Source organism: Vombatus ursinus, unplaced genomic scaffold (genome assembly GCF_900497805.2).
Source record: "Vombatus ursinus unplaced genomic scaffold, bare-nosed wombat genome assembly UNPS02009770.1, whole genome shotgun sequence".
Lineage (NCBI taxonomy): Eukaryota > Metazoa > Chordata > Mammalia > Diprotodontia > Vombatidae > Vombatus > Vombatus ursinus.
In genome coordinates, this window is record NW_020949548.1 from 13,523,160 (window position 1) to 13,646,778 (window position 123,619).

The window sequence follows — 123,619 nt, forward strand, 5'->3', positions numbered from 1 at the left end:
GTCACCGCTGGCAATGACCAATCTCCCTTGAGTCAAGCCAGGAAGCATAGCCTGGATGTCCGGCTTGACTCCAACCCTGTGCCTGATGGAAACCACAGCCTATTGAATTTTTTCCAACCTCAACAATTTGGGGGCGATTCCTCCCTCCCCCAATTGGGGGGAGGTGGAAGCAAAGGCAGCAGGGATAGAAATGCCAAGATGGATTCCACTTGGCATGAACAGACGAAGGGAGCTGAGACAAGGTTTTGGAATGATGGACCTGGCTCTTTGTCCTTCAGCTAAACACTGGGACCAGCCCTTGGCCTGGGGACATAGGCAGGCCTGGCTCAGCATTGTCCGTCTTGTTGCTGGCCCCCTCCCACCCTGGTGTCTCTGACCCATCAGTAACTCCTGACATATTTCTCCATTTGCACAAGGGTCCACCTGGTCCCTTGATTCTCCATCAGAATGAAACTCCAGCCTGTCCAGTATCCACATGGCAGAATACCTGATACCTCCTGATGCAGTTACCTGAAAGTGACTTCTTACCTACCTGGACTTCTGCTGATCACCTGCCCCACCCCTGCTCATATAGACGCCCTAGAGCTGGGGAGGAGATGGTGAAATGGAAAAATCACTGGAGTTGGTAGAAGCTTAGCTCTGATACTAACTGGGTACATTTTGGGCCAGTTAGCCTCTCTGAGCCTCAGTTTCCTGCTCTGTATAATGCAGATAACAGCATCGAAGTCCTCTTACTCAAGGGATGGTTACGGAAAATAGCACTTAAAGAGTAAAAGAAATGTGTACTATTATTATTTCCCTGAACCTTGGGCAAGTGATAAATCATCCCTCTCTCCCTTCCTTCTTCCAATAGAAGAATAAAGCATAGAATATCAGAGTGAAGCAAAAGGCATTTACTTAAAAGGGATCTAGGGTAACTAACAAGGAATTTAAACAATCAGCAAGTCCTCCCACCACTATTTCCCTCAAGGGATTAAAGTGAGTCTGTTCTCAATACCTCTTCACAAGAGAAGAGGGACACAGGAGGTTTCATGCACAACGTGAGTGTTAAAGATTAGAATTGAAGGCAATCTCTCGATTGAGGACATTTCTGTCCCACCTTGTCACAGTGCTAGAAGACCACACTCCTCAGTTCAGCAATCACGATGCCCATAGAAACTGAGGCCCATGCTGAGAACTCTCCTCCTCCGCACAGACAGCAGTTGAACAAGATGCCAAGGTCAGCTACCTGCCACCTTTTATTCCCTTTCTCTCTCCAGACAACCTGGGTTTCTATAATCCCACATCTTCCTAAAATTCCCATCCTCCCTCCATTCAAGCGGGGAGTGTTAAAAGCTGCTGAGCTCACATGCAGGCTTCCAAAAGATGGAGTTCAGAGACTCCTGGATGCCTTTAAACACATGTGCTGACCAGTCCATTCCTCAAATAGCTAATGCAGCACTGGGAGTTCAAGGAGGACTAGCACCTCTGGTGTGAGGGCTTGCCAAGCCCTTTTCAGGGCTGCTCATCCACTTTCGGTGTCTACCTCTGACCCAACTCTTATCTGTGGCTCTAAGAAACTGTAGCATGGGCAGCAGCCACACTCCGGTAACACTGTCTTAGCAGCTCAGATACTTCACCCTTCACTTTTTCTCCCCTCTCCCTCCCTTCCCTCCCCTTTCCCTCTCCTCTCCCATCCCCATCCTTCCCTCCATCCTTTCTTCTTCCTCCCCTCCCCAGCCTAGACAATGCCGTCATGGAGATGGCCACGGAGGCCATGAAGCCCACAGAGGTGGACATCATGGTGCTGTGCTAGGACATGTTCTCCGAAATGGCCACATACCTGACAGGTGAGCTAACAGCCACCAGTGAAGACTATTAACTTCTGGAAAATATGAACACACTGACTAGCTCAAAGTATCTAGAAAGGAAAGATATTGCATAGAAACCTAAAGACCTCAAACCAGAAATCTGCAGCACTTCTTATCTGGATCAGATCACTTTAACTGAGGAGCAAGGAGCAGCTCTGGAGCAGGCAGCCTAGAAGTTGGATGCATATGCAAAGAAATGAAAAGCAAAGGACAAGAAGTTAGAAAGGCGATGAAAGAATTCTTTAGCACAAAGACTTTAACTACAAGAATGTTTCATAAAAGTTGAAATGTGCTGAATGGAACCTATCAAACCTCTTTGCTTCAGTTCCATAGAGAGAAGCGGTGCTGCTGATGCAAGGAGAATCCCAGCCACCACGTTGGGTTGGACATGTAACTTTGGCCACTCCTTGATGTCTTCCTAAACCTATGCCCCCTGGAACTTCATCCTATCCTGTGCCTCATTGTGTGCCCTGGACCAAGCTCAGAAATCAGCATCAACCCCGTCTAGAGCAAGCACAGAGGAGAGGCTCTCATCTCCCTGTCTCCTCCCTCCTCTCCCTCTCCTAGGGCTCCCCCTTTGACTCTTTGTTCTGAATTGCCCCCCCATCCCCTTCATCATCTGTTCCTGAACTTAAACAATAAATGCCAATTTATGACCATCCAAAAAAACCTGCCTTAGCAGATGGGCTAAATCAGATTGAGGAGAACCAATGAGCATCAAGCCCATTGGTGAATTAGGAGGATGTCTACCCCAAGCATGTGAGCACTTCCCCTGGCAGAATGGGTAGATGAGAACAATTTGTTCCAATGGCTATGAAGGTGGCTGAAGCAGGCACTGTGAAATGCTTAGAGCTCAAAAAGATGTCAAAGACACCAAGATCATCCACTGCATCCCAGGCCACTGCCAGTAGTCTTGACTTTAATCCTGCCACTGGCCTTCACTGACTCTAGGAGAGAGAGAGAGAGAGAGAGAGAGAGAGAGAGAGAGAGAGAGAGAGGCTGATGACTTTACGCAACTCTGCTTCACTTAAATCCAATTTCACCGGCAAGTCAAGACATCACCCCATGATGTCATTGGTCCTCGTTGAAAATGAAGGACAAACAACAATGCGCCAGTGCTCCTCGTGTGCATAGAGCAGTCTGCAGTTTCCAAGGTGCTTTCACAAATATTATTTTATTTAGTCTCTAGCTTCATTCCAACATCCCAACACTCCACCTTCACCCTACCTGAAAGTTCTGGCTCAGCCAGGTCTGGCTCATGCCATGGCCAGTTGGTCCCGGCACCTCCCTTGGGCGTTCATACCCCTGTCCCAAAGCAGCTATCAGAAGAGAGTCACTGAAAGGTACTAGTCAGAAATGCTTCTTTAAAAGGACAGGTCTGACATTGGGATTTCTAGTGTAATGTCTGGCAATTTTACTGATCGAAAGGGAACAGAGAGACTCACATATATGAAATCCATTGAGGAAGCAGCTGGAAGAGATGCCAGGGCAAAGATTGGCCTCAGTGCCTTATTTCCCAACTGTTCATTTGCATTTGCTCACAAAGAAAGCTTTGGAATTAATAAGTGGGAAACCCTGAAATCCTAAACTGCTTTGTGGTTATTATGAATGCCCATTGTCTGCTTTATGGCTTAGCCAGGAGAAATGATGATTCGGTAATACACTGATTCCTCACTGAGAGGACTCAGCCCTGAATCAAGAAGGGTTGGTCCAAGATAAAGATCTCAGAGCATTGTGGAAGAAAGGCACTACCTCTGTGAACTGCCCCCAAAAGAGCTTTTTTGATCTACATAACACTGGGAGGTAGGTGCTAATTATTATCCCCATTACACAGTTGAGGAGACTGAGGGAAAAGAGTGTAAGTGACTTACCCAGGCTCATCCAGCTAGGAAGTATCTGAGGCTGGATTTGAACTCAGGTGTTCCTAACCCCAAACTCCGCATTCTATCCACTGCAGCCCCCAGCTGCCTCTGAGAAGAAAGGTGTGCCTCAGAAGGCATTATTAGAAAGAAAGGATTCCCTCTGACAGAACACATCAATCTACCTTTTATGACCTTTGCTATAATCATGGACAACCTGAAAGAAAGTAGTTGGTTGTTTTTTTTCTCCTTTTTGATCTCATTTTTTAAAAAAATCTCAGTAGTCAGTAGTCCTAAGCAGTAGGTCCAGAGAGGAACACAGGATCCTACATTGAGAACTAGAAGGTACCTTAGAGGCCATTCAGACTAATGTCTTCATTTTACAGATGAGGAAACTGAGGCTTGAAGGGGTAAAGTGCTTAGCACAGTGCCCAGCACATAGCAGATACTTAATAAATGTTCATGATTGATTGATTGAAGTGACTGCTGAGCAAAGTCATCGAGTGACGGACAAGATTTGAAGCCAATGCCTCAATTTCCAAATGTAGCACCCACTCCATGGCATCTCACGCTGTCTCCTTGGAGCTCTCTTGACCAACTCACAGGCAGTTTATAAACTCAGATTTTCATGGCACAAATCTAGAGACAAAGATAGCTCCTTTCCACCAACACACCCATATCTCTCTCTCTCTCTCACACACACACACAAACACACACACACAATCACAATCACAAAGACCCCTTAATGGTCCAGGATCACACTGGTCTTTCCATCAAAAAGGAAATCAGTTACTTGGGCTTGTCCATAGTTGGGCACTACCAATAAACTGTAAGCTCCCTGAGGGCAGGGACTGTTTGGGTTTGTAGCCTCAGCTCCTGGCCCAATCCCTGGCCTCTCTACAAGGGCTTAAGACCCATTTGTACAATAGAATTGGGGAGGCAGAGGGATACAATGGGAAGAATGCTAGTTTGGGAGTCAGAGGCCCTGGGTGTGGAGCCCTGCTCTACTCCCCAGGTGATGTTGGACAAGTCACTTCAGAAGCCCTAGGCATACATTTCCTGGCCTGTGAAATGAGGGGGTTGGACCAGATGACCTTTAAGGTCCTTGCCAGCTCTAAATCTATGCATCTGTGAATTGAATGAGATCCCTCCCTAGGTCCTTGGGTAGCAAAAATTGAAATAATTTTTTTTTCTGCAGATAGAAAAGACAACTTCCATTCTCGCATGTAAGTGAAGGGTTGGTGGGGAGGCGGCCAGAGTGCTCTGGTTTTGTGCAGCTAAAGGTGATCCTTGTAAGTATTGTACAAGTGTTTCTTGGTTAGGTGCAGGCTGGGCTCCCTTCCAGCTCAGAGAGTCTGTGATTTTGGGGATTAAGCACAGAGGCAGCTGAGTGTGAGGAGGCTTAGGGCGGGACATGGGACTCAGGTTGCCTCCCTCCCAGCTCCATAAACGCCGAGGAATTTCCCAGGGGGCTCAAAGCCTAAATGTCCAGTCCAAGATGTGCCTGTGGGAGGCTCCCCACCCTCTGGCCCAGACTCCCACAGCTAGAACCTGAAGCCAAGAGGCCAGCCCAGGAGCTATTTATATCCCTGATAAAAACCCAGCAAAGGAGTTAGGGTGGAGGAATGCAAGGTTTAAAGCTCATAAGGACCTTCCAATGTACATAATCTAACCCCTTAACCCCAACTTGGGGCTCCTCTTTCACCCTGTCCCCATCCTGTTACCTGTGCACAGACTCCCTTGTTCTGCCTTACCCACAGCAGAAGTCTTACCTGCCCCGTCCAAGGCTACAGCTCTTCCTAGGCACCAGTGATTTTTAGGGTGAGTGAAGCAAGCTGAGGCAAAGAGCAGAAGCCATTCTCTCCCAGAAACTCAGAGGTGAAAGGGACCTGAGAGGCACATGGTCTAAGCAGAAATTCTCCTCAACACCATCCAGCCCCCAACTGAAGTCTGCTAGTGAGGGGAGCCCACCCTCTCCCCCAGCAGCCTGTTCTACTGTGGCACCATCCTAAAGGTTTAAAAGTCTTTCCTTCCATTGATGCTAAACCAGTCTCTTTATACAGCCCCTTGGTCCTTGTTTTGTTTTCTGGGGCCAGGCAGAGAAAGTCATCTGCTAGCCCTTGAAATTCTGGAAGATACTCAGCATCCCCCTCTTCTCTTCTCCATGCTAAGCACCCTCAGTCCCTTCACCTCATCCTTGTTCTCCGTGGTCTCCAATCTCCTCCTCACCACATTGCTCACTCTCCCTGTACACTCCCCAGTATGTTGGTGCCTCTTTCTTAACCGGGTCACCCAGAACAGACCAGTCCTCGAGATGTGTGAGCAGGGCAAAGTGTGGCAGGACTGAAGAGGTTTACCTACAATTCCCAGAAAAACCTTAAAACTTTGAGATTCCTTGTAGACTCACTTATCTCTCTTTGACATCTTTCCTCCTCAGCCCCTAAAAAGAACGTGGCTTCAGTTTTGTTTACCGGTCCCAGGAGACCCTTAAAGTTTTAGAAACTGCCTTATTTCCCTTTGAAAGCAAACTTCCACTTACAGCTCCCTTCATTATCTGTTCTCGTTGTCTGTTCAAATCACTCAGACATTCCAAGGAAATTCTCACCTGCACCCTTTTCCAAACAGCTCACCTCCCCACTTCAACTGGGCTTTCCCATTGTTTCATCTTCCTGTGGCCTTTGGCCATTTCTTACCCTTAATCCTAGCCTAGGCTCCACAAGGTCTGGGACCCAGGAGTTCCATTCCCCCTAGCTTGCTGGCCACCCCCATCCAGATCTCCTTAGACCCCTCTTTCCATCACTCCAAGCTGCTTGGCCACTCCTAGACCCCTCCCCAATCTTTCTGTACGTAAAGACTCACCTTTCCCCCACTCAGAGGCTGGAATTTCTCATGCCGCTACAGGATGAGACCCCATGCCCGCCCATAATGGGCTAAGGATGAGCGTCACCTGACCACCTTAAACCCCATTTAGATCACTGATGTTTGGGTTCCTTTGGAGTCTGGCCTATATACTATATTTTTAATAAACTTTTTCTCTGGCTGGAAGAAGATCTGAGTTGAATTCATTCAAACAGATCCGTGCCGTGATTTGGGCTTTTTCCCCGCGATCTTGGGGTGCCTCTATGCATCTAGTAGCACCCCAACCCCCCCCTTCAGGACTATTGCCACACTGGTTCTGGACACTGTTACTACCTTATTGCAGCCCAAGATAGCATTACGTTGGGTAATGCCATACCTTGGACTCACTGAAGGTGCAGCCCATTAACACTGCCAAGCCTCCGTTGTATGTACCAAGCACCTCTCCAGGGTAGGCCTTCACTCCCATGAGAACCTACTGGGTTCATTACTCCATTCTCCCTGCCACAGTCCCACGCCACCCAACAGAAGATCTTGGACACCAAGTCTCTGCGACCTTCCAAGAGGGTGCTGGTAAATGTTTAACAATTGACTTTCTAGGGGGAGGGGGAAATGTACGCAGGACTTCAGTTTAAGCTGCATTTTTAACATTTTCTTCATCACTTTCTTAAACCTAGACGATCAACAAAACAATAAATCAAACCCTGATTGGTAGGGCTCGCCAATTTCCAAGGTGTAAATGCTCACACTGAAAATTGAACAACCAACTTTCCCCACCCATCCCAAGTTAGCTCCAGCTCACCACTGCCTTGAGCCCTTAGCATTACTGTGGGCAAGGCCAAGATCAGGCTGGACTTCAGTGGCCCCTTGGCAGACAGAGAGGGAAGGACTTCCCCCAGCAGTCCACAGAGCCTTCACCAGGAAGCAGTTGACTTCATGAGCAAAGGCCTATCCCAGGCGCTGGAAAGTCACAGCAAGAAGGGGAAGTGAGTCCCACGAACCCCACCTGAAAGGAAGGGAAAGAAAGGAGATTCCGAGAAAACTTTGTTCAGTTATCAAAACTGGACCCTGCACTCTCTGCAGGGGTCACCGTGGGATGGTTGGTTTCTAGAGAGGGAACAAAAGCCCAGCTTGGCTTCCTGGCTCCCCAGCTGTGAGGGAGTGTTCAAGTCATCAGAATACAATTTGTCCGAGAAGGAATGTTCCAACTCCTAATCAATTTAGATGAAAACTTCCTGGCCCCTGTTCAAGCCAGCCCGTTCCTGCGGCCCCCAGAGCCCAGGCTCCTGCCTCAGCAGGCGCCCAGCCCACACTCCAAGCCTCCCAAGGAGTCAGACTGTCAGGACACAGTGACATACTTAGGAGACAGGGCCTGTCCCCCCCTTCCTCTCCTCTTTCTTCTCCTTCACTCTCTTGTCTTTAAGGCAGAAATAGGTGGAGCCCGGGACAGGTTACAAGGGCTGCTGGGAGGGCCCTTTAAGGACAGTCTTGGGACTTCCAAACTGGGGATGAGCCCCACCTTGACCTGCCATTGCCCCGAGCTATTTTTGAAGTCCTCAAGCTTCTGAGCCAGAGAGATAAAGAGATGACAAGTCCATGTGCCCAGAATACCCCAATCTAGGGCCTGTATTTTTCCACTCTGAGCTGGGCTCAGGAGAAAAGAGCCTGTTTCTCATACACCCTATGCCCAAGGGTAAGGATAGGTCCTTTTGGACCTGGGTGGGGTTTCTGAGAGAGGAACTGAACTTCAGGTGGAGGAGAATTTCTGGGCCCAGGCAGGGGTGGCAGGAAGGCAGCAAGCCTGGCTTCTCCCTATCCCTTAACCTCCCCTCCCAGGGTTCCCTGGCCCTTGTCTTCAGGCACTGCATTCTTGGGTGCCCCCCTTCTTCCTTCTCTCAGGCAAAGACCCCTCATAGGTTTCCACTCCTTGTACCCACACATCCTGTGGCCTGCATGAAGGCTACTATTTCTTCTCCCACCTAGGTCTGGGAGCCTGTCTCACTGACATGAGGGTTCGTGAGTTCCTGGCTCCAGGCAGAAATGCCAGCTCCTTTCTTAATCCTTCCCAGGCTTAGATCCCCAGAATTATAGACCTCAGAACTGGAAGTCCTCTTAGACAACATCAAACCCAACCCCCACCTTAAAAGAGACCCAGAGAAAAGAAATGTGCCCAAGGTCACATAGCAAACAAGCGGGAGACCAGGACCGAGGACTCGATGGAGGGGGTGGCTTGTTATGCTGGACATCAAGTCACAATGACCTTGGTTTGAAGTCTGCCTCAGATGTCTCCTAGCTGGGTGACCCAGGGCAGGTCTATGAGCCTTTCTTTATCCATCTGCAAAAGGGGGATATTAATAGTACCTACCTCAGGGTTGTTGTGAAGATTACATGGAAAGATGCCTATGAAGTGCTTACAAAGTGCTACATACATGCTAGCTGCTATTATTGTTATTATTGTCCAAGTTCTACATAAAGGCGAGGTAGTAACAGCATTATCATTAACGCCTCCCCTGCCCCCATCTAGCTCCCTCATCCCACCATCCAGACTCCTTCAGGCTGTAGCTGTAACTCCTACTTTTGTTGCATTATTTTCCCTCCTACAAACTTGCCTAGCCATTAAATACACCTCTGGTTTTCAGGGTCACTCCAGGACAGCCCTCCTGCCTCCTCCCAGAATCCTCCCTGCTCTGCTTGCTCTTAGCCTTCCTGACAGAGTCCTCGGAACGTTTCAGGCAGACGGCTATGAACAGCTGATTAAAAAGAACTGCCCCTTCTTGGGAAAAACAAACTCTAACCCATCTCCCTCCCCACGGGCCTCCCCAGAGGAAGCCAGGCCCCGGGCCTGCCAGAAGGAGGCAGCAAGGAGCCATCGACGAGCTAGTCAAGGGTGGCCAACTTGCGGGTCAACTGAATGTTCTTCCTTCCTTCCCTGTGGGCTGGGGGTGGGGTGGGGTGTCTTCAAACAGCTACTGAACCACACTGTCCTTCCTTCTCCACATGGAGAGCCTGTTAGGGACGCAAGGGTAGCACAGGGCAATAAATTATAGAGTCAGAAGAGACTTTAGGAACCATCCAGTCTGACTCCCTAGTTTTACAGATAGGGAAACTGAGGCACAGGGAAGTTAGATGACTTGCTCAAGGTGACACAGAAATTAAGTAGCAGAGCCAGAATTTTAACACAGATCATCTGGCCCTTGTCTTTAGGCTCTGCATTCTTGGGTGCCCCCCTTCTTCCTTCTCTCAGACAAAGACCTCTCATAGGGGTCTCTTCACTGTAGCCCCTCCAGAAAGATACTAATCACAATAACTAATATCTAGGTAGCACTTTAAGGTTTGCAAAGCACAACCCTATTTAAATCCTATCTCTGGCCCTTATAAGCTGTGTGTCCCCAGGAAGGTCACTTAACCTCTCTCAGGCTCAGTTTATCCATCTGTCAAATGGAGATAATAATAGCATTTACCTCATAGGGTTGCTGTGATCATATATGTATGTACATATATATGTGATCATACATATATTGTAACGCAGTGGATAGAACACTGGGCCTGGAATCAGAAAGACTTGTCATCCTGAGTTCAAATCTGACCTCAGACACTTACTAGCTGTGTGACCCTGGATAAGTCACTTCACCCTGTTTGGCTCAGTTTCCTCATCTGTAAAATGAGCAGGAGAAGGAATGGCAAACCACTTCCGTATCTCTGCCAAGAAAACCCCAAATGGGGTAACAAAGAGTCAGACACGACTGAAATGACCAAGCCACAACAAAACATTAGCTATTATTATTAGTATTAAAAAGGTTGTCCTGGGGCCCCTGGTCAGAGGGTTGAGGAGAATGACATGGGTCTCATGTCGCTATTCCAGACAGATAGACAGCCGATGAAAAGTGAGTCAGATGCGGTCGGCAGGACATTCTGTTCATTCTGTCAGAATAAACACACGTGTCTGTGAGTTAAACCCCGGCCCCACGCTAACTCTGAACCTCATTAGCACACTATCTGCTCCACAACCCACCAGCCGAGTGAAGACAGGCTGGGGGAGGTGGGGCGGCTAAAGGGGGAGCCTGCTTTGGGCTTGGCCTTTCTCTGGCATCAGCATCCCAGCATGTACCGAAGCACGTCCCACTGGGGAGCAGGCCTGTCAGGCCTCCTCGCATGATGCATCCAGGCGCCAGCTTCTACCACCCATTTGCTTAAAAGCTAACATTCTCCAGACTTGTCACTATCAGCAGCCGGGCCCTGGAGTGAAGACTGAGGGAAGAGCCACATAAACACAGGCCAGATTGCCAGGACCAGACCTCGAAAAGCCCAACCAAGAGGTGTTTTGAGGGCCCTCTGGTTCTCAGAACCTGACCTTGTTTGATAAGCAGAGCCCACCAGCAGGCTTCATCCTCCACTGACCCTCCCAGAGAGCATCCTGAGCCAGGATTCCTGGCTTCTGGTCCTGGTTCTGTGCTGTTGGAACCCTGGGAAGCACCAGGGTCTAGTAGCAGTGCCCTAGATTTAGAAACAGGATGCTTGTGCCTGAATCAGGGCTCTGCTGCACCCTAGATGTATGTATGACCTTGGGCATGTAAGTATCCCCTCCAGACTCCTCTTCTCATCATTTTTCAAATGAGAGACCTGAACTAGATGGTTCCTAAGATCCCTTCTTGCTCTAAATCTTGTAATCTCATGACTCCAACCTATTCCAACAAGCATTTATTAAACAAGAATTCTATGTAACTTACTGTACTAGATACAGGAAGTGAAAGCAATCAATAAGTATTTATTAAATACTTACTGTATGCCTTGCGCAGTTGAAGAGCTAGATACAGGGGGGTACAAGCAAGCGGCAAACATTTATTAAGCACTTACTGTGTACCTTGCACTATTATAAGAGCTAGATACAAGAGATGAAAGCAATCAGTGGGTATTCATTAAGCACTTACTGTGTACCTTTGCACTGTTGTAAGAGCTAGATACATGGGGTGCAAGCAAGCAGCAAACATTTATTAAGCACTTACTGTGTACCTTGCACAGTTGTGAGAGCTAAGGATACAAAGAAAGGCAAAAACAGCCCCTGCCCTCAAGGAGTTTACAATCTAATAGGGGAGATAACATATATGTGTAAACACATAAAAAGTATATACCGATTAGATGAAAGGTGATCTTAGAGGGGAAACCTCCAGCAGCAGGAGAGGCAGAGAAAGGCCTAATGCAGAAGGTCATCCTTGAGCTGAGACTTGAAGGAAATTCTAAGAGGTGGAACTGGACATTCCATGCCAGCATGGAGCTGGGAAATGGGGTATCATGTTCAAGAACCAGCACATAGACCAACATAGGTAGTTCATAGACTTCATGGAAGGGAAAAGTACAAGAAAACAAGAAACAGTGGAAGGTGCCGAGTTGTGAAGAGTTTTAAATGCCAAAACAAAATGAAAACTAGGACTTATCAACTTTTCCACAGACTTGAAATCCCCTACTTTGGTGCATTTCCTCACTCACCGTCCTCATCTCAGATTGTAAGCTCTTTGAGGGCAGGGACTGTCTTTGTTTTTATTAATTGTGTCCCCAGCACTTAGCACAGTGCTTGCTGCAGAGTAGGTGCTTAATAAACATTTATTGGATTTACTTCTAATTGATCTCTAACTTTCAGAATCCTCTTCCTTCAAGGCTCCCCACTTGGGCACCTTCTCCATGAAGACTTCCTTGACCAACCCAACAGAAGTGTTTTCTCCCTCCCTGAACTTTCCCAGGGCACTTTGCTCGATTATTTTTCTTGCCTTTTTTCCTTCCTTTCTGCATCTTGCATTTATCTGTGCACACATAGTATAATTTACCTAGATTTTAGCAAAACATTTAGCTGAGTGTTCCTGCAATCTTTGGGCACAAGATGGAGAGATATAGGCTCGAAATGGTGTACCGTGTAAATATTTGTAAATAGACAAATTTGGACCTAGTTGAATGACCAGATCTAAAGAATTAGTTAATGAGAGAATGAGTCAGTGTCAACTTGGAAAGAGATTTTAGTGGAGAGATCTAGGAGTCAGTACTGTTGAACATTTTTATCAATAACCTGAGTAAAAGCATAGATAACTTACCACAATTATGCATGATGCATACCTGGAAGAGATAACTAACATGTTGGATGATAGAGTCAGGATCCAAGAATATTTCAACACACTGGAATGTTGGGCTAGATCCAATGAGGTTAAATTTAATAAGGACAAATGTAAGGTTTTGTACTTGGGTCCAAGAAATGAACCTCCTGAATATGAAATGAGGAGGTGTGTCTAGACTGTAATTTGTCTGATAAAAACATAGGGATTTAGTGGATTAAAAGTTCAATAGGAGTCCACAGTGCAATGTGGCTACCCCCCCCCCAAAAATACCAATGTGCTGTTAAGCTGCACTGGGAGAAGTCCAGTATCCAGAACAAAGGAAAAAGGTAATCTCAGTGTCTTCTGGACTACTCCAGCTACTTTAGAATCTCTGAGTTCAACTGTGGATATCACATCTTAGTACAGCTGGAGAGCGTCCACATGAAAATGAACCAGGATGACTGTGCTCCAGATTGCCAAGGAGACTATAGATCACGCCACATAAGGTTCAACTGAAGGAAGAGAAGAGAAGGCTGAGCTATCTCCAATGGCCTGAAGAGCAGCCCTATGGAAGAAAGTTTAGGTTTGTCCTTCTTGGCCCTAGAAGGCAGATCTAAGAGCATTAGATGGAAACAAGAAGAAAGCAAATTTCAGCTGAATGAAAGGAAAAACATCCTAATAATTAGAACCAGAGAGGAAGAGAGGGAGAGAAGGGAATAAGCATTTATATAATGCCTACCATGTGCCAGGCACTGTGCTCAGCACTTGATAAATATTATCCCCTTTGGTGCTCACAACAACTCTGTGAGGTCAGCACTATTATTATCCCCATTTAACAGATATGGAAACTGAGATAAACAGAGGTTAAGTGACTTGCCCAGAGTCACACAGCAAGTAAGTGTCTCAGGTCAGATTTGAACTCGGGTCTTCCCAGCTCCAGGCCCAATGGTTCCAGCAAGATGGCTAAGCATCTTGCCTAAGATGAACTCTTCTTCTTCATTTCAAAATAATTAAGAAACATGCTTGTAATTGGGGAAAAAAATAAAAATTTTTTTTAAATGTGGTGAATAAAAAATGGTAAAAGGCAGAACTAGAGTCTTTACAATTGGAGAATTTTTCAAGTGCTAAAAGAGCGAAAATACTCAACAAGTATGGTGACATGAGGAGGCAGATTGGCTTTGAAATCAGGGATATGTGGTACAACCTAGGTTCCAATGTCCAAGGAATATTAATTAAGAGACCCAGAAAGATAGCTCTAACTACCTATTTTTTACATTAATTAATTATTTTTAGTTTTCAACATTTACTTTTCTAAAATTCTAAGTTCCAAATTTTTCCCCTTCCTCCCCTCCTCCCTCCCCAAGACAGCATTGCAATCTGATATAGGTTGTATGTGTACAATCATATTAAACACATCTCCACATTAGTCATGCTGTAAAAAAAGAATCAGAAAAAAGGGGGAAACCACAAAAAAGAAAGAAAAAGAAAACAGTACACTTCAATCTACATTTGATCTACATTCATAGTCTTTCTCTGGATGTGGATAGTAATTTCCACCATGAGTCTTTTGGAATTGTCTTAGATCCTTGGATTGCTGAGAAGAGCTAAGTCTATCAAAGTTGGTCATCACACAATGTTGCTGTTACTGGGTACAATTTTCTCCTGGTTCTGCTCTCTTCACTCAGTATCAGTTCATGTAAGTCTTTCCAGGTTCTTTTGAAATCTGGCTGCTCATCATTTCTTATAGAACAATAGTATTCCATTACATGTGTATACCACAACTTGTTCAGCCATTCCCCAATTGATGGGCATCCCCTCAATTTCCAATTCTTTGCCACCACAAAAAGAGCTGCTATAAATAATTTTGTATATGTGAGTCCTTTTCCCTTTTTTATGATCTCTTTGGGATATAGACCTAGTAGTGGTATTTCTGCATCAAAGGGTATGTACAGTTTTATAGCCCTTTGGGCATAGTTCTAAATTGCTCTCCAGAATGGTTGGATCAGTTCACAACCCCACCAACAATGCATCAGTGTTCCAATTTTCCCACATCTTCTAAAACATTTATCATTTTCCTGTTTTGTCATATTAGCCAATCTGATAGGTGTGAGGTGGTACCTCAGAGTTGTTTTAATTTGCATTTCTCTAATCAATAGTGATTTAGAGCATTTTCATACAACTATAGATAGCTTTAATTTCTTCATCTGAAAACTGCCTGTTCCTCTCCTTTGACCATTTATCAATTGGGGAATGATTTGTACTCTTATAAATTTGACTCAGTTCTCTATATAGTTTAGAAATGAGACCTTTATCAGAGACACTGGCTGTGAAAATTGTTTCCCAGCTTTCTGCTTCCCTTCTAATCTTGGTTGCATTGGCTTTGTTTATGCAAAACTTTTTAATTTAATGTAATCAAAATTATCCATTTTGCATTTTACAATGTTCTCTACCTCTTGTTTGGTCATCAATTCTTCTCTTCTCCATAGATCTGACAGGTAAACTACTCCTTGCTCTACTAATTTGCTTATGGTATCACCCTTTATGTCTATATTGTGTACCCATTTTGGCCTTATCTTTGTATATGGTGTGAGATGTTGGTCTGTGCCTAGTTTCTACCATACTATTTTCCAGTTTTCCCAGAAGTTTTTGTCAAATAGTGAGCTCTTATCCCAGAAGCTGGAATCTTTGGGTTTATCAAACAGTAGATTACTATAGTAACTGACTACTATGTCTTGTGTACCTAATCTATTCCACTGATCCCACCACTCTGTATCTTAGCTAGTACAATGTAGTTTTGTTGATTGCTTCTGTAAAATGCAGTTTTAGATCTGGTATGGGTAGGCCACCTTCCCTTGCATTTCTTTTCATTAATTCCCTTGCTATTCTGGACCTTTTGTTCTTTCAGATGAATTTTCCTATTATTTTTTTCTAGCTCTATAAAATAATTTTTGGTGGTTTGTAACTGCCAGTGTTAATAAAAGAATACCCATGATTTTTTTAAAGGCTAGGGGAAGATGTAATAATAGATTCTTGGTAGAACAGTGAATTTCTCCAACCCTCTGTCAGTCAACAGCACTTATTATTTACCAGGCACTGTGATAAGCACAGAGGTGACAAAAAAAGGCAAAATCAGTGCTCACCCTGAAGGAACTCATATTCTAAGAGGTAAGGCACATGTAAGTAACTAGATTTATTCAAGAAAAGTAACTGAATTGTTCATATCCTTCAATCCAGCAATGAAGAGTATTGAGTTTGGGTTTAAATCCTAGAGCTGCCACTTACATCTTGTGCATCCTTGTACAAGTCACTTCCCTCTGTACCTCAGTTTCCTCAAATGTAAAATAGGTGAAGATTGGACTACATGTTTTCTAAGTTTTCTTCCACCTCTAAACATATGGTCCTATGATCCCACTACCAGGCACATATCACAAGAAAAGTCAAAGACAGAAAGGTCCCATGGATACCGCAAGTATTCATAGTAGCACTTTTGTGATGGAGAATAACTAGAGACAAAGTGAGCGGCCACTGTTTGGAGAAGGGCTCAACAAGATTGTGTATGTAAATATAAAGGAACATTATTGTACTATAAAAAATGAGTAATTCCAAGGAAACATGGGAGGCTTGCGACTTGACTCAGAGTGAAGAAAGTAAAACCAGGAAAACAATATATACAATGACTACAATCATGTAAATAAAAAGAACACTAAATGGAAACCAAATTCTAAATAATCATCATGACCGTTGTTGTTCCTAGAAAACAGATAATGAAACACATCTTTCTCCTTATAATAAAGAGGTAGAGGCAGGGGAGACCCATTGGTAGGAATGAAGTATGCAGTCAGATGAGGTTAATGTATCAGCCAGTTTTCCTTAATCTTTTTTCTTTGTTACAGGAAAATTGCTCAGTGTTAGAAGAGGATTAGAGGTAATGATGGGAGTATATCTGTGAATGATTGCGATATAAAAACAAAAAGGATTAATCAACAATGAAAAAAAAGCAAGAAATGTGCCCAATAAGGTAAAGGAGCAATCACAAAAAGGAGAAGAAAGGCAAGAAATCCCTACAAGGAAACTTCTAAGAAAAATTAAGAGACACTGAAGAAATGATTTTTTTAAGCCCTACTAAAATGAATAAGTAGTATGGAGTAAAAGAAAGCCAAAAGAAATCTTTGGGAAAAAAGAATCATACTGTGATAATAACTAGATCCCTTCTCCCCAAATGAGGATGAAATGACTGCAAGAACCCCCAGAGTGGTTGAAAAACTTAATTAAAAACTAAAGGAGGCTAAAAGGAGAGAAACCAGACCTCTTAAAGAATTAAAAAAGATAGACAGGAGAAATGATGATGTAGAGCAAATGGTGGGAAACTTAATAAAATAGGAATACTCTGAAAAATTAGCAAATTAGAAGACTATCTGAGATCTTTACAAAACCAAAGCAACAGAAAAGACCATTTGGGAATCATTATTCTCTCATAAAAATATGATGAAATGAGGAGTCTGAATGCCATATTTTGCTTTAAACTATTAAAAGAGAGCAAAATGTGTGTTGGTGAATCCATAGAACACTGAGAAAAGAACTCAAATTTAACTCAACTAGTTTATAAAATCACAGATTTAGAGGTGGAAAGGACCTCAGATATCAACAATTGTTCTCATTTTAAAGATAAGGAAACTGAAGCCCAGAAAGATCAAGTTCCTGCCCCCTACCCCTGGAATCAGAGCCTAGATCTGAACCAGGTCCTTTGACTCCGTATCTAACAACCTTTCCATTACACCATGCTATTCCCTAGGACTTAGCTGCCAAGTAAAGATTCTTACAAGTATCCAGGAACAGGCAATCAAGTGATTTGCCCAAGTTCACACAAGTATAATAAATGTCAGAGACAGGATTTTAATTCAGATCCTCTAGACTCCAGAGCTACTGTTCTTTCTCCAGTACTAGGCTAAAAAGCAAAGAAAAAAGTCCTGTACTCTAAAAAAAAATCCTGTACTATTCTCTAGAACTGTGAGTATATTCTGACATAAAAAGACAGACCTTCAACAAGATGACAAATTTCCAGTCATTCCTTCACTGAAAAACAGAGATGAGTATATTCTTTTAAAAGCAAATGTAGTCATCTAAAGAAACATATTAAAATAAGCAATGACTTAATATTAATATGCTGAAAGGAGCAAACAAGATAAATTCTTTAATCCAGCTTGTCAGATGTTCATTGAAGAAATAGAGAGAGAATAGTTATGGGCCGGTCTCATAAAGAGTGATCAGATTGAAGTCTCATGAGTAAAGAAGGAAAGGGGAAAAATAAAAAGTGAATTAGTATTTCTTGAAATCAGGTGAAGGTCACTCAAAAAAAAAGAGCTAGAGGGATGAAATGAGGAGATGGAGGCTCCCGAAATCATTTTTATCTGAACTGGACAAGAGTTACATGAGAAAATTATATCAGTAAAAGTAAAACCTAGGGATCTGGTTCAGGACTGGACTAGGCAGGGAAAGGGTGATAACTGGGTTAGTGTGCAGACTGGGATCAGATTGCTTTGAGCAAAACAAGCTGCGGTAGCATTCTGATGCTTTAATTTCTAAAAAGGTAATATAAAAAGATTAGATGGAAAGGAAAGCAAACAATTCCAAACTTGAGTGTTAATGGGCTAAACTTATCTCTTCAAAAAGAGAAGAAAGTTAAAGAATGGATTAGAAAATAACATAACAACAATAACAGTACACTTAAAAAATAAAGGCACATACAGAATTGGGTAGCAGGGATTGGAATAAAATATACAGTGTGTCCCAAAGGTCTTGGTGAAGTTTTAAGCTATTAAAGCTTGTATTATGCTGAATTTAAAAAATATCAGGAGCCAAAATCATGATTTCAGATACGGCAACAGTGAAAATAGATACTATCAAAAGTAATAAACAAAGAAACTATACTATGCATAAAATCATTTTAGATAATAAAAGAATATCAATATAAAATATTGTACCAAGGAAGCACCATGATTCATTGGAAAGACTATAAGGTCAGGGGACATTGGATTCAAATCCTGACTCTGCCACTTAACTACCTTTGTGACCTTGGGCAAGTCACTTAACCTCTCTCAGTTTCATTTTCTTAACTTATAAAATGAGGGTTGGAATAGATGACTTCAAAGATCCCTTCCAACTATTCCAACTAAATCTATTAGGATAATAGGATCCTAGATTTAGAGTGGAAAGCATCTTTTATGACCCAGTGGTACTACAAATCGTAGGTCATCTAAGCATTTAAGGGAAAGTCAACTGAAATGTAAAAAGAATTAGATAGTAAGATATGATAGTAAGTTACTTCAATATGCCTCTTTCAGACCTTGATAAACCTAACAAAGATAAACAAGATGGAAATTATGAAACTGAACAAGAAATTGAAAAAAAAAACTAGATGTGGGAGATCTAAAGTGATTATTGAATGGGAATCTAAAAGAATGTACTTGCTTTCAGCATCACATGATACCTTTACAAAAAATGATCTTGTGCTAGGGTATAAAGAACTCCTAAGTGTGTAAATATAGAAACATTTAGCACATTCTTTAGACACCACATTCTTTACATTCTTTCCTTAAAAAATAGCAACTAGTCATAGAAATATGAAAAAGATGCCACTGTAAATGGAGACTAAATAATAATATCCTAAATAATTCCTGAGTGAAGTAAAAACAAATAATTTTATTAAAGAGATCAATAAAGAGACAATATGCTAAAATGTATGGTATATTGCTAAAGCAATCTTTAAAGGGAAATTTATATCTCTAAGTATTTATATTAATAAAAGAGAAAAGGATGGGGATAATTAATTGAGTGCATAATTTTTAAAATTAGAATAACACAAATTGGTCATTCGAACAATTAGAGCTATCCAAAACTGCCTCATGAAGTACTAGGTTCCTCCTCAATTGAAATCTTCAAGAAAATACTGGATGACCATTTGTTGGGCATGTTGAAGAGGAAAGCCTGTACCCTTAGGTGTACAAAGTGTGGAGTTTGAGAGCAAAGAGAGACTCTTTCTGACAGGAAGGTCAAAGGAGGAACCAGAACTTAGTAGCATGTAGGATCTAGAAAAAGAGGAAGAAGGAGTCAGAGAGTGTCCAGAGCCTTCAAGCCTGGGGCCTGATACTTCCCTCAAGAACTCCCACCCCAATGAAAGCCAAAGATACCATGTGGAGACATTGAGGGCAAGCAACCAGGTCTGCCCCTATCCAAGGGCATCAGACTCCAATCCTTTGAGGTTTGCATAGAGATATGGTATGCATGTAAAGTCAAAATAACTAGAGGAAGCCCATGAGTATAGTGGGTGAATACTCAATGGAGGATGTGTGGGAGGACATGCACAAGGGTCACAGAGGATGAGATGGTACAGATAGGGAGGCATCATGATACAGTGAAAGGAGCCCTGGCTCTGGAGTCTGAGGTCCCAGATTCAAGTCATTTAATTTCTTCAGAGCTTAGTTTCCTCATCTGTGAAATAAAGGGTTGGGAGTTGTACTAAAGGCCTCTGAGGTTCCTTCCTACTTTAGATCTAGAACCCTATTATTGTGACCCCCTCCCCTCCACCACCATGGAGGACCCACATGGATGAAATCACAAATCCTCCAATGGGATTTAAGTGAAGGAACTGTTGAAGTAATTATGAGGAGAGAAAGGGCTGAAGGTAGGTGGGGGAAGGAGAAGGTACATGAGAAAGAGATCATAGTACAGAGTGAAATGAGCGTACACAGTGACGGCAATATTGTATGATGACCAACCAAGAATGACTTAGCTCTTCTCAGCAATACAATGATCCAAGCCAATTCCAAAGAACCCATGATAAAAAATGTTATCTACCTCCAGAGAAATTGATGGAATCTGAATGCCGATTGAAGTATACTTTTTTTAACTTTATTTTTCTTGGATATTTTTTGGTCTGTGTTTTCTTTTGTAACATGGCTAATATGGAAATATATTTTGCATGACTGCACATGTATAATCTATATCAAATTGCCTGCCTTCTCAAGGGAGAAAATTTGGAAGTCACAAATTTTTTAAATGACTGTTAAAAATTATTTTTAAATATAATTGAAAAAATAAAAAGAAAGAGTGGAAGGAAGAAAGAAAGAGAAAGAGAGAAAAAGAAAGAGGAAGGAAGGAAGGCAGAAAGAAAGAAAGAAAGAAAGAAAGAAAGAAAGAAAGAAAGAAAGAAAGAAAGAAAGAAAGAAAGAAAGAAAGAAAGAAAGAAAGAAAGAAAGAAAAAGAATGGAAAGAAGGAAGGAAGGAAGAAAGAATGGAAGGAAGGAAAGAAAGAATAGATAGAGTCATCTATTCAGGAAATCGGGGTAGACTCAGCCCAGGTGCAAAGGAGGATGGGGAGGTGCCTTGGACAGCTATGGTTTCCTCCAAAAAAGCCAACCTTTAAGACCCAGCTCTGAACCCTGGTTCTGTCCACCAGCCCCTGAGTGGGTATGATTCCAAGAGGCCTGGTCATGACCCCTTGTCACTGAACCCAGCTCCGGTCAGCTGCTGAGAAGTTTCCCCACAGGCTGGGTTCCTGGTTAACTTCCCTAGATTCTGCTGCCCGGGTGATGTCACAGCCTGGGGAATGGAGCTGGCCACAGTCCCAACGGCAGAGGCTATATTTGGAGCCCGGCGAATCCCAGCCCATGCACTCAGGACGTGAAGCTGGAAGACCATGACTCTGTGTGTGTGTGTGTGTGGGTGGGTGGGTGTGGGTGTGGGTGTGGGTGTGCGTGTGTGTGTGTGTGTGTGTGTGTGTGTGCTCGAGTGTATGTTTTGTGTGTGTGTTTGCTTGCACGCCTGCCTGCTGCCTTGTGGGGATGTGACTCAGATGCACATGGTGTCTCTGTAAGCACCCTGGGCTGGCAGCGAGGTTATGTTATGGGCTTCCTGCCAAGACAAATAGGAATTGTTTTGAGTCCATATTACATTTCTCCAGCATGAATAAGTCCCCCCTGCAGCCAGTGAGAAAAAGACACTCCAGGAGCAGAGCCGCAAACCTAAGCTGCCCCCTCCATGTAGACAGGCTGCAACAGGAACCACATTACAACTGGCCTGGAGATGCCCGCCAGCAAATTCCAAGCAGGTCCCAACAGGGTCATGTGGATCCAGGCACTAGGGCCTCACTTGCCACGAGACCAGCTTGGTTCACTATTATGGTGGGGACCCGGATTTCCTCCTCCCCCTCTCCACACACACACTTCTAAAAAAGCCAGGGAGTTAGTAGTAATAATAGCCCTTTACACATGCATGTCCAGGACTTCACAATTTCTACCACTTTCATATGTATGAGATCCTCATCACAGCCCTAAGAGGGAACCAGGGCAGGGACCGTGAGTCTCATTTTATAGAGGAGGAAAAAGTGTGATGTAGTGGAAAGAGAACCAGGCATGAAGGCAGAAGACTCAGTTTCCAATGCCAGGTCGTCCTCCTACCAGCTGTGGATGAGCAGGGCAGATCACCTGAAATCTCTGAACATCAGTTTCCTCACTTGTAACATGGAGTAATTCTACCTGTACTCTCTGCCTTACAGAGTAATTGTGAGGGTAAAAGGAATTAATGCCCATAAAGTGCTTTGCAAATCTTAGAACAATATATGCTAGCAAGGTTGAGTGTTTTGCTCAAGGTGATGATATGGCACAGAACCAGGACTAGAACCCGGGTTCAAATTCCTGGTCCATTTCTCTGCCATGCTGCCCAGAGAGGAGGAGTCTGCATTCTTGGCCCACTCTTCCTCTTCTTCTGGCCTCTGAGAGATCTTGCTGGGAGGCTTACTAAGGCTGAAGCAATACTGGAAAGGTCTCTGAAATGCCCTGTGAAAGCCCGGGAATGTCACCAGAAGTTTCCCCGTTGACCCTGGTCTCCTTCTCGGCACACCCTCCTCTCAGAGTTTCCTGACCCTGACCTCTTCTGGCTCTCCTCCTACCTGGTGGGCTGCTCCTACAGATTCCTTTGCTGTATCAGCACCCATCTCCCAACCCTGGATGTACCTCCAAATCTCTGCCCCGGGCCCCCCTCTCTGCTTTCTCTAATTTTCTTTTACTGGTTTCATTAGTTCCTGTGGGCTCAGTTATCATCTCTATGCTGATGAATCCCAGATCTATATTTCCATCGCTGATTTCTCTCCTGAGTTACAGTCCCACATCACCAACCATCTATTGGATGTGTCGAACTAAAGTCAATATCCTCCCCCTCCAAGCCACAACTCTTCTGAACTTCCCTATTACTGATGTATCAGGGCCATTTGCCCTATCACGCCATTGCCCAGACTCGCCATCTGGTCATCCTTGACTCCTCCTTCTCCCTCACCCCCCCATATCTGCTCCATTGCCAGATCTTGCTGTGCTTATCTTTACAGCTCTTGCGTCCCTCCCTTTCTCTCAGTTTACCTGGGCACCACCCTAGAACAGGCCCATCACCTCTCACCTGGACTCTTATCAGTAACTTTCTAATCTGTCCCCTGTCCAATCCATCATCTGCAGCTGGGTGACACAGCAAATGGACTTGGGGTTCAGGAAGATGTGTTCAAATCTGGCCTCAGACACAAGTCACTTCACTTGTCTGCCTCAGTTTCCTCAACTCTAAATTGGGGGTGATAATAATAGCACTTACCTCCCAAGGTTGTTGTGAGAATCAAATGAGATATAATTTGCAAAATATAGTAAATGCCTAATAAACTCTGTCTCTCTGTCTCTGTCTCTCTGTCTCTCTCTGTCTCTGTCTCTGTCTTTGTCTCTTTCTCTGTCTGCCTCTCTCTTTCTCCCTTTCTCTCTCTTCCTCTCTTTCTCTCCCTCCTTCCCTCTCTCTCTTAGATCCCTCTATTCCTAACCTAGATATTAAATTGCCCTAGGCTCCCTAAAGAGACACTTTCCCAAAGCAATCCATGTATCCTAATTCCTTTTCCTAGCATTCAATGCTTTCCATAATCTAGCTGCTTACTCCTATGAACTCTACATTTTGGCCAAACCTTACCATTCTCTGTTCCTGCCTTGCCCTTTCCTATATCCATGGCTTTGTGCAGGCTACTGTCCCTCAGAAATCCTGAGCTCAAGTGATCCTCCAGTCAAAGTGTCCCCAGTCAGTGGCAGGGACACAGAGTATAGGCATGCACCACCATACCCTACGTGTCCCTGCCTGTTAAAGCTTCTTCTCCATGAATGCAACGGAAAATCATTGTATCAGAAAGGGACAATGAATAGGAAGAATTCAAAAAACACAAGAAGACTTATATGAACTGATACAGAAGGAAGAAAGTACAATCAGGAGAACAATATATGCACAGACTACAACAATATAAAGGAAGATAATGCTACAGGACAACAGAATTCACATCAAACTCTTCGACCAATATTGGTTCCAGATGATTGAAGTTAAAATATGACGCCTTCCCTTCTGCAAAAAAAAGGCAAATGATGTGAGTGGAGAGTTAAACAATGGTGGCTGCGGGTCTCAGTCCTCCTATTAGACAGTTTTGTTTAACTATATTTCTATGAGAAGGTACTTTGACAGGGGAGTTTATTGGGAAGTGTTTCCAAACAAAAGTACAATGAGCTGTCTTGAGAGTTAGGTAGCTCAACGGATAGAGAGCACTGGACTTAGAGTAGGAAAGACTTAAGTTCGAATCCAGCATCAGGCATTTACTAGCTGTGTGACCCTGGGCAAATCATTTAACCACTGTCTGCCTTAGTTTCTTCAACTGTAAAATGGCTATAATGATAGCACCTACCTCCAAGGTTGTTCTGAGGAACACATGAGATAACATGGGAAGCACTTTGCAAATCTTAACGCTCTGTATAAATGTGAATTTATACAGAATATAAAAAATTATTGTTCATTGCCCCCTTTGAAGGATTTCAAGCAGGGGCTGGATATTGCGTATGTGACCAAGAGAATTCCCTCCTGGCAGACCTTGGACTAGATTAAAGGTTCTTCTTTGTGGCACAGACCCCCTTTGACACATGTGAAACCTGTGGATCCCTTCTCAGAATATTTTTTAATTCATAATTAAAGGAATTGCTAAAAAAAAATCAGTTAAATGTTAGTGAAAATAAGGATTTGTTCTCATCTGAGTTAACGGACCCCCTGACATCCTTCCACTCCCCTCGGTCAAGAATCCCTGAACTTGATGGTCACTAGGGTCCCTCTCCAATTCTGCCACCTCTGGTCACGGCTAACACTGCCCCTGATGTGTCCCTGCATCCCTGAGTGCTGGAGCCAGGATGGTGGGGAGGTTCCTAAAAGCCCCGGGCATGAGTGAGGGTGGGGTGAGACTCCTGATGGGAGAGGGCAGGGATTCTGGGCTCAGGGAGTCTCTGGGTTACAGACTTCACAGGGCTTTATCAGAACCACTTCAGCCCCTTCCCAGAATCCCTGCCCTTGCCTCCTCCCCAAGCTGCACACTGGAATGTCACTCCCAGATAACATTGCTCAAGATGCGCCTGGCCCCTTGAGATAGATGGAGCTCCTCCAGACCCGCCCTGGGCCAGCCTAGCTCCTGCTCTTCTCCTCCTCGAGGAGGCTCGGTTCCTCCAGCACACGACTTACAGAACAGGAAACCAGGGAGGTTTTTGAGTCACAGAAAGCCCGTCCTTGAAGGCCCTTCCAGGGGTTCTCGGGGGCAGGAAACACCTGAAGCTTCCAAGGACTTGTCCTCCCCACCCCCCACCCCAGCTGGAGGAAGGGGGCTGTGTATTCAATCCAATTAAGCTTCCTGGTGGAGAGGCCTGACCCCATCACCTCCAACTCTAAAGTTTTCACTGGATCCCCTTTGCCTAAAAGACAAGGTGCACTCAAAACTACCTTTCCATCCTTGGCTACCCTGGTCTGATCCAAAGCCTGGAAGTACCAGTCAAATTGACCCATTCTCATCCTGTCTTCTCCTGCCTCCTCGCTTGGTGAAATTTTTCAAGGTCCACCCAGCTCAGGTGCCACCTCCTCCATGAAGCCTTCCATGATTCTCACTCCCGGCCCCACCCCCTCACAATCCCCACAGAACTCTGTATGGCTTACTGTGGTTGTGTGGTTTGTCCTTTGCTCTCAAAGAGGACCATGACATCAAGGAGGTGATGACATGACTTGCAATCGACTTGGATTTGAGTAAGGGAGGATCTTGTAGCACACTTATTTGTAGAGGTGTCTCATCCTCTCTATTTAATGGTAAACCAACAACTCTGGTTTCCTCTCTTCTGTCCCAGAGCCATCCTGGTGTAGTGGAAAGAACCCTGAAGTTGGAGTCACAGATCCTGAGTGTGAATCCTGGCACCACCCCTGTGTGGATCAAGTCCCGGATTAGGGTAAAAAGAATACTGGATTTGGAATAAAATCCCAGATCTTCTGTCTGCTAATTGTGTGACCCTGGACCAGCCACCTCACTCTAGTGAGTGTCTGAGGCTAGAATTGAACTCAGGTCTTCCTGACTCCCCACTCCAGCATCTATCCACTGTATCACCTAGCTGCCATGCTAAATTCCTTAAGGTCAGAGAAATGGGTAGGGTTTTTTTTTTAATCTTTGCATTCAGTGCCTAGCACAGGGCCTTATACATAGTAGGCATTTAATGAATGTTTATTGGATGGATCCTGCACCAGCAGATAGGGTCTCCCTGAGATGCTTGACCCTTCTCATCCCAGCCCCAAGGATACAGCTACCCCTTGAGGACGGTGTTAGAGTTTGCAAAGATGACCAAAATAAAGAAGGAAAGCGGCAGACATTGGAAGGACTGAGGGAAAACTGCCACCCTAATTGTTGTCCTGTTGGTGGAGTTGTGAACTGGTCCAGCTATTCTGGAAAGCAATTTAGAACCATACTCAAAGAGCTATTAAACTGTACATATCCCTTGACCCAGACATAACAGACTACTAGGTCTGTCTATATCCCAAAGAGATCAAAGAAAAAGGAAAAGGACCCATAGGTACAAAAATATTTGGAGCAGCTCTTTCTGTGGTGGCAAAGAATTGGAAACTGAGGGGATACCCACCTATTGGGGAATAAATGAAAACATCATGGTATATGAATGTAAGAAAGGATGGTGTTATGACAAGGGGGTGGCTGGCCTTGAAAATGGGAGACTTATAGGGGGTTAGGATGTGCCTCAGTCTCATTTCTTCTGCACCTGCTGGGGAAGCCAGACGCCTCTTCCATCAGAACACGAGCTCCTTGAGCTCAGGGAATGTTGTTTGTCTTTCTTATCTCCAGTGCTTAGCACAGTGCCTGGCATGTAGTAGGTGGTTAATAATTGTTTGTTCACTGACTGGCTGACTCTCCCAGCTGCCTTCCTGAGTTACTGCCCAGCCCCAACAAAGGCTGGGGACAAAGTCCGAACCCAAGTGTGGCTCAGCTCTCAGGACACAGCCTCTCTCCCTAGCCCTGCTCAGCCCTGGGACCTCTCCTTGCCTCCTCTCTGCCTCTGCTCTGCTCAAGGTTGTCATCAATGCCTAGCCTCTTCCTGCCCTGAAGAATAACTCGAGACTAATAATCATGGAACACTTGGAGCTGGGCACCTTATGACACCATCTCTTCCCACCCTCCCATTGTACTCAGGAGGAAACTGGAGCCCAGCAAGATGAAGGGATGTGCCCCAAGGTTACCCAGCCAGTTAGTGATGAGGCCAGGGCTAGGACCCAGGTCCCCTGCTCCTAGCCCAGCAGTCATTATTAATTAAAACCACATGATTCTCAATCAGGAGGCTCCATACGGCCTGGCACTTCCAGCCCTTCCTGGCCAGAGTTCATCTTGCTGGGTCAGGGGACTATTGATATCCAGCCTCAGAATCAGTGATAGAGAGAGAGAGGGAAGGAGAAGGTGGGGGGAGAGAGAGAAAGAAGGGGAGAGAGAGGCGGGAGAGGGGGGGGGGGGGGGGGGGAGAGAGACAGAGAGACAGAGACAGACAGAAACAGAGAGAGAGAAAGAGAGAGAATTTACAACTTGCTGCTAAAGCCTCAGGGCTGGGCTGCGTCCAAGGCTAGCAGGCGGTCTAAGCCTGACACCCAGTGGCCAAAGGGTGGAGGGACATTCTCCTTGCCACATAAGCCGGGGACTGCTTACAGCCCTAGGGTGGGCTGCCGGGCGACTTCCACCTGCACCTTGCCCACCACCCCTCCACCCTGTTCCCCTCCCTCATATCTTGCAGTAGCATGAGTCTTCCCTGGGCTAGGAGATTGGAGAACTCGTTTCTAGTCTACCACTAACAAACTGTGACATTGGCTGTCTCTTCTTTCTGCGCCCCAATTTACTCTGTAGGAAAAGAGGGATGGTCTTCAGAATGCAACACCCTCCCATTTGCATTGACAGATAAGATACCTAGAGCTGGAAGGGATCTAACCCAACCTCCTCATTTTACAGATGAAGAAACTGAGGCCCAGAAAAGGGACCTGACTTGGACAAGATCACACAGATGTTAAGTGGAAGAACCATACAGTGTGTCTAAGCCCTCTTCCTTGGAACTGAAATTCTAATATTTGAACATGGTATCATTTCCCCATTCTTCCATCTTCTCTTCTCCAGGCTAAATATCCCCCAAGGCCTTTCCAGCTCTAACATCCTATAATGCTGTGTCTCTTTGATCCTCTAGGAGGTAGCAAACAGCCCTCCATACCAAAGAGAACAGCAAAGCCAAGAGGAGCCCAAGAATCTGGCCTGAAAACAGAACAGGAAATGCAAAAGTACATAGCTTGGGTTCAGAGGGATCTGAGGATTATTAGAGATTGCCTTCCTTAGAAATTCATAAACCTGGAGGAGAATGAAGGTGTTCAGAAGCAGGAAGGTTGGGGCCCAGCAAGGACCAGGGCTGCGACGTGTTCCTAGGCAGGTGGGAATGAGAAGAGATTAGAATTAAGCGAGAATAAGATGAGCTGAGAAGTCTGAACTAGGGCAGCTGGATCAAGATGAAAAGATGTCAATGAGATTGGTCCTAGCCATTCTTAGCATCTCTTCCATGTTTGTGTAGCCCGAGTGCTTCGGGGACACAGGGAAATGAATGATGAGAAAGGAAGTGCCACAAGTTGGAATGGAATCTCGGAGGTGGTGACTGTGAGATGGGGGATTGAGACTTTGATGGGGAGGACAATGAGCATGAGATGCCTGGTGCGAGGCTGGAGCTTTCAGTGGGCAGCCCTAGTGGTGACAACTATGCCCATAGGCAAGAGCTCAGGTCTGTGGGAACAGTAACTATGGCGACTGCAGCCCAATGGCTACCTGCAAGCATTCTGCAATGTGAGGTCAGAGACTAGAGTGAGCTCTGTTGGGCTCCATCAGCCAAGAATCTGGGCTCCAGAAATAAGAATTCTAATGGGGGTGGCTAGGACAAAATGGAAGCGGTTGTTCCTTGGGATCAACTATAGGACAGAAGAGGTTTAACTCCCTCTCTGATACCTGTTGCTGGCAAATAGTTTCTTTGTGCTTTCCTCTACTTTTTTAAAAAGTTAGTCTATCTCCTGATTTTTTTTCCCCTACAAAATATTATTAGTAAAAAGTGATCAGTGACTATCCTTGTTAATTAATTGCATGTGAAGGAGGAGGACACCAATGACTACTTTGCTATACACAGAACTAAAACAGGTCAGAGGTTTAAACCTCTATCCAAAATGCTAGTTGATTGTGAGGGGACTTTATGGTTTTGATTTTATTAGTAACCTTTATAAGCTCCTAAATGGCAGCGATAGATAAACCACTGAGGTATCCCCTAGCTGAACTGAGTCATTGCTGAACCAGATTTAGGTGGCTTAGAGCACAAGTGTTTCACAGAAGCTCTGACCTCTGAAGCAAGGGGGAGGAGTAGAGATATGAACCATATGCCTCTTGGGCCACCCAGTGGGAGGAGAAAGGTGTGTCTGTAAAGGATCTGTCTTGCTTACATTCCCAAGGTAGCACTGAGCTAGAAGACAGGATGACTGATCTTTTCACTGGCCACTCTAAATCTTCATGCCTTACCAGAGAGTGACACCTGCTGGTGATACTTGTTACCTCCAACCTGCATAACTGTGGGTTCTCTGCCCTTTGCAGAAAAACACTCAGAATGTGCAGCTTTGATAGACCAAGTTCAACATCCAGAATCCAGTAGAAAAAACAGTGAGCCTGGCATCCAAAGATGCCAGTTCTTGGCTCCTCCTTTCTCTGTGGCATAGTGGAAAAGGCACTGAAGCTGTCTGAGCCCCATTTCCCTCCACTGTCCATCAGCTCAGGAGGTCCCCAGTGGTGTGCTCCAGGGATCTGAGCTGGTCCTAAGCGGTTTATCACTTATCAATGACATGGATAAAGGCATAGAGGGCACGCTCATCAACTTGACAGGTGAAATAACTAAATATACTGGATTCAATTCAATTCACTTCAACTGGCATTTCTATTAAGCCCTTAATAGGAAAGGCACTGTGCCAAATATTGGAGATTTAAAGGCAAAAAAAACAAAAAAACAAAACCTACTACCTTCAAAGAGATCACTGGGGTAAAACAACATAGACGCTGATAAATCAACACAGAAACCTGTTCTGGGAACTCATGATGGGATCAAGGTGACCCTGAGCTTTTGTAGCTATTTCAGTGGAGTCTAAATATTGGTAGATCCTACAAGGTTGGAAAGGCATTGGATATAGGTCCAATGATGGACTATGAGTTTGTTGTTGGAGGACTGGCCCTGCTAATTGTGGAGAGACTTAGCAACAGAAGAATGGCCACCAGGTTTTGTTTTGGGTTGTTTTTTAAAATGACAACTCCCCAAACCATCTAATGAGTCATGGAGGTACAGGATGTGCCTCGAGTCAAAGCAAAGCACTTATTAAGCACTTACTAGGTGCCAGGTATAATGATAAGCACTGGGTACACAAAGACAAGTAAAAAGAAAGACAACCCTGTCCTCAAGGAGTTTACATTTTAATGAGGGAAGACAAGACATAATGAGAGCTGAAGGGAGTAGAGGGAGGGCCATGATGGCAAAGTCCAGAGAGCAGAGCTGGGAGAGGAATGAAGAACAGTAGACCTGGGCCCTTCCTCAAAATGGAAGTTCCAGTACCAACTCACCAACTGGAAAAGGTGACTGTAGGGGTAAAGGGATGTTCCAGGATGAGGAGGCCACAGAGGTGGAGGGTGGGAAGACAGCTGAGGCACAGTAGCAGAGTCCAGTCAGAAACAGAGCTAGGAGAGGAGCTGGTACTCATGGATGAAATCATGGCTCTTAAGACTACTGAAAAAGGGCCACTTTTCTCCCCTATCAAATATGGTTCTAGTAGCTCAGAGGTGGCATGCTGGACCTGGAATTAGGAAGACCTAAGTTCAAATCCTGCCTCAAACACTCACTAGTTGCATGATTTTGTTTAAGTCACTTAAATTCTCTCAGTTTCTTCATCTTCAAAACAGGGGTAATAATAGCACCTACTTCACGGGGTTGGTTGTGAAGACCAAGTAAGACAACCTAATGCTTTGCAAACCCTAAATTGTTATATAAATGCTAGCTATTATTTTTCTAGGTATAGTTATGTTGTATGTAACTTTTCAGTTAACAGATACATAATGAATTCAACTTGAGTAAAAATATAAATAACTCTTAGCCTGGAGCCTGGTCTGATTCTTGACCAGTTCCTGTGTTACTACAGTCTGAAATGTCCCTGAACACTGGACCCAGCCTTAAGTCTCAGTCCCTCAGACCCTGAAGGATCTAGGTTGGCTTATGGACTTGCGTTAAAGCAAGGATTTGAGTTAAATGGTATAAAATCCCAGACCAATGTGGATCTTGAAGGCCCACCCTGCAATGAGACTTAACCTCCGGGTCTGGAACAGAACTGAATCAAGTTGTTTCAACTGAATCAAGAATTAAATCACCTGAATCAATCCCAAGCTCCCAGGGGTGGAGGCAAGGGAGGAAAAAAGACTATTGACCTGGCTTCATTCTCAGTACAAATCCATCCCAGCCAAACCTACAGAATGAGCTGGACAGAATGCTTACCTAAGACCCAGATGGCAGTGGTGGCGATCAAAGAGAATGGTCCAAAGGGGATTTTCAAGGATGAAGCTCCCAACCCAAAAATTAAATGTTCAACTTAAGAGGTAAGTTAGAAGGCCTCAGACACTCACTCTTTATATCCTCACTAGTCTCATGACTTTAACTCAGGGGTCAGCAAACTGATCCAAGGGCCAAATCCAGCCTCCCACCTACTTTTCATGGCTACACAAGTTTAGAGAAACCATTCTCATGGGCTATACAAAAATGAGAATACGTATAGTACAATTCCTTCATTTTGCAGAAGAATCTTACACACCAATGTATGTTGGCATGGCTTTATGAGGTCTTCTCAACTCCTCCAGACCTCAAGTGGGTGGAGAAGACTGGATCTAAAGTTTTAGCATTTCTAGTTGCCCCCATGACCAGTTTGGGGGTTTTAAGGTTTAGTGTGGGGTAGATCCTTCATATGTTTCATTCCAGGCAGCATTTTCTGATATAACAATGTTGTGAATTTTGACTGGCTGGTGGCCTCTGTGTTACCATGTGTATTTAATAATCTACAAAATGACTTTTTGTTGATTGATTGACTGATTACATCAGTTAGCATTTATTAAGCATTCTCTACGTGCCAAGAACCATGCAAGATATTAGAAGTAATTTCAAGCAAATCCAGGCCTATTTCAGCATTCATAATAACTTCAATATAATAAATGTTTATAATATCTGTGTGAAAATTCTTGACTAATACGTATTTACATAGAGTGTGAAAATTCTTGACTAATACGTATTTACATAGAGTGTATCATGGGGCTGTGATTCATCCTGTAAAAACAGATATCAGGCACCTTAGGTAATGATGACAAGACAAGATGGAGAAATACCAGGACTTCGCATATGTCCTGCCCTTGCACCCTGTAGATTACTGGACCTTTCCATCTGCCCTGTAGCTGACATCCCTATATGTCACCTCCCCCAACTAGAATTTGACCTCCTTGAGAGCAGGGTCTGTCATGTTTTTCTATTTGTATTTCCAGGATCTACACAGTATTTGACACACAGTAACCTCTTACTAAAAGTTTTTTCATTACATGGTGCCTCCATTATATCGATTGTTTATTGTCCTTTGCTGTGTAGTTCAAGAGAAAACCACCAAGTCTCAAAAGTTTATTCAGTTTATATCAACAGTCTTACATGTATGTCAATATCCCCTTCCAAGTCATGGTCCAAGATAATGTAAAAAGGCCCCCTCCATAGCTCTTGCCTTTAAATAAAGTGCATGATTTCACAATCTCTGAGAGCGAGTTCCCCTTCAAGGGCAAGTATGAGCTGCACTTAGAAATAACAAATGGTTAATTCTGGGAAATCCAAGGAGAATAACCCTAGAAGCAAAGGGTCAAGAAAGACCACAATCCTGATCCAAATGGATTTGCTTAAAGGAAAGTCTTCCACTGACATGGACTGGCTTAAAAGTATAAGGGAGACAGTATGGATGTGGGTAGGAGAGAGTATGTCTTGGCACAAACCCACATCACTTTCCCAAGTTATGTTCCCTCTGGGCCTCAGTTTCCATACCTGTAAAATTAAATCCAGTTTCAATATCTAGCTGCTCTTGATGAATTTCAGTCACCTAGATCAGGTGCCCCACATCCTTGGGTGATGGAAGAACTGAGGGAGTTGAGTGCTTAGCCACAGTTGGAATATTGAAAAGATTATGGGATTCATGAGAGGCACTATACGATGAGAGAAGGGTAAATGTCCCAATTTTCAGAAAAGGGGAGAAAATAGTCTGCAAATTATGGGTCAATGAGCTTGACTTTGAAAAACAGTCAAGGAAAGGTCATGTCAACCTAGTTTTACTTTTTTTTTTTACAGTGACTAAATTGGTAAGGGAAATGGTGTAGACATGGTTTACTTGAATTTTAGCATAGCATTTGATAAAGTATCTCATGCTATTATTATGGGAAAATTGAAAGATATAAACTAGATGACAAAACAGATATAAACAGTACTGAATGGATGGCTGGACTCAAGGAGTTGTTAATGGTTCGATGTTGACATGACAGGAGGTCTTCAATGGAGTATCCCACAGATCTATGCTTGTTTCTGTTCAGTTTGGCATTTTTATCAAACTATGACCACCACCTTGACCACCATCTTCCCTCAAGCCTTGATGGACACAGCCCAGAGCCCTGAGCCCAAGAAACTTGGGAGCAGCAGTGTTCCCCAAATCACTGGACCTAGACTTCCAGCCCAACCCCTGAAACCATCATTAAGGGGAAAAAAACTTTATGAAGAAAGAGCCCACCTTCCTCATCACCACCAGCAACAACTGCCGACCAGCTGACACTAACCGACCGAAAAGCATGAGAGCCCAAGGAGTGGCTGCACCCGCCATCCATACCACCGGCTCTGCTTTCAGCCTAGCCCATGCAATCATCATCTGGGGAAGTGGCTCCTGTAGAAAAGGGCCAGTCATCCCCACCAAGTGCTACCCAATCGCAACTCACAGGTCAGGCAAGCCAGCACAGCTGAAGTAGCAAGGCACCCTAAAGGAGAGACGGGAGGCAACACGTGCCAGGCAAGGAAACCCCCATCCCCACCACCTTGACTACCATTCCCCCTCAGACCCTGATGTAGACAGTCCAGACTCTAAACCCAAGAGCACCAGGAATACCCGTGCTTCTAGCCCAGTGCCCTCAGCCCTGGAAGCAACCCCGGCGGCAATTCAGCCTGACCACCGCTATTGAAGACCCTGAATATAGAGTCCTTGGCACTGTTAGATGATTCTACATTAGAAACTGATAGGATTTTATCACTGTAAATAACATGAAAGAAGAGGCTTTACCATCCGCTCTGCTGTTGCCCCCTAAAGACCATCCGACTTGCGGTGAAACCTTCCACATGTGCTGTCTCCCCCATTACGATGGGAGCTCCTTGAGGGCAGAAGTTGTCTTGCTTTTCTGTTTGTATCTCCAGCACTTGCACAGAGATTTGCCCATACCGAGTGCTTAATAAATTAATTCATCCAGTGTGAAATAGGAGATATCCAGCCTCAAAACCAGTAAGACCTGGGTTCAAGTTCCTCCTGGCACGTACTGGACAAATCACTTAACCTCAGTGATCCAGGCAATGTTGAGACTGAGATGCATAGGAGGTGCCAACCTGCATCTGTAGAGGGAGTCTCCTCACTTGGGAGTTCCCTACACCAACAAAGCCACAAGTCTATTCTCTATCCCTATCAGAGACTTGGGACAAAGGTCTAGATGAAATGCTCATCAAATACACGGATGACATAAAACTGGAAGGGACAGCTAATGCTGACTGGGTAACTGTCAGGATCCAGGAAGACCTTGACAGGCTGGAGTTATTGAGATGAATCTAACAAGATGAAAAGCCAAAGGAAATAAATGTGGAGTCATACTTGGGTCCACAAAATCAACTTCACAAATACAGGATGGGGGAGGCAGTGTTGGGTAGATGTTTATCTGAAAAAGATGAGGATGTTAGTGAACTGCAAACTGAGTGTGAGTCAGCAGTGTGATGATGGCGGCAGCCAAAAAAAGCTTATGCTATCTTGGGCTGCATCAAAAGCAGCATGGCCTCCAGCAATGAAGAGGCAACAGTCCCTCCGTTCTCTGCCCTTGTCAGATGTCTGGAGCCTCGTCTTACATTATGAGTACCAGAGATTAGGGATGCGAAGTTGGAGAGCATCCGGATGCTGGTAAGCAGGAGGGTGAAAGGCCAGGATGGTTCATGCCAGAGAATTTGTTGAAGAAACTGGCAAGTTTTAGCCTGGAGAAGAGTCAACAGGATATGATAGCTGCCCTTGGGTATTTGCAGAATTATTATGTGGAAGGGGGATTATACTTGTTTTCTTTGGCCCCACTTTGTCCAAGGCTGGGGCCTCTGTGGGCAGAAGTGGGCACGGGCCCTTTCCTCATTGGCTTGTCCCTTTTCTTAGAGTCAGAAGCAATGAGTGGAAGTTGGAAAAGGGCAAATTTAAGCTTCCTCTCAGGAAAAACTTCTTGATGATTAAAGCTGACTTGAGAGATGGCGAGTTACCTCATTTGAGGTCCTTCATGCAGTCTGGACAACCATTTTAGGGCTGTTACAGTGAGGATTCCTCTCTTATATGTTTGACCGAAGGGCTGCCAAGGTCTCTTCAACCCTCAATTTTTGTGTTCTCTGACCATTACCTATAGTACAAGGCACTGAGGAGCTGTCTGCATCCCACAGATTGACCCCAGATCAGACTGACCCTTAGATTCCCAGCTTAACAATGAACCAACCAACACAGCCTTTGAGAAGGGGAAAAAAAGGAAAATAATTTCCCCAGACATTAGGACTCTCCCTCAGATGTTCCGAGAGCTGCCCGATCCCTCCTTTCCCCTCCACCCTCAATCCTTACCTGTATTGGTGCTTTATCCCAGTCCCCGCTGTCATTGCACTGGCTGACCCCTGTGCCTGGAATGTTTTCATCCCCACTTGCTACAACTCTGGCTTCCTTTAAGATGGCTCAAGCACCATCTCTTCCTGGTGCTCCCCTCTCCCTTCACCTAGGAGTGCCTCCCCCTCTAAGGTTCTGATAGCTCTGGGCATGGTGTGTTTTCTCTTGTTTTCTTCCCCAGATTCCAAGTTCCCTTTAAACCACTAACCTCTCTCATGGACACTGACGGTTTTCCATCTATTCTGTATTTATCTTATGTGTATTGACTTAGGTATATGTTATCTTTCCCCATTCCAATGTAAGTTCCTTGAAGGTAGGGGGGCTGGTTTGGCTTTTTCTTTGTACCTCCAGCATTTAGGAAGCATTTAACAAATGGTTTTTGATCTATTTATCCCCTGAAAATAATATAACTGAAGACAGGGACCTTGGGGGAATGTCTCCAAGCTATTGTAGAGTTCCTTGTATCAAAAAGGTATTTAAAAATATTTGAATTTTTGCTGAAATGAGAAGCAGAATCTGTAGGACCCGAACACGAGGATGGATTTATGACTTAGAAACACAAAGAACAAGGCTCAGGGACCTTCTGCCTGGGCCAAGGCCGCCAAATATATCCACTGTTTCCTCAGTTTTAAGAAGTGAGAAAAACACTTACTTGGACCTGGTTGGAGTCTACTGACACCAACTTCTTGACTAACCAGGCCCCAAGAATAGATTGGACCTGGGCAGCTGGACAGACATTCAAAATGGTGGGATCTCTACTTCTGACTTATTCCCTGGGAAAGCCAAAGCAGGCTTTAACTGCTTACTTGAATGTGGTTCATACTCTTATAAAGTCTCAAGCCTCAAGTAAAATGCATTTTGTTCCACTCAAGATAACTGGCCTGTGTGTCTGTTGCAGCTCATAGGGCCGAGCCAATGAAGAGCGAGTCCATACACACTTCTGCCGACCCAGAAGCCCTAAGCTTGGGCAGTTTCAGCAAAAGTAACAAAGGTAGATAGATTCAACGTCCACAACTCATTCACAACCAGGCCCCTTCCTACCTTTCTGGCCCTATACACCTCACTTCCCACCTCACACTGAGGCCCAGCCATCCTGGCCTACACACTGGTCCTCACATCATATCCTTCAACCATGAATGCACTTGCCTTTATACTTAGCTGGCCCCCAGGTACTGTCTCCTGGCCTCTACCTCTTAGAAATCCTCATTTCCTTCATTACTAAGCTTGAATGAGACAGATGAAAGCTTTACTGATTCCCCAGCTGCTTGTACTATCCTTCCATAAAACTACATTATGTATATACTTATACATATCCATGTTGTCTCTTCTATTAGAATGTAAGCTTTCTGAGGGCAGGAGTCATTTCACTTTTATCTGTGTATTCCTAGCACTTAGCACAGTGCTGAGATATAGCTTGATTGATTTGGGAACAGGACTGAGGGAAAAATTTTTTTTTTATTTCATAGGGGAGATAAAATGGGACATGAGAAAATAAACAGGACCAAAAGGAAACTGGACTCTCACCTCCGTGGCTGGAGGAAATATAGTTTGAAACAAGAAGACAGGGCCTTCATTGCTGTATGTGTGTGCACATGCATACACGTTATGTGTTTTGGGAAGTAAGGGAGGGGGCAAGAAGAAAGGAGTAAAATCTCATCACCGAAAGTCAATTTAATGTTGAATACACTAAGACTTGATGTGTTGGGTAGTTTTGATAAACAGCTTTTTTGTCTTTTTTTCATCCTTTCTAACAAGGGATTGCCCTGTGGTAGGGGAGGAAATGGGATCCGTTTGGAAATGAAGTCAATTCAAAAAGAGGTAGAAGTGAAAAAAAAAATTAAAGAAAGCAAATTCAAAACACATAGAAAGAAAAGTTGAATACATGAGCTCTGCACAGATCCTGCAAAGTGTCACATGAAGAAGGGGGAGAGAGGGATGATGGAGAAAAAGCAGGGGAGGAATGGACACTCCCAGCTGTAGAGCAGCAGCTCCCAACCTCTTAAGTATTAGGAGCGCAGCAGGGAGAACACCCAGACTAGAGTCGGGAAGACCCGAGTTCAAATGTGACCTCAGACACTAGCTCTGTGACCCTGGGCAAGTCACTTAACCCCTATTTGCCTCAGTTTCCTCAATTGTAAACTGTAAAATAAAAGAAGGAAATGGCAAACCACTCCAGTATCTTTGCCAAGAAAAACCCCAAATGGGTCACAAAGAGTTGGACACAACTGAGTATCAAAAAAATCAATGGATTCCCCCAACCCTACAAGAGTTGGGGTCACAGTGCCTATTTTGTGGGGGGTAGATAAAAGACCAAAATAACGTAACAGTGTATATACGCTCTTGATGCACCAAATTTAATCACCTAGTTTCAGATGTAAATCCCCAGCTCCCACTTCCCTCCCTGCCAAGGGTCCAAGCAGTCATGAGCAGACCCAGACATCTTTATGAGAAGCCGAAGGGAAGTGAAACCAGCTGGACTCTGGGTCTGCTCTGGCTCTTCCAAAAGGAAAAAACCAACTCCACACTGTTCAATCTGCAGCTCAAAAACCAAAATGGCACAGCAAAGAAAGCCCAGCATATAAAGACGTAAGACACACGAGGAGAAACATCTTTCTAAGTTTTCTCATGTGACCTGATATAGCGACTCTGACAAGCCCATCAGCTATTATCTTCTCCATATTAATTAATGGCTCAGAAACCAAATGTTAGAAAACCTCTCTTCCTGCCAACCATTGGTTCTACTCAATTACCGAGTTAACCACAGTGTGCTGTTTTGTTGGGGTTTTTTGAGGGGGTGGGGCAGAGGGGGAAGTAATTTCCACAAAACTGAGCATATGCATATATTTCTTTATTAAGAAACACACCATACTTTCCCTCACTGTTTTATTAAGGTGGACAGTTCTAAATTCATGTCATTCATGCAATTTTCCTCTTCTTATTTGGTTTGTTTTCCTAAAAAAATGATACAAAACACTTCACAAATATGTTAGGAATATTAGCAAAAAGTTAAGCAAGTGGCCAATCTTACAGTGCTCAGACGATGAGATTGCTTGTAAGTTACAATACACTGCTCCACTGCATCTTCAAACCTAACAGAACACAGAAGCACGTTAACCTTTTCATTACCCGCGTTTCCTGACCTCTCTCTCCATTAAACAATCACACTGATAGTCATTTAGGAGCCAATGGCCCATGCCAAGCAGAATCCAGATACTGCTGGCAATTTCATCGTGCGCTCTGTGGGCACTCTGCCACAAAGAGCAGTTTACTTCAAACATCAGGAAGAATACTGATGAGGATGGAGAATGGCACTGCGTCCATGCAGATGAGGCTTGGCTGTATCTCAGACCTGGAGATTCTGAATGTAAAGAGAAGTCTTAGGGAAGAGGGAGGAGCCAGGGCAGCGGTCTTCAAGCAGCTCAAAGGTTGTCAATGGGAAGGTGGATTCGACCAGAGGATGCAAGTTGCAAAGAAGCAAATTAAAGCTTGATATCAAGAAAAACTTCCCAACCAGCAGAGCTGTCCCAGACTGGGCTGGGTGGCCTCAGAAGACAGGTGACACCCTCCCTAGAGGCATTTCAGCCAAGTCTGGGAGACCCCTTGTTGGGGAGATAGCAGGGGTTACCCTTTCTAGGTAGAGGTTGAAGCAGATAACCATGGAGGAGTCACCCAACTCTGAATTTTATGATTATTCCAATTATGAATTGAATTAACTCATTTCCATGTTGTCCATAATCCATAAAAATCCACTGGAATTAAATGGTTTTTAACATGATGTTACTTTTTCCTCTACAGTAACTAGAGTATGTATATGACAGATGTCCACGGAAGATCTCTGGCATTGATATTTAACTGAAAATTATTTAACCACTTGGTCAAGGTTGAAATGAAGAATACTGCCTGTGAAAGCCAAGCAAGGCAGAAGCGGGCTGGCAAAAGGCAGATTCTCGAGAGCCAACAACAATAGGGCTGACCCTTTGGTGCCATGGTCTGCTTGCTTCAGAAAAGAGGCAGCATTTCAGCAGAAGTGAGGGCCTTCACTGTTCCTTCCTTTAAGAGCAGAAAACAACGTGTCTTCCTTGAAGAGAAGCATTTTTTCATCCCGCGATTTATACTTCTTTGGAAAGTCTAGGTTCCTTATTAGTGACTTGGCATACTGGAGACATATGTGGGATCCTTACTCAAGTTAAGAGAAAATTATCCAATCTTCTCCCACATCTCCACATTTTATTGGCAGAGTTTAGGATGACTCCAAAAGACTAGAAGGCCTCATTCCATACTTGTAAAATACATTACTGAAGAAACAAAATAATAATACTGATAAATATCTGGATAGAAGAAACGGAAACCCAAACTGTATCTGTAAATTTTTAAGACCCCTAATGAGAAGTAACTTTTAAAAATAAGAAAATAAAGTTTACAAGGGCAGGAAGAAGTGAATGTTGAATACTATGCTTCAATTAATTGCCAAAGGCGACATGATTAAAAATTCGTAAGGGCATTCCACTGGTTAATGTCTTTTACTCAGATAAGAGGCAGTAACTTATAGGATTATATCCCTTTTGATTGTATCTACATTTGACTAAAATAATATAAATCTGCATGCATGACATTTCAGAATAGTTTAATATTATTACTTCCCCTAACACATTCCTCTAATGCCTCGGGATGGTGTGAAAACAAGCCTGGGTTCTTGAAGGCTCTGCCAGTGAAACATGAGCTCTGGCATGTCCTATGATGCTGAAAAGGTTTCAAGCCTGGGACCAGCCTAGCTGAGTGTGGAGAGGCTCAGTCCCTTAAGACTGGCCAAAAGGTGATGGGCTTTTTGGAGCGCTCACAAGAAACACTGATTCGGCTGTTTTCGTGGAAACATCTGCACTGAGGCAGGTGTGGAAGTGGGAGCACCCAAGCCACTGAAATCACATTTCATCTGAAACACCTCTCTGGTGTCGAGGGGTGAGGGTGTTAGACATCTGACCAGGACACTTTCTCCATTTAATGTTAGGTGGGGAAGAAGAATGTTAGTAGAAGTGAATGCTGAATTCTCTCCTTATGCCACAATGAGCTTCAGAAGCTGGTTCCCGTGAATTATCCCCAGATGGCTGCCCCACTCTAAGAATCATATATTACCCCCGCAATGGGATTACTTATGCTTTTAAATTATGTTCAAAAGGCTGTGTTCCCATACTGTTTTCTTGCTATCTGAACCCAAAACAGGTACAGAGAGACTTCCTAAGATGCACAGGACAACCTGTGAGGGCAAGAGTTCTTAGGCACAGGAACTAGACCTGCAATTTCAGTGGCATAGGGAATTCCCATGTGAGGACAGTTCCTCTACCAATGCGAGTCAGCACCTTCTTGGCAAATGATAGCCTGAGAGAGCAAACAGAGGCACATGGCCAGTCTATCAGCATGTGAACCTTCCTGGCTTCAAGGTCTGTGTTCTACTCACTACACCACACTGCCTCTCATATCCTGTTCTTTATCTAATGTCCTCTTCAGCACCACCCAACACACACTAGGTCCTAGGAAGTCAGCAGAGCAATGACAGGCCACCATTTGTAACCAAGTGAGCTACCAGGCTGATACAGACCGTTCTCTATTACCCACGTGCAGAGAATCTGGATCACCCAGTGCCCATTTTTAATTCCAAATTAGCTTGCTCCCAAGGTCATCTTCTCTGCAGCCTAGCCACTGGGTTCTTAGGGAACACAAAGCAATTGTGGTGGCAGTAGAGAATATCCACTAACACAGGCCAGCCTACAGTTGGCTGGGAATTTAGGGAAGGTGAATATTAGACTCAAGAGGGAGCATACACATGTGAAGGTGTATCTGTTTCTTGGGGAAGGAAAGGAAGGAGTCCTGGAGAACTCAGGAAAATCCCACATGGCCAATGATATTCTGGAGGGGCAACCAGGAAGTCACGATCCCCGATCACCCCACGAGAGCATCGACTGACCAGTCATCAGTATGAATCACTAAGTACTTGGTCAGCTTCCTGGCCGGGGAGGTTCCTACGTTGCCAAGAGCACGGAGGATTCATTACAAAGACAAAGGTGTATCTGGAGACTGTACACTGCTGTAGATTATCCAAAACATGGCTCCCCTCCACTTGGGTAGAAAAATGAGAGCTATCTTCTAAGCGGTAGGGAGCAAGGACCAACAAATAAACAGGGTGGACATTTGTGATGCTGCTTCAGAGATGGCTCTTGTGCAGAGAGGTGCAGAAAAAAGCGTCTCCCTCTGCGTGCTGGCCCAGCCGGCAGCACTCAGGAGGCAACCGCGCGCGGCAGGGCACACACCGTATGGTCTTTGGCACAAAGCTCCCCAGCTCCACCTGACCTCTGGCTCCAGGGGCACACGGCGTCTGCCCTTGGAGTCACTCTGTGCTCTTTTTCCCTTTCCAACTCTTCTCTCGTTCTTCAAGTTCTGCTTGAGTGAAGGCTGCTGGTCCCCAGTTCGTAATTAAGTGAGGATTTTTTGAACCTGAAAAACAAACATGCCTACATGCTAGCTTTTATATCACATGTATATGATACACAAACATGTTACAGGCACCACATTCCATTATAATAGTGCCTGAAAACAAAACGAAAACTTGTTTTGTCTGTCCCCTACCTATATTTACAATTCTAGACTATGGAAGGTTATACTTCTGATCAGCAGAGCATTTCCCCCAATTAAGAGGCTGGCTCTCAGGAAAAGTTAAAACAAAATTACCACAAATAGCTTTGGTTTCTACTCTTTCTGGACAAAAGCACACTCGAGAAGGGGAGCTAATCTGAGGTCCTTGACCTTGATTTTTTCCTATCTTTAGAAGCATCTTTTGTATAACATTTCCTTTGTAACCACTGCATTTATCTCGTGCATGTGAAGACCCTATTCTGCGAAGCGTATGGACTCCATGACACAGAACAGGTAAGGATCTCTGCCCCAGAGTCACACACACACAAACAGGGAACTAAAAGCCCAGGTGAACTTGGTGGCGACTTCACAGAGCCCTTACCTGGTTCTATCAATCGAATGAGCCCCTCGTGCTGCGCCACCTTGTCCTTCCAGCTCCTGGTCTTGCTGGCCGCCATCTCCAGCTTCTTTTTGACTCCCTGAAATAAAGCGTTGGGACTTGGATTAGACAGGTGAGTTTTCCAAGTTTACCTGTGCATACTCCTTACACTAACAAAAAAGCCATCAGAAAAAGCAGTCCAGAATTTGGGAACTTGAGTGATTTTCCTGGCATCAAACCAATGTGACTTGAGGTGCAAAGAAGCCTTCCTCAAATTCGACTCTTCTCCAACTACTTAGAGAGAATCCTCCAGCCTAGGACTCAGAGGTCACCCTGTCCAGCAGACTCCCCAGCTTCAGTCTGAATCGATTACCTCCAGTTTCCCAAGAAGGCCACTAATCCTTGCCCTTTCCAGACTCAAAACACTCCTTTGTTGAAACAACTAAAAGCAACTAAAAATCAGTTCATGGGACTTCAAGCTCAATGAATCAACAGGTGTCTGCTGAAAAATCTTAATAGCTCTGAATTAGCAGCAAGAAAAACAGCAGAAGCGGTTGGAGAAGGAGCAGCAGCTGGCATGTTCGAACAAGTCTTCAAGATTTAGCCCTGTATGTATTCCCTTTACATTTATTTTTTCTATATGTACTTCCCATCCTTCCCATTAGAATGTAAACTCTTTGTGAGTGGGGATTGTTTTCAGGCTTGGTACTTGTATCCCTAGCATGATGCCTGGCACCTAGCAAGCACTTACTACATGCTTGTTGACTGATTTCTAGGAATTTAAATATGAAAGGGAAGAGGGATCTGGGAAGATAGAAATGTTAAGGGAATGGCCGGGCTTTTAATGAAGGCTTTTAAGAAAAAGGGACTCCTATCACTATCATTATTATTATTATTATCCGATACCCCCAAAAAGATAAAAGAAAGAAGAAAAAAGCCCACATACACAAAAAGTACTTACAGCAGCTCTTTTTGTTATAGCAAAGAACTGGAAACTAGGGGTGTTCATCAATTAGGGGACAGCTGAGCAAATTATAATATAAGAATGTAATTATTACTGTATCATAAGAAATGACGAAAGGGATGGTTTCAGAGAAACCTGTGAAGATTGCAGTGGGAAGTGGACAGAGAAAGAGGAACAATTTATACCATCACAAAAACATTATTAAGAAAAAATTATTGAAAAGCCTTAAGAACTCTGATCAATGCAAAGATCAACCACAATTCCAGAGGCCCAATGATGGAAATGTTTCCCACCTCCTGGCAGAAGGGTGAAGGACCAAATGGACCGAATAAGACATCCATTTTTGGACATGGACAATGTGTGAATTTGTTTTGCTCAGCTATGTTTATTAGTTAGCAAGTATTGTGTTTTTCCCTTTATATCTGGGGGGGTGGAGGAATAACTCAGGGGGGAGGCAAGTGCTATCAATAGTCTTGCCAAAAATAAATAAAAGAAGGTCACTGAAGCATCTTGAAAATGCACAGAAGAACCACACACACACACACACACACACACACACACACACACACACACAAAGAATGTTGCACAATTATAAAGGAGAAGCACAGGTCAAAAGACACTCTCATTCCAACCCCCTCACAGAGATGGGAGGTCCACAAGGATTGTCCATTGAACATATTTTCAGACTTTTTCAATGTATTTATCAGTTCTGCGATTTTCTCCTTCTTCTTTCTTTTCTTTTGCCTTTAAAAATATGCATACCCTTTGATTCAGCAATACTACTACTAGGTGTATATCCCAAAGAGATTTCAAAAAAAAAAGGGAAAAGGACCTATTGTACAAAAATATTTATAGCAGTTCTTTTTGTGGTAGCAAAGAACTGTAAATTGAGATAATGTCTATTAACTAGGGAATGGCTGAATGAGTTGTGGCATATGATTGTAATGGAATATTATGGTGCTTTAAGAAATGACGAGCAGGCTGATATCAAAAACTCAGAAAGACTTACATGAACAAACGCAAAGTGAAATGAGCAGAACCAGGAGAACACCAAACACAGTAACAACAACATTGTATGATGACCAACTATGAATGACTTTGCAAGTCTCAGCAATACAGTGATTCAAGACAATTCCAAAGGACTCATGATGGAAAACGCTATCCAGAGAAAGAATTGATGGAGTCTGAATGCAGATTGAAGCATACTATTTTTCACTTTTTGTGTGTGTGTGTATTTTTCTTTTCTTTTGGTTTGTTTCTTCTTTCACAACATGACAAATATGGAAATGTTTTGCATAATTGCACATATTTAACCTATATCAAAGTGTATACCATTTTATGGAGGACTGAAGGGAAGAAGGCAGAGAAGGAGAAAATGTGAAACTCAAAAAAATTTTTTAAATGTTTAAAATTGTCTTTACATGTAATTGGGGAAAAGATAAAATACTATAAAGAAATAAAAATAAAAATACTATGTATTAGATGGGATGACTCTCAGGGAGAAGGATGTTACAGTGATATAAAGAATTAAAGCCTTTAATAAAAGCTTATTTAAAAGGACAGTGAACACAAGGGAGCAGATAAAAGTTCAGAAGGAAACACAGACAAACAGGACAGCAGTAAAGACATGACATAAAAAGCGAGCTGTACAGAGAAAGGTTTTCTTTGCTACTTTGCATATGGAAATGTTCTCTTTGTTTGATGTTCATTAAATTCAGAATAAAAATATTAAAAAAAAGTGTTTGCAGAAAGCAGAAGAGCCTCTGTTCAGCAGTCTGAAGGATTAAACCTCAATCTAGTATAAAAATCTTATCCAGATGCACCCTATTTTTCTGCTTTTTTAATCTCCACCCCACCCCCCTCTGCAGTTTTCAGGCTCTTCCTTACAAACCATGCCTTGCACTGTAATCTTCAGCCCACAGCAGGTGGGAACTCACCTCATACTGCTCGAGTGCCTGCTTCCTCTCCAGCTCCAGCTGCGCCAGCTGCTCCATCGCTTCCTGGAGGGCGCGCTCCTTGAGCAGCCGCTGGTTTTCCAGCTCCTGCTTCTCGGCCTCGGTGGTCTGGATGGCCTGCTGCTGCTCCAAGTGCCATCTTTCTAGCTCAGCTCTCTTGGAAGACTCTTCCTCCAGCAGCCTGCAGAGGGGAGAAGTGGGGATTAAACAGAGAAAAAGTCACCCATCTTACCACATCTACTTCCAGGCACCAACTCACTACTTGTGAAAGACCTGCCAGATGTGATGACAACCTCAAAAAACACAGCCCAGAATTTGTGGAAGGAGGGTGGTGACAAAAGGGGGGGAAGGAATGGGAGTCTTCCAGGCACTCAGGCAAAGCTCCCAGTCACTGTGGGATGAAAAACCAAATGAGCATGCACTACAGGGAATGTGGTGAGCTGTCGGGGCAGCAAAGGTCTCCAGGCATTGAAGGGTAAGTAGTCCATTACTATGAGGGACAGGAAACTACATGCACACACAGAAAAGAGAACCTGATACGGAGAGTCAGGAATCACCGCTTGATAGGTCAGATACAAAATCTGTAACTTCCCTAAAATAAACAGAAAGGAAATTGACAGGAAATTACAGGATCTCTGAGTTGGGCAGGATCATCAGCGTTCCTGTAATCTAGCTTCCCAGCCCACACAGGCATCTGCTCTATCACATCCATCCCCAGCAGGGAGTGAGCAGCCTCCGAGGGACTAATTCCATCAGCAGGAAGCTGTCTTGCCAGCACCCAGAATGGTATCTGGCACACAGTAGGTGCTTAATAAATACATGTTAATTTGACTTGACTTGCCAGGCAATCATCCTACTTCTGAACAACTTTTGCTGTTGGAAAGTCTATCCTTGTGTTAAGCCAAAAACACACCTGCCAATCACTTCCAGCCTGGCCCGAGCTCTCTCTTTGGGCCAAGCGGTGTACAGCCACCCCTTCTTGTACCGGCACCTCCCTCACAGGGTCACTAGGCAGAACGCACATGTGGAGTCCTACATTCCTCTGAAGGCTTTCAGGAAGATTCCCCCTCCTCCTCAGAGTCCCTTCCTAGTGGCCGCAGCTCTTCAGCTGCTCCTTATATCACATGGCTCTCAGTCTCTTCTGGACACCCTCCAGCTCTCCAATGTCCTCTGGGACAGCTAGGTGGCACAGCGGATAGAGCTCCAGTCTTGGAGTCAGGAGGCCCTGAGTTCAAAATCCAGCCTCAGACACATAACATTTACTAGCTATGTGACCCTGGGCAAGTCACTTAACCCCATTGCCTAGCCAAAAAAAAAAAAAAAGAAAGAAAGAAAGAAAGAAAGAAATGTGGTGCCCAGAAAGACACTCCAGGAATGCTCGGTCCAGACTACAGGATACGAGCCCTGCCTTCCTCTCCCTCACTCTGGGCATTGTATCTCGAGATCACATTAACTGGCACACGCTAAGCTTGCAATCCAATAAAACTCTGAGGTCTTTTTTTCACATGAATTACAGTTAAGCCAACATTTACCCATCCTGGAATTATCTTATTTGGCAACCTTGCAAATGGCAATTTAACCACTCAACATGGGCAATTAGGATAAAAATAAGCCCAGCCACAAGGGAAAAAAGCTTATTTCCTTGATTTTTATCATCATCACCATCAACAAATAGCATTTATTGCATTCAGCAGTATGCCTTTGTTTCATGAGCTGAAACCAAGCAGATAACAAATGCTTATCACCGATCCTCTGATATGCACACTGATATGCACGGGTGGAGGGAAAGCTTATTCAGCTGTGTCACTGGTCTGTGCACCTTACATGGGCACTGCAATTGGACAATAAACCATGCCCAAAATTGAAGAGAAGGAGGAGAGTGAATTGCACTGAACGTGGGAACAGTGAAGCATTTCCAAAGACCCCAAGCTTCTCCCTGAAACAAAAACCCAACTTTTTTAAGACCAATATTCTTAGGGTGTTGCTATATGGCTTCTAATTATGTGACATGACAATTATTTGAAGAATCAAAACTGCAGATCACCAAAGGACAAAAGGGAGATGTGGTTGTCAGATGTGGGCCGCAGCATGTTACCAATGACGGGAGTGGGTGCAAGAAGTGCAAATCTTATCATCCAAGAAATGTAAGTCCAGGAAATATGGGCCAATCACAGAAAGCAAAAGCTAACAGGTTAATAGCCCTTGGGGTGTACTGATACTCACATAATCTTAAAAAATCTAAAGAAAGGCCCCCAATATGTTGAATGGACCTTCTGTTGGGAGGGCATGGACAAGAAATGCCAAGATAAGAAGGTGCCAATCGGTTTAATGTAGGAGGTCCCCAAACCAAAGAGACCACAAGTGCACTTAAGTACTGATGAAGCCTGAACACAAGGCCAAGAGGAAATATTTTTTGGATCGTATGGAATTGAACTCTTATTTCCTGCAGAGATCACATTGGACCAGCTAATATTTTTAAGCTTATTACATATAGATGACTGCATTTTTTTAATGAAAATTTTTTTTATATTTTATTTTCTAATTTTATTTTGATTTTCCGTTCCAAAGTCTCTCTCTCTCTCTCTCTCTCCCTCACCCACTGAAATGACAACAAATGTGATACCTATGATAAAAAATGTGGAATGGTTCATGAATTTGTGTCATCTTCAAACAGGGACCATATTAATCTCTTCTGCATCATTCCAATTTTAGTACAAGTACTGATGAAGCAAGCAAAGATGAACACATTTTTCTGCTGTTAGCTCCTTTTTCCTGCCTGTTTCTTGACTTTTAACTCTGCTCAAGTTGGGCTCTGTTTCCGGAATGAAAGGGACACTGTCCCAAGCTCCAGGTTTTTTGTGCAGCTGCTTCAGAGATGATTCTGGGGACCTGTAAGTTTTCGGTTCTTCCGAGGTGGTATGACCTAGGGAGAGGTGTGTTTACCATTCTCCTGGCCTGGGCTCTGGTCTGTGAGTGACCACAAGCACCCTTTTTCACCCTGGATCTGTGACCAGGGTCCCAGCTCCCCTGTAGCCACAAGCTCTGGTATGCTAGTGCTCCTCCTCACCCTGGAACTGAGACCCATCACTGCGACCCAGATCTAAATATGAGCAATGCAACAAAGTCCTATTATGCCAGCAAAGGGACCCCTGTAATCTCCTTCTGACTAGTTGTCTAATCCCCTCTGCTGGCAGAGAGGTCTGGAAACCACCACTGCCGTCACTGACTGAATCACCCCCAAGGCCTCTTGCTGGTTTGCTGGGGTGTGGTCTGCACTGCACTGAGCTCCAATCTCACCCTGGTGCAACAGACCTTTCCTGCTGACCTTCTAACTTGTCCTGGGCTGGAAAATTGTTTGACCCCATCCTTTTGCGGGTTCTGAGGCTCCAGAATTTGTTTTGAGGCATTATTTAAAGTTTTTTGGAGGGGTTTTAAAGACAGCATTTTTCAAAGAGAAGCCATCTATGAGAATATTATGGTACTGGCTAACCAAAACCTGCCCCATCTAATTTGTAAGCTATCCATTGTAAACACATCTGCCTTCTAATAAGGGAACACTCTGCCTTCTACAGAAGCGGCCAGCTCCTTCTGCAAGATGCAGTAAAGCTGGAAAGACTTTGTTTACGTTTAACTTTCCTTCCAACTTTGTTTACATCTTTTCTTTTTGCAAGTGTAACCTACAATCCATAAATATAATGTAGTTTAAACAAAAAAATTTTTTGAAATAAACTATAAGCTTGGCCTTGTAAGTTACGATTAACTTATTACAATAGAAAATAATCAGCTTAAAGAACTTCACAGGTTACCTAATGCAGGCCCCTCCTTCCAGAAGACCACTCATGACAGCATGGCAGAAGGAAGGCAGGTCTGGACCTCAGGACCCTCAAATTCTAGTCCTGGCTCCTCCATTAACTCAATATTCCCCTCTGGGAACTCAGTTTCTTCCATATGAAAGGGTCAGACTAGATGATCTAGAGAATAATTTTAAAATTCCATAAAGGGGATTCCCTCAGTCACCTTTCTCAAGCAACCTTAACTACCAAGGAATCTTCTCTTGTACATGAGCTAAATTCTTGTCTGTGTCGTGTTGTGTTGTTTTATTTTGCCAGGCATTTCCCAATCACACTTTAATCTGGTTTGGGCCTCACTTTAGGTCCCTCCCCGCCCTGCCCTCCTCCTGAAGCTGAAGAGGAATCACCTTCTACCTTGAAAGTAATGATTTCTGGGGCAGCTAGGTGGTGCAGTGGATAAAGCACCAGGCCTGAAGTCAGGAGAACCTGAGTTCAAATCCGCCTCAGACCAAACACTTGACACTTACTAGCTGTGTGACCCTGGGCAAGTCACTTAACCCCAATTGCCCCCCCCCCCCAAAAAAAGGGATGATTTTTTTTTTTTTTTTACTACTTAGCACAGATTTTTCTAGGAGTTTGACTTCGAGAAAGAGAAGGGAAAGATAAGGTGAATGGCTTAAGGGGATGGAATGTTCAAGTAAAGGTTCTGAGAGCATTTTTAACATTTCTACTTCCTTCAACCTGTCCTTAAAAAAGCTTTCAGTCCCTATTCAATCTTGCTAAAACTTGGCCCCAGAACTGGATACCATACTCTACATGTAATCAGGACAGATCTCAAGTCTCCAGTGCAGACTTCAGCCCAAAAAACAACATCACTTCTTCCTTCCCAAGCTGTCTGCCCTGAGAACAACAGAAATGGCCACAATTCTCCTCAAGGCCACTGTTTAGAGGCAGCCTTTGGCCCAGAGTTCAGCTGAAGCCAGCCTGGCCTCCCAGGCAATAAAGTTCCCCAAGGCATACGCATTTCATCCATGGCATCAGTGCCAATGTCAGACATCTTCGGGCAGCTATGAACTTAGGATATGAGAACTTGAAGTATATAATATGAACTGGTAAATAAATCTAAAGAGAGGCAACATACATCCGAGGCACAGTCAAGCTCCAGCGGAGGGCTGCTGGAATACTTCAGAAGGTTCCTGGCTCCCTCCACGATCCCAGATCAAAGCCCTGCCCCACCCTCTGAAAGGGGCTTCATATGCCCCACTTTCTGGTGATGAGCCCCCCTGTATTCAGGTAGGTTTGGTCTCAGGTAACAGACACATCCCACAGTCTATACAGGAGCCAAGCCTATAGGAGCGTCAGAAGCCTAGAGGCCACCAGCAGATGTTTTAAGAAGCCAGCATCATCTCTGAGACCCAGGGAGGAATCAGAGAAGACCAGAGTGGCTAAAAGCAGAGATTGGTTGTAGGGAGTTGCCTGGTCTGAGCTTGTAATTTTGTTAGTGCAGGAAACTCCCTCAGCTGAAACTCTCTTCACTGATGCAAAGAAGCAACTTCTCAGTAATTTATAGTGTCTAAGAGTTGCTTCAGAGACTAAAAATGCACGTGTGTATGTATTCATGAGACTAGACAGAGACTGGAAGGAGATTCCAAAGAAATAATGGATAACCTGTTAGTGCTTCTCCTGCATTAAAACTGACTTCTCATTTAAACGAGTTGTGAATCTGTGCTCCCTTTTTTGGTTGGGCTAATGAGAAAACTTATGAGAGCATGAAGTGGAATGAGCCAGCACCTGGCCTGAAGCCTCCTAACCGTCTCTTCATCTTGCCGAGCCTGCTTCTCATCTTCCAGAGCTTCCTGCAGCCTTAAGTACATGTCCTCAAGCTCTCGGACCCTCTGCAGATACTGCTCCAGTTCAGACGACTTCTGGGCAACCTGCTCTTCCATCTGCTGCCGGATCTAATGGGGTTAAATGAGAAGATCTGAAAGGTCCACCCCATAAATCATCTCACGTGAACAGACAAGAAAAGGCTTTCACAGTGGAAGGGAAATGGGGGAAGGTGAGAGGGAATGAGCGAGTCTTATTCTCATAGGATTTGGCTGAAGGAGGAAATAACATACACACTCAATGGGGCATGGAAATCTATCTCACTCTACAGGCAAATAAGGGGGGGAAGAGGACAAGAGAGCAGAGGGATGATAGAGAGGAGGGCAGATTGGGGGAGGTGATAATCAGAAGCAAACACTTCTGAGGAGGGACAGGGTCAAAAGAGAGAATAGAATAAATGGGGGGTAGGATAGGATGAAGGGAAATATACTTAGTTTTTCACAACAGGACTACTATGGAAGTGTTTTGCATGACTTCACATCTATATCCTGTATCGAGATGCTTGCCTTTTCAGTGAGGGTGGGTGGGGAGGGAGGAAGGGAGAAAATTTGTAACCCAAAGTTCTAAAAACACATGTTAAAAATTTGAAAAAAAAAAAAAAAAAAGTTCCACCCCAGAAGATGGGGCCTCGCTGACAAGACCCATCCCCTAGAATGCCACTCTGCCCATCCTCCCCTCATGATAAAACCACCATTGGGCAGCCTTTCAAAAAAGGGATATCCCACTCTAATCTAAAAATTATTGAGAATTCAGAATCAAATATAAGTATTCTAATTTGCCCATCCCTCTAAAAAAGTTCCTTCCTATAATCAAAAATAATTTCCCTATAAAATCTCCTTCCCTTAAACACTTTTTATGCATTGCAAGCAACTACTGGTTGCCAGTAAAGGGTTAAGTGGAATGACCTTGGTCCTTTCCAAGGCAAGCAAAGGGTTAAAGAGTAAAGCTCAGCCAACTGACTGACTACTGAGTGTTTTAGGAGGGAGGGAGGGAGGATAAAGGGCCTACTTAGCCCTCCTTTCTCAGTCCCTGCCCCCTTTCCATTTCACCCGGTCTGTCTCTCTCTCTCTCTCTCTCTCTCTTTCTCTTCTATCCCTTCTGGCTCCCATGGACTACAGGCATTAGGCTATCACTCCCCAGCCTAGTACACCTCCAACGCTAATAGGCAGACTCTAGCAGTGAAGTGGGACCAGATCATCTGGATGGCCTCTCTTCAACTAAAATCAAAGATGTTTAACCAGAAGCCTGAAACTTGAAGGAAAAGGAAACCCTAAAGATAACAGCCTCTCAAATGCAAATTGAAACAATTCTGAGCTACTACCTCATATCTATTAGATTGGCTAGTAGAACAGAAAAGGAAAATGACAGGTGATGGAGGGGAGTGGGAAAAATGAGACATTAATGCACTGTTGGTGAAGTTGTGAACTGATCCAACCATTCTGTAGAGCAATTTGGAACTCTGCCCAAAGGTCTATAAAACCATGCATACCCTTTGATCTAGAAATACCACTACTAGGTCTATATCCCAAAAGAGATAAAAAAAGGAAAAGGACCTATATGTACAAAAATATCTATAGCCCCTCTTTTATGGAGGCAAAGAATTGGAAATTGAGGGGATGCCATCAACTGAGGAATGGCTGAACAAATTGTGGTATGTGATTATGATGGAATATTATTGTACTATAAGAAATGATGAGCAGGATGCTGTCAGACAAACCTGGAAAGACTTACATGAGCTGATGCAAAGTGAAATGTACTTTGTACGAAGTATCAGCAATATTGTAAGATGATAAGCTGTGAACGACCTAGCTATTCTCAGCAATACAATGATTCAAGACAAATCTGAAGGAGTTACGATGAAAAGTGCTATCCATCCCTAGACAAAGAATTGATGGAGTCTGAATACAGACTGAAGCATACTTTTTTTTTTTAATTTCTTTACTTTTCTTGAGGTTTTTGGGTTTTTTTTGCCCATGTGTTCTTTCACAACATGACTATTACAAAATTGAACTGTATCAAATTGCTTGCCTTCTCAATGAGGTGGGGTGGGGAGGGAATTTTGGAATTCAAAGTTATAAAAATGAATGTTAAAAATTGTTTCTACATGTAACTGGGGGAAAAATAAAATGCTAAATAAACAAAATCTTTTGAAAGAAATTTAACAGCCCCTCAGCCATCTGTGAGAGCCCCCCACCCCTCGCCTTCTTTTGTCTTATATACACCTCCAATCACAGCTTCTTTCATTCCAAACAATGAGAAACTGCCTTAGGGAAGGAGATATGTTAGGAGGCCTATATTTCTGATTAATTCTGGTTGGGTCAATGTTCCTTAGTAAGAGGATAAGACATTCCAACAAGAATGAAGCTGGCCAGGCCGATGGAAGACAATGACCCAGATGTGCATATGATTCCACTGACCCACACCCTTTTCATTTGAAAAAGAAAATGTGGGGAGGGGGAAGTAGGGAGAAGAAGGAAAATAAGGGGTAACAGTCATTGAATTTTAGAGTTAAAACGGATTTTGAAAATGATCTAGTCAAGCCCCTCACTGAAATCTGAAAAGGTATGTCCACTTGTCAGGACACAGGGCTGGTCCCCCTTCCCTAGTACCACCCTGGTGGGCGGAAGACCAAAAAATGCTCCATCTTTATCCAGATGTGATTCTCACTAGTTTCTCTCTTGCCAGCTCCAGGCTAAACCTGTCCTGCAGCTCCACTTGAGTCTGAAGACGCTTCTTCTCCTCTTCGGCAGCACGAGATGCCGCTTCTTCCAGTTTCTGTGTAGTTGAGCAAAAATAACACAGAACAAAAAACTAAGTTGACCAATTACACACAAATTTGGAGAACCGCAATACCATCCACACTGTTTCTAATGGACTACTTAAATACACTGCAGAACATCTAAGCGACCTCATAAATCACAGGGCTTCAATGTTCCAAGTCTGAAAAATAGAGAAAATCATCCTTTTTGAACTTCTACTTAAGAACTGGGTGCATTCTTTCTTTCTATTCTAATAGACAGACCTGCTAATCATAACATCATGCCCTTTATAATCCTAGTAAATGAGGTTGAATATTAATCATCAATAAAAGCATAACATTTTTCTAAGAAAAACTCTATCCTGTTACTGTGTTGGAAGAAAGGGAAAAGCAGTTTCCTTGAAGAGGAAATTACTTCATACATAAGTTCTTATGCTAAGACTGAAAACTGCCAGGTATGAGGTAACATTGCCTTGCAAATTAATCTTTTAAAAAGTTAACAAACCACAGGATTTTTAACTCCTAAACCTTCTATCTCTAAGAGGATAATAGATATGAAAGTAAACCAAACCAATACTTTTAAATACTCACCTGGCACAAAATTATTATTCAACTTAAGAAAGTGGCTATTTGCAGATTAATGACTACCTCTGCAGAGGAGATAGAATATAACTTCACAAGTATGGTCAGGCATTCATGTATGAATGAATGAATGAAGGAATGAATATTTATTAATTATGGACTATTATGTGCCAGGCTCTGCGCTAGGTGCTGAGAATACAAAGACAAAACAGAAGTAGTCCCTGTCCTCAAGAAGCTTACATTCTAATGAGGGAGAGAATACACATAAGGGAATGGTGGTCAATGAAGGGAGGTTTTTTCCCCAGGGAGTCACAGGAATGGTGAGTAGAGCCGTAGGACAATCCACTGTCCTAGATGCAATGGTAGCACTCATTGATTATTCCCAGGGCTAGAGATGAGAAAGGGGACAGGAGAGTACGTAAGCATAAGCAGAACTTCTTAAAAACTGCTTGATGACTCTTGACGTGGCCATAGCTACCATTTTCAAGTGTCTCCCCACCAATCTGATGGTTAACTCAGCAGAGAAGTGCAAAGATCATGTGGTCCAGCCCACGCCTGCACAGGACTCCCCGGGCCAATATTCCCAACAAGCCATTCCTCTGACTCTGCCTAAGGGAGACCCTCCTCCCTCATGAGGCAGCTCACTCCACTTTTGAACAGTTCGAATGCTTACATAGTTTTTCCTTCCAGAAAGCTATATCACATCTAAATCTGCCTCTTCTTAGCTTCTATTCACTGGCTCTAGAGAGCAGAACTAATAAAAAGCAAAACAGGCTTAATCTCCCTTCTGCGTGAGAGAAGACATCTATCTTGCCCCAAGTGTACTAAATATCTCCATTTCTTTTAACCGATCGTCTTGTGGCAGATGTCTTCCTAACAACACAAGCACTCCAACTATACTCTGAGCAGAGCACAGTACACTGAGACTTATCACCTTCCTAGTTCTGTGCGTTATGCTTCTCTCAATAAAGTCCAAGTCTACATTTGCCTTTTTAGTGATTTATATTAAACGTATAATCCACTGAAAAACCCAGATCTTTTCAGATGAACTTCAGTCTAGCCAAACCAGCCAAAAGAGTGAAGCAGCAGGCTCACTGAGATGTGATACAGGATATACTTCCCTTTCCTAAGCTAGTTATCATCAAATTGAAAAGATGCAAAATTCTGACAATGGTTTCCTGGCAAAATTCATTTTTAAAATGTGCCTATTCTTATGAAGATGTTTTCCTTTATAGATAACACATTTATTTTAAAAAACATTATTTCGGGGGCAGCTAGATGGCATAGAGCACCGTGGATAGAGCACCGGCCCTGGACTCAGAAAGACCTGAGTTCAAATCTGGCCTCAGACACTTGACGCTTCCTAGCTGTGTAACCCTGGGCAAGTCACTTTACCCCACTGCCTCACAAAAATAAATAAATAAATTTTTAAAATGAGAAACATTATTTCTATAGAAAAATCACCTTGAGGTGTATGGTCTAAAGGCTCCATATACACCAAAATATTTATGGCAGCACCTTTTGTAGTAGCAAACATATGGAAAATAAAGTAGATTCCCAATGATTGGGAAATGGCTAAACAAATTGTGATTTGGAATGGAATGGAAAAGCATTTAAGAATTTATTACATACAAAGCACTGTGGACATAAAAAGAAAATGGAGACAGATCTTGCTCTCAAGGAACTCACATTCTAACTGGGAAAGACAGCACATGAAGGAAGGTTCTTGCTTGTGTTCAGTTCATGGCAGATGGAAACGCCAGAAAGTCCTCCGGCAGGTAAAGTTGCTATGTAAATTGCAAGGCCCAAGGGATTTGGGGAGCGATGGCAGGGCCGACAGTTCTCTACCAAGAGGACAGTGAAGAGTTCAACACTTACAATGGAACAAGGCTCCGGGATACCTCCAGGAGATTTAAGGATGACAATCTCCAAGTCAATAATGCAAATGGAAAGAACCATAAAAAGTGAATGCTGTGGAATTATAATCACCAAACGTGGCCCCCAAAAAAGAGATACGAGAATGTGCCTACTTCCTTCTTTGCAGAGACGATGTGTGTGGTACATTTCAACATAGTATTTGACTTGATGTGTGGTTTAACTGTATTTTTTATTCTTGTTTAGAAGGGATGACTAGGTGAGGGACGGATGTTGGAAAGTAGAGAGTGATATAAAACAAAAGATATCAATAAACATGCTTAAATACCGTATATATTTAATGAAGGAAGAATAGTATAGCACAGAGAATACTAGACACTGAATTAGGAGACCTGCCTCTGATTCCTAGCTTTGACATTGACTCTAGCAAAGTCACTTATCCTCTCTGCATCTGAATTTCCTTACCTAGAAAATGGAGATAATAATTCTTCAATTTTCAAACTTCAAAGCACTATATTAATATGACGTATAATTACCATTAACTAAGCTCTCTCACTTGCTTTGTGTGTGTTTGTTGTTGAATCATTTCAGTCATGTCCTACTTTTCATGACCCCATTTGGGATTTTCTTGGCAGAGATCCTGGAGCGGTATGCCATTTCTTTCTCCACTTATTTTACAGATGAGAAAACTGAGGCAAATAGGGTTAAGTAACTTGCCCAGGGTCACATAGCTAGTAAGCGTATGAAGCCAGATTTGAACTCTAGAAGATGAATGAGTTTTCCTGACTCCAGGCCTGGTACTCTGTGCACTATAGCGCCCCCTAGCGGCCCAGTGTGTGTACTTATTTTTATTTCCTTCTTGCCAACCACAAGAAATTTTAACTGGTACACCATTAACCACTGAAGGCACCCAATGAACAAACAAATGAACCAAGAAGCTCATTCTGGTTTTTTTTTGTTTTTTTTGTTTTTTAGACAATTGCGGTTGAGTGACTTGCTCAGGGTCACACAGCAAGTAAGTGTCAAGTGTTTGGTCTAAGGTTGGATTTGAACTCAGGTCCTCCTCACTTCAGGGCTGGTGTTCTATTCACTGCGCCACCTAGCTGCCCCCTAAGAAGCTCATTCTGATAAACCAAAAATGGACTAGCCTAAGGCCCTCTCCAGCTCCAAAAGGTGACAATTCTATGAGCCCAAAGTTTGTTTAGTGATCCTAGTTCTGTTAACGCAGATTCAGAGAAACAAAGTTACCTTAAGCTATCTTTCTAAGTTCCACAAACTTACAGGAAAGTACCAAGGACAACTCTTCCTTAAAACTTTACCCGTAAGTGCAAAGCAACATGAGTGATAAGGTAAGCATACAGGTTTTTAAACCACAGAAACAGGTGGTTGTTTTTTTTTCCTCATGTCTACAAATAATGAAATAATGACTTATATTAACCAACCACAAGCATATGAACAAAAAACCAAGAGTAAGGCCTATTTTTGAAGTTCTCTGGTGTTACCACTTAAATATCACTAACCATCTAAACTTTAAAAAATTTGCCAAAAGATGTTTAAATATAGAAAGTGATATCACAACACCCAGAAGCCTTGAAGAAGGTTGAGCGGAATACAAGATAATATAACAAACATTTCTGCCCTCTCTCAATCAAGTAATTCAGAAAATAAAATTCCCTGATTTCCTTCTTTCATTTTCATAGAAAAGTAGAAAATTACAGCTATGGCAAACACAAACTATGCTTCTTCTCATCCACCATTCTCTCCCGTACCGTCGTCCCAAGGTTCTGTTTCCCAGCAAACAAAAACAAAACAAACAAAAACAGCCATGTTGTCACTAATGTTAATTCACTTTCTCATGGCAGAAAGAAACCCTTGCTCTCTAAGCCCATTTTCTTTTGTCCCCAGCCAGCTGGTCCTGTCAAAGAAGAATTCTTATTCAGTTCTGGGTTAGACTAACTGGTCTCCGAGACCACCTTCAAACTCTCAAACTCTGTGACGCTTTGTAAGCCGACACTACATTTGCCATTTATTTTCCTGCACACGTAAAACTATCAAGGAGTGATCCAGTTTAACTCAAGAAATACTACCTGTGCAAATCCATGTTCTGGATATTGGAGAAACAATAAATGAAAAATTACAAGAGCCCTTCCCCTCAAAGAACATAAAATTTAATGGAGGATGAGGGAGAGGGAAGGGAGAATACAGCATGTCTACAAAATAAGGACGACATAAGGTGACATGTAATATATTACGAGGACAAAGGAGGGGTCCAGATAGAGTGTTTTGGGAAAACTTAAGGGGGAAAATTTTGTTCCTGAAAATGATCTTCAAAGAAGGCTTCATGGAGGAAGTAGGGCCTGACCTGAGCCTTAAAAAGAATAGTTCGACAGGCGGAGTCAGTGAAGAGGTCATGTATTCCAGGTAAGGAGGGTGCTCTGCCCAAAGGCATGGAAGGAAGGGAGGGCGAGAGAGTGCAGCACCTACTTGTGTATGTAGAGGATATAAGGGGAACTGGTGTAAAATAAGGCTGGAAAGGCAAACCGGCACCAGATGGCAGAGGGCCAAGTGCCAGGCAGAAAACTTTGCATTTTATCCTTTCGACCACAGAAGGCTTTTGAGCATGGCTGATAGTGCCCTTGGAAGCAAAAAAAAGAAAAAGCTACTGGTTGTGTCGTGACTGCCCTGGAAGGGAAAGGCTGTTTATAAACTACTTCTGCTGCTCATGGCTGGCAGGGACCTGAAATGCAAATGGCTATTTGAACAAGTAAGCCGGTCCCAGGCAGAAAGAACCCTCCTCTTTTGTGGTCACTGCCGGTGCAACAACAGAAAGATGACTGATATGCTCTCTATCCACAAATGCAACTTCTCCGCCTCCAAGACACATAATCTGCATGAGGCAGCTAAACTATACAGAAACATGAAGCTGTGGCTCCTGGGGGTGATCAGGAGAGCTACAAAATTCACAAAATGTTTCAGGTTCTAGTTTTCATATGTGTGGGTTCAAAAGAGTTAAGTTCACAATTACAGGAAGGGAGCGGCCGTGGCTGGAAAGCAGTTTGTCTTTAAAAGATCTGAGGGTTTTCATAGATGGCAGCAGCCCAGGAATAAAGGGGTGACAATCCCCTTGAACTTGCCAGTGGTAAACGTTCTATTCTTAATAAACATCGGTTTAATGAGGAAGCTGAAAAGCTAGGCAGTACCCGGAGGAGGACAAACCAGGATGGTGAAGACCTTCAAATCCATGTCATATGAGGAGTGACTGAAAGCCTGGAGAAGAGAAAACTTCAGCTGGAACATGAGAGCTGTTTTCAGGTATTTGAAGGAAATCAGAATACTAGAACGGATATATGGAAAGGGGTGGGACCTGTTCTGTTTTGTGTATATGTTGTTTCCTTCATTAGAACATAAGCTTCTTGAATGTCAGGGGCTGTTTCTGCTTTTTGTTTATATCCCCTGCACTTAGCACAGTTCCTGGTATATATGATTAATAGATGTCTGTTGACTGATTTATTGGCCCCAGAGGATATAACCAGGAGCCACAGCTTTTGGTTGTAACCTAAGTTCTGTTTAGGGCATATTGAGTTTGACAAGTCTACTGGACAACCAGTAGGCCTAGGACTAACAGGGGTTCCAAAGAGAGGGCAGAGCCAAGATGGCAGAGTACAGGCAGGGACTCACCTGAGCTCTCCCAAACTCCCCTCTGAACAACTTTAAAATAATGCCTCAAAATGAATTCTGGAATGGCAGAACCAACAAAAGGACCGGGTAAAACAAGTCTTTAGCCTAAGATAACTTAGGTCAGAAGAAAAGGTTTGTCTCACTAGGGTGAGAGTGGAGCACAATCCAGTACCCCTGCAAGCCAGTAACAGTCCTTGGGGGGGGGGGGGGGGGGGGTGACTTGACTGACAGCAGCGGCCTCCAGAGCTCTCAGCCCACAATCAATCACGTCTGACTCTCTATGACCCAATTTGGGATTTTCTTGGCAAAGACACTGCAGCGGTTTGCCTGTTCTTTTTCTAGACCATTTTACAGAAGAGGAAACTGAGGCAAACAGGGTTCAGTGACTTGCCCAGGATCACACAGCTAGTGTCAGAGGCCAGATTTGAACTCAGGAAGATGAATCTTTCTGACTCTGGGACTAGCAGTCTATCCACTGCACCACCTAGCTGAGGATAATCACTTAGATTTCTCTAAAAGCATCCATTTTAACAGTCTGATTCTTTAGGATTTCTTATTCCTTCAACTAAGCAATTAAATTCTCAGTCAAATTTTATGAAATTAAAATAAGTGTGACCCCATATTTACCTAATCATTATGTTTTTCAGAATAGCTTTCACGGAGCCTTATAAGGTTGATGGTTTGTTTGGTTTTTGTTTTTTTTTTTAAACCAAAATTTTAAGACCATTATGGAATCTACACCAATTTCCCAATACTTCTCCCTAATATCCTAAATCTGCCACTTTGACTTTGGGCAAGTCACCTGATCTCTTAATGTCCTCACTTGTAAAACAAGAGGGTTGAACTAGATCATCCTGAAAATCTCTTTCAACTCTAAAAGTCCAATGACCCTGAAGACAGGGAATCACCAAGCAAGGGCTACAGTGCTCTTCATGCCTTTCTACCCCAAATTACTCTTACGTTTATTTTGTATGCATTCTAAGTTTCCTTATTTATGTGTGTGTTCTCTCCCCTAAGGGAAAGGAAGCTTTTGAGGACAGGGCTGTTTCACTTCTGTCTCCGGATCAGTGTCCAGCCTGTGGCAGGTGTCTCTTAAATGCTCACTGATTGAGCGCACCACACAGGCGCACTCTAGGGCAACACCTACGTAGCCGGTGTCACGGGTCAGAAGGCCTGCTAAGAAGTGCATGTGTTTTATATTTATTTTTTGGCTAGGCAATGGGGTTAAGTGACTTGCCCAGGGTCACACACCTAATAAGTGTTATGTGTCCGAGACTGGATTTGAACTCAAGTCCTCCTGAATCCAGGGCTGGTGCTCTATCCACTGCGCCACCTAGCTGCCCCCATGTGTTTTATATTAAGGAAGCTGCTGGCTTTATAAGCTTCCTGCATAAGTGGCTGGCTCTTATAATGGAATATTAAGGGCCCAGGGAAAGAAAAGGTTGATGCCGGAAAATCACAGACAAGAATGGAGAAAAACACGATGGTGTCTGCAAGGCCAACGGGATGAAGTCAGGAGAATCTCCTCAGCTGAGAGATTTCTAAAGGAAATCAAAGAAAAAAGCCCCCTCTGTAGTACAGGTGAGGAGTTGGGAGCTGAGGAAAAGAAGGCAAATATTACATCAAAAGACACCACTGTCTGGGAAACCAAAATGAAGGCCCAACACATTAGCATGCATATCGATTCTTAGTAAGTTACTGAAAGATGGACTAGAAACAAGAGATGTATTTATTCACGCCACACTATGGTCTCCACCCAAATCAGCCCTGGTAACTTTTTCTAAATGACATATCAGGCACAAAGCCTCCCTCTTCTGGGCAGCCTTTCCCAGCCCCCTTAGCTGCTAAAGCCTTACTTTCCATGTACCCAATCCATCTTATATGGACCTAGTTATTTGTAGGTTGATTCATTAAAAGTTAAGTTCCCTAAGGGTAGGGACTTTTTTTTTTTTTTGTCTTTCTTTATATCTTTAGTACCTAGCTCAGTACCTGGCACAGAGTACAGGTTAAATAAAAACTTTTTGTCGCCCTGAGGTCAACCTCTCAGGTCAATAACATGGTCTCACTGTGCAGAGATCCTTAACTTGTGGAATCTGACATAGGCAGCTGCCCTTGTACACTGCCCTGCTTGTGTCTGCTGTAGACAAGGTTGACCAGCAAGCCCTTTTGGCAACTCTCCCTACCCTCAGTAGAAGTTTGAGGCCTGGGGGGGGGGAATGATTCATTCAATGTCATGAAGCTAGTGAATGACAGAGCCAGGTTTCAGCCCAGGCCTGACCCCAAGTCCAGGACCCCACTGATCAAACAGGCCCACCTTTCTCACTTGCTCCAGTTCCTGCTGCTTGTTCTCATTGGCAGCCTGGAGCTCCTTCATTTGCCTCTCGAGCTCCTCCTGCTCCGCCAGCATCTTCTTCCTCAGCTCCTTTCGTCTCTGGCGGGCTTCTTTGTGAGGGGGGGGACTGCCCAGCTTCAGCAACTGCACAGTAGAATGAATGGCTAGAAAGTGTTTTCATTCAGAAAGGAAAAAGAGAAGGAGAATAATCATTATTCTCTGTTATACTGACACTTTAATTGTGCACGGTAATATCTCTTACTCATTACTTCCCCCAGAGTAAGAATCTAAGGCATTCCTTTGTTCCCTTAGCCCTTGGAAAGGAGGCTGGCAGAAGCCCTGGTCCCAGCATGGGCAGCGAAAGGAGCTGTGACATCTGATTTGCTCTTCTAGATTTAATCTCCTAGATTTTCTTCACTTTGTACTTAAAGGAGACACCTCCCTTCATATACTCCTGCCAAGGATAAAAACTAAACAGCATCTCCAACAGCATGCAATCCTATCTGATTCTGTAACAGAAAATGTTCACATTCCTTTATACTGCCATCAACTCTATGCTTAATAATCTGTTTTCTCTCCTAAAAAGAAATATTCTATTTTCTCTTCTTCGGACTGGGAATGACCAAAGTGGTTAAGAAGAAAACGAACCCCAAAATAAATGAGACAGGGGTATAGCAATCTACTCCCCTAATGCCCTATTCATTAACTCCCCCCTTTAACCTTTCAAAGTAACCTTCCCTGGCCATCATTCCCTTCTGTGCATTGTTTCCCCTCTAGAATGGAAGCTGCTTGAGGACGCCATCTTGCTTTTGTATCTGTGTTCTGGTGTTTAGTACGGTGTTTGGTATCTAGTAGTAAACCCTTAAAAATGCCTTTTCATTCATTCATTCATTCATTAATTCATAAAAGAGTACCTAATAACACTGAATGCCTGTCTCAAGTCACCAGACTGAAAAGTAATATATCTTATGGTACTGGAAGTCCAAGCAGAGGTGACTATAAACATCCCTGATCTTTGAGACCAAGAGTAGAAAAAGCAAAGAGGGTAATCTATAAACTAAAAGCAAATAAGACTGACTTCCAGTCTTGATTTGACTAGATAAAGCCCATCCAGAAGAAGGTAAGGAGGCTGATGGGACCAGAGAATTTGCCATATAAATGCCACCTGAGGAATCAGAGAAGGAGGACACTCAGGTAGGGAACATGGCATCTCTCCAAAGCATCTGATGGGCAGAAGAGGAATCAGATTTGTTCTGCTGGGCCCCAGAAGGCAGGACAGGGACCGAGGGGTGCAAGCTGCGGAGGCACATTTAAACTTGATGCAAGGAGTTGTCCAAAGATGGAATGAGCTGTCTCAGGAGGTAGTGTCTCCCCTCACTAATGGCTTTTAAGTGGAAGCTGGATGGTCACTTGTCAGCAATGCTGAGGAAAAGATTCTTTTTGTTTTGTTTTGAGGAGGCAATCGGGGTTAAGTGACATGCACAAGGTCACAAAGTATCTGAGGCCAGATTTGAACTCAGGTCCTCCTGACTTCAGGGCCAGGGCTCTATCCACCGCACCACCTAACTGCACCTGTAACTGAGATTCTGAATCAGCTCCGTTTTGAGTGGGAAGGCTGCTGAGGTCTCTTCCAACTCTGAAATTATGGGGTTCTGTGTCAGAATTACCCACAGTGCCCTCTCCCCTTTAAAAAAAATCATAAGTTTCTTTTTGTAGGATCCAGGTAGGTGTCTAGGAGAAAAATCCTGGTAGAAATCCCTCCCCATCCTCCTCCCAGACTGGTAAGAAGTTGGGAAAAATTGAGGAGACCTTCCTGACTCCCCCTACCCTGGGTTTCACCCCTCAGAGTGGTATGCCACACAACTGTTTAAAAGGATCAACTAAGCAGTTTTTCCTCAAGCCCTTCTCACTTTCCCATAAAAGCCCAGAACTTTGTAACTGAAACAGGAAACCAAGGAAGAAAAAAGCCAAAATCTTCCTTTCCAATCAAGTCTCAAGAGGAGGCAGTCAGCTGATTCAGATGAATAAGCCCCACAGCAACACCTGCCAGAAAATCTTCAAGTAATGCAACATCTGAAGTTATTCAACATTTACTCACTTGTATTCTTGAAGGATTCATTTCAAATTTTTTAAAAGACCTTAAGGTAACCAAAAGTATTCCCAATCTAAAGCATTCTTGCCTCTTTTTGCTTTCCTTATTGCCATGAGCTCAAAATAAACCCCTTCCTTCTGCTTAGGTAACCAAGGAGAATGCCACATCGTTTGCAGATGATGAGAGTTGTAAGAGAAATCTCTGGATTAATTCCTCCCTCTGCACAATTTCCCCAAACATATTACGTAAAAGAAACCGAGGAAAAATGAACCCAAGCTCCAAGTTTCATCTCACTCTTCTCATCCATTTTCTCCCGTTCGGCAGCTCAGGCTTTAGGAAGAGATCTTGGCGCTGCCTTTGCACCGTTCTCTCCTGCCCCTGCTCCTGCTTATGTGTGTGTCTATTCTGCATCTCCCTCACGCCAGGCACAGGGCTCACTACACCTCACAGTACTTCATAAATGTCTGTTGAATGAATCCCCAAACCAGGCTCTCCTCTGAGCTCTAGACCAGTATCTCCAACTGCCTATTGGACATCTCCATCCAGACATCTCAACACTTCAGAAATCAATGTCCAAAATATCTTTCCCCAAAAACTTGCCCCCTTCTTTTAACTCTGCCATTTCTGCTGAAACACCATCATTCTCCCAGACACCCAGGCTCAAGATGTAACATCATCTTTAACTCCTTCCTCTCCCCTCATCCCTGACCCCCAGTGCAGGGGGATGCCAAGTCCTATCAATGCTACCTCTACAGACATCTCCAGCATATCTCCCCTTTCCACTTACATTAGCACCATAATGCAGTGCCTAGAATTACATGAGCAAAGGGCTCATGTAAGCCTGAAGGGGCCTTAGAGACCATCTAATCCAACCCCCTCCCCCCCTTTTTTTTTTACAAGAAACAGAGAAGGTAAGTGACCCGACTAGAGTAGCACAGCCCAGATCCCTGGACTCCAAATCCAGTGCTCCTCCCCCTCCCCATCCTCCTCCCAGGCTTTTCAAATGGGCTTCTGGCTAATTTCCCCACCTCATGTTCCCCTCCCCTTTCTCCAGCCCATTCCTCACCTAGCTTGCTAAGTCATTTCCTAATACAGAGTTCCTCATACAGAAGTTGGATCATCTCACCTCTCTGATCCAAGAATGACTTCTCATTTCCTAGAGAAAAGAGACGAATTCCTTACCCAGCCTGATGTCCAAACTCTCCTCCAGGCTGTTCTAACGGAAGGAAGACTGATACCCAGATACCATTCTGTCCTTTCCCTATCTCTGCCAGATTAAATCCTCCCTATCTCAGCTATCACTTCCTCCAGAAGGTCTTCCCCCAGTTTCCTGACCAGACTACTGACATAATCCCTCCTTCCCCAATCTCTCCTCCCTCTATTTCACCTCTCCGGCCCCTATCTAAACCGCATCCCCTCCTCACCTGTCTCTAGCCCAGCCGCTCCCAGACTGCTGACTCACTGATTCTTCCAGGTTCAGCTTTAGCTCATCTATCTCTCGAGAGGCCTTTTCTGATTTCCCCAACAGTCAGGGCCTGCCCCCTCGCTATTTTGTGCACCAACTGTAGGCAGGTACTCATGTGACTTGGTGGTATCCCCTAACGGAATGTAAGATTCTTGAGGGCAGGGATTAGCTCCTTTTACATTTGCATATGGCAGATGCTTAATAAATGCTTACTGATTGATGACAATCTAATTTACATTCTAGTGGTTTCTCTACACATCTTGACCATCAATCACGCTGTTACCAGTGACAGAATGACAAATACCGTCCCAGAATCTACAAAGGGCCTCAGGGGGTTACCCAGTCCCACCACCAGAATTTCCTCAATAACACACAAAAGAAGCCAACCAGCCTTTGCTCCAGGGCTACCAGAGCAGGGAAGCCACCACCGCCACACTTGCAGAGCTCCAATGGTGAGAAAGTACCTCCTGACCCCAAGCCCAAATTCCCCTCTTTGTGACTTCCGTCCCCTTCACCGCCATACAAGAGCTGCCCTCTGGGGCCAATGAGACTCAGCACTTTTTGACATGACCACGCGACATACTCAAGGACAGATGATTCGGAGATCTTTATATCCCTGGCTCGAGCACACTGAATAAATGTTAACTGCTGACCTGAACACTAAATATTTGCCATCCTCCATAACAGAATATTCTCAGAAGAGCATAAACTAAGGCAAATTACTGGAGTTATCTTACCTTGAATCCACTCCTGTTTTTTCTTCTTATCTGAGGCACTGATTTCAAATGTCTTATCTAAACATTTTATTAGGAAAAGACATTTCTTTCCATCTTTGTCAGGTAAGGACTAGAAAGAAAAACAAACGATTAGTTCTTTTAAAACCTATCCTGAAGTGTTTATGACATAAGTCATAAAAGGCTGACCTGAAATTCTGAAGTAAAATGAAAACAATGTCAAAAAACACCTTGGTTTCCTCAAAGTTCATCACTGATACATACAACGGGCAGCTAGGTGGCACAGGGGCAGCTAGAGCTCCAGGGCTGGAATCAGGAAGACGCCCCTCCCGGGGACAAGAGAGCAGGGGGTTGATAGAGGGGGAGGGCAGATTGGGGGAGGGGATAATCAGAAGCAAACACTTCTGAGGAGGGACAGGGTCAAAAGAGAGAACAGAATTAATGGGGGGTAGGATAGGATGAAGGGAAATATAGTTTTTCACAACAGGACTACTATGGAAGTGTTTTGCATGACTACACATCTATAACCTGTATCGAGATGCTTGCCTTTTCAATGAGGGTGGGTGGGGAGGGAGGAAGGGAGAAAATCTGTAACCCAAAGTTTTAAAAACACATGTTAAAGGAGGCAGCTAGGCGGCACAGTGGATAGAGCACCGGCCCTGAAGTCAGGAGGACCTGAGTTCAAATGCAGCCTCAGACCAAACACTTGATGTTTACTAGCTGTGTGACCGTGGGCAAGTCACTTAACCGCAATTGCCTAAAACAAAAATAAATAAGTAAATAAATAAAAATTTAAAAAAAGAAAAAAAGAGAGGAAAAAAAAAAGAAGACTCCCCTCCCTGAGTTCAAATCCAGCCTCAGCATGATCCTGGGCAAGTTACTTAACCCTATTTGCCTCAGTTCCTCATCTGTAAAATGAGCTAGAGAAGGCAAACCACTTCAAGAAAATCCCAAATGGGGACATGAAGAACTGGACACAATGGAAATGACCAAACAACACAGAACATTTCAGACACCAAATCAGATTCAAATTAAATATCTCATAGCACTCAATGACTTTTAAGAGTGGGAAGGAATGTTAGCAAATATTTTGTCCAACCCCATCATTATTGATGTCGTTCGATCATTTTCATCATGTCTGACTCTCTGTGACCTTATTTGGAGTTTTCTTGGCAAAGATACTAGAGTGCTTTGCCATTTCCTTCTCCAGCTCATTTTATAGATGAGTAAACTGAGGCAAACAGGGTTAAGTGACTTGCTCAGGGTCACACAACTAGTAAGTGTCTGAGGCCAGATCTGGATGCAGGTCCTCCTGACTCCAGGCCTGGAGCTCTTTCCACTGCCCCACCTGGCTGTCTCCCACCCCATCACATACACTTGGGGAAACAAGGTCCAGAGAGGACAATGACTTGTTTAAAGTCACCCAGCACATGGCCAAGCTGGAACTAGGACCAAGTCAGGAGCCAGGGGTCTCTTGACTCAAGTCTAGGCTCCTTCCATTACACTACTATGTTTGCCTATACATTTCTGAAAAAAAGAAAATTTCACATTCTCCCCATGTCCCATTTTCAAGAGGCAAACACAGACCCAGAATAAAGATGACTGCAGCACCCGGCAGCATTAGTAAATCATCCCAACAGAAACTTAACAAAAAAAAAAAAACTGGAAACTTTACCTCTACACAGCAGCTGTCATCCAGCATTATATCTCCTTTCTTATCCTTCAGATCCTCACTCACATAATAAGAAATGATGTTGGGTTTCAGCACAAACCAACGTTCAGTCCAATTTTTCCTTCTATGGCCTTTTTTCATCATGTAACCCTAAAAGAAATTAGAGCTGATGTAAGTGTTTCTGGAGAACCAGCTGCTTTTCTCTTTAGTTATCAGAGTTGCCATGCTATCCAACCACATGGTGCTCATCGACTGAACTGCACTTATCATAAATCACTCACCTTCCTTACGTAAAATAGCCAGGACGGGGTGGATAGCGGCTTCTGGCCCAGGCTGAAGCCCAAACTCCTAAGCCTGGCTTTCAAGGGATCTAATCCCTAGCACAAACCTCTCCTTCTAGAAAGGTCAGTCTATCTAACTTATTGTCCAATTATACTACATGCATTTCTGCCTTTTCCATCACACCTCAGCCAAGAGAGCACTCCTTCTCTGGCAGAATCCCCCCCAACCCTCAATTCCTAGATTAACTGCCACTTCTTATGGCCCTAACATAGTGTACCAAGTAGACAATAAATGTTGTTGAATGGATTCCTAAAAGAATATATTGTCTGCATCATTCATTTGATCATAAATTACCTTTGGGTATATGTGTGACCAGTGTCTTTGATTAGTCTGTTACCAATCAATAAACATTTATTAAGCATTTACTATGTGCCAAACACTGTACTGGGTACTGGGGGCACAAAGATGTGAGTGAGATTGTCTGTGCCCTCGAGGAGCTCACATTCTGCCAGGAGAGATACCAAAGAAATACCAAGCAACTGGGGCAGGGAGAATCAGGAAGTTTCATGTAGGCATCAGTACTTGCACTGAAACTTGAAGGAAACAATGGATTTGAAGAAGCAGAAGTGAGAAAGGAGAGCCTTCCAGGCATGGGGGCTGGCCTCCACAAAGGCACAGGGACAAGAGATGATTTGTCACATGTGACTAATGGTAAGTAAAGCAGTTTGGCTGGATCTCGGAGTGCATGGAAGGGAATGATGCATAACAAGGCAAATTAGAGCCAGACTGTGAAGGGATTTAAATGCCAAAAAAAAAAAGGAATCTGCGTGCAAGTTTGGAGCCTAAAGCAGCCCCAGAGCAAACAGAGCAGCAGCAGCAGCACCCGTCAGACATGTGCTTCAGGAACGTCCCCTTGGCAACTGTGTGGGAGATGGACTGGAGACAGGGGAGGGCAGTGAGAAGCCTACAGGGGGCAGGTGAGGACGGCCCAAAGACGGCACAGGCTATGTGAGTGCAGAGAAGGGGCTGTGTATGAAAACTGCCAGGAAAGGACAAGCCAGGAGAAGGGGGAGGAGTTAAGGCTGCCTCCAAGGCTATGAACCTGAGTGACTGCCAGGATGGGGGCGCACCTGTCTGCAAAAAAAGAAATTCAGAACATGAGCAAGTCTGGAGGGAAAGGTGATGAGCTTGCTTTAGAAAAAGCTTCATTGAGGAGGCTCACACAATATGCAGTTGGAAGTGTCCAAATGGCTGCCGATGTAAAGAGACTAGGGCAGGATTACACAGACACAGGAACCACCTTCAGAGAGCGCATTATTGAATCCATGACGTGACGAGGTGGCTGAGAAGGAGGGCAAAGAAAAGAAAAGAAGGTCTGGGACAATGCTCGGTGGTAAAACCACAGTTGGGAGGGTGGGGAGTACCCTGGAGAGCAGGCAGGGACACGTTCTTTATATCTCTGCACCCCTAATTTCCAGAACAGCATCCTCAATACCTGAATTTTTTTTTTAATGATGATGACTTAAATAAAAAAGCATTCATTAGGCAAGAGAAAGTACAAATTTCAGAAAATCCTGATTTGGGATAACATTAACATAGGAAATTTGATGGGTCCAAGAAAAGCAGTACAAATTATATGAAACAACAATGTAAATGTGAGGTTTCACTAGATGGGGAAGCTCTACAGAAGTCCTTGAAAACGAACCATTCACGTTTCTCTTCAAATACACTTAGTTTAAAACTGTATTAAAACCCCTCGAAGATGAAAACCTACCATAATACAAAGAAAATCAACTTTAAACCTGTGAAAAATAAAGATTGCAAGATAGAAGGAGAATCCAATCACTCTTACCTGTTTCAGCACATCTAATATAAGTTCATTAAAAACTTCATTGATTGCCATAGACACCGTCTGCCGATCCATGCCTTTGCTAAACTGTCCACTTCCGATGAGTTCTATCAATTCCCACGCAGAGAGGCCATCTCGACTGGCATCAAAGTTGATTTTGTAATGTTCAAACTCTTCCTGCTGCCAAACTCCCCCCATTGCTTCGGTAAGTTTCTTAAGCAGGTATTCAATCTGCACAAAAAAGGAAAAAATGTCATTTAAGAGTAATATGTGGGGGGGGGGGCTAGAGCCAAGATGGCAGAGTAAAAGCAGTGACTTGCTTGAGCTCTCTCCCAAACCCCTCCAAATAGCTACAAAAATTGGCTCTAAAGAGTAATATGCCAGGGCAGGTAGGTGGCTCAGTGGATAACGCACAGGCCCTGGAGTCAAGAGGACCTGAGTTCCAATCTGGCCTCCGACACTTGACATTTACTAGCTGTGTGACCCTGGGCAAGTCACTTAACCTAGATTGTCTAGCCAAAAAAAAAAAAAGTAATGTACCATATTTAAAACAAATGTTGACAGAATTGTTTAGGAGAAATGTCATTTAACTTAACTCTCAGTGCTGTCAGCAACTAAGACCAGAAATTCCAACTTTCATCAGTAGAAAGAGTTTCCTCATTTGGGAGTCTCCTTTGTCAATAAAATTCTGAATCCAGTACATATCCTTATTCTGTGTTGTTTAAACTGTCGTGGTAGGTTTAAGGAATATTCATTAACAGTGCCAACAAGGCACAAAATTAAATGTTTTACAATTTTTAACTAAAAATATGTAGACAGCATAATACACAATGTTTGACACATCCAAAAAAGGCAGCCATGCTAATTGTGCTGATTTGGGATAAGAACTACATGAAACCGACAGCCCTCAATAAGCATATAAATATTTAGCACTAAGCCAAATGCAGAAAAACAAATAAGTATGACCTAGGATTTTTCAAAGACATCCATACCTATGAAAACATTACTAAGGGCCAAAAGTTAACCTTATGTAATTAAGATAGAGACGTTAAGTTAGATTCAGGGTCTTAAGCAGACAGAAAGTCCCCAAGTTACAAAAGGAATGCATCCTCAAATCCAAAAGTTATTTGCAAATGTGTTGTTTGAAATTCAAGATGGTTTTTCCTCTAGAAATACTATTATAAATGAGAGTTGAGTTTCCAGGCCAACCCAGGAATTTTTCCTAATTAATCTATTTAATTCAGTTATCCATTTAAAAAGAAAATGTTGAAAACAATACTGTTGTAATGCTTAGTAATTAAACAATAAAGGAAAAACACTGAAAAGAGATTTATGTTTCAATTAGATATTGCTGAGTTAAGCAACCCAAACCAGAGAAGTACAGGACACAAATCCTTTCCAGAAGGTTCCCTACAGGAACATTCACTGCCTGAGAGGTTGATGACAATGAATCTTTAATATATTTGATTTCACTTTCAAAAACGGGGTCTCTTGCCTTTGATTCGGTGTAAGATTAGCATGACTCTTACATTTACTGTAAGAAGAGACCTGGAATGGACTGGCTCTTGGACATTTTAAGCTGTAGTATATCTGTCAGGCATTTACTAATGCCTCTTTACTATGTCGCAGGCCCTAAGCTAAGTGCTGCAGAAACAAAGAAAGGCAAAAACCAAACCCTGCCCTCAAGAAGCTTACATTCTAATAGAGACACAACATGTAAACAACTAGGTGCATACAAGATATAAAGAGGGGACTGCACTAGCAGCTAGGTGGGGAGGGGGGAAGGGCCAGGGAAGAGCCACAAAAGACTTCCAAAAGAACAGGATTGGAGCAGAGTCTTGAGGGAAGCCAGGGAGGCTGAGAGGCACTGGAAGGAGCAAAGCATTGCAGTCATAGGAGAGCCAGTGAAAAGATACAGGGAAGAGAGGTGAAGTCTTATACTCAAGGTGCAGCAAGGAGGTCAGGGTAGCTGGACTGTGCACAGTTCATGGAAGGCAGTGAAGTATGAGAAAGCTGGAAAGGTGAGAAGAGTTTTAAATGCCAAACACGTCTGACCTTGGCTGCTGAATGGAGAACGGTCTGGAGTGGGGAGAGACCTGAGGCAGGGAGACCCTGGCGAGGGCTGTCACAGTAGTCCAAGTGAAAGGGGATGTAGGAAATGTGGCTGGGAATGTTGCTTCGATATATCATCTACACAGAATCCATGGGAGCTGATGAGAGAGAGAGAAGAGAGAAGACCTCCAACAAAGCCCGGGGGGACATCTACAGATGAAGAACCGACAAAGGAGGCTGAGAAGGTATGATCAGACAGATGAAAGAAGAATCAAAAGAAGAAACTCATGCAAACCTTGAGGAGTATCCAGGAAGACGTGGCCAAGAGTGTCGAACGGTGCAGATACCCAAGAAGGATGAGCCAGATCTGCCTCCCTGCCATGTCCCACCTCAGTGGCTTGCTTGCGCTGCCACTCATGTCTAAAATGCACTCCTCCCTCCCACAGACACCTCAGAAACAATCCCTAGTCTCTTTCAGAGCTCTGAGCAAGCACTACCCCTACACTTCCAGGGGGCGTGCCCTCCCACCAAGATGTGCCCCTTCCATTCAAGTTACTTTGGATTCATTTTGTATCTATTTCTATATGTACATGATATCTTGAAACAGAAGGCAGGGGCTATTTCATTTTTGTCTTTGCAATCTTAGCTCCTAGGCAGAGTGCTTAATACACAGCAGGCACTTAATGAATGCTTGCTGATTAGCCAATGTACTCCCTTCCTCACTTTTACCCTAAAACCTTAGCTTCCTTCAAGGCACAATCAGGTGCCCCTGGTGATGAGGAGTTTTTCTTGATGCCTCTAATTGCTAGCGCTCAATAATGCCACTATTTCTAGGGTACTTATATACGGCCCCCTTTCCAAAAGTCAAAGCTCCTGCAGGGCTTTTTTGTATCCCCGGCATCTTGTACATAATAAGCATGAAACAAATAGTTATTAAGTTGCTTTGGCCATGATTCAAGTTGGAATTTTTTTTTTTTACTTTAAAAAATGGAGCAAATCTAGGGAAGTAAAGGCAGCGGGAAGAAGGAGAAAGAGAAGAGAAGAAGTGAGAAGTTTCCAGAAGGTAACTAATTGGGCAGGAGTTAAAAGAGATAAGGAGGCAGGAGGTGTTTAAGGTTGGTACAAGTACAACTGCCTGGTGAAAAGGAAAATAGGATCTAGTCTGTCCCCAGAATGCCAAAGTGACTTGCCCAGGTCACGCAAAGGAGTGACAGGAACTCAGGCCCTCCTCTAAGATGCTTTCCCTTACACTGGGCTAGCTTTCTCTCTCCATCTGCCTCTAAAGGAGGAGAGAAGGGATGGTGAGGAAGAACACCGGGGCTCAGAGAGCTCAAGCTCCGAGGACCAGCTGTCCCTGGGACAAGGGACAATGCTGGGGGAAAAGAGGGAAAGCAGATGGCAGAAAGGCCTCAGGGGGACATGAAGGGGAGCAGGGGCCCCTAATTACAAACTGGGCTGGTGCCCTGGTCTAGCATAAAGAGCCCTGGAGAAGAATCAAGAGACCTGGGCTCTGGGCCCAGCCCTGCCACTAACTAGCTTCCTATCTTTGAGGATATCAATTTCCTCCACTGCTAAATGACAACACTGGATTAGATTCTCTCCAAGGTCTGCATGACCTCCATCCTAAACTATATCAGTTACACTCGGTATTTTATCCCAGTCCAAAAAATCACTAACTTCAGGATCTCCTGATGCATTAAAACGTTCCTACTTATCATTGCTAAGTAATATTAAGAAACAGCCCATGTGCCTCCCAGACTCCTCCTGCTAAACACCAACATTCTGAGAGCTCATTCAGTTTCAGGAAGCAGCTTACTTCCTATTTCCATTTAAGTTTCACCCAAAATAACAAAGAATGAAAATTCCAGTTGCATGTGATCTTAGATAACTAGAGCTTTATTGCCTTTTATAGTTGAAAAACCTGTTACCAGGATTTGGCTTAACAGTCAGTTAGATTTTGTTTAAGGACCTTTCAAAATTATATCAGTTTAATTTGAATAGCATCTTCCAACTCAATTCTTCTGAGCATCAGATACACATCCTGCTTTATTCCTGACTCAATGAGCAGCTGACACCAAATATATAGGGTAACGGCAAAAGCAGTGGTCCTGGAATTGGAGAAACTGAGTTCAAATCCCACCTCTTACCCATACGAGCTCAGTGACCTTAAGTGACTTGTTTAAGCCTCAGGCTTCTTGTCTGTAAAAGGAGGAGGGGGTAACTAGGTGGTCTCTGAGGTCCCTTCCAAACCTGTCTCCATGACCCATGACAACACCTACTTTCTGTGGCAAACACAGATTTCCAGGAGTGTCCCTAAAGGAAGGATGGGTCAATGGACTGAAATTCAGAAATCAAGGGCAGCTAGGTGGTGCAGTAGATACAGCTCTGGCCTTGGGGTCAGGAGGACCTGAGTTCAAATCCAGCCTCAGACACTTGGCACTTACTAGCTGTGTGACCCTGGGCAAGTCACTTAACCCCAATTGCCTCACCAAAAAAAAAAAAAAAATTCACAAATCAATCAACAAGCATTTATTCCAAGAATGACCTTGGCCAAATCGCTCCACCTCTTTTGGTCTCAGTCTCTTCTTCTGTATCGGAGCATCCAACCCTCATTATTTGTTGTAAGAATCAAATAACAAAATGTAGGCTGAAATGCAAGTGTAAGTGTTATAATCACATATTACTGTATTAAAATAAAACAAGTTGTCTGATGCAAGAGGTGAGAATACCTTAACCTTGGAATTAAGTCAATTAATTTTACTTAACATCCACGGCACCATTACTACTACTACTACTACTACTACTACATGACAGAAAACTGAGTCTCCAAAGAACTAAACAATTTTCATGATAATTAAATATTCTATAATTTTATCTATGGAAATGATCTCACATAATCTGGGTACGTAAACACAAGTCTACATAAAACAGGGAGGAAAGAGTTGGGGGAGCAGGCAACCATCGAACATCACTCATTTAAACCGGTCAAAGACAGGAAGGACATACTCACATAGCTGGGTACAGAAATGCATTTCACTCAACAGAGAAACAAGAGAGAAAGGAAAGAAAAGAGAAAGGAGAAAAAGAGAAAAGGCAGATCAAGGGAGGGATTAGCCCTAAGGATTAACAAATTCTAAGCTTGTACCAAAAATATTTCTAGCAACTATTTTTGCAGTGGGAAAAAGCTGGAAATTGAGGGGGTACTCATCAATTCATGGTATAACAATGTGATGGAATACTATTGTCTTCCTGTAAGAAATGATGAAGGGGATGGTTTCAGAGAAACCTGGAAAGACTTATGTGAACTGCTGAAGTGAAGTGGGCAGAACCAAGATCACAATCTACACAATAACCACAATATTACAAAGACAAACACCTTGAAAGACTTAGACCAAGCAATGCAATGATTGACCACAAGAGGACTCATGATAAAATGTGCTACTCACCTCCCGATAGAAAGGTGGTAAGACGGAGTGCAGGGGAGACATACTTTTTTTAGATATGGCCAGTGAAGGAATTTGTTTTGCTTGACTGTAATTGTAACAGGGATTCTGTTTCTCTTTCTTTTTCAGTGAGGGAAAGGAGGGAGAGAGAAGGTGAACTTTAATTGACTGAAAAATTTAAATTTAATATTAAAAAAAATGAAGGGGCAAAAAAAGGAGGAAAAAAAGCAGAGGAGTTGTCAGAGACAAAGGAAGAACTAAAATAATAAAGGGTCAAAGATGCATAATAAGGAAAAAATGTCAGACATCAGGTGTTGCTTAAAAGTACTCACTGCTACAAAGAGGTCAAAGAGAATTCAATTCAAATATTCATGAAGCTTCTACTTAATGAGTAGAAGCAAGGCACTGTTTAAAAAAAAAAACAAAAAAACTGGGAACTCAAAAACAAGAACCCAGAACTCCATGCTCCCAAGAGCTGGGACACAGCACACGTACACAAATAAGCATACTACAAGGGTCCTAACAAACAGCACAGAAAAGGAAATGCCATGAAATGAGGCTGAAAAGACTAGTGGTAGTCAGATGTAGATGGCCTTCCAGACCAAGCTGAGTTTGGTTTTCTCCCAAAAGCAAAGGAGAGAGTACACAAGTAAGACATTATAGGGCGTCTCTCCCATTACAACAGTAAGCACTTTGAGAGAAGGGGCATCCCCAACACTTAGCACAGCGCTGGTACACAGCAAACCCTTAATAAATGCTTGCTGAATGATGGATTTAGCAGTGAAAGGAAGAAGACACATGGCAGCTTAAGGGGCAAAGCTGGGGCATGTGAAATTTTTTTTAAAGAATGGGATAGACATGTCTATAGGGAACAGAGGAGCCAGTAGAACAAAGTCTATGAAAATATCATCCAATTTGGCAATAAGCAGCATCATTCTTCACATCTCCTTGTAAGGAATAACAGCATTTCAAAGAAGGGCACCACCAATTAAATTCTCTATTTTTCACATGGCTTAACTTTTATCTACCTCTATAAGGCTGACACGGGCAGCTGTTCGGCACAGTAGATAATGTGCCAGGCTTGGAGTAAGGAAGACTCATCTTCTTGAGTTCAAATCCAGCCTCAGACACTTCCTACCTGTGTGACCTTGGGCAAGTCACTTCAGCCTGTCTGCCTCAGTTCCTCATTTGTAAAAAGAACTAGAGAAGGAAATGACAAACCGCTCCAGTACCTCTGCCAAAGAAAACCCCCAACTGGGGTCATGAAGAGTCAGATATGACTGAAATAACTCAACAGCACATAGCTGACTCCCAAGTCCATTTCCTCAAGACCTTTTCTCTTTCCAGAGGTCCAGTCTCATTCCTACAACTTCCTCTTAGACATCTCCATTTGAATGTCCCATTATTAATCTCAAATTCAATGTTTTTGTGTTTTCTTCCCTACAAAGGGAAGACTGACTGCTCATCTTGAGTCCTGCCTCCCCTATTTCATCCAATGAGGTCATCATTCCCTCAGTCAACCAAGATTTTTTAAAAGTCCATTGACCTTGACTTTTTAAAAAAGGAAACAGTTGTTTCCAAATATAAAACCCCATTGTTAAGCTGTTAAAATGACAATGTAGCCCTTGGTCTAGAGATGTGGGGAAGGCGGGGAACTTCCATGACCAAAAACCCCATAAGATTAGGCCTCAAATAGGCAGCACTTATCAATAATTTACAACAATATCTGTGTATCTTCCTCCCAAGGTTTTCCTCCCTGAGGTCACTTTTTCATTTTCTCTAGCATGCCCATGCTCATTCTTTTAAAAACGAGCATACAGCGGCCTATCTAAAATAATAAATAAAAACAGGATTAAACACCACATGTGCCAGGGATCAGAAGATGAGGAACAGAAGCCATTCTCTCTCACACATGCTCACACATCTTGCAGAGACTCTACAGCTCAAAGCGAGGGGCCTGACAAGCGCTCAATGATGGGGCACACACAATCCAGGCCCTAGAAGGAAAAGGGAGAGACTCCTGTCCACAGCTGTTTGCATCGCCCTTCCTCTTAGACTGTGAGAGCTCCTTGACCACGGGGACTCTGTATTTCCTTTCTTTTTTTTTTATCCCAGTGCTTAGCCCAATGCCTGGCACATAGTCGGTGCTTAATAAATGCTTAAATTACTCATACTATGAGCAAGCATCATTATCCTAGAATTCCAGCAAAAGAAGTGACTGCAGAAGTCCCAGAGTTATCTAGTCGTGGAATCCATAAGTTCAAACTATGGCTCTCCTACTTAGCAGCTGTGCTTAGATTCCTCATCTGCAAAATAAAGGTGGAAGACTACTTCCCTCATAGGGTTATTGTGAAGATCAGGTTGTAAACCCTCAGCCTCTGCAGCTCATTCTCATCATCTCAAGCATACATCTTGTTTACTATCCCTTATTATCTAAGAGGCATAATTTCACATTAGTTTTATGTGGAGAAGCACAAGGCTCTGAGAATATTAAAAGCTTATCTAATATATTTCTAAGGGTAGCTAGACGGTCCTGTGGGTACAGCACTGGGTTTGGAATCAAGAAGACTCATCTTCCTGAATTCAAATCCAGCCTCAGACCCTTAGCAACCACATGACCCCAGGCAAGTCACTTAACCCTGTTTGCCTCAGTTTCCTCATCTGTAAAACGAGCTGGAGAAGGAAATGGCAAACCACTCCAGTATCTCTGCCAAGAAAACCCCCCAAATGGGGTCATGAAGAGTCAGAAATGACTGAAATGAGTGAACAACAATATATTTCTTGTGGTGAGGTTGTATTCTGGAAGGATACAAATATAATCTTGTTTATCCCACAGAAGATTCAGATTCATTTTCTAGGCAATAAAATCCAATCATAATTTTTGCTCTGAGGTATACTCTCTCTTCCATAAAGATCTTCTGGGAGCAAATGAATATTGTGTAAATTTAACTCTAATTCTAATCCAGAGAAGATTCTCAGTGATTTAAGGCCAATACTCTACAGAAAATCCTCACCATCCCCCTCTCCTCGAAAAAAATAAAAATAAAAACAAAAACCTAAGAAATACTGACAGTTTGTGACTCATGGCTTGCTTAGGGAGCCTGAGAGACATGCCTCCCTTTCTAACGGATTAGCTTCTCTTGAAACATCAGCAGATGTCCCTAGGTGCCCTGAGTAACTCCATTCACTACTTACAGACTCTAGGCAACACATGGTTCCGAGGCAAGTCCAGGTAGTGAAAGGAGGAGACTGCCCCCAGGGTACCCAAGCGAGCTGTCTGCCTTAACTGGCCCGTGCACTTCTCCAGCATGTCAGGTAAAGCAAAGCTGTCCTATGAGTTCTGGATGATGACAAAGCCAAGAGTATACCTCCAGAAACACCCTGCCTCTGGTAACCAACACTCTGCCTCTGGTAACTGAAGTCTCCCTGACCAGAGCTAAGCCCTAGAGACAGAAATACAACAAATGAAATAACCTTTACAGGCCAAGAGTGCCCTTTAAGACAGCGGATCTGAGGCACAGAGGAGGAGGAAGTGCATCCCAGCGAGCCGGTGTAAAGGCCCCAGGACCAGAGATGGAAGATCGGGGGAGACCAGAGAGATGACCAGCTTGGCCGAAGACTGAAGAATGAGGAATTATGTCTAGGGAAGCCAGAAAGACAGATGAGAAACATGTTATAAAGGGGTTTAGAAGATAAACAGAGGAGTTTCTATTTTATCCTAGAAGCAAGAGGAAGGCAACGGAGATTAATTGAGAAGGGCAGTGATACAATTAGATCTATGCTTAAGGTAAAATCACTGCAGCAGCATCACAGAGGATAGACTCAAGTGGGGAGAGTTGAAGGAAGGAGATCGATTAGAGACTGGTACAATAAGCATTCTAGGCCAAAGGTGATACAGGCCTGAACTAAGGTGGTACCTGCGTGAGCAGAGAAAGGGCTGGATACAAGAGGTGTTGTAGAGAAGAAACAACTAGATTTGGGAAATGACTGGCTATGTGGAGTGAAGTTGAAAATAACACTAAGGTTGCCAACCTGGGAGACTAGAAGTGTGGAACCAACCAAAGAAATAAGGAGGGTCAGGCATTTCATAACACAAAACAGAAGAGGGGTGAGGTGGGGGAGGGGAGAAAGAGAATGGGTCCTGTTTTAGATGTAGTGAATCAGAAATATCACTGGAACATCTAGTTTGAAATGTAAAACAGGCAATTAGTGATGCAAGACTGAAGCTCGAGGAGAGAGCAGGGTTAGATCCGTAGAGAGGGGAGTCATCTGCACAGAAATGATCATTGAACCCATGGAAGCTGTCTTCATCTTTCCAAAAAGAACTCTACAATAACAAGGCTATTTGCTGGTAACTTGTCCATTTCCAAGACAGGTTAATAACAGAACATACATGCTCATACAATGTCCTACAATTCTTTCTACGGGAAATGACTTCGCTTGAGTATCTACTGAATGATATTCCTATTTTCGAATTACCGGAAGCCTTACAATGGTAACACCATTTTTTTTCCAATTTCTAGAAAAACAAATTATCAAATAAATCTGGTATACTTAATAAACACTTAAAACTCAATTTTTGAACCATCACAGATCTCTCTTAGCATTAAAGGTAGGGTTTTTGGTTGTTTGTTTTTGGTTTTTTTTTTTTTTAACAATCTCTGAGTAGATGTTTTTTAAGCTGTCCCTTACTAACATTCATAGGATCAGAAGATTTAAAGTTCAGAAGTTCCTTTGCCTTTTGTTTTACAGATCAGGAAACTGTGGCCCACAGAGATTAAATGAAATAATTAAACAAAGGTCACACAAAACACAAATATCAAATCTGGATTTGAATGCAGGTTCTCGAGTCTAAATTCAGCAATCTATATACAGTACTATACCACCCTGATTCCATTAGATTAAAAAAATTTTCTTTGGAAAAAAAAAAAAAAACCAGCGTACATCCTACTTTCCATTTCCCCATTTAGGTATACATACAATTCAATTCAACCACCAATATTTATTAGAAGCCTATACCTCACACCAAGCACTTTCGTTATTAACACAATAAGATGCTAAAATGTCAAAGATTCAAATGAATCTCTTGCTCTAATTTATGATTAAGTTATCTTTCCTGGTTCTTCCAAGTTAAGTTCAGAAATCTAAGTTTTTTAAATAGCTAACCACCCTAACACTAACAGACTCATAGCAGGGTGAAGTCAAAGTTGCCGAGCTCGACTCTATCATTCACTACCTATGTGGCAATCAGCTAGTCATGTATCCTGTCGTGGTCTCAGTTTCATTACTGGTCCCACAGGGGGTTGGCGGGCTGGCCTCAAAAGTCACTTCCATTTGTCCCTCATGACTCTAAGAGCAGGAGTGCTGTGCATCCTGGCTGCCTCATTTTCCTAGTCTCCATTTTGCTTCAGGGGACAACAAAAAGATACATCCTCCAAAATATGTTTTCAACTGACAAGTGCCTCAAAAAGACAAAAGCCATCACGTGGCCCGGGATTTCTCAGAGCTATGTGGTTATTCCAGCATGACAACATCAGGCAGACAGGTGGGAAAATCCGATTCTTCTTTGCGTTTCTTCAGGAAGAAGGAAAATGACCCAGAACGTCATGGACAGACATACTACCACCAACCTACCTTTGAGGCACAGCACAACTCATGAAATGTCATGACTTTCCTGGGAGAGAAGGCAGCTGCCGCTGCTCGAGCAGTGACGTCAAACACTGGCCACTCCATGTGGCACACAACACTCCCGAGTGCCCTAGACCAGATTCCAATGCAATTGGGAAATACTTAACAAACTACATAAAAATGCGATAGAACATAGACAATGTTAATATGTGGTTTTCAAAGGCAATACATGGCCCACAGAGATCCTTAGGCACAATTTAATGGCCCCTGTTTCTATATGGGATTGACTGGCCGAGAGCAGCACTGACAGGTTAAGTGACTTGCCGAGGGTCACGCAATCTAGTAGTTGTGTGAGGTGGGACCTGAACCCAGGTCTGTATAAATCCAATGCCAGCTGTCTTTCCACTAAGCAATACTGTCCCCTTCTCTCTCTCTCTTTTTTCTTTTTTTTTTTTTGGTGAGGCAATTAGGGTTAAGTAACTTTCCCTGAGTCACACAGCTAGTAAGTGTTAAGTGTCTGAGACCAAATTTGAACTCAGGTCATCCTAATTCCAGGGCCAATGCTCCATCCACTCTATCCACCCAGCTGCCCCCTTCCTCTCCTTATAATAAATATTTCAGCAAAACATCATCCTGGAACTTAAAACACTATCTGATAGACCCCTATTCAATAGATTATGACAGCCTTGAAAGAAATTTCCCTCTGATAAACCTAGCTGACTTCTGTACAAGTCAACATGTAAGTAGGCAGAAAGCTATGTCTACTAAATATGCCTTGTCTTGCAGAAAGACATTTTGAGCATCAGAAATGGATTTTTCTATAATTGCAGCAATTTAGAAGAGGAAGAAAAGAGTCCCACCCTGCTTGCCAACCTACAGAAGAATTTAGCTTTCCCACAGCATTCCATTTTGACTTTCCCCAGTGAAAGACTGTCTGCAATTATATGAGGCAGATGCCTGGCTAAATACTGCATTTCTTACCAATAACTCTAGTCCAGAGGCTTTTTTTCCCCATATCCATTTTAAACCACAATGTTTCTAATTTGTGTCTACCAAAATACCCCATAGTTTAAAAAAAAAGGTCGAGCCTGAGTCAAGAGATCTGGGTTCTGCCACCAACCTTGCTACCTTGCTAGGTGACCTCATGCAATTAATTTAACCTCTCTGAATATTCAATTTCCTTCTCTGCGAAACAGTACCCATTCCAGCTATAACATTCTATTACTCTACCATAATAAGAAAGCTCATTCATACACGCTTTTCAAAATTACCCTCTTACCTCTTCAGGCACAATAATTAACGGGTATTTGTCCTCGGATAAAAAGTTGAAAATAACCCACACTTTAAATGAATCTTCTTCACTGATGAGCAGGGGACTTTTGGTGAGATTTTTTTTGACACAAAGTGTCCAGCACATCCTATTAAACTCAATCTTGTCAAAGTTACCTTGAACCTAAAAGAGAAGGAAAAGTACAAAACATTTAAAACCATTACAAGGAGAGCCAAAAATAAGTCTAGGTATACAGCCTGGTACTAGTGCTTTGACGTGGTACGTGATGTGTTAGATATGCCTCTGTGAAATAACCAAACCCCAATGTAAAGTCAGGCACCAAACCCCTCCATCTCTGCCCCGTAACACTGTTAATTCATATAAAACATGGATTGTATTAAACTTACTGCCTCCATATCCTCATGTGCCTAAAGTCACATTGTGGTAATGGCAGGCATTAGAAGGATGGCTGTTGTTATCAAAAACAAGCACAGCAGAAAAGCAGAGCTTAGAAACTTTGCTACACCCTTTTGATGACAGAAGACACATGCTAACATCACAACATGGGACCTAGAATTCCTTTATCCTGGTTCTGCAAGAACTCCTAGAACAACAGCCAATGTTATCAAAGGGAGTCAGGTTGAGAAAACTGTCTGAATCCATCTATTTCCCAACTGACTAAAAAATAGAGAACCCAAGTTTAAAAAAACAAAGACCACAACCCTCCCTGGACTTTCTACCACCACCACACCAATAGGGCCTGATGTGATCTGTTTATTTCCATGTCCACCTTTCTTACCCCCCAATTTTTTCTTCTTCACATAATTGGAATAAGAAGTTGCTCCTGTCAGCACTATCGATTTGAACCTCTCTGATACTTTCATCACTTGATACAATAAATTCTAGCAAAGTTTCACAATTTATATTATCTATAGAACTTTTCTTAATAAACCAACAAACATTTACAGAACACATTGGGGTCCCTCTGCCCACAGGAAACTACCTAGCTGTGGAGAAAATACCTAAATACACGAGAATTAAACAACCATACAAGTGTTACATAACACAAAACAATCCAAAAATTGTCACAAAGCACTCCATAATTAATTACCGAAGGAGAATATGTGCTATGAAGGCCGAAATCATGATGAACCCGAGGGGTCTGATAAAGCGTCTCTGAGGCTGTGTGCTAAACACTGAAAGAAAGATGCTACAGACTGGAAACCACACTAGATTTGTGGTCAGAGACTCTGGATCCAAATCCCAGCTTGGCTCCTTAGCATCTTTAAAAGGGTGGGCAAGTTGCTTCACCTCTCTGGGCCTCAATCTTCTTTGTAAAATGAGGAGCCTGGACTACAGATGACCTCAAAGGTCCCTCCCAACTCCATGAGTGTCTAATGGAGAAAAGGCACTTACAGCCTAGGGATGTGCAATGTGCCACAAGAGTACAAGAGCGGTTAGAGAAAGCCAAAAATGCTTCTAGACGAGAGGAGCAGGGAAAGCCTTCAGAGAAGGCAACATCTGAACTGACCTCAGAAGTAGGTAATACTTCAATAAATACAGATGGAGGTGTAGAGTAGCATTACAGGCCAGAGAGTACGGAACACCATGACAAAGGGGCAGAAACAAAAAAGCAAAAAAAGATGTTCAAAAAATGGAAAGTGGCCCGAATTGGCTATGGATTTCTGGGGAAAACAGAAATCAGTTCAGCAGAAATTAGGTTTAGACAATATACCACAACAGGCTCCAAATGTATATTCAACCAAAATATTAAATGTTCACATCATTTTTTAAAAAAAAGTATACTTCATAATAAATGGCTATAGAGAAAATTTTTAACCAAATGAGAAAGACTGTAAAAGATAAATAGACAATCTGAATTACCTAAAATTTAAAAGTTTTTGCATAAACAAAATTAATGCAGCTAGGATAAGATTTTTTTTTAATTTTGCATCAAAAATCAAAAAAAGTCTAATAACCAAAATACATAAGGAATTGGCACAAATATAAGCCCATTCCTCAACGACCAAAAGATACAAACAAGGTTCCGAAAGAAGAATATTAAGTGATCGATAACCACATCAACAATTAATCCAAATCATTAATAAAAGAAATGTTTTACCTTCCCACCCCCTCAAAATGTCAAGGATAAAAGACAGAAATAATCAATGTTGGAGAAACTACAGAAGACTACAGAAGAAGGGACATTAAACACATTAGTGTTGTGAATTGGTCCAAAAGTTCTGAAAAACAAATTTTTGGAAACCAAATTTAGTGATTTTTCTTGCATCATTCCAAACTGTTCATACTCTTTGACCAAGCAATTCCACTTTTGACATATATCCCCAAAGAGGCCAATGATAGTAAAGAAAGAAAAGGCCTCATAATAACAAAATACTCTTAGTAGTATTTTTATGGTAATAAAAAAAATTGGGGGCAGCTAGATGGCGCAGTGGATAGAGCACCGGCCCTGGAGTCAGGAGGACCTGAGTTCAAATCCGGCCTCAGACACACAACACTTACTAGCTGTGTGACCCTGGGCAAGTCACTTAACCCCATTGCCTAACCAAAAAAGAAAAAACCCACCAAAAAAAAAATTGCAAACAAAGTGAGTGACCATTAATAGGGGAATGGCTGAACAAGGAGTGGCAGAAATGTAATGGAATATTATTGTGCCAAAGACAGCTGCAGCTACCACAGAGGCAGGGCAGTAGTATGTGCAGAAGCAGTTGTTCAATCTCATTTCCCCAGGGCTTGCTCCCCTGGGATGATGACTGGGGGCGGGTCTTGCTGGAAGCATCATCCCAGAGAAGCAACAATAGTGTTGCTTCCTGGCATTACGGCTACAGGGGCAGGGCTAGAAAGGGGTGCTGCCATTCCCAGGTCTCTTGAATGTAAATGCCTTTCTTCCAGTGACAGTTGCTCGGGTGGGAGTTATGGTAAAAAGGTAGACCCTTTCTCCAGAGTCTCAATGGAGGCTCCTCTCAATGATGGCTCTGGGGCCTGGGATGGAAGCAGGGCTGATAGATGATCTGGGGAACACTGCTATAGCCAAGGCTGGTGGGTTCAGGGTCCTCGCTGAGCTCCATCAGAGTCTGAGAGGAGGCAGCAGGGGAGGAGACAGACTTACCGAGTGCATGCTAACTCATCTCTCTCTCTCAGGGTGCCTTGCTACTTCAAAAGTACAACTCTGAAGTTAGTTTTCAACACCAAATAATACTGTACAGTACATAAAATTCAGTACATGCACTTGGCATCGTACTGTTACTGAACTAGAAAGGCAAGGAGGCCAAGACAACAAAATCAGACATAGTACTGCAAATGAGGTGTGAGATATATACATATACGTAAGTATGTATATGTATGTATATGCATATACGTATATGTGTGTGAGTGTATAGCTAAATAGAAAATGTGATCAGATAGATTAGAACCAAAGTTGGCAAAGCATTTTTTAAAGCAATGTATATCTCATTCTGTATCTTGATCAATCACTTTGTCAGGTAGTGGCACGTTTCATCACTGGTGCTTTGGAATTGTGGGCAGTCGCTGCACTAATCGGAGTTAAGTCTTTCAAAGTTATGTCTTTTTACAATGTTGTTTTCATATAAATAGTTCTCCGGGTTCTGCTCGCTTCACTCTGTATCAGTTCATATAAGTCTTCCCAGATTTCTCTGAAACTATGTCATCATTTTTACAGTTAATAATACTCTATTACATTAATATACCATAATTTACTCAGCCATTATCCAATTAATGAGCTTCCCCTTAGTTTCCAGTTCTATACCATAACAAATATTTTTGTACACATGGACCCTTTTCTTCTGTGTTTGATGTCTGTAAGGTATACGCCTAATAAATGGTATCACTGGGTCACACTTTTAGGGGACAGTTCCAAATTGTTTTCCAGAATGGCTGGACTAATTCAGAGTTCCACTAATGGTACATTAACATGCCTGTTTACCCACATCCTCTCCAGTATGTCATACTTCTGTTCTATCACCTTTGCCAATGTGATGGGTTAAAATGGGACCTCAGAGTCGCTTTCATTTGTATTTCTGTTTATTAATGATTATGAGCTTTTTTTCACAATGGCTATTGATAACTTAGATTTCTTCATTTGAAAGATAGGCCTATTTATATCTTTTAATCAATTTATCTCCAGGGAAAGGCTTTTCACAATAGGAAGTGTCAACCTGTCACATGAGAAAGACCTGAAAGAACTGGGGGTGTTTCATCTGAAAAGGAGAATACTTAGGGGAAATACGATCCTGTCTACAAACACCTAGAGCAGTATCATGGGAGAGAAATTAAACTTGTTCTATGTGACTCCTGTAGGTTAAAGGAGATCCAAAGTCAACAGAAGGCAGAGTCTGGCTAAAAACAAGCAAAGAAAAACCAAGAATGAGCTCTGTCAAAAAATGAAAGAGGTCCTTGTACAAGTGAGCTTCTGTACCTTGTCCATATCAATCAACTATTAGGGAAGCTGTCAAAGGCATGTGTGCATGCAGAGTTAGAAGAGTCAGAAGACTTCTGAGTCCTAACTCTAAAAATTGATGATTCCATCAATCAGCTGAACTGTTACTGCTACTGTTTAACAAGACCAGCACTCTCATGTACTGGTGTGGACAATGAAGCCTGGTTTTACACTGAAGTTTGAAAGATTCATTTTTCTTATTTTCTTTTTTTATGTTCTACTCAGGGGTGGGGAACCTCTGCTGCCTCAAGGCCACATGTGGCCCTCTAGGTCCTCAAGTGTGGCCCTTTCACTGAATCCAAACTAGAAGGACCTAGAGGGCCACATGTGGCCTCGAGGCAACAGGTTCCCCAACCCAAAACCCTTACACATCTCAATGGAAGTTAAAATAAAACCTATCTTTTCAAAAGTTTGAAGCATCATCTAACTATTAAGTTTCGTGATTTAGTAATTCACACTAATTCACGCCTTCTGCTCCAAGTTCCTTAAGTGCCCGTAAGTGTGGAATTCCTTTTACTCCATTTGTTTAAACTGGGGATATGAGTACTAACACCGTTCTAAAGGAAATAACTGGAAACGAGGCCAGGCCGAATCTCCTCCCAGTAGGTTTTAGGTTCTAAAGCAGTTCAGACCCTTCTTTTTCCTCACTGTGTCTATATCTTTAGTCACTAAAAATCAGAGAAAAGTCAAAGGACCTTAGGAGGAAGAGGAGGAGAAGAAAAAGCAATAACTAGTCAGAGGACCCAAGCTCAAGCCCCATCCCTGCTCCTTAGTGGGTCTTTGGGCAAAGACGCTAAATCCTATTATCTTTAACTCAACTTCAAGACCAGGCAGAAGAAATGACTAATCCACAGTCACACGGGTTTGGGACTAGATCCTGACTCACAGAATGACAGACTTTCCGACTTGAAAGAAGCCTTGGTTTTCATCTAATCTAACACAAGCACAAATAAAGAATCTCGACTACAACACGCCGGACAAGCGGTCATCTTGAAAGCCTCCTCCAGAAGCTCACCCTTCCCCATCCCAACTGCGCTCTTCTGCTCACTCTCTACTTTATTAATATTCTTCCTACAACGGGCGGTCCAGAACCAAACACAATACTCCTGGTATTGTCTGACCAGAGTAGCACACAGGGGGACTATCACCTCCTTATTCTTCAAACTTATGCCCTTCAACGACACCCAGGAACGTAAGATTTTGTGGCTGACTTCTCATACTCTCAATGTGTATCAAGGCTGTCCTATTTTGTTGTTCAGTCATGTCTGACTCTTCCTGACCCCATTTGGGGTTTTCTCAGCAGAGATACTGGAGTGGTTGCCCATTTCCTTCTCCAGCTCATTTTACAGATGAGGAAACTGGCAAACTGGGTTAAGTGACCTAACCAGGGTCACACAACCAATAAGTCCACTGCACCACCTGGCAACCTAGTGTCAAGGTTACAATCCACTAAAACTCAGTATGATCCTCCTTCTATGACATCATACTTCCTCACATATAATCTCTCTAGATTCCTCATTTGTAAAATGGGGGCAGTCTACATGATCTCAAAGGTTCTCTACAGTGCTTGCAATCTACAATTCTATGGATCTAGAACCTACCTCAAACGTGACCACATAGTATCTACTCCTAAAAATCGGTGAAAAATCTCACATCTGCTCATAGGGTCTGGAGGGACATAAAGATCATCTATAAATGCATGCTTGAGGAGTTTCCTATTTTAATGCACCCCCAAAAGCTTTTTGCCCAGAAGCACAATTTGAATGTTAAAATGCACATTTGGATGTCAATTAATAGGTCTTAATTCTGCCTACTTGTTGAATTAAGATGAGTATTCAAAGGCACTTAACTACATTCTAGACTTGCTTATGGACACTGATGTTTCAACTCCTATCTTCACTGCAATGCTCCAAAATTTGTCTCCCATCTATAAATTCTAGACTTTAAGGCTCATAAAAGATCCGACCATCCCATTGGTGGCAGAGCCTGGACATGAATCAAGCTCTGAGTTTAAAGCCAATGTTCTTTCTGGCTCCACATCACAAAGCCTCCCAGACCTCAATGTCTCCTCTACTTCATGTTGAAAACACAAAAGGTAAACGAACAGCTATAGAAACCAAAAGGAAGCATGGCATAAAGGACAGAAAGCTGGCCTCAAAGCCAGAAGTCCTGGGTTCAAATCCTGCCTCTGACCCATCCTGGCTGAGTGACCCTGGGTGAATCACTCAAGCTCTCTAATCTCGGGGCACCTCTCTACAAACCTGTAGAGTTTCTTTGCTTAAAAAGCATTCACAAAAGCCCAAAGATGTCCCTTCTCAAATGTTCTCTCTCGATAACATCATGAGCTCTCAGAGGTTAAACTCTCATCTCTATGTAGATGACTTCCCATCTGAGCCCTTCTCTTCACTCACACAGCTAGCCACCACCTTAGTTCAGGCCCTCATCACCTCTCGCCAAGATCACTGCAACAGCCTCCATCCCTTACCCACTCTGATCCATCCAACACAGAGCTTCCAAGGAACTATCCTGAAGTAGAGATCTGACCAGGCCACTCCCTTACTCAAGCAACTCTAAGGACTTTCTATTGCCTCTAGAATCAAATAGAAATTTCTGCTTAACTTTTAAAGTTCTACAGAATCTGGTCCTGAATGATCTTCCCAGCCTTGCCTCATTTAAATCCAATTCACTTGAATGTCATGGCACCACCTTCCTGACTTCACGATCCTCTTCAAGGACGGACAAAAAACAACAACACATCCAATCAGTCTTCAAATCTTATTGATTTTACTTCCACATTTCTCCCGTCCTTCTCTCCACTCACATGGTCACATCATAATGGCTCATTTGGTGCATATGCAGTCTCCCTATAGAATATAAAAGTTTTTAAGGGCAGAAACTGCCCTCTGACCATCTCAACAGTCTTCCCAAAAGCCTAATCTGGAGGACAGTTCCTGATTGCTAGTTCAGCTCTTTTGTAATAGGAAAAACAAACCAATTATTCTGAAAAAGGCTAATTAGATGTCCCAGTTTTAACAAGGATGTAAAGGCTTAATTCTTATTCCTTATTTTCTTTGGGTGACTGACAACATCATTATACTTTACAGCATCATTTCCAGTCACTAGTAGACTTTTTTTTCCATCTAATTCTCAAACCTAAGCACTAATTTTTTCTCAATCTAAATCCATGCCATGGAAACCTTGGCTGCTTTTCTGTGGCTAGAAGAGCTGGCAAAACTCCACTCCAGGTGGCTAAGCAATAACAAACAAGCTCTCACTGTTTATCACATCCTAGCTCCTTTCGTGAATAGCTTTCCTCTAAATTTAGTGATATATATACTGGCTTATTTTGGAAACGTTGAAGCAGTACTGTATTTACTCTTTCAGTTATAATTAGGGCTCTGATCAAGTGAAACTGAACTGAAACAAGGAACATTTTAGGATTTGCCCCAATGATATTAACACGATACTGGCATTACCAGGGAAACAAACTACTCTAGTCGGCCCCACCCATTGAGTGAGTATATGGGGTATACTGAGGAAAAGAGATAATTTTTCTTCTTAAGGAATTTATAATTTACAAGAGGCAATCTTTACAGCAAGTATCTGATAAAGACCTCATTTCTAAAATATATAGAGAATTGAGTCAAATCTATAAGAATACAAGTCTTTCCCCAGTTGATAAATGGTCAAAAGATATGGACAGGCAGTTTTCAGATGAAGAAATCAAAGCTATCTATAGACAAATGAGGAAGTGCTCTAAATCACTTTTGATTAGATAAACACAAATTAAAACAACTCTGAGGTACCACCTCACACCTACCAGACTGACTAATACTACAAAAAAGGAAAATGATAAATGGTGGAGAGAATGTGGGAAAATTGGGACACTAATGCATTGCTGGTGGAATTGTGAAGTGATCCAACCATTCTGGAAAGCAATTTGGAAGTATGCCCAAAGGGCAACCAAATTGTGAGTACCCTTTGATCCAGCAATACCACTACTAGGTCTGTATCCCAAAGAGATCATAAAAAAGGGAAAAGAACCTACACGTGCAAAAATAGTTATAGCAACTCTTTTTGTGGTAGCAAAGAATTGGAAACTGAGGGGATGTCCATCAATTGGGAAATGGCTGAACAAGCTGTGGTATATGAATGTAATAGAATACTACTGTGCTATAAAAAATGATGAACAAGCAGATTCCAGAAAAACCTGAGAAGACTTGCACAAACTGATGCAAAGCGAAATGAGCAGAACCAGGAAAACATTATACACAGTATCAGCAACATTGTATGATAATCTAGTATGAATAACTCAGCTCAACACATTGATCCCAGACAAGTACAAAGGACTCACAAAGGAAAATGCTATTCACATCCAGATAAAGAGCTGATGGACTCTGAATGTAGACCGAAGCATACTTTTTCACTTTATTCTCTTTCATGGCTTTTTTTCTTCCTTTTGATCTGTTTCTTCTTTCACAACTGTGATTAATATGGAAATATATTTTACATGATAGCACATGTATAATCTATATCAAATTGCCTACCATTTTAGGAAAAGGGGAGGAGAAGAAAGGAGAGAGAAAAATTTAGAACTCAAAATCTTGTAAAACTGAATGCTAAATTGTCTTGACATATAATTTGGGGAAAAAATAGAATACTATTTAAAAAAAGAAAGCAAAAAAAATTTTGATCACTGCCCTCTTGGTCTGAGCTTTGCAAGTTCCTAACCTGGTTTTGGATCTGCACAATACCCCTATGGGCTTGCCCCTGACTGGATTCAGACCCTATCAGCCAGCTGGAAAGCTCTGCTGGTTCAGAGTGACAAAACCACCAGCTCCCTTTTGCCTGGGATTCCTATTCTGGGTGCTCACCTGTAGGCTTCAAAGTAGAGTAGGGGTTGATATTGAGACCCATCTCATCTCCTGGGATCAAAACCACACAGCTGCTGCTTGTTTCTGAACTTGCTCTTCACTCCCAATATAACCTAAGGACCTTACCCTGGAATATGACCCCCAAGTGCAAGTCCCATCCTTAGTCTGCCCTTGATCTGGGACCCACAACTGGACACTGAACCACAGAGCTGCCCATCCATACCTGTCTTTTGCATCTTTTTGTATCTCCAGCACTTAGCACTGTGTCTGACACATTGATAAATGTTTATTGATTGACGGTAAAGGGTAAAGCCAGCATAAACAAATCATTTTTTAATGAAAGTATTAGGATGCTCATAAGGGGACACAGACAAGCAGGGGAGTATTAAAATTGTCACATTAAATTTTAATTATACCCCCCAAAAAAAAATCTATGTCGTAGGGAAAAAGAACTGTTTAGTTTCATAGACAATTCCCTTCGTTATTATTCTTTGCATATGAAAATGGTTGCTTTCCTATGTTTATTAAGTTCATAACCAAAAATGTTATTTTTAAGAACCAGAATAAATGTAGGTGGTAGAGCCAGACAAAGTTCTAAAAGACCATTTGACCAAAAACTGAAACTTGACATCATCTAAGTAAATTTCAATAATCTATGACAATAACTGTGAAAAGGAAGATGAGCCATTCCAAAAGATCTACTTTACTGTCAGAAATTTTGTTGCTAGAGATAACAGACATAAATACATAAGGTACAAGGACTGCTTATTTTAACATCCCCTTCTAACTCTGTCCTTCAGTCACCTTGCCAGACAGTGCCACCAACTCTGCTGCCACTTTTGCCTCTTCCCTCCATTCAATACACACTAACTGTTTAGCGAGTGTAGAGCACAGTGTTAAATTTCAGAAGAGATTCGTCCTCTGCCCTCATGAAGTCTACAATCTTAAAGGAGGATAAGACACTGATAACTATAATACACCAAAACACTTACGTATATTCAAAATTAGAAAGACACTCTGAGGTCAAAAAAGTAAGGTGACCAAGGGAGACTGCATGAGAGAGCATCTGAGCTGAGCTTTAAAGGATGTTTAGAAATTCAGCAGACAAAGAGAGAGAGGGGAAGTGTTCCAGACACAAGGAGGGTCCAGTACGAAGGCAAAGAGGCCTTCAGGAGGGCTCCCGGTTCCTTACAGGAGCAGAACATAGACCTGTCTGGATGAAGCATGTGTGAAGGGTGTAAAGGTGTCCAGTGAAAGAAAGGTGGGGAGGCACCAGAAAGGAGGAAAAGGTCAGGCAGGGAAGTTCTGAAATGTACTCCAGAGGCAACAAGGAACCAATGCGACTTTTAGCAGAGCAGAGGCATGACTTCATTTCAGTAGAAGAGAGATTATTCCAGCATCAGTATGGAAGAACATATTGGACAGAATGAAGAAAGGAAGGCCTGTTAAAATACTACTGCTAGAGTATACACGTTGGCTGGTCTTGAAGATGTATACTAGTATGGAAATGGAGAGACTAGAGGAGAGGGAATGGATGGAGATCCCCTCGACAGGACCCATCACCTCTCCAGCTTCTGCTTCCATCGGTCTCCTCAGCCTCCAATGCTGCTGTCATTTTTCTTGGCCCCAGGTGCTATCCCTTCTGCCACTGCAACAGACAATCCCCTCATCTGCCGTTAAGACCATGACCCAACCAACACTCACACACACATCACCTGGCCACCATAAATTACTATGTCTCTGTACGTGGGACAGCGAAGAACTCCATCAGGTTTCCCCCTGATGTTCCTTCAAAATATGGTTACCCTGACTTCCTGAATGCTCCATCCACAGAATATAAGTTCCAAAAGCTTCTACCACACTAGAAAGGCTCCAAGTACTGTCTCAGCAACAGATTCTATCTTCTTTCTTTGGACTAGCCCAGCTAAGGACAGATAGGCTCATCACCAAGAGCCTGGTTACTGGGGAATAAATTCTCTGACCGTGTCAACCCATAAAACAAAACAAAACAAACAAACAAAAAACAATCACCATTAGACCTAAGCAGATGAATTCTGCAGTAATGGTGGCAGAGTACAAGAAAAGACATGAGAGAATGAAAAGCATCCCAGTTTTTAGACACCTATAAGCATTAACTTGGTTAAATGTGAGATTCCTGCCCAGTGGCCAAAAAGACATGCAATTGGAAGAAATAAATCATATCAATATTAACATTATTACTAAAAAACCAAAGCAGAAGGCAAAAAGAACTTGCAGCTAAATGGTGAAGTTAAAAAAAAAAAAAGAAATACATGTAGTGTATTTTATTCTGCCTAGAGGCAACAAGAAATATTTTATGAGAAACCTAGCCATCTCACATTGTAACTCTCATGATCAGCAACTGCAAAAAGGCCACCATGAATGTAACTGCAGCTCATGTTCCAACATCTGTTGTAGAGGATGAGGGGATGAAGAAATTCTATAAAGAATTCAATAAAATAGTCCAAATTAAATCAACATATGTTTTAGCAAAGGTGGGTGTAGACAGTAAAAATATTGGAAAATAAAGTTCAGAAATAAGAGTGAAAGGTTTTTAGTAATATATGGAAGCCTCACATAAACATATTCATTTACACATATATGTCTACATATATCTATATATCAATATTTCCTTCAAGAAGAGAGGAAGCACTAGACATGAAAAACACCAAATAACATCATAAAAACAAAAGATATATTTTAACACACAGAAAAAGAAATCATTTCCAAATAATAGTCTATGTACAATCAACTTTTTATTGCAAACATCAAATACCAAATTATATGGCAGACACTTGAGGCAATTGCAACCTGATCTATTTTTAAAAGCTACTGATCCAGAAAAAAAAAAGTAGTAACTTTTTAGTAGTTAAAAAAAAAAAAGAAATCACTAGAATAAAAGAACATCAGAATGAACTATCACCATTTCCTAGGAATGCTTAACTAATGTAAATCAATCACCACAACAAGGACACTGACAGAGCCTACAAATTATATCAGACAGCAAATATTTGTTCCCCTTGAGAAGTCAACAGCAACACTAGCTTAGACTATAAATTCATCTGTAAGGTCTTACAGAAGAATATGGAAGATCACTTCATAAAACAAGAAAAGAAACAGAAGGAAAAACAAATTTACCTAAAGTTTAGAGAGAGACTCAACTAAGTCAGATCACCACAAGGCCATTTAAGGATGAAAATGGTAGAAGGACAAACAAAACAATGGAAAAGGTGCCAACGTTTCTATTTTTCTCCATAAATGACAACAGAAACATCATATGGGAACTCTAACATGAACATCCCCAGTGTGGCAGGAAGAAGGAAAATGGGAAATGATAACACCTGGATTAAGTATACTCAAAAGAGGTTTATACAAAAATAACACAATTTTGGGGATCAATCCTTAAAATATCAGAAAAAGGAGAGAATATCTTGGCTTGGAAAAAATTATACTCTGTTATTACCTCCTTTTCCACACCCCCAACAACTGAGAAAATACCAATATATTCCCAACTCACATGCCTACTTTCCCATCTCTACAAAATCTTTATGAAATTAACTTACAAATGAATAAACTATCCTTGATGAAGGTATGGGAAGCAAAGAGCCAAGTTTTCATAAGGGATATTCTTTTTTTTTTAATTTATTTATTTATTTTTAGTTTTCAACATTCACTTCCATAAGATTTTGAGTTCCAAATTTTCTCCCCATCTCTCCCCTCTCCCCACTCCAAGACAGTGTACAATTTGATACTGGCTCTACGTGTACATACTGAACCTATATTCACATTAGTCATGTTGTAAAGAAGAATTTAAACCAATGCGAGAAAAAAAAAACCAATGGGAGAAACCATGAGAAAGAAGAAACAAAAAAAGAAAAAAAAGAGAGAAAGCAAGAAGTATTCTTCAATCTGCATTCAGACTCCATAGTTTTTTGTTTTTTTTTCTAGATATGGACAGCATTTTCCATCATGAGTCCTTTGGGATTGTCTTGGATGCTTGCATTGCTAAGAAGAAATACACCTATCAAAGTTAGTCAACGCACATTGTGGCTGTTACTGTGTACACTGTTCTCCTGGTTCTGCTCACTTCATTCAGCATCAGTTCATTCAAGTCTTTCCAGGTTTTTCTGGTCTGCCTGCTCATAATTTCTAGCACAGTAGTATTCCATTACATTCATAAACCAGAACTTGTTTAGCCATTCTCCAACTGATGGGCATCCCCTCAATTTCCAATTCTTTGCCCCCACAGAAAGAGCTGCTATAAATATTTTCGTAGCTGTGGGTCCTTTTCCCATTTTTATTATCTCTTTGGGATACAGCCCTAGAAGTGCTATTGCTGGGTCAAAGGGTATGCACAGTTTTATAGCCCTTTGGGCATAGTTCCAGAACAGCTGGATCAGTTCACAACTCCAACAATTTTCCCACATCCTCTCCAGCATCTATCATTTTCCTGTTTTGTCATGTTAGCCAATCTGATAGGTGTGATGTTGTACCTCAGAGTTGTTTTGATTTGCATTTCTCTAATCAGTAGCAATTTAGAGCATTTTTTATATGACTATAGATAGCTTTAATTTCTTTATATGAAAACTGCCTGTTCATATCCTTTGACCATTTATCAACTGGGGAAAGACCTGTATTCTTATAGATTTGACTCAGTTCTCTATATATTTTAGAAATGAGGCCTTTGTCAGAGACACTGGTTGTAAACATTCTTTCCCAGTTTTCTGCTTCCCTCCTAATCTTGGTTGCACTAGCCTTATTTGTGCAAACTTTTCAATGTAATGTAATCAAAATTATCCATTTTACATTTCATGATGTTCTCTATTTCTTGTTTGGGCATAAATTCTTCCACTCTTCATAAATCTCATAAACTATTCCCTGCTCTCCCAGTTTGCTTACAGTATCAGCCTTTACACCTAACAAGGGATATTCTGTAGCATAAATCTTTACAGTCACATAACCAACTGAAAGGTGTAGAAATGATCTTGCTTTACCTCTGTTTTAAAAAGTTGACTAAGTAAAGCAAATTCCTGCCTCTCCTCAAACATAGCAGAAATCAACAAGGATGACATCAAAATCACACAAAATTCCTTTCAGGATGAAACAGAGACAACTCTGTTCAATGATGCTCTGGTTTTTAATACCAAGTAAGGCTTAACCAGGAAGACCCACGCTTGTCAAAGGGGTTTGCCACCATCCGGGAGGATGTGCAGCACAAAGTCAAAATGGAAGCAGGATTCTCTACAGACCATGAGGCCCTCCACATGCTCCTGTGTGCATATGATACTGTGTCACTTGCAGCCAGTCCTAAACACCGCAGAGCCTCCCATTCCATATAAAAGGGCAATTTATCTGATATGAATCCGCCTGCCTCACCTGGATCCTAACCCAGTCTTCTCCTTCTGCCTAGTCTCCAATTCTTCTCTTTCAAGTCTGCCAGGGACTCTCACTTAAAGCACCCAGAGACCAAACCAAAGGACAGAATACCAGCCTCACAGTCTGGTTTTGTTGACCACACTTTCAAAGGAGGAACACTTACATCCACGCTTCCAGATTTCAACATCCAATGCCTTGTTACAGAATAACTTGTTCACTAATTTGCCAATTATCTGTACCCAGAAATTGTTCAAGTTTTAAAGAGAAGCATAAGTTTAAATTCTTGGTTTAGATTTCAACATGGAATCCCTAACCCTGGAATGGCAAAATAAATATTCAAGCAAAATTCATACTCTATTCTTCCTTGGGTGGTACATATAGTTATGCTTTCCAATTTTTCTTATGAAGAGATAACTGGGAAAAAACAATTATAACACCGTCCCAATTAATTTCGACAGTGAGATCCAAATACAAAGATAGTCATTAAAAAACTACCGAATGTGTGCCACACAATTCATTTCAATAAATTATAACTAAAAGGCATCAGGGTATAGTGGAATATATAAATATATATCATATATAATAATTATATTTATAATATATATAATATACATAAGAATATATAAAAAGCCAGCCTCATAATATGGATAATGTGGGTCCAAGCCTCGTCTCCAACACATGAAAGCCATGTGATCATGAGGAGTCCCCTCACTTCTCAGTGTTCTGGGCAACTCTCTAAAGGTGCCATGTGCATAGAAGGTGCTAATCTCTATTCATAGAGGAAATATCTCACCAAGAGCTCCCAATACAGATGAAATCACAGAGCCAGTGAAGAATAAAAATTGGAATTCATCAAAGCTGATGTTATATAATTTTATGTAGCTATACTATAATGGACAGCTGATCAAGAGGCATGTTACCTCTTGGGCATAAATATTAATTATTAATTAAATTAATTATTATTTTGATATTAATTTGGTCTCGGTCTCTGGTTTACAGAACTCTTCTCCTCAAAGACGAATCCTTTTTTACCTAAAGGCACTAGAACTCTGAGGGCTCCCTCTGTTACACTGCCAGCAGGAAGGTACCCTTGCCTCCCCCAGGACCACACGGGCTCCTCAGGACTGCCCTTAGGGAACCACCCAGGAAGTTGCTTCATCCCAAGCCACACACCAGGTAGTCCTTCTTCTGGGATCATCCAGAGCCCCATTCCTCAGTGGGTGTAGGATGTGAGCCTGCCTGCCTGCCTCTCCTGAATCCTGACACTCTCTTCTACCTCTGCCCAGGCTCCAAGTTCGCTCTTTCTAAGCACTCCTCCTTGAAGTGAACAGAGACTGAGTGTCTCTCTTGCCAACACCGCCTCAAAGGCACCATTGAAAAACAGCAGCTTACTGAAAGAACCGTAAGCAAGGACAGACTACAGAGGTGAGAAATTGGCCTCCTACCTTTTCCAAAATGAACTTGTTTAAATATGGCATATAGCCCTGATTGGAGACGGGCCCCTCGTCGTCATCCCGAAAGTGTTCCTCCAGGGCCACGGGGTCATGTGGAACCTTCAGCACCGTACACAGATTGTGAGACAGTACCTAAAAGGACAAAGGTCTTTGAGACAGCAAACCACAATACTCATTTGCAACAGTACCACCCACGACCACCACCATGAGCTCCTCTTCCTGGCATATCCAGTAAAGGGGCCGCCGGCAACCCCTTGGCACCCGCCCTTTGGTTTCCCTGACCAGGCCTGCACTGGGAAGGAGAAAGGCTGCATACATATGTGTTCTGAGGACCATGGGGAGAGCTCCCTAGTCTGCGCTCAGCTCTGTCACTCATGAGCTGCCAGACCCCACCCCCCCACCCCCGCACGAGGCATTTTGAGACCCTGTTCTCCATCTGTAAAATGAGGAGGGGTGAGTTCATACCTTCTCAGGTCCCTCCCAGCTCTCAAATTCGGCTTAGTCTTCAGTGCAATTCAACTCAATTTGAAAACATCTATTAAGTTCCTGTAACACCAAACCTGTGCTCTGTTCTAAGGCTCCTACTCCAAGAGTCCACACAAAAATAAAAGAACTAACTTGTGCATTCAAAAAGAAAAGGGTGAAAAGTGTGAAGGTGAGGTCAAGCAGAAGCATTTGGATACTGAGGTGACAGAGAGTAAAAAAAATAATAAAAATAAGCCACACGAATTTATTTCTGTGGTCACTTTAAAAAATCTACCACGTCTAAAACAATTTGTTGAAAATGTATTTTACGTAGCTCTGAACCTGTAAGAAGAGTGACCAGTCATCAGGCCATCAGCACACACGCTGGGACATCAAGCTGAGCTCACTTAATTAGTCCGGGACCTTCCTTCACCTCTCAGACATTTACTAGCTTAATGACCCGGGCGTGTCACCCGACCTCTCCACCTCGTGCTTTCCTCATCCATAAAATGGGAAAGGCTGGAGTCACTGACCTCTAAGGTCCCTTCCAGCTCTAAATTTATGATCCTATAAATCAGAACAAGGAAACCTTTAAATCACATCCACTTCACATGCACATTCCTGAACACACTAAATAAATTAATTCTAAATCTTCCTGATGAGACAGCCAACCTTAGGTTAAAGTTCACCTTATTTCTGAAAACAAAAGTAACCACCAACATTCAACCATCGGGAGATGGCTTTCTGTGCCAGGAGGGGAACTTTACTTTTCCTCAGAGTTTTTGGGAAGGGTTTGCTTTTAATATCTTTATATTTTTATCCGTGAAAAGAACATGTGCAAATCCCCACTCTGCATTTGTGTTTTTCTTACAGTGTACAGAAAAGGACCTCACTGAGAGCCTTTCCTAAAGGCTCAAATGGTTTTAAGGAAGTAAGCAAAGTAAAGGAAGTAAATACTAAAAAGATTCTAAATGCAGTCAGGAAAACTTTCCCAAAAAAAAAAAAAAAAACCATCAAAAGCACTGTGCTTCTTAAGTAATCCTCCTGCTTGCCAGTAACAGCAAGGTTTAAAAACAAGGAGCCATTTCTAAGGAATAAGGGAAAATCTCAAGCTTAAAGCCTGGGCCCTGCCCTGTGCGCCTGTCCTCCCCTGCCCTAGCAAAAGCAGCTTCAATTCCCCTCCCCCCCAATCCTATTTCATGTAAAAATGAAGAACTCTACTCAGGCTGAGCTCTGGCTCTGAGATCCTTTTAAGTCTCCTCATTCAAAAATGTTTGGGACTTTACCCAACATACTGCACTTACCCAGTAAAAAGAACCATGTGTATAGAAGCTTTCCTATGCTTTTCAAGTCAGGACAAATGGAGTAGCAACAAAAGTATAATTAAGGAAGACAAGAAGAAATTTGTTAATAGAAGGGAAAAACAAAGTTGCATTCTGTACCTCTGAAGTCATTATTCTTCATAACAATTAAAAAGCCCAAACTGCATCTAAAAGGTTTTTATTTCAATTAAGAATTAGAATGACATTTTGAGGACCAGACATAAGCTCTCTAAGTAACAATACCTTTATGGTTTACAAAGCACTTTCTATATATTACAAAGTTGGATCCTTTCCTAGGTAAGAGCCTTCCTGGTAGGAGGGACAGGCAGAGATGATTGCTGCCATTTTACACAGAGGAGATCAGCTCAGACAATCAGAGAACTGGCTCAAGGTCACACACACAGCTAGACCGGGGCAAAACTGGAATCACCATCCATGTCTCCAAACCCTAATCACTTCTCACCACAGCAGGTGAGTCCACAGTAGCAAGCATCACTGGGTAGGCCCCAAGATTCCAAAATGATTAATTACATTCTGCTTCACTCACAATTACTAATAGATTCTTTTGTACTTGGAATGATATACAGCCCTTCCTATAAAAAAATGACAGTCACAGGGATCTGCACAGATTTCCTCACATTTTCTCTTACTTCGTAACATTTAATCAACAGCATGATAACGGACCCAATCTGTGGCCATTAACAGGGCCAGACTACCTAGTTCACCTAGAAACTGATGCTGCAAGCTTTGGTGACCATGATTCTCTAAACATCAGAGCTGCCTGGTAGCTGCTTTACTGAAAGTCACAAGCCTTAGAGGAAAACCACTGTTCAGCTTAGCAGCAGTGACTCCACTTTACAGATAGGGAAGTAAAGGCCAAAGACCACAAATTCTTGCTTTAAAAGAAAAAACTGACCCTATCTTTAATCAGGACGTTTGATAGTTCTTTTTTAAAAAAGCTGAATCTCTATAACAAACGCCTGCCATAAAATGTGTTAAGTGGCCATACAACTGTGAAACATTTTTTCTGCTTTCCCATTATCAAATATTGAATTATTGCTACCACATTAAAAGATATATTTCTATGCAAGAAATCCATCTCTCCAGTTCATCGGTTGCATTCTGCTATGGCTTCTAATTAATAATCTAAGTTCCTGCTAAGATCTTCTTAGCCTCGGTTTCTTCTGGAGTTTGCTTTTCATCCTTTAAGCACTTCGAGTAAGATCAATCATGAAAATGAAATCAAGAGTTCTCCACATTGATACTTACTAGCTGTGTGACCCTAGACAAGTCACTTAACTCTGACTGCTTAAGCCAAAAAAAAAAAAAAAAAAAAAAAGACTTCCCAGATTAAATGAACAAGCAATTCTCAAAGGAAAACATCCAAGCTATCAACAGCCCTATGAAAAAAATGCTCCAAATAACTAATAAGTAAAGAAATACAAATTAACAAGATATTAAATTTTAACTCACACTTAACAGATTGGCAAAGATGACAAAAAAGGTAAAGTGACAATTGTTGGAGGGGCTACAGGAAGACAGGCACATTAACGTACTGTTGGAGGATATAAGAAATAGCCCAGTTGGAACTATGAGCAAAAAGTTACTAAACTTGTCATACTCTTTGATCTAGTAATACAACTACTAGCCCCATGCCCAGAGATCAAAGAAAGTAGAAAAGGACTCTTATTTTGAAAAATATTTATAGCAGGTTTTGAGGGGAGGCAAAATATCAGAAACTAAAAGAGTGTTCATCATGTGGGAAATGGCTTGAGAAATTACGCTATAAAAGTATAATGTAATACTACTGTGCTAAAAGAAGTGACAAATGGGATGGTTTCAGAGAATTCTGGGAAGACCTGTATGAGGTGGTGCAGTAAGGTGAGAAGAACCAAGGGAATAATTTATATGATACTAAAAATGAACAGTTCTGAAAGACTTAAGAACTCTGATCAATGTAAAAACGAACTACAATTCCAGAGGACCTATGATGATGTATGCTACCCACCTCGTGAAAGAGAAGCGATCAGCTTGATGCGTAGAATGAAACATACATTGTTGGATACAGCAAGTGTATGAATTTGTTTTGTTTAAGAATGCTTACTTGCTACAGGGATTGTGGGAGAGAGCTGGGTGGAAAACTACTTACTGTTCCCCCTAAAAAAGGGCGGGGGGGGGGTGTCACTGAAGCATATTTTTCAATTCACAGGAGGAGTTCAGAAGTAAATACACAGAAGACCTGCTGTGAAAGTAGCATGTTGAATAAGTGATGTACTTTTTATAAAACAAGCTGTATGTAATAAAAAAAAAATCAGTTTCACTTGTAATCCTCTTTCTTTTCTGCTTTTTTATGGTGTTTGTTAAATTCAGGATACAAAATAATTTTTAAAAGTTTTAAAGAAAATGAAATCAAGACATGTGCACTACATCTATTGGCTCAATATAGTAAAAACAATATTCCCAAATCTACATTACCATACCAGTAAAAACACCAGTTCTTCATAGAACCAGATAACTAACAAAATCTATTTGGGAAATGCAAATAGCACCAACAAAAATATTTAAGACCAAAAGTCATTGCCCAATAAATAACTGGTAAAAAGTTATGAACAGTTCTCAAAAGAAGGATCACAAATTATTAACAACCACATAAAGGAGCACTCCAAATCACTAATAAGAGAAAGTGAATCAAAACAACTCTTAAATTTTGCTTCACACCCAGTAAACTAGCAGAGGAAAAAAGAAGAGAATTACCAATGTTGGGGGAGTTATGGAAAGACATGAGGCATACAATTAGTCAAACCACCAGAGAAATTTGGAATTATTTAAAGAAAATTACTAAAATACCTTTTAATCCAAATATCCCACTACGAGGTATATAATCCCAAGGTCAATAATAAAAAGAAAGGCCCCATTTAAAACAAAACATTTATAACAGTATTTTTTTATAGTAATAAAGAACTGGGAACAAAGTAGACGCCTATTGATTAGGGAATGGTTAAACAAAGCATAGTACAGGAATGCAATGGAATATTACCGTATTATAAAAAACAAACATAACGAACACAAAGAATCGAGGGGAGACTTACATGAACTAATGCAAAGTGAAGTCAGCAGAACCAGGAAAACAATTTATACAACAACTACACTGAGCGGCAGAAAGAGCTCTGGATTTGGAATCAAAGGACCTGGGTTTACATCCCGGGTTCTGCCACTTAGCATCTATATGACCTTGTGCAAATCACTTAACCTCTGTGGGACTCAGTTTCCTCATCTGTGAATGAGGGGGTTTGACTAGAAAGCCTCTAAGACCCTTTCTGGCTCTAAATCTATGATCCTATGATCATGTGTAAATGGAAACAACAACAAAATAGCCAAGATTGAATGTTGTAAAAATAATCTAACTTCTCCCTCCCCCCAAAAAAAGAAATAGGAAAAAGTACTTTCTTCTCCTCTTTCTTCTGAGGGTTTGGGGGAAAGGAAAACAATAGAACAGGACTATGGGACTGGATATAATGCCAGTTTGGTTTTGGTTTTTTGTTTGGTTTTTTTTTCAATATGTTGGCTAGTTTTACTGAACTCTCTCTTTCTTTTTTTATTCTTTCCTATAAGGATGGCTCACTAGGAGAGGTGGGGGAAGACTACATTGGAAAATGTAGGTGATATAAAAACAAAAGATATAAATACAATTTTGTTTATGGACAAGAATGTCAAGTGGGTATATAAGGGGGGGAAAGCTGAGGAAGAAGAACTTGCATATCCAGATTGCATATTCCAGATATGAAACGATTATCATCAAAACTAGTCCTGGGAAAAAGGAGGAAAGTAAATCAATGGACTAGAACAGAAATCTCAGACATTGAACCAAATAAATGTAAAAGGTGAGTGTTTGACAAGTTTGTAGAAAATAAAACTGGAGAAATAAATGCAACTAGAAAAGTGATTAGCCATGTAATAGGAATACATTCATATCTCACACCAGATACTAAAATGTGTTCTAGCTGGATCAAATACATTTTTAAACTAATTATTAGAATATGAAAGAAAAAAGAATATTTAATTCAATCGTATATTTTAAAATTGTATCCATTATACAAAATGAGGAAAAATTGGAGACAAAATGCATTTGATAAAATAAAAATTAGGGTAGGTACAATAAACATATAATCAAAAAGAAAATGAAACTAGAAAAATGCAGAATATAACATTAAAAACTTGACATTTACAATTTATAAGAAACTATTAAAAAATATCCAAAGGACCCCTTAACCCTGATTGCCTCACCAAAAAAAAAAAATATATCTATATGCAAAGGTCCCAAATATCCCAGTCCCCAGTGGGCAAACAGTCAAGGAATATGAACAGTTTTCCAAAGACCATACATATGCTATAAAAATCACCTGGAAAAAAAAATGTTCAGCTTCGCTAATATCCAAAGAATTAAAAACTTTGAATAGTAGTCAATCAGTCAATAAGAATTAAGGACCTACTATGTGCTAGGCATTATGCTAAGCACTGGAGATACAAAGAAAAGTAAAAGCCAGTCCAGGCTCTCAAAGAACTGACACACTAACGAGAAAGACAACATGAAAACAACTTTGTACAGACAAAACATATACAGGATAAAACAGAGATAATCAACAGAGGTAAAACATTCAGAGGGATGTGGAAAAGTATTTCAGCTGGGACTTGAAGGAAGCCAGAAGCCTGAATGAGGAGGGAGAGAGTTCCAGGCACAGCAGACAGCCAGTGCCAATGCCAGGAGTGGGGAGGTGGAGTCTGAAATGAGGAACAGCCAGGAGGCCAGTGTCACGGATCACAGAGTGAGTACAAGGGTGTGAGCAAAGTATGAGAAGACTGGGAAGGAAGGAGGGGGCCTAGTTATCAAGGGCTGTGAATGCCAAACAGGATTTTCTATTTGATCCTCGAGGTGACCGGGAGCCACTGAAGTTTACTGAAGAGGAGAGCAGACATGGTCAGACTTGCCTTTCAGGAAGATTAATTTGACAGTTGAATAAAAGACAGACTGAAGTGGGGAGAGACTTGTGGCAGAAAAAACAAGGAGCAGGCTAATGCAATAGTCCAATTTGAGATGAGGAGGGGGGATAGCAACATCAAAGCCTACAGAGAAGTCAAGGAGGAGACTTGAGAAAGGGCCATTAGATTTGGTAATCAAAAGATCACTGGTAACTTTGAAGAGAACAGTTTCATTTGAATGAAGAGGTCAGAAGCCAGACTTTGAAGAGTTAAGAATAAAATGAGAGGAAATTAAGTGAAGGCTTCTATTGTGGACAGCTTTCTCATACCCATCAAAATGGAAAAATAATTGAAAGCAATAAACAACGGTCACAGGACTGTGGAGAAATGAGTACAAGAATACACTGAAAATTTCGGAAAAAAAAACAGTGCAATCTTTTTGTAAAGTAATTTGGCTGATAGAAAATAATTATAAAATCGCAAAAATAATAACACCCGATTACAAATTCCTGAGGAAGGAGGAGGGAGGGGGTCATCTAGAAATGATTATGACACAAAAACAAAATGCATCAATAAAACTAATTACAACCAAAAATGCTTTAATAAATAAACATACGATTTGCCATAATTCTGTCACTGGAAATACACCTAGAAAGTGGAACATACAATGCACAGAAAGATGTACTCAAGGATATTTACAGTGTCCTGATTTGTCACGGGAATGGTTAAATAAATTTCTGAAGCTTCATATACGGGACACTATGATGCAAGATTGATAAATATAAGGCAAAAAAAAAAAATCCAGAAAGACCTTTAGGAAGTCACACAGTTTAAACACAACCAGAAGATCTTCAAAGTGCACACTCCTGCAGAAACAGAAGGGAACAGAAATCAAGGCCCAAACCAAGGTGGCAGAGACAAAGGAAGTAGTTCACATGCTGTAAGGGACTCTTAATGTGCTAAAATTCATTTATTCAAATAAAAAGAGTTGTAAAATGATGTGGGTCAGGATACAGGGCCGTCTCAAAGCAAGAAAGACCTGGAGTCAGACAGTCTTGCCTCTGGGGCAGGTTTTGTCACCCCAAGCAAATCATTTAACTTCTCAGGGCTTTAGGCACTTCTAAGTTGCAAAGAAGGAACCAACTAAATTGGTAAAGGGAGCTTACTCACCTAGGGTTCCCTATGCCAATGAAATCACAGGTCCTGACCTTACTTTACCGTCAAAAAACAAACAAAAAAACTGTGCCTGGGAAAGCAGTATTGCAACATGGCTAAGGGCTTGAGTTTCTGATGTGAAATCCTCCCAGAAAGTGTTTCAAAATAATGAAGTCAAAGAATTCACCCTTCTAAAAATGTTAAGATTCCACAGACTTTGCAACTGGCCCAATGGACAAATGACAGGTTTTTCTTTACACCAGATAACCAGGTTTCACCAATGCAAAAAATGAGGGGTTAATTCCAGTTGACTGACACAGTACTTGACTACTGAACAAGTCTTTCTTTTTAGGTATGAACATTTTCTAAGAGTTTTAGAAAACATCAAGCTAACAGCAAATCATTGGAAAATTCCTCCTAACAATGAACCACTATGACCAATTTCCTACAACCATTCCACACAGACAGGAGTATTGTCTCCTTGGGAGTCCTGCCCCATTCCACAAGGAGTCACTTTTCCCTTTCCTAACAATATCCTTACTTCTAACTCTCCTTCCCTCTGTGGTCTTTCCTTTTATGTTCAGACTATCTGATAGTCTGAACTCTCCTGGCTCGTGACTCAGTAATCTCAGATCACTGACTCCTCCCTCTCTCTCAAGACTAATTAAGTCATCCTTTACAATCTCTCCCCAATCTCAATTCTTTCCACTGCCACCATCTACAAGGCATTCAAATGGTGTTTTACAGTTTACAAAGTACTGAATCTAAATTATCTCATTTCAGCCTTACAAGCACTCTCTGAAGTAGAAAGCATAAGTATTTTACAGATGAGGAACTTAGGAAATGACTTGATCAAAGTCACAGGACTAGTGAGTGGCCGGCAGAGTCCTTGGCTTCCCGGATCTCCTTGCAAGGCTGAGATCAAATCTCACCTTCCTTCTGCAAAAGTCTTTCCTAGTTGGCCCTTCCCAACCCCACTCCCCAAACGCCTTCTCTAGATTACCTTCCACATACACTTTCTACTTCATTACTTACTGTCTCTGGCTGCTTTCACCTTTCTTTATACACACCCTACTCAGCACAGGGGTGCCTGGCACCTAGATAGGGCTTAGTAAATGTTTGTTGCCTAACTCATGTCTATGGCCCATAGACCAAATTGATTGCTCTTTCTTAAATGACTGCAGCTTCTGTTATTTTTATTCCTAGACTAGGGCCTCCTAACTTGTCTTTTGGCCTCTTAGCCCCTCCTCTCTCAAATTCATCCTCAGATGAGAATTCTACAACCAAGCTCATCTTTAGAGCTGAAAGGAAACCTTAGATCCCCCTAGTTTTACAGGTAAGGAAACTGAGGCCCAGAGAGATGGTCACAGGGCTACTACATGTCAGAGGTGGGGTTTGAGTCCAGGACCTCCGACTCCATTGGAGCAAACCCTCCCTCTCTTCTTAAAGCATTATTTTAAATGTTATTCCTTTGTTTAAAGGCATGGCATTAAGGCATTGCTGAACATGGCAGAGTGGCTGGTGCACTCACTCATTTCTCTCCACCTCCATCCATCTCTACCTTCATAAAGACTACCCATCCTTCCAAACCTAACTTGAACACTAACTTCTCCTTGAGCCTTCCCCAGCTAAAAGTGGTATCTCCTTTCTGTGAACTCACATATTCTGGACGACTGGTATGCAACTTAATGTCTTCGTTGTTGTTCAGCGATTTTTTCACTGAAAGACTCTTCATGACCTCATCTAGGATTTTCTTGGCAAAGATACTGGAGTGGTTTGCCATTTCCTTCTCCAGCTCATTTTACACATGAGAAAACTGAGGCAAAAACTTGTCCAGTGTCACTGCTAGTGTCTGAGGCCAGATTTGAACCCTATCCACTGCACCACCTAGCCATCCCAATAAAGCCTTGTGTTGTAGTTATTTGTGTCTTATCCCTAACTAGTCTTTATAACCCTTGCGACACTTGGAATACAGTTTGTACTCAACATTTATGGATAGATATTGATCGATTCCATATCTCAATTGCTTTTTCCTCTCTAATAATATCAGATCATGATTCCTTTCCCTAGAAATTCACTCATTTGCCTAGCTGTATTTACCTATCCTTCTTCAGGGACCAACTCCCATCCCACCTCATTAAGCTTTCCCTCCTGGTTCCAGACCTTTCCAATGTCTCTTTACTCTGAATACCTACAGCACAAATAATCTAAACCACACAATTCAGGATAACTACATAATTTCGTTATTTCATATCAAATGGATAGATGGTTTGTCTCCACAACTGAACCCTAAGAGCAGCAACCGTGGGCTCCCAGGGCCAATCTCCACCACCACCACCATGCTGAATACAAAGCAAAGGCACAACTAATTCAGCTGGTACAGCTAGTCGAGGGAGCCTGGCTAGAACACTGTCCTTGAGACATATAATATGCCACAGTATTCAGATGGAGGCCATCTCCTAAGGCTGCTTTTGGTACCTCCATAATTAAACTTTCCTGGATGAGGTTCAATTGAAATTCACTTTATTCTAAAATCCACTCTTAGAGGGACTATTATAATGTAGAGACCTTCCTCATCATCTCTACCCTTCCACTCCAACCTCTCCCTTACTTTGAAATCTAGTTTAAAGTTGTCAGATTATATCACAACATCTGCTAGGATAGGATACATGTGGACACCCAAAGTGAGAAACTCTTCACCATACTCCTAGCAAGAGGAAACAGAAAATTTTCTCCTTGAAAATTCACTCCAATTCATTTTGCAGAGTTGTCAAAAACCCTTGTAGCCATTCCATTCCTTCTCAAAAACCCCAAATAGCTCTCCATTACATAGTCAATTAATTCAGCTTAAATTCCCCAGTCTGTCACTGATAGGCTTCCCCTATTTATGCAACCTCTGGAGGTCAAGATTCAACTTTTCCAGAAAATCATTCCCAAATGATTACTCCCTTAGTTTTCATTCCTTCAGTAATTAAGAAAACATTTTGTGCTATACCTTATATTCATATGTTGTTTTCTTTAAAACCCTTCACATATATTATTCAAGAATTAAATATTTGTAATTGTTCTTTAAATTACATATTTTATGCAATTTATGTAATATTTTGTGTAAATAAAATTTTAAATTAAAATTTAAAATTAAAAAAATTTATGTAAATAAAATTTTAAATTGAAAATGTAATAATTTATGTAAATAAAAATTACATATTTAAATTACATATTTGAAAAGATGACTGAATTTGGAATTAAAGGCCTTATTTTGAGTCCCAGCTGCATCATTTTTTAATTACTTGACTTTGGGCAAATCACATCCCTTCTCAGGGACCTCAGGGAAATGAAGGTGTTGGCCTAGATAATCTTTAAGGTCCTTTTCAGCCCTATTTAATAATCTATGATTCTAATTTTTTTTTTCTCATTCAACTTCACTGTAAGCTTAGGCTGTTTTCTAGTTCCTTGGTGCATGTGCCTAAGTGCTCTGCAGCAGGTTTCCCTTGCTGGACTTAGACCACTCAGCTTCCTATGAATTACAAGAGTGATGATGACCAAATTCTCTTGAACATGAGGACCACTTGGTCTACATTGCTGTCCCCATCTCCATTCAACCCACTTTCTCCTTAATCAGGAGTCTTGTTCTTTGATAGAATCTTTGGTTCCTAGGAATGCTATTTCATTACAAATAAGTAATACTCCCCTTAATGCAGACTGCAAACCTTCTGACACTCAGGAACTTAGTAAACTGTCTCCGAGAATTACTGTAGTCAGAAAAGTCATCCCCCTACAGACAACCTGCTGTCCTCTCACAAACACTCAGTCAATTCACTGCTGGGCTCATCCCTGCAGCCTTTCTAATCTGGTAGAACCCACCAGAATTTGTAATCAGACAGTATGGCCTTCAGGAACCCAGAATAGAGTTCACACTCTAAGGCACTGCCCTGAAACTCTTCTCTGGACATCCCTTCTTGACTAAATCTTCAGGTCTTTTCTCTGTCCTCAATTCCCTTGACTTCTCTTCAGGACCTGATTCTTCTGGACACCTCTTCTTTTTAAATGACTGTTTTCCCTCAGCTTTCATGTAATGCTTTCCTTTAATATCAGTGAGGTGAGAGGTGTTACTGACACATACAAGCAGCAATATCCACCTATCAGACTCATGATATGTTACATCTTATTCCTACTTAATAAATGAACTTCAAATGCAAAGAGGAAAGTGGCTTTACCCAAGCCCACAGTTAGCAGCTAACTCAACACAAATCCAGTTTTGCTACCTTGCAATCAAGGGATCTTACCACGACTCGGCCAGTGTTCCTTCCACATTTCTTAAACTAGAGTTGAAAATTATCCAAGGCAGCCATAGAGACCTGAGCTCCGTCTCCTTCCAGGAGCAAAGCCTCTTGCTCTCACCTGTGATGGAATGGCCAGCATTGCAGTTCTTGACCTCGCCTTCCTGCTCCCTTCTGTCAATACCCCATGACGGATACCTTTGCAAAAGCTGCAGGGAAACCCCCTTCTCACCTCCACATCTCAAAATGCCCCTTTCCTCCAAGCTCAGCTCAGCTGAGCCCTTGACATGAGCCCTTTTCTGATCCCAGCAGCCCTCAATGTTCCCTCACATTACTTCACATTTATTCTGTACACTTCTCGAATACATTTACATGCACGTTGTCTCACCTAAAGTTCTTTGAACCATGTCATTTGTGTCTGTGTGTCCTTCAATCTAGCACCACGCCCGGGGCACAGCAGCCAACGAATAAATGCTCAGTGACTGACTAGATCATCTTCCCAAGCAAATCTCCCTCTCCCTAGGCAAAGAGAGATCTCAAGTGCAAAGTAGACCATTGAGAAAGTGACTGAAATCATGAAAACACAGAGTGCTCACTGATTTGGAAAGGAAAGTCCAGGGATGGCAATGAGAGGACAGGCAGGGTTACCGTGGGAAACACCCAAGAATTCCAGGGTATGGGAAGTCCCTCCACCTACACAGATAGCATCCTGACTATAACAGAGAGTCTTAGGGCCCAGAGGGGTTTAAGTGACTGGTCCAGGGCAGTCAGTGTCAAAGATGGAATACGAACCCAGGTCTTCCGACTTAAGACAAAAAAACTATCCATTAAACCAAGAAATCTCTATGGAAGGCCTATTGCATGTAAGTCAAAGAAAGATAAAAAATCAAATCTTTTCACTTAAAGCCCTTGATGTATTTCTTGTAATGTCATTTACACAAAGAGGATCAAATCTCTCAGAAGTGCTGCACACTCTCCTCGTTGTTTTTACAGCTCTGCTACTTACCACTTACATGACCTTGGAAGTTGCTTACTCTTTCAGGGCCTCAGTTTCCTCATCGGTAAAATGATGTTTGTCCTAAGGTCCTTTCCAGCTCTAAATCTATGATCCTATGAGGTGAGTCATTTATGGCCCAGGGTAATCAATACATGAAAGGACAAAGCAACCGGGCCCACGAAGTGACCGGATTAAAAACCTGAGCTTCACTAACACGGCAGATGTCATTTAGTTGAATTTAATTTACATGAACCACATTGAGAAAGGAATAAGTAATAAGATGTTTGGTTCAAGCCTTCAGCTGGATGACAAAGACTTCTACTTTAAAAATAACAGAATAAAAGCAAATTACATGCTTCTAAAAATAACATGTCAAGAAAGAGAGCCAGCTAGTTTGATTCAAAACAATATTGCTGACATGTAATTCCTACTAAAACCATAACCACAAGCAGCAAAGTTGTAACTGCGTTCACAAAAGTACCACTTGATTTTGTTATATTTAACCAAAACAAGAGGCATCATGACATAGTAACTCTAATCTTGGAGTCAGGGAGGCCAGGGTTCAAATTCTGCCTCTGACACTCACTAGCTGCATAAAGAACTGCTAGGAAACAAACTTCTCACTGTCCCATTCCCCTCTGTGAGTCTTGAAATCGCAGATGAGGACCTGATCCACAATGGTAAAGGGAGTTTCCAAACAAAGGGTTTGCCACATAGATGAAATTGGAGCTCCACACCAAAAACAAAACAAAACCCTGAAATAGCATTCCCTACACAATATGGATTGAAATATACTAAATGTAATATCAGTTTCAAGACTTTCTCTTTGTGGGATACACAGCCTTTGAAGCTACAGGTAAAGTAAAAGACAAGTAAAATGTTTACATAATTTAAACCTAAAAGTATTTGTTAGCAAAGGTATTCTTAGTCAATTAGTCAATAAATATTTATTAAGTGCCTACTATTAGCCAAGGGAAATACAAAGAAAGGTAAAATTCAGTCCCTTCTCTCAAGAAACTTACAACATAACATAATGGAGTTGTTGCTTACAACATGCAAGCATGTACGAAGAAACTTATCCCACAGGATAAACTGGAAATAATCAACACAGGAAAGGCTTCCTGGAGAAGGTGGGATTTTTGCTGGGCCTTTGAAGGAAGCCAGGGAAGCACAAGGGCAGAGATGAGGAGAAGGGAGCATTCACACAGGGAAGGTAACCAGTGGAAGGCAGAGCTCAGGAGCTGACCATGAGTGTCCTGTTAGCAAGGAGGTCAATATCACCGTATCACTGGATCACAAAGCACCTGAGAGTGTAAGATGTAAGAGGCTGGAAAGGTGGGAGAGGGGGCAGGTTATGAAAGACTTTGAACACCAGACAGAAGATTTTACATTTGATACTGGAATCAATAGGGAGCCCCTGGGGTTTACTGAACAGGGAGAGGGAAAGGCTGATGTGATCAAACCTTCTCTTTAGGGAAACAACTACAGACAGATGAGTGGAAACTAGACTGGTCTAGGGTGAGATTTGTGGCCGGGCGACCAACCTGCAGACGATTAAATGCGGGTCTGCACCAGGGCAGGGGCAGTGACAGGGAGAAGGTAGCGTGTGCAAGAAAAATGAGATAGAGGTAAAATCGACAAGCCTTTGCTAAAGAGTAGATATGGAGGAAGAGGAAGGCATTGAACATGACATCTAGCTCATAAGCCTGAGTGATAGGGTGGATGGTGATACCCTCAAGAGTAACAGAGAAGTTTTTAAGGGGGTAGGTGGCGAGGGCAGGGGGTTTGAGATGTCAACAGGACATCCAGTTCCAGATGTCGAACAGACAGGTGGAGATCCTAGCCCGAAGGTCAGCAGAAAAAACAAGCATTTATTAATAAATGGTGCCAGGCACCATGCTAAGCACTTTACAAATATTATCTCATTTGGTCCTCACCACAAGACAGGGAAGTAGATGTTATTATTATCTCCATTTTGTACTTCCAGAAACTGATGCAGACAGAGATTTAAGTGACTTGCCCAGGGTCATACAGCTAGTGTCTGAGGTTGGATTTGACTCCAGACCGTCGAGAGCTTTCCATCATACCACCTGGCTGCCTCTGATGACTGCACCTAGTGAAAGAGTGTAGAAGCAGAAGAGAGGAGGACACAGGACAGAGCCCTGTGGGACATCCACAATTAGTTAGTGTGATCTGGATAAAGATTCTGCAAAGGAGACTGCAGAGTCAGAAGACAGGAGTGTCACAAAAAGAGAGAGAAGAGAGTATTAAAGAGAAAGAAGTGTCAAAGGCCAAAGAGAGGTCAAAAAGGAAGAAAACTGAGAAAAAGGCTGTAAGATGTGACAATTCAGAGAGCATTAGTAACGCTGCAGGCAGCAGTTTCAATTGAAACGATGAGGCTGGAAGCCAGACCTGAGGGAGTTAAGAAAAGAATGAGGGGAAAGGAAGTGGGGGCACCACTTCTCAAGCCACAAAAGGGAAGAGAGATATGGGCAGTGGCTATAAGGGATGGATGGACCACGTGAAGGTTTTCTGAGGATGGGGGAGATATGGGCATATTCGTAGGCAGCAGGGAAGCAGCCAAGAGACAAGGAGAGATTGACGATAAGCGACAGAATGGGGAGGACAGAAAGGGCAATCAGCTGGAGAAGATGGGATGGAGTGAGATCACTTGTGCAGGCAAACGGGTGTACCATGGCCAGGAGAAGGGGATAATTCATGACATGAGACAGGTAATGGAGGAAACAGTGGCAGAAATATCTAGGAGACATGAAGGTGGGAGAAGAGGGAGCTCTCCATTTTTTCCAGTAAATTCCAGTAAGGCCAGATTCTAGGCTGAGAGGGTGGTGCGAAGGAGGAGTCCTGGGAGGTCTGAAGAAGCTATGAAAAGATTTTGAAGACCCGTGGTGAGAGGAATGGGGAGTTAAGGAGGGAGATTGTAAAAGGATTGCCTTGTAGCATCGAGGGCCCAGTGGCGGTTATATACATAAATCTTCAGTGGACCTGGTCAGCCTTGTTTCTGATTTTCTCCAGCTTCATTCATGTGTGAAGAAGTAAAAGCAGCAGAGAGTGGATTTTGTGCATCTGTTTCCACTGGCAGATCAGAGCCCAAAAGCTACAGTGGTTTTTTAAGAGGCAGTTTTAATGCTGTTTCACACAGATACAGATGAAGGAGGTTTCATATCAAGGTATGCCTTGCTTTAAGAAAACCAAATATAGTGACAGGCAACCACAACAAGGCAAAGGGGACACAATGAAAATTTAGGGGAAAGTAAGTGAATAGGAAAATTTCTACTACTCAATTTCAATTATTCAATTATTAAGTTTCTGCTAAGTGCTCAGGATGTGGGGTGGTGATCAAAGGGAAAAACAGTCCCTGCCCAGAAGATTAGCACACACAGATAAAGTAAATAGAAGGTAATTTGAGGAGGTAGAGAACACTAACAATGCGGAAGGAGAGGGACCTGGAAAGACTTCACAATGGGAGGCACCTGAGAAAAGGCTACAAGAAAGATAAGGTTTCTGAAAATTGACAGGACAGAGCACCTTTAAGCATGGGATACAACGTGTGGGAATACACACCAGCAATGGAATGCCAAATTTAGGGACTATCTGGTGGTCCGGTTTGACCGGAATAGACTATATAGGAATATGAAATGTAGCTTAAAAGGCAAGTTGGAGCCAGATTACATAGGACCCTAAAAACCAGTCAAAGAGTTAATATTTTATCCTGGGAGAAGCAGGCAGCCACAGGACCCTGAGCAAGTGGATGGCAGACCGATCCATTAGGAAGTATTTTGTCAGGGATGTAGAAAATAGACTGGAGTCAGGAAGACCAATTAGAAGGCTAGTCCGGTGGTCCAGACTGGAAGATTCTGAACTCAGATGGCATGCTTGTGAGTAGAGAAAAGGCTACATAAGAGATGCCAGGGAGGCAGAATCTAGAGGTTGGACATGGAGAATTTAAGAGAGTAAGAGTCAAAGATGACTCCAACGTTTTAAGTTTAGTGATGATAATGAAGAGGATGATAATGCCAGCCACAGAACAAACAAGTTTGGAAAGGATGGGTTTGGAGGAAAGACTATGGGTTCCATTTTGGACATGTGGAATCTGACTTGCCAAAACACGAAGCAGGAAATAAATGCCCAACAGGCAGCTGGTTATCCAAGGCTAAAATTCTAGAGACATTAGGGTTAGATATACAGCAGAAAACTGGAAGGCACAGAAGCTCAGAGCTGAGAGGAACTTCTGAGGCCTCCATCAAAAGGCAGCCAAGGCAACCCATTCCACTTACTTCAAAGCTGGATAACTCTGACCCTGCAAAGTACACCTATCATTTCTAATTCTGCCCTCTGAAGCCGAGCAAAACAAATCTGATTCCCCCTTCCAGGTGATGACCCTTCAGATACACGAAGACTGCTAGCTTGTCCCCTCTAGGTCATCATCCCTTCTCCAAACTAAACAAGCCCAGTTCTTTCAAATGGCATGACCTCACGGCCTTCACCATTCTGGCAGCCCTTCCCAGTATGCTCTCTAGCCAGTTTATCAGAGTCCTTTCTAAAATGTGGCACTTAGAAGTAAATGCAATATTCCAGGTACGGTCTGACTGGGGCTAAGAACCAGTAGGACAATTTGTTGCCTCCTGACTGATGAACGAATCCACTTTCACCGCACCAGCAGGCTGCCCTGGCTTTTCTGGCTACATCACTACTGACTGCCTTCTGAGTCAGCCTCACACAACGGTGAATATCCCTAATGATGCTATATACTCTTTAAGGGGAGATCTACCTCCTATAACAACAAAAAAGTCACACAGTGTGACTTAAAAAAGAGACTGATTTTAATAAACAAATACATCAGAACTTCCATATTGATCTAAGTGCTAACCCCCTCACATCTCACCCCTAATAATTGATTGTTGTTTGTCCTTCATTCTCTAAGAGGACCATGACACCAGGAAGGTAGTGTCATGACTTTCAAGTGAATTGGATTTAAGTGAGGCAGGGTTGTGCAAAGTCACCAGCCTCACTGTCCTCCAAAGTCATCTGGGTCCAGTGGCCAGATATCGATCAGGACAATTGGAGATGGCCCCCAGCATTCATCGAGGAAAAAATGTTGCCACTACTCAAAATATGCTTAGAATACCTCTTTGGGAATCACCTTCAAAGCTACTCAAAGCACTCCCAGGAAAAGGGGATAACTTTCAAACAGGCTTAGCCTTTATAATTAGCACCATTTTCTATCAAATTAAGTTTTAGTTATTTACAAAAATCAGATCTAATTTAAGGATTGAAGATTTACCATCATCAGGGATGTAACATGAAGCAGAAGCAAAAAGCAATACAGGATTTCCAAGATGTTTTCTCAATGGTGGTATCACTGGAACAAATGCCTTCCTCTGGGACAACATTGATTTGGTACTGTAGAGTTCTGATGCAATTTGGTTTTAAAAAAAACAAACAAAACAAAACACTACTCCCCCCCCACCCAGTAGAACAAGCTCCTTTGTTTTCTCCACACATCCCCAGGGCAGAGCATAGTGCCTTGCCATAGAACCAGAACTGCACTCACTGATGATCATATATTCATTTTTTTTTTTAAAGCCAAAGGTATAAGAAATTCAGGGGACCTTGGCAAGGGGCACATGACAAATGTGTCTCTTTTTTTCATGTTTGGTTTTACTTTGCTAAGAGTTTTACTTTATTCCTTATTCTTTATGCTTATTTGATTACTTGTCTTCATTGAGGTAAGTTTATAATAATTCTAATAATAAAATTATTTTAAGAATTAACTTTAGGAAAAGTCTTTACTAATGTGCCCATCCTGAAAATTCGCATGGAAGGTTCCTCTTCTTTCCTCCAAATCTTAGACTTCTGAAATATCTGCCTGCCCATTCCTCCAGCCTGAGCTTTTTCCTTTGCTCACTTAACTCAACACACAGGCAAACCTTTATAGCCCGACTCACAGACAAGGCATGAAAAAAGCTACAGTCAAACCATGGTGGGAAGGGGAAGAAAGACCAGGGCTGTTCAAGGTAAGAAATGCTTTACCCAGAAGAGTTAAATACTATCTCTTGCGTTCCAAATTTCCACTAATTCTAGCCTTAACAGAGAAGTAGCTATGTCGTGCAAATCAGAGAATATCAACCCACCAGAGAGGGTGTGTAAGAAGTCGGAAAGGAGTAAAAGCGAACTTCCAAAAATAGGTGTCGCCAACCAAGCGAATCCCCACCCCCGTAGAGGCTATGCAAACCTGCTATTAACTCCTTCATTTTTGAGGTGAGAACAAGAGGCAGCCAGGGGTGACAGAGGGAAAAGAGAACTCACCAGAATTGAGGCCAGAGTTCGTCTGGTCAAGTCAGGCTCTGCCACCCCCCCCCCCCCCCCGCCCGCCCTCACTAAGCGTGCAACCTCAGCCAGCTTCTTTAGAGCTGGACACACATAAACGAAACCAGAACCTGTGCAGACTAAAACGTGTGCACACGCGTACGTACATTCGCCATACTGAAACTTACACACACACAACCAGAATCTGTGCAGATTTAAACACACACGCACACACACCCCAGATTGAAAAACACGCACAAAACCAGAACCTGTGCAGACTGTAATACACACCCCAGACTGAAAAACACACACGCAACCAGAACCCGAGCTGACACACACATACCCCCAGATTGAAAAACAAACACAAACCCAGAACCTTTACACACTCATATCAGATTGAAATAACACACTTCAGATTGAAAATACATATACACACAAAACCAGAACCTTTACACACACACACACACACACACACACACCCCAGACTGAAACATACACACACCCCTCTCCTCCAGCCTAGTTTCAGCTCCCCCAGCCTCAGTTTACCCACATCTCCAATAGGGGACTGGCCCAGACCCTCCCACGTGCTGGGGGGCTCGGCCCAGCTATTCCCCAACACTGCCCGAGGCGCAGTCCGGAGTCTGCGGCCGGGGGTGGGGGAACCTCGCTGGGCCTCAGTTTCCTCCTCTGTAAAATGGGGAGGGGGTCCCAGACTAAACGGCCACGGGGCCAAGACACAGCCAAGGTTAAAGTCGGGGAAGCCCAGTCCCAGCCGGTCTCCCCCTCTTCCGCCCCAGCCCGAACAGACGGACAGACAGCCCCGGCGGGTCGGGGGCCCGAGGCGCCCACCTTGAGCTGAGACTTGGAGACCTTGCCGCTGCGGTCCAGGTCGAGCGCGGTGAAGGCGTGCCAGATGGCCTTGAGCAGCTCCTCCTTGAGGCCCCCCATGGCGTGGCCTTGAGCCCCCGATTCCCAACCACCCCAGACCACCCAGCCGCCTCCAACACCGCCCCCGGGGACCCGGGCTTCACAGCCGCCGCCGCCGCCGCCGCCCGCCTGCTCGCTCGCTCCCCCGCCCGCCCGGTCACCTGACCCTCGCCCCGCCCTTCCCCCCCCAGTCCGGGCTGGGGAGGAGACAGGGGCGTGCGGAGGCGCCGGGGGCGGAGTCTGAGCGGAGTTCCAGGAGCCCGAGCTCGGCTCCGCCCGCGGCTCCCGGGAGCGAAGCCTTCGGCGCGCGCGCGCTGCACACACACTGAGGCGCCGCCTCTTCCCGCCTCCGCTGGACCGAACCTCCGAGTGCGCCCCAGCATCCCAGCGCAAGCCCCTTCGGGGGTGTCTCCCCTCTCCACCCAGGGGAACCCTAGAGGCAGTCCAGGGGGGACTCGGGACCCCTTTCACGAGTGGGGAAACCCGGTAAAACCTGGAATGGGTCAGTAGAATGCGAGGCAGAAAGACCAGCCTTGGACTGTAGCTGTGTGGCGCTGAGCAAGTCGGCCTCATCTTCTTCCCCTGGAAAATGGGGGCATCATGATCGCACCTACTTCCAGGTATCCCATGAATCCCATGAGATCCCATGAAATAACAGCTGTAAAGCATGCCCATCATATATAGGAGGTGCTTAATAAATGTTTCCTTCCTTTAAAGAGTGCTTTTAAATTGGTAGAATAAAATACATGGGATTACAAAGGAAACCACTTACATTCAAATTGATATCAAAAAATGTTTAAACAGTTCACGAACCCCAGGTTAAGAACCCCTACTTTGCAGAAAGACGTCCAGTAACGGGAACCCACTACCTCCTGGAGCAGCCCCTGATAACGTTCAGATAGCTGGAAAGTTTTTTAGCCCAGTTTAGATTTGGGGGGGGGGCGTGTTTACTGACATGGAGCCTAAATCTGCCTGTCTGCAATGTCTCCCCGCCCCCATTTGTCCTCTGGTGCCACAAAGAAAAAGTATAATCCCTCTTCGCCAGAGAAGCCAAGGGTCATAGGATCATCGATTTAAAGTTTAGATGCCATCTAGGCAACGAAACCCCTTCTTTTTACAGATGAGGAAACTGAGGCCCAGCGAGCTTATGGGTCTTATCTAAATTCTGCATCTCCCCAGACCATTAACACACAGTACAGTGTTAAAACTGCTGAAGCGGTCCCAAGATTTCCCCAGACAGTCTCTAGGGTTCCACAGGGTGCAACAAATCAACATTTGTTGAAGTTGAAATAAAAGACTGCTTTTGGGGAAATCTTTGTTCTTTTTTTTTTTCCCCCTGTGTGTTTTCTATAGATGTTCAACTATTCCCTAGGGCTGATTTCACCGCGGTGTAAGCTGAATTGTTGAACCTGGAGTTAGAAAGCATGGGGTGTACAGTCCTAAGTCTGACATTCATTAGTTGTATAACTGAACCTTAGGTCTCAGCTCATCTTAGTGCTTGCTCTAAGTGTCAGGTCCTATTTTGTTCTGTTTAGCATTTAAAACTCCTTAACAGTAATCAATGCTATCCAGAGATGGAGATGCTTCCAAAAAAGTGAGCCTTCACGGTGAGGCTTCGTGGCCACTTGTTGGGGATTTTGAAGAAAGGATTCTTGTGCTGGAGAGGCCACCTGGGGGCCCTTCTGACTGTTTGGACGTTCAGCAAGAAAATATTTGAGTGCCCTTTGACCCAGAGATCCCAGTGCGGTACCTACATCTCCAGGAGGTCATAAACAGAAGGTTCCCACATCCACCTCCATATCCACAGCAGCACTTTGGAAACAATGTCCATCCAAAGGGGAATTGTGGTGTATGAATGGAATGAATATTATTAGGAGGAATTCAGAGAATATGATATTAGGAAGAATAAAGGACGCAGAACCAGCAACGCAATAAGCACGATGACTACAACACTATAAGTGAAAAAAAAGGAAAAATGGAACCAAGCTGAATTCTGATAATGACTAATATTAGCCCTGGAGAAGAGATGAGGAGGTAGGCCTTCCTCCTTTCATTGGAGAGGTAGGAGGCTTCGAGTGCACAGTGTTGCATATAGGGTGATTGATGAGTGTATTGGTTTTGCTTAACTGGTTTTTTTTCTTCTTTACAAGAGAGTGAGAGTGGGGAAAGGGGAAAATGTAATGAAAAAGATAAAGGGCATCAGTGATAATTAAAAAAAAAACCAGAAAGGAATGCTGATAAATATAGTTATGCCAAGTAGGGAAGAGATATGGGAAGAGAAATGGGCAAGTTATAAATTTGGGCAGACTAGGGAAGGTTTCATAAAGGAGGTTAGTTTTCAGGGCTTTGAAGAAACTGTCATTTTTTACCACAACTTTCAAAGTTCTTTTTTTTTTTTTCATAACTTCCTACTGTTAATGAAAAGGATGTGATGCTCATTGCCCTGGGAAAATTACGTTATTGAGTATCATGTCAGGACTCTTGTGCTTCTGCAAAATGAGATGTGGGGAGAGTCAGAGCCCTAGGAGAAGTAATAAGCCTGAAAAGAGCCTCAGAGGTCATCTAGGACATTCTACAGATAAAGAAACTAGTCCAGAGATAGGAAGAAACTTAGCCAGGGTCACATAGGAAACAGTAGGGCTGGGCTTCCAACCTATGTCTCCTGACCCTGACCCTAGGGTTCTTCTTGTTATGTCATACTGCCTTTCATAAAACCAGCGATCAATGGTGCTAGAAGAGACTTGAGAGTCCAACTGGATGATCCAACGCATTTATTCCTCTAGAAGAGGAAGTTGATGATCACTCCAACCATTCTGTACGTCAGGAGGTAGCTAGATGGAGAAGTAGACGGAGTGATGGACTGGGAGTCAGGAGCTCAAATCTGGCTTCAGACACTTAATAGTAGCGTGACTCTGGGCAAGTCACATAACTTCTGTTCTGTCTCAGTTTCCTCATGGGTAAAATGGAAATAATAATAGCACCTCCCTCCCAGGATTGTCGTGAGGATAAAATAAGACAATATTCATGAAGTGCTTTGCAAACTTTAAAGCACTATATAAATACTAACTATTCTATCAGCACCCAGCAGAGGATACAGTGTGAGCAAGTGTTCAATCAATATTTGAAGGCACTTACTGTGTGACCCTGGGCAAGTCACTTAATTCTGTTTGCCTCAGTTTCCTCATCTGTAAAATGAGCTAGAGAATGAAGTGGCAAACCACTCCAGTATGTTTGCCAAGAAAACCCCAAATGGGGTCAAGAAGAGTTGGACATGATAGAAATGATTCAACAGCAACAACTGAAGATGATGATGATGATGATAATTATAGTTCCAGACTCCCAATGTGGTGGAAAGATGTACAGTGTTACAAGAATACAATGGCACAAGGGTCAGAAGGGCTGCAGTCCAGAATTTGATATTTACTAGTTCTATGTCCTTGAGCCTCAGTTTCCTTATCTGTTAAAAAAAATCCCTGTACCACCACCTTCGCAGGATTGCTATGAGGACCAAATGAAATAATATTTGAGAAACTGGAAAGAACTGTATGTATATGAAGCAAGGGAACAGAGGACCTTGGGTCAACCAAACTCACTTGCAGTTCTCCCCCCAGCCTGCTAG

General features: G+C 42.6%; 1 protein-coding gene and 1 non-coding gene across 3 annotated transcripts; both read right to left on the reverse strand.

Moving 5' to 3' along the window:
* Window positions 1-38,872: 38,872 nt before the first annotated feature.
* On the reverse strand, window positions 38,873-120,070 carry SWAP70 (switching B cell complex subunit SWAP70). Of its 2 annotated transcripts, XM_027852543.1 has the most exons (13): window positions 119,923-120,070; window positions 99,542-99,682; window positions 83,361-83,534; window positions 70,962-71,189; window positions 68,831-68,977; window positions 67,159-67,267; window positions 62,847-63,028; window positions 54,307-54,414; window positions 51,544-51,710; window positions 45,944-46,142; window positions 43,046-43,142; window positions 42,382-42,525; window positions 38,873-40,334 (listed from the first exon to the last, which is right to left on the reverse strand). In XM_027852543.1, the coding sequence occupies exons 1-12, from the start codon at window positions 120,019-120,021 to the stop codon at window positions 42,419-42,421; spliced, it is 1,758 nt and encodes a 585-aa protein (XP_027708344.1). In that variant the 5' UTR covers window positions 120,022-120,070; the 3' UTR covers window positions 38,873-40,334; window positions 42,382-42,418. The 2 variants fall into 2 exon arrangements, with proteins under 2 accessions (XP_027708344.1, XP_027708343.1); XM_027852542.1 differs by having other exon boundaries at window positions 38,873-42,525; window positions 119,923-120,069.
* LOC114036254 lies at window positions 48,593-48,695 on the reverse strand. The gene has a single exon (XR_003568315.1). It is a non-coding gene; the product is annotated as a U6 spliceosomal RNA (small nuclear RNA).
* Window positions 120,071-123,619: the final 3,549 nt, after the last annotated feature.

Bases quoted from the DNA above. Each gene is read 5' to 3' on its own strand.
- SWAP70 (XM_027852543.1), bottom strand. From the start codon at position 120,021: ATGGGGGGCCTCAAGGAGGAGCTGCTCAAGGCCATCTGGCACGCCTTC. The intron at 83,535-99,541 runs GTAGGAGGCCAA...CTTCTCTTTTAG, and splicing joins ACAAGTTCATTTTGGAAAAG to GTTCAAGGTAACTTTGACAA. The intron at 68,978-70,961 runs GTAAGAGTGATT...AATTTCTTTTAG, and splicing joins TATTAGATGTGCTGAAACAG to GGTTACATGATGAAAAAAGG.